At 39.6% G+C, this 144,179-nt stretch overlaps 1 protein-coding gene, 1 long non-coding RNA gene and 1 pseudogene across 4 annotated transcripts; 2 read left to right on the forward strand and 1 right to left on the reverse strand.

Moving 5' to 3' along the window:
- Positions 1-4,304: 4,304 nt before the first annotated feature.
- MTM1 (myotubularin 1) lies at positions 4,305-110,412 on the reverse strand. Of its 3 annotated transcripts, none has more exons than XM_020975054.2 (15): positions 110,105-110,412; positions 78,671-78,734; positions 75,837-75,909; positions 73,156-73,250; positions 51,535-51,645; positions 38,829-38,930; positions 33,819-33,902; positions 30,544-30,693; positions 22,482-22,670; positions 18,738-18,923; positions 16,570-16,776; positions 14,792-14,884; positions 13,299-13,412; positions 9,499-9,675; positions 4,305-6,846 (listed from the first exon to the last, which is right to left on the reverse strand). In XM_020975054.2, exons 2-15 carry the CDS (start codon positions 78,731-78,733, stop codon positions 6,679-6,681), a joined length of 1,812 nt encoding a protein of 603 aa, XP_020830713.1. In that variant the 5' UTR covers position 78,734; positions 110,105-110,412; the 3' UTR covers positions 4,305-6,678. The 3 variants fall into 3 exon arrangements, with proteins under 3 accessions (XP_020830713.1, XP_078004138.1, XP_020830714.1); XM_078148012.1 differs by lacking the exon at positions 110,105-110,412 and adding an exon at positions 110,071-110,091; XM_020975055.2 differs by lacking the exons at positions 78,671-78,734; positions 110,105-110,412 and adding an exon at positions 76,488-76,891.
- On the forward strand, positions 82,438-83,465 carry LOC144455003 (uncharacterized). The gene is made up of 2 exons (XR_013483636.1): positions 82,438-82,618; positions 83,353-83,465. It is a non-coding gene; the product is annotated as an uncharacterized LOC144455003 (long non-coding RNA).
- A 4,562-nt stretch (positions 110,413-114,974) lies between the features above and the next one.
- Positions 114,975-115,549, forward strand: LOC144455054 (cilia- and flagella-associated protein 410-like; annotated as a pseudogene).
- The last annotated feature ends 28,630 nt before the right edge of the window (positions 115,550-144,179 follow it).

Consider the following 144,179-nt stretch of genomic DNA (forward strand, 5'->3'; position numbering starts at 1 on the left):
TGCTGAGCTTCCTAGGCTCATTTCACATTACTCCCACTCACAAGCTCTATGTGCCAACCCAACTGGTTGCTGTTTTCCCTTACTCCAAATTCTATCCTTGGCCTCTATACAGTCATTCAACATTTATAAAACACTTCGAGTGGGGCCCCTTTATCCTATCTTTGACCTTGACCTGCCAACCCTCAGCCCTGGATTGCTTCCACTATCTGTTACCTTTGCTTCTACTCACATGCCACTGAAGCAAGCTAAATAAAATCAGGAAACTGTGCCGATTGGATCCACTATACATTTATTTTACATAATCTCAAGTGGGCCCTCCCTGTGGTAAGGCAACCCTTTCTTACCTCACTATCCCACTCACTACAGTGGTTTTTCCTAACCTTTCATCCCCTTCTCGAATCTCCCATGGCTCCTCCTCCCAATCTCTAGCTGAGAACTTTGCGTCATATTTCAATGAAAAAATTGAGACCATTCACTGAGAGTTCCCTCCTTTCCCCTCCTCTTCATCTAACATCACATAGATGCCTTCTGCCTTAATTTCCACTTTCACCCCTGGGATAGCTGTTTTTGGTGTGCATTCCTCTTCATGTTGCCACCTCCCTCCTCCTTCAGCCCCCCCAACCCTTTACATGCCCTTCTACTGCCCACCTTTGGGATGGTGGCAGTCGGGTGCCGTCTACTTTCTCTGATTTACACTCCCCTATCGAGAAAGATCTTTAATATGCCCATAACAAGTTACTCAGGTAAGACTCCATCTTGAAGACTGGGGACAGTAGCACAGGTAGCAAGAAGAAGAGAAACTGGAGGCATCTATCAATGAAATGAGACTGTGCTTCCAATCTGCCTACTTTGATACCTGTATCTATACATACATTGTTGTTGTTCAGTCATGTGTGACTCTTCATGGCCCCATGGACCACAGCATGCCAGGCCCTTCTGACCTAAGGAGCTCACCTTCCAGTATCATATGTTTTATCATTTCAGTACTGTCCATGGGGTTTTCTTGGCAAACATACTGGAGTGGTTTGCCATTTCCTTCTCCAGTTTTATGCAGGTGGAGGTTACATGACTTGCCCAGAGTCACACAGCTAGTGTCTGAGGTCAAATCCGAACTCTGGTCTTTCTGATTCCAGACTCAGTGTGCTCTACTCACTGTACCACCTAGCTGCCCTAACAGTTTCTGCCTAATAAATGGCTGTATTGTGCAAATACTCTACATGAGAGGGATGCTAAGAGATAAGCAAAAGGGCTCCCAAGGCCACGGTCAGAAAGGGAGATGTTCCAGATCCTATAGGATGCAACCACAGAAAGTCACCAGTGGCAAGATGCTAGGGAGCCTTCTAGTCAGAGGGGCCTCGGAGCCATTTTGTCTTTTGACTTTTGTTGGAGCCCACATGCCTTGTGGCTTGGAGGTAACCCTGGGTTCCCCACGGCCATGAAGTACAAGTTCTGACAGGTCCTGACAAGCTCACCACCAGGTTGGTTTCAGTGAGTGATGAATTTTTGTCTACTAAATCTTAGGTGTGATCTGCCTTTCATATCCGAAGTAACACCCAATTGCCAAGAAATCACAGATCCTTGTCCCTGTGCTGAGTGTTATCTCCTGGCTTCATGCCTTCCCTGATTCCAGATGACGAGCGTCCTCTCCCTTTTAACAATACTTTCTGTTGATTCTTTACATGTCATATTCCTGCTAAAATGTGAACTTACTGAGGTCAGGGATCTTTTTATTTTTGTCTTTGTCTAATACCTAACAAAAAGCCTGAACACAGAAGGCACTTTGTGCTTGTTGAGAGGCACAGGATCCAGAACATGGGAGGTGACAGTCAGACCTTATGTGCAAGAGTGCTCAGCTTTGGGCACCATAGTTTAGGAACCTCTGCTCTAGAAAGATTAACAACTTTGTAATAAGTTCAATTAAAGCAGGTTAAAAACCAAAAACAACCCTGTCAAAATACATAGATATATTTAGATCCCTTCCCCCAATCACTGTAGGTTTTGAGATTTTAAAGTAAATTCCTTAGATTATGTAAATGAAGACAACTGTTCTTGTCTGCCCTTTGCTTACTCAGCAAGCTAAACAACTTCCACTGAGGCAAGCACCATCTTGTGGCAAGATTGTTGTACTGCATGAGTAATCAAAATCGCTCAGTCTGAAAGGCTGTGGATTTGATAGTCAACGAATATTTATTAATCCTCTACTTTGTGCAGTGCTCCTAGGAAAGAGGATAGAAGACTAGCCTTGGAGTTGGGAAGGCTGCAGTTCCAGTTCTGTGCCTCAATTTCCTCATCTTTAAAAGGAGGATGGTTACAGCACCCACCTCCTAGAGTTGTGAGGATCAAAATAAGAGGATATGTAAAGTGCTTTGCAAACATTAAAATCCTATCTATTAGCTACTGCTGTTATGCATCTTGTTCTCATCTTTTCTGGATAGAAATCAGATAGGAATGATCCCAGGACAAAGACCTATTATTCTATCATTAATCTAGCATTCCTATTTCTATTATTATTTCCTCTTATTCTTTTATATTTCATGGTATTATCATCGTCACAGGAAATTGACCCTCATACGGATGAAATGATATGTGTATGTCTGGACAAAAAATGGAGGAGGAACCCAATGACTTATTTACCACGGAAGCATTTTGCATATGAATGAATACTATCTATCACAGATTCAGAACTGGAAGGGACCTTGGAGGCTACTGAGTTCAACCACCCCATTTTACAGAGAAGGCAAGTGGAACTCAGAGAGATTAAGGGGCTTCTCCAAAGTTCCCTGGCTAGGAAGCGTCTGAGGCAGGATTCAAAACCCAGGGCTTTTGACTCTAAATCCAGCTCTCTCTCCACTCCACCATGCTGCTGCAAACTTGAAAAAGTCAGTAGAAGAAATCTGCAATCTTATAGACACTTTCCACTCGATATGCTAAGCATTCATTATTACCTATTTTAAGGTACCCAGGTTTAGATAGAATTTTGACTCTTTTCTTTGGTCCAAACTCTTGCTATCCATTACCTAAATTCAGTACTTTGGTGTAGAGTATATTCTCCTAATTTAGAAATCTTTTCTTTCTGCCAGACCACTTTTGCTTGACACCAGACATTTTACTAACATGCCAATTTAAGTGCCTGTATCACCAAGCAGAATGATATCGGAAAAGGAACCACAGAAAGAAATGTCTTCAATCAGGAAAGGATCTCATTTCTACATGGAAAAAATTGTCACACCATCAAACTAAAATAAATTGCCATGATGTGTTTTACAATTCTGCAATACGCTTAAAAAATAAAAGTTGAATACTTCCTGTCCATGTGCTACAAATGATCAAATAAAAGCTTCAGTCTATGAAGTGTTCAAGAAATATGACATCTGAAATTGGAGGAGGGTGGGTGGAGGAGAGGGATATCTGTATTTATGTGGAACAAACACTGGATTTCAAAAGTCAAAGGATCTGGGTTCCAATCCTCCCTTTACCACTTTCTCCTTTATGAGCCGCTTAACCTCTCTGGTACTCTATTACTACATATGGACAATGAGGGACTGAAATAGAAGTCTCTTCCAACTCCAAATCCAATGATGTCTCTCTGATGCCATCTTGGGGAGGGAAGGGAGTCTGGATCTTTATTTCAATGGTATAGGGAACTCTCAAGTGAGAGAACTTCTGCCATCAATCCTCTTAGAGAGTCCCAATAACGGATAACAAAGATACAGAAAGAGACTTGCCCCAAATTGTAAATGCCGAAAGGGGGAAATTGGCAAAGCAATTGTTCCAGTTACTCATTGTCTTGATCATCAGTTTTAGGGATGGAAAAGACCTTAGCCATCACTGGGTCCAACCTTTCCATTTTAGAGAAGAGTAAATGGCAGCTCAGAGGGGTTAGGGAGCTTTCCCCAAATCATGTAATAAGCAGACTAGGGCCTTGAACCCAGGCCACTGACTCTACTAAATCTAGCACCCTTTTCACTACACTGCTCTCTACTTCTGCAATGCTTTTACAAAAAAGGAAAGGTATTAAATTTGGGATTTCATAAAATCCTGCTTAATTTAAAATGTAAGAGAAGTTAGAAGCATTATAAAAATAAAGATTTAGATGAATATTCATCTTATTGTAGAGTATTGATAATTGCCTTATAAAAAGATGTAGCAATCAATATATTGCATTACAGAGAATTAATCCAAGGAATGGATGTCATTTAAAATGGCGAAACAAAAATGCTGAAATAAGAAAATCCAGACTGTGCTGCCACTCAGACTGTTTTTGAAGATGCTCGTAGCTTTAAAAGAACACAAAACACGAAAAGTATTTTCATAGCCTTTTATTTAACGATAGCCAATTTCACTTTAGAGACGAATGAAAACTTATCCCATTCCATTTTTGTTTTCTGATGCATGATCCAACTGAACAAGTTTTTCCAGGCAGTCTTGGAATGAATCACTTACTCCATTGAAAGAGAGGATGCAATCTCATCTGGCCTCTGGATGTTTTAAGGGGATCTGCTTAATGTCATGAAACTGCAAGACCACTAGTTGCAACTCTTGCCATATGAGATTTACCCAAGTTGAGTTTATTCTCATAAAATATTGATTAAGTAAAAAAAATCATATTCAGCTTTATAATTTCTCCCATACTATAAACTGCTCTCTTCCCCATGAAGCTTCACTCTGTATCTCCATCATGGAACTTTAAAAACAAAATCCAGAGTAAAGGCAATTATGCTTTCAAATCTGTATTATAAAGTTATATATGTATAAGTCGCTCCAAGCAGAAAACATATATCTGAGTCTCCTTGCTCACTGAATTAGTACTTACTTAAATGCCCATGGAACTAATACTTAGAGAGCTTTTGAAGGACCTTAGAACACTGCTACTGAAATACAATGAAAAGCATACAAAACATAGAAAGAGAAAATTATAGGTAGAAATCCTGGGAATTTAGAACATAATACAAATAGTTATTTCCCTGAAAATATAGTGCAATTTTTTTAGTACAATACATTGATCATAGCAGGTGTTCAATTATTATTGCAGTGAAAAAGTTTTTAGAACACATCCCAAAGTCCTATTAAGCTATTATGCTTAATTTTCATGGGACTAAAACGTGTGGTTAAAATGCAATGCATGAACTATTTACAGTGTTACAGTGCTTAAAAAAAAGCATGATCATGTTGAGAGTCATTTCTATACTTACATAATGTGTATATTACACCACTGCACTCTGGATGGCTTATTTGGTAGACCCACATGGCTATGGCCTATACAATAATTTACAAAGATAGGTTTCTCCTTGCTCAGATAACTACTTGAAAATATAATCACATCAGCTATAAATAGTTCTTTACAAATTACTGTAAAACATAATGAATGTATCTGAATAGCCTAAATGCTTCCCCAAATAGGTTTACCATATGAATTAGTTCAAATAGCAAAGAGAAAGGTTTGTGCTTCTTAAACTGCATTTAATAGCACTGAAAGGCATACCCAAAAAAAAAAAGCAAAATTGCCAAATGCTTCAAGTAAGAGGTTGTAGAATCAGTTTTATGTCCTAACTGGAAAAAAACCATTTAAACGGAAACTTCTCACAATCCTGTCAAGGACACACACCCTCAGATGAAATGTACCCATGGAGACTTCAAACTTTGACTTTGAACGCAGCCAAAAAACCCCCCAGGAGAGATGCTCAATCCAACTCTGGTACCTATGTATGCTGCTCTGGCCAGGTACAGATTTTCAGAAAATACTGACAAGAGCAGCACAGTGCTGACATTTACAATGAGGCAATAACGAGGTTTTGTCCCAAATTGAAAACCAGTCCCTATTTTAGACAACTGCCTGAGGAGAAGATATTCTGAAAATGCTTGGAAAGCTGATAAGTGTTTTATGAGGTTTAATTGAGGCCTACCAGAAAGATGTTTTCTTGGAAAAATAAACCTCTCTTCAGTCTACTGCAATGGACCTGTGACTGCATTGGCGGGGGTGTGCTCCTGACACATCCCTGCTTGCCCAGACTGGGCAACTCTTTTTTATATCCTTTGCCATGGGGTGAGTTTAAATATGTCTGAGGCAAAGTTTCATTTCCAAAATGAGGAAAAACTCTCACCTACAATGACTTCCTAAATGCATCATTTGCAATGCGTAAAGAATTTGGCCATTATTTAGAACATCTTACTTCTGGAGACCTACACTAAGCAAGTTTGATTTTTATATTGGCATTAACATAGCATCTTTAAATCTGGATGCATTTTAGAGAATGTAAAGTAACGTAAGCTGTTAGAATAAACTCAGAAAAATAAAATCTATTCCTACTTTTAAACCCTAATTCAAAACACTGATGCTTTGTTTAAATACACAAAGTAGATTGTATCCATAGCATTTAAGATGTAAACTACAGTTATATTAATAAAAACACTTTTAAAAAACTAATCATATTACACTTTTTCTCAAAACACTTCCTAGTATTCCAGTGGCTGCGAGGATGCTGCATCTCCCTCTGATGGTGGACTATGAAAGGCACATGTTTAAGAGGTTAGGACTGCACTAGTTCAAGCTCTATGTGGATGCAAAAAAAAAAAGAAAAAGAAAAACAAAACAAAACCCTAAGAAAAATGTGCAAATCAGAAGCATTCAAAAATTCCTCTTTTAGGACAGGAGGTCTAAACTAGCACGGGGTTCTCCCTTTAAAAGGGAGTCTGGACATGGGGCATCATTTGGGAGGTGGCCGAAGAGGAAGCTGAGGAGCTGGAGAGCTTGGCTGAGTTGGTCATTTTCATTTCTTCCAGCCTTTTCACATATTCATCCCGTAAAGCCAGAAGCTCCACGTAACGCTGCTCCACTGGGTTTGGCTGCTGGAAAGAGACACACACAAAAGGGGCACCCTTTACTTTGACCATATTGCAAAATGCCACTCAATTAACTGAATTCGCCTTGAAATCTTGAAATCGAAACATTTCAGCAAAGACAATCCTAGAGCAAAACTTCATTTCTCAATCTCCATTTTTCCTCATTAACTTCAAATTCTGAAGATACCCATTACACAACCAGATGGCCGTCTGGCCAGCAGACAATAGTGCGCGTGCGCGCGCACACACACACGTCTACCAGGCACCTAGCAATGCTATTAAGAGTATCTGAGGTCTCAAAATGCAAACTTCTCTTTGTTTTCCTTTTAATTTTTCTTGTACTGTTGCAGTGGAAAATGACATTTTGAAATTAATTAAATATGACTCAATCCCATGTGTTCAGCTTGGTACTATCTGCTGGAATGTCACATCTTTTTTCTTGACCTAATCAGGTCCTAACCACAGGCACCCTGAATCAAGAACACCAACAGCTGTGACCAAAGCAGTTGTCCTCAAAGGACACAGGTGAGGGGCAAGGAACTGGTTAGTCTCTTATAGTGCTGATGCTACTAATATGACAAAATAGCTATTCTTGATTCTGTTGGGAATATTCTGCTTCTAGTTAATGAGGATATTGCAAAACTTCACTGGTGCTCCACCAAAAATCACTATTAGTCTTCTTTGTGAATTCTGCCCAGGATTTTTTGTTTTCATTTGTTTTGGGGGGTTGGAGAGAAGCTGATGCACTGAAGAGCTACTGGCCGAGCTGCTGTGGTTCCCAGACCCCACTACTTTGAGAACCACCACAGTGCAGTTTCTGCTTAGACCAGATTTCTTCTTTCCCACCCAAACATCATGCACCCTTCAGGTGCTCCTTCAATATCTGTTTACCAGCTAGGTATCCTCACAGCTGCTGACTACTTGGCTTCTCAACTAATCCCTAAGTGCAGTGCAGAATTGCACTGCATTAACATTACAATTCAATTTTAAGGTCTTTTTCTCTCAACAAATCCCATGAAAAAAGCCCAGGCACAGAACTCCTGCATGTAAAGCTATGAGCATGCACCCCATTGTGGTAAATCATGCAGACAATTAACTTCTTTTAGTCCTCTGTTGTCTTCCAAATGAAAATCTGCTCAAGGAAGAACATTGCTATCCATCCAAGCTCAATTACATCCCTGAGTCCTCAATTACTCTGAGCTTATGTGAATATAAAGGAAATAGATTCTACTTGTTCCTTTCAAGACGGGTTTTCAAACACAATTCTTCATTTATTATTTCTCCCTTTATCTGGTCACAAATGAATTGCTTTTAATTCCTCTGATTTTCAAGGAGACCTCCTGTTGCCAAAATGAAAAGGAAGCCAACCATCTCTACAGAAAGCACTGACCTATTACTTCTAATTGCTAGTGGCAAAAAGGTCAAAATAAACATAGACAAGCCACATTTTATAAGAGGAGTGTAATGTCGCAGCTATGGGCTATTATTAAGGAAAACATTTTCTGTAATTGCAGTAAAAAAAAAAATTCCATAACCCTGGAAAAGGGTTTACTTCTTTACTTGCTATTGGAAACACTGAAACTCTTGCTAAGTAAATTCTCTCAGTGTTCTTCCGAAATCCCAGATTCAGCCAGCCGACGTTCTCAGGCCCAGGAATCTCACGCTTCCCAAAGCGTACACATCGCTAAGCAGCAGGAGTCCTTTTCATGCAAGCATCAGAGACCTTAAAACACAAGTGCCGGCTTGAAACTGGCAACATACCAATGAGAGAAAAGAGTACCCTGACTGGCATCTTACCAGCTGCCTGAATGGCACAAACAATACAGGAGACAGAACACAGAAAAGGGAATCTGCTTGTGCCCCCAAATTCCTGTCTCAATAAAAGCATGTTTCTTCCCAAAGGCTGGATTGTAAAGGTTGGTCTGTTGGATACAGCATGTTCCTAAATCTCCCCACCAAAACTTCAGGGAAAAACTTAAGCACAAGAATACTGAATACTTGTAATGCTCGGAACAAATAGCTAAGTGAAGGGATACCAGGCTGTTCAGTAAATGGAAGGCTCCATGGACTCGAAATGAGATGCAGGGCTTTTACTAAACAAAACAAAAAAAAAACACACACACATGGCTTTTCTTTTTGGTTGGCCAAAGAAGACTTGCTGTTCAATAACCAGTCAGTTATCCTTAGTTTGGAGTTAAGGCTCTCAATAAAAAAAAAAAATAATTCCCATGCTGGTACCCTAGAAGATATAGCAAGACCTGAATGGGGAAAAGGGAATAATCCATTTTCTCATCCTGAGAGCTGGCCTCTAAGGCAGGGGAGATCGATGTATAGGACAGTGTAATATTGTTTATGTGATAGCTGACAACTTTATGATGTTAAAGGAAGTACCCAGAACAACACAACTCAGAAACTTCCAAACTTCTGTAGATGGTAGGAAGTTTATAAAATATTGTGTCTATGTTGGCTTTTATTATCTTAGCTACTAGTTTAAATAAACTTTTCAACAAACAAAACCTCATTTCCAAGTACCTCTTTTGGGTTTGGTAGCTTTTCTCATGATATTCAAAAAACATTCCCACCAGCAGGATCTAAGATCGAAAAGATTTACTGAAGTCTAAAATATCACTGTCTTGGTAATAATTTTATTTCACTTACTTGTTGCCTCATCCTTGTGTTCCATCTAATGTAATAATTCACCCAGAGTTCCAAATGGCGCATGCTAGCAACTGGGTATAAAGCTCGGTTCAGCTCCTTAGTATAAAAAGGGTTTGTGTATTTTCCTTTGTCGCTGTTTATCATTGACCACAAAGAAAGAGTTTTCATCATCACTTTCTGTAGAAAGAAGAAAACCAGAAAGCCTCAGTGAAAATAGAGATATGCATCCAAACAGGTAAGCATCATCTTAGGCTGTGTTTGCCTCTAGAGCAGAGGTTCCCAAAGTTATTGGGCCTACTGCTCCCCTTTGAAAAAAAAAATTACCCAGCACTCCTCTGGAAATCTACTTTCTTTAACCCTTGAATATTTTTTTTGAAATTTGCACCATTTCAAAAAAATTTTAATGACGCATCTTAAATTTAATAATTTATTGTAAATTTGTGGTTTTTTCCTGGATTGAAATTGTGATGGCACAATATTGCATCATGTAACCGTACAGTATGGTACCGTAAACAAGTCATTACATGCACATATTCCTGCCAATGTATGCTGGACTTCCCAACAAGGCCCAACACCTTCACCTGCCAACACTTGCTTTTTAAGACCTGTTGGCAGACTTGACCACTGACAGGTTATAACTTGCATTTTGTGTGTTTATTTGGAAAATAATGTAATCATTATGACTTTAATTCTGTTACACAACAGATGAAACATGTACAAAAGGTTTTTCAAAATTTTTTTCTCTTCTTTCCTTATGCTTCCACTGTCCCCTTATTTTTATTTATTGCCCCTCAATGGTACCCAAGGCTACTACCTCCCCCCCGCATTGTTCTAGTCTGTTCCCCCTCCCCCGGGGGGCAACATCACCCACTTTGCTCTAGAGGGACCATCCATCTGGACTTCTTTTAATTATAGCTAGCAAAGATCAAGGGAACAAAATTAGAGGCAGAAGGGACTGAGAAAGTTGGCATGGCTGAACGGATAAGAGTGCAGGATTTGAAGTCAGAAAGAGCTGGGTTCAAATCCCACCTCTGACACTTATTGGCTATGTGACCCTGGGCAAGTCATTTAACCTCTCTTTGCCTCAGTTTCCTCAACTGTAAAATGGGGATAATAATAGCACCTACCTCCCAGAGGTGTTGTTGTTGTAAGGATCAGATGAGATAATATTTGTAAAGCACACAGCACAGTGCCTGATACATAGTAAGCACTATATAAATGTTAGTTGTTGTTGTATTATTATTATTATTATTATTATTATTATTATTATTATTAGATGCTGGGCAAGATTCTTTATCTCTCTAAACCTCAGTTCTTCATCTATAAAATGGGGATGAGAACAGTACCTACTTCAAAGGGTTGTTATGAAGATCAACTAAATTAGCACATGTTAAATACTTGACAAAGCTTAAAGCACTCTACAAACACAAGCTATTATTATTAGATATTTAGTGCATTCCCTCATTTGACACATGAAGAAACAAGTCCCTAAGGGTTAGGTGACTGGCTCAGGGTCAAGCAGCAGAGCTTAGATCTCAGCCCTGTTCCTCTGATTCCAAACCCAGTGCTTTTCCCACTGGACCAGGCCCAATGGGAACTCCAGCACCATCTTTGGTGAGAATTCTTTTTTGGGGGCTTAAGAAAGAGGAAGTAGTGCTATGACACTGAGTGGCTTGGTGACCCAAGCAAAAGTGTTTCTGGACAAACCAAAAATGTGTTTCACATATGGCCTCATCAAGTGAGCAAACAGCTATTTCTTTTATTTGAAAGTGTTCACAGCAGATAATTTATGTTTATTTTTGTGAACACGATGAAGTTTTCAACTTAGTCTGAATCTGAGTAAAAAGGGAAGGCATCATTTAACTGCCCAGATGGTTTGTCAACATAGAACCAAGATCCAGTTGACCTCGAAATGCCATCCAGATGACTGAATGTTCATTTTAAAAAATCTAGATGTCTATTATCTCATAAAACAGTCAGTTTTTCCAAGGTTATAATTTCTGCCAAATACTAACTATAAATGAGAGAGAAAGAAAAAGAGTGCTAGGGAAATAAATAAAAATACATAAATAAATGCAATAAATAAAATAAAAAATACATTAAGACAATAAATACAAAAGTAAAAATACAAATTATTTTGTATTTTATATATATGTATATCTATATACATATCTATATATCAATCATTATTTCTGGGGCAGCTACAAGAGACCATATATTCTATTATTGCAGTTAAGACTCAAAGCTATTAAACAGCCAATAAATATTTATTAAGTGCCTACTATGTGCCAGGCACTGTGAGAAGTGGTGGGGATACAAGGAAAGGCAAAAGATAAGTCTTTGCTTATAACAAACTCAGAGTCTAAGGGGGAGAAAGCATGAAAACAGCTATGTTTAAAAAAGCTATAAACAGAATAAATAGGAAATAGTCAACAGAGGGCAGGCATTAGGACAGGTGTGGGGAATGTGAGGTTGAGGCCACATGTGGCCCTCTAGGTCCTCAAGTGTGGCCCTTTGACTGAACGCAAACTTCACAGAACAAATCCCCTTCATAAAAGGATTTGTTCTGTAAAACTTGGACTCAGTCAAAAGGCCAAACAAGCAGCACGGGGGCCGATGTTACTGAGTGATACCTGGGGGATGGCAGTGTAGGAAGAAAGCAGGTTACAAAGATTTTGAATGCCAAAGAGAGGAGTTTCTTTTTGAGCCCACAGGTAATAAGGAGTCACTGGAGTTTATTAAGTGAGGGGTGGGTCCCATGGTCAGATCTGCCCTTTTGGAAGCTCACTGGCATCTGAGTGGAGGATGGGCTGGAGTGGGGAGAGGCTTGCTGGTGGCAGGGAGGCCATTGTGACAGTCCAGGTGTAAGGTGCAGAGTGGCTATACCAGGGTGGTGGCAGTATCAGAGGAGAGAAGGGGCCTTATGTGACAGATGTCAGGAAGGTAGAAATGATAGAATTTGGCAACAGGATGGATATGGAAGGTGAGAGAGTGTGAGGAAACAAGGATGACATCTAGGTTGTGAGCCTGGGTGACTGGGAGGATGGCGGTGCCCTCTATGGTAATAGGGAAGCTGGGGGGAGGGGAAAACTGGAGGGGAGAGAATGAGTTCAATGTTGGACATGTTGAGTTTAAGATTCATCTATTTTGTATATATTTTTTCTTTCCAGGCTCCACTCCTGACTCTGGACTTTTTCTACCATGCCCCAGAATTTACCCTGGAATTCACTGTACCCTTGGACTTCTCACATTGGAAGTACATTATGCCCCTGTGGTCCACTCCTCTGATTGAGTGCCTCCTCCCTGAAACTTTACTTTAAGGAAAGCGCCCAGTCCAGTTGTGTCTTTATTCCTCTCCAGGCGCCACTCCCTACTATGCTAGGTACCTTTTCTGCCTCCCTTCACTCATTACTTCCCGTTCCCCTCCCTCCTCTCCCTCTCTTCAGCTTTCATTATGTGTTGTCCTCTCTCACTGGAATATAAGCTTCTTGAAGGCAGGTAGGGAATTATCTTTCTTTCTGCTTGTCCTTGCACCCCCAGTGCTCAGCACAATACCTGGCACAGAGTATGTGCTTAATGAACATTTGTCAGAGCTTTCACTTTACTACCATGACAGGCTTTAAAGTTGCTATCTTCGGGGGTATTAATTTTAATGTGAATGACCAAATGGCATCAGACCCAATAAGCAGCCAAAAACCTCTTCAGCTTCTTTCATGGCAGACTTCACACAGAGAGTTGATATTAAAAGATGAATTTTTTTTACTAATAAATATTTGTCATATGGAATTGAATCTACCCACCTCTTTTTCTCGAGCATATTCACTGTTGAATAAGAAAGTACCAAAGCGACAACTGTAGAGATTATCCAAAATGGTAATCAGAAACTGTTCATTGAATTCAAAGGCTGTAGGGAACTGGCAGGACACACACAGACACGTGCACACACACAGAGAACAGACAGAAAAATAAGATATTGGTCTTTGAGGTAACTTTAAAAACGATCAATTATAAAATGAGCATTTATATTGAATAGAGGATGCAACAAAATCACTTGCTGTTTCGGTGAGCTCCTTAAGGACCAGGACTGGGTTTGCTGCTTTTCTTTGTATGCCTTTGTAAACACTTCATAAATGCTATTGCCTGCAGTTTGAGTATAGTACTACAGTTGAATGCAAATGCCATGAGTGCTGAAGGGCCTTCCACCCAGAGCAAGGCTAGCCTTAGACGCCTGCAGTTCCATTAGAGGTATACATGCATCATGTCACACATAACAAGCTAGTTAGCATTCTGATTGCTTTTGAAATGTTTTTTTTTTCTCCCTCCCTCACTCTGTGTCCTAAAGAATTGCTTCAATAGTTATCAGACTGACTATAAAGACAGTAGTAGGAACATAATTAACCAAAAGGGTACCTCCAAATATTACCTCTTCCAATCCTTGCCATGTACCTATGAACACTTTTTTCTTCTGTCATGCCTGGAATCTCCTCTGGGGAGACAGCCTCCCTGCCCAAAAGCTCTCCCCCACCCATTTCCCCTCTGGCCAGGTAAAGAAGAGTATAAAACTCTACCCACTCACCCTAGCACCTGTGTTTAACTGTAAGAGAGCCAATGTTGGGAAAGCAGTAAAAGTAGAAATGATGGGAAAAGCTGGTGAGCTCAAACAATTCTGGAATAGACTTTTCTTCCCTTAAAATGTCACTGGTTTTAGCTTGGACCTTAAAAAAAAAAAAGGCAGAATGCCAAGCTCTGGTCTCCTGAAAGATGCACTGTCATTTACCTCCATCCACCTCAGGGGGGCAGACATGATACCTAGTGACAAGATGTTTTTCCTATAACCCTTCCTTCTACATTCCATGGAAACCACTCTATAATTTCCCAAGTAGATAACTGACAGAGTTCTAATAAGTCCTTCTACCAATCCCTATTCTAATCTGCCCTGCAGACTCTCTGATCCAACTGTTCTTTCTAAAGCATTTTTATCATGGCCCTTCACTTCCCTTGCCTGGAATGCTCTGCTCCATCCTCTTGGCCTACTGAGATCCCATCCATCCTTCAACGACACCGCTGCAGTCCTACCCTCCCCATGCCAAGAAACTTGCTGTCGCCTCTCTAGTTCAAACTGACTTTTCTCTTCTCTGAAGTCCCATAGCATTTGTGGAGTATCCCACATAACCATGCATTTTATGACACATTTCCTTGTGCTGTTCTCTAGTTACTTTATGTGTTTGAATAATAATACATTTCAATTTATCTATAAAATGAAACACATTCTCCAACTTGATATATACTTTACCTGTTTAGACATTTGCCATACACAGTCCATGAACTGGAGAAAAATGGGAGAGCGGTCAGTGTCAGCATAATTTTTCTCCCCATGACCTATTCTCTGAAATGAAACAAGGAAAGGTATTTGATTTGAATTTCAAGGAAGCAAGTCCGCACACTAATTTGCCTTCCTTAGCTTAAGCAGCAGCTGCCTTCTTTTCAGAGGTACAACAGACAAGTATGTCAACTCTTCCAGGACTTCTGGTTTCACTGTTACGGCTACTCCCTTCACTGATGTGGCTCCTGAAGCCCCCCCACCACTTAGAAGACAATCTTCAACACCTGCTGTGGCCAAAACCATCATCCCCCTGCCCCCAGCCTGGTCGCTATAGCAGAGCTTGTGCAATGCTTCTACATCATGATGAAGGACCAGAGAAAGATGACAGTGGAGGCTCACAAATCAGTACACGATGCAGAAAAAGGCATGTGTGGCCCAGGCTTTGGGAATGCTAGGCATTCAGTGTGTGTATTCCTCAATAAAAAGGAATTCAAACCAGGACACTGCAATATTGATATAACAATTCTGTGTTATTACAAGAAGGATCTCCATCTATTATTTTTACCACCAGGGACACTTGCAGATAGAAAGGAATAAGTTATTTAACAGAAATGTTTTAGGAATACAGAAAACTGAAAAGTGCCCAGGAGGTTTTCACAGTTACCAAGGTACCAATGTACCAATCCTTAGATGGTACAACTTTGAAGTAGAGAATCAGCATGGTCAGTGAAAAGGGAATATTATAATTTTACAACATTTGAAAATGTACAACTCCTTGTATCACTAAAAAGTTTCTAAAATTATGTTTTGCCATTTAAACACAATATTACAGTTGAGTTTTTAATTGCAAACAATAAAAAAGGTTTTTTCAGTATTGAAAGTTTTCTAAAATCATATTAAACAAAAACTCAATAAGGAATTACAAGCTTGGAGTTCAAATCCTGCCTCAGTTTCTTCATCTACAAAATAAGGGAGTTGGACCAGATGGTTTCTAAAATCCCTTCCGGAATCAGATATATAATCCTATGATCATGGACAAAGGAATGAGTCTGCCCTTAAAAACAAAAACCAAACATTTCTTCACTACTTTTTTCCAATTAAGTTTTGGTCCCTTATGGGATTTAGTTATGGGATTTAGATGAAGCATCAAAGTCTACATAAGGTCATTAAAAACAACTTAGTAGAAGACCTTAATAACAGCCATTTATTAATAAATGGTAGGTGAATTAAACTGACTACAAAAGTAAAGTTTCATCATTTTTAAACTACAGAAAGCAGCTGTTTTTGTTTAATATGATTTTAGAAAACTTTCAATACTGAAAAAACCTTTTTTATTGTTTGCAATTAAAAACTCAACTGTAATATTGTGTTTAAATGGCAAAACATAATTTTAGAAAGACTTTTTAGTGATACAAGGAGTTGTACATTTTCAAATGTTGTAAAATTATAATATTCCACAGGTAAAGGAAATGCATACTTTAAACAGCTAGTTTTTTTTTTCATCTCAGATGCCTGTAATATTAAACTCTAATACAACAGATTTTGCTTTTAAAAAAATTACCGAGGGACAGCCAGCTGGCACAGTGGATAGAGTTCTGGCCTTGGACTCAGGAGGACCTGAGTTCAAATCCGGCCTCAGACCAAACATTTGACACTTACTAGCTGTGTGACCCTGGGCAAGTCACTTAACCCCAGCTGCCCATAAATAAACAAACAAATAAATAAATACATAGATAAATAAAAATTACCGATGCAAATTTGTGTCCAAAGCTTATCCACTCTTTTTGTATCAATACTTCAAACCCTGCAATGGTCCGGTAGTAGCTGTCTAACATTAACATGGCTAGAGAAGTGAGTTGTGCGGTTCTATCCCATCCATCACTGCAATGCACCAATACTGAGCTTCTCCCAGAGGCCACTTTATCTGCAACTTGAATAGCTCCTGTCAAGACAAACTGTTAAACAACAACAAAAAAGAGCACTTTTTAATAAGCTGATAATTAAGATGATAAAAAATATTGCTGTGATTAAAATTTGTTTTAAATATTGGCAAAACCTGTTTTAAAAATAGTTTATTTCTGAAACAGAGAAATTTCTAAGCATGGGCTATTTGGACATATAAAATCAGCTGGTGTTCTCCAACATAAACTCGTTCAAAAAATAGAAAAATTCCTAATGGATTTGCTTACATAGATGTATTTATTAACATGAATAAGATTATGAGAAGGAACAGTGAAAAAAGGATTGAGGAGAAATGGGTCGAGAGAGTGTGGTCTAAAGTGGCACCTAAGTCCAATCACAATGGGAGGTACATGTACTTGGAACCACAGGGACAAAGAAGAGCGAGGAAGCAGGCCAGATCTACAGGCATTTTTCTAGAAGGAGGCCAGCAAAATTTGCAGAGACCATTTCTGCTCAAGAAGAGACAATTTAAAAAACAGATTTAGCAGTGCTGGAGCTTCAACATCTAAGAGGTGAGGGCTGCAAAAGAAAGGACAAAATGACAGGAAGAAAGGCGACTGAGCAAATGCCAACAACTGCTGATTTCTCACCTCCTGAAAACCTCTGTCAATAGTCTGTATGTGAATTCGAGGAAGGAAATAGGCAGGCCTTTCACAGAGGACTTTCCACAGTAAGCCACACCTTTGCAGGAAGGGCACACAACTGACTGAAGAGTGTGGAGAATATAAGATCCCATTGAGTTTATCATTTGTTGAGCTTAAAAAAAACCTTCTGACTCATTAGAATAAAATGTAGCTTTAAAAGTTCTCCTCCCAAAGGTAGTCACTAGCAGCATGGAAGATCTGCGGCCCAGAGATCAAACAGAAGGACTCCCTCCCAATGGAGCTCTCCACATACTATATATAGATGAACCACAACACGACAAAAGCCTCACCTCAGTGACTGGAAAAGACTGGTCTGTGTGCAATGGGACAAAGTGAGTGAAACAACCGCACATTTGCCCAGGCAACACAATGCAGCTAGACAGAGCAGCCTTTTCAGTTAGTCCATTCAGATGTAGGTGTTATCACTACAACTGGTCATCTGTGTAGTTGCATGGAAAGGAACTCTCAAAATTCTAACAGTCATGTCACAAGCCCTTGTTTTATTTTTTGACCACAGTACCTAGTATAACCTCACTAATCTAGTACCATTCAAGGAAAAGCCAAAAGTCAATTACAAAATCAAATTGTTGTTAATGAGATTTTACCATTCTTGCTATCTAGTCTTAAAACTTTAGTCTTAATTCTTTCCTCCCTTTCCTTCTTTCCCTACCTCCAATGAGTCACTAAATCCTGTTACTTCTTTCCTTCTTGGAAATATCTTCCCTTCCTATCAAGTATCATGATTCCAAGCTAGAGAGAGTGTTTTTAAAGAAACAACATAAGCATAACACACTAAGGAATGTACAGTAAGCTTCCCGGTAACCTAAAAGCATGATCAATCTCACTGGAATGGGGGACAGTCTTAATGAAAGAAACACTGGCATCCAGATCCACTGGGACGTCTTTCTTTATTTGGGCCACGTGTCCTGCTTCCAGAAGGTACTGATCAGGCAGCCAGGTTCCAGGACTGACATGTACTGCCAATTCAGTAACATACCATGCTGTCTTCAATAAATGAACAGCAGTAACAAATTCAAATACATACAATCCAAATATATATATTTCACAAATTAGTTGATGATGTAAATCAAAAAACTCTTGATTTTAATTTTGTTTTTTAAAAAATTTATTTATTCTTAGTTTTCAACATTCACTTTTATGAGTTTCAAATTTTTTTCCCCCTCCTTACCCTCCCCGAGAGGGCATGCAATCTGATATAGACTGCACATGTACAATCATATTAAACATATTTCCATATTAATCATGTTGTGAAGGAAGAACCTTGATTTTAATTTTTAAAGCGGACTTACTTTGACATGTTCTAGCCAATGAGTTGATTCCAAGCTTGATAGCCAATGAGATTCTTCTACATTAGGATAAACTATATCCTTCAGTTTTCTTAAGGATTCTCTCATGACGTGAATATTGTGAATGTCCAGGAAGAAAATTTCTGCATTATGATAGACATCGTCACTTTCATATCCTCCTCCAGTTGCCTAACAAGAAAAAAATATGCAATATTTTCAAAGTACTTTATAATCACAAATTCTTACAACTGAATGGAAGTAAGTGGGTCAGGGCCTGAAAGGTCCATATTCTACACAAATTCCCATGTATAAAATTAGGGGAAGAAAAGTGAGTTAATCGTAGAAAGGGAACACACTCTGCCATACTGAGGGAGAAATGATGATGCTTCACTTTATATTCCAAATGATCTTTTAAACAACATAGCTAAAGTCATCTTTTGGTCAGTATTAAATACTCAGGAGAGGAGAGGAAAGGAAGAAAGCTGTCTGGTAATTACTATGGCCTCTCATTTTAAAATCTGCTCCACCTAGTGTTGGCTCATCCTGCCATTGTGATAAGAAACACTGATTTACGTATGTGTGGAAATCCTAGTGCCCATCTGTTTACAGAAAGCTGTGGTCCGTGTTTTGGCACATTCTAGGAAAGAGGCTGAAGAACCTTGAAGGAACACAATCATCTGCACCAAAGGCTAGTAAAGAAGGAAAGTACACACTAACTTCAAGCTGCCTGTTCAAAGAGTGAGAGCAAGAAGGCATTAGTAGGTCTGGCTGCCAAGAAAACATCTGATTGGAAAAGGACAGTCACATTACAGATGTCACATGAAGGTTCCCTTTCCTGTCTATTTCTAACCCTGGGAGGGAAATGATGCAGTAGCCATAAGGAGGGTGGGGGAGGGGGAAAGGAGAGAGAGAGGAAGGAGAAAGACTCTAAGCCAGGCACTGAGCATCTGCAATCTTGACTGGGTGATAAATTTGGATTGAATGAACCTCAAAGGAGGAGACGGTGCTGAATGATGGTGGCAGAAGGAAGGTTGGAAAGTGGCAATGGGGAACAAGGAGTATTCTGAATCTCCACTATGACCGGTGAGTCGGAGATATGAATGAAAGTACAACCAATACTAGAAAGGGTGGCCAGGTATGGTCACCTTTTTCCTCAACAGGTGGAAGCCAGGTCTCAGTAAGTGCCAGAAGGTGTGGGGAATGAGAAAGGAAAAGGTTTCAGATGAAAACAAGTTTATTAATTATGGAGCAGGCATTCTAGAGAGCACAGTGGAAGGGCAAGGTAGATCTGGAGTGGGACATTTGAGGGGGGTAGGGTTTAAGGAAATGAGAGTGAAGGATGAGTTGATGATGTGGACAGGTGGTGATGTTGCCACTCAACAGTCAGTTAATAAATATTAAATGTTTATAACATGCTAAGCACTGGGGATAGAAATTAAAAAAAAAAAAAAGAAGATGGTCCTTGCCCTTAAGGAGCATACAATATAATGGAGGAAGACAATACCCAAAAGGAAGCTGAAAACTGGGGGGCAGGTTGGGGGCTAGGGGGTTCTGGGGAAGGTCCCCATTGGAGGGGCGTTATGGAAAAGTCAGAGGAGTCCCAAAGTAGCGTAGCCAGGTGAGTAATGAGGAGATGTTGTGTCCTTCAGGTCACGAGTGTATTAAACTCATCTAGGTGGTGAATGGCAGGGTCAGGACTTGAATCCAAGTCCTCTAACTTCAGATACTGTACGTAGCTCAACAAACACAGTCACTGGCAGCTGCATTATTGCAGCATTTACTGAGTGACAACATTTTACTAAGTACAGATGTAGATGGAAGCGAATTTGGACACAGATATGGCTGAAGTGTTCTACAAATTCGAATATGGTTTTTAAAGTATATAACAACCTTTGAATACCTGAAGTGATGTTTTAAATACTTGCATAATGAAAGATTTCCACGGAAATAAAGTACACTTTTATATACGCCACTAACTCTGTTATAAATCCTGACACAAAGGAATAGAAGGTCTATATTATGGAACTGGGGCCAATCTAAGAAGAAGCCCATATTTGGCTTGGAAAGTCATTATGGGCTTCTCTTCCAGCTTTAGGGATCTCACTTTAAAATTGGATTTGATTTGTATTAATCCTAAAATTATCTGAATCACTGATGGCACAAACAGGCAGCCAGAAGCATGCTGAGGGGAGCTTACTTGGCTGGGATTAACAAGTAAGAGCTGACACTGAGAGAAGCACCTGAAGGTTTTCATTCCAGACACTATCACAGGATCAGAGAATTAAGAGGTAGCAAAGACTCTGGAAGTCAGCTAATCCGGCTCCTTCATCTTGCAGAAGAGGGAACTGAGGCACATCAAGGTTAAATGACTTGCCCAAGGTCACACAGGTGACTGAGCCAGAGGTCAAACCCAGGTACCTCTCATTCTAAATCCAGTGCTTGAGATTCCACTACATTCTAACAACCCTGGCAAGGTGGTTGCCATGTGCATTATTATCCTCTGACAAATAGAGATACATATGCAGAGTAATGCTTCACTTATCCCTATGCAACTTGTCCAGCAATCCCAGTTATCCAGAAGACAGCCAAGAGCCAGGAAGGAAAAAAAAATTCTCTGAGCCCCCAAAATAGATACTGCAAAGCCAGTGCCCTCATGGCCCACTGACTCATTTCAGAGACAAGTCTAACAAGTGTACCTGTATCTTTTTCTAGTCTATAGCAGACTAGGACCAGCACATTATAAGAAGGTAAATCAGAGGCCTGTTCAATACAGGAAAAAGGACAGTAGTAAGAAATGAGTAGTGACAACCCCATAGATATCAGAGGAAAAGGCCTCTACCCTTCAAAGACAAAACTATCAAGGGAGACACAAGAAATTAAAAAAACCAACCACCACCATGCAACCTGGAGCCATTTGGTGTAGAGAGCAAATAGCCTTTCACATCTCAATGGGTCCCGAAGGTGCCCAATGAAAGTAATAATGGATAGTCATCATTAGCCATCAAGAAAATGTTCAATTATTTTCAGCCTCCATATAAGGGGGAAGAACAGTGTTACATTTGATAAGGTTTGTGTCAAAAACATTTAAAATAAAAAAAGACTCTAGCACTTAAAAGGATAAGCTTCAGTCATCTGGAAAATCCTTTTATATGACACATCTTCAAATAGTCCAGATAACTGAGATACTACTACATATACACACGAAATGGAGGTATGTAAGATTGGGATTTATAATCATTTGAAGATTTTGATACTTTTGGTAACTCTCTACACACTGTCACAGTAGTAGTGGGTCCAAATGTCCTGAAGTACAAGGCCAGGATATTGCAGTTGCCTTAGAATGTGCTGACTGTTGTTTAAATGGCTAGACTATGATATAATACATCACACAAAACTACTTTTACCAGGATTCATTTTGCAGCCAAAACTTCTCCCTTAAACAAACCAAAGTGTTCTTATTTCAGTTTTGATAATGACCTTCACTTCTACACTTTGACTCCCCATTCCCTCGGCTGGACTAAATGACCCTAACCTCCCTGGAGCCTCAGTTTCCTCATCTGTGGCCTTAACTGTTCCTCCCAGCTCTAGATCTAGGATTCTGTGATGACTATGATTTTTTCCAGTTCTGACTAATGTGGCTAGGAGCTCTATTAACTTTAATTAATACAAAAAATAACATACACCTATAAAATATTTTCTTTTTAAGAAAAATCAATTCCAGTAATGTCATTAACTCAGTATGCTTACCTTGTTGGCTACTGCATTTACACTGGGTCTCGCATCAAAGATTGCAAGTTTGGAAATCTGTCCATTAGCCTCCCTGATAATATCAAGATACTTTTCATCATCTTTATTCCTTTTGCCGCCCATGCCAACAAGAGGCTGACTGCAGCGCATGATGACGTTCTTATTCTCGGGATGAATCCAGGACAGCACCTAGGTAAAGTTCAGAAATTGTCAGCCCCTGAGAAGCACAACAATAAAATGTGTGCCACTGTGAAGGAAAGCACAGCAATCAGTTGAAAATTATTATTATTCACGTGCAATTTGATGGCCCTTCCCTCCCTCCACAACACTGAACCCTTCTGAAAATACTACACAGTATGATTAGGCTGAATTATATTGATTAAAAATAGATTTCATCATCTGAAAAGACTTTTTTTATTGCACCTTTGAAGCTGCCATACAGGTACAGACTTAACAAAGAAGAATTTTTAAACATCACTTTCTATATAAACTCTGGAAGTCCCTTCTGGCTAACAACCATTCAGAATACAGCTAAGGGCCCAGAAAGAAGTTGGGGCAGGTGGGTGGTGGTGGTGAGAGGGGTGTGTGTGTGTGTGTGTGTGTGTGTGTGTGTGTGTGTGTGTGTGTGAGAAAAATAGCAATGAAGAGATCTCTGAACACATGCTGACTTTCTGATTTTCAGCACCAGGGAGAACTCCGCCATCTTTCATTCTGAGCTTCTTTATTCTCATTTTAGACACAACACTAATAAACAAGAGTAATTTGGTTTCCCAGTCCCTATCAGATTAGAAGCAGGAAATTGGGGGATAGGAGAGGACTAGAGGAAAGACAGCAGCAGGCTGCTGATAGCAGTAAGAAGGAACATCTGACAGGGAAGGGACAGAAAATTAGAAAAAAGCAGGAAAAAGTTTAAAAGCATGCACAGTAGTCTTGGGCAACTTTGCGTAAGGGTAAACAGGCTGCCGATACACATCAGTATCTTCTAAGGGCAGAACTGTATTAAATTAATACAATATTTTATGTTCCTAACAATGAGAACAAGGAATAGGATACGTTTTGGAAATATCTGCATCAAAACAGTAAAACAATTTCAGCATTTAAAGAGAATAAATCATTTATTCTGCTCATTCCTCACAAATGAAGTGTTACTCTATATTATATTCGTGATTTGGTTTTGTCACACTATAATTCTAATTTCCTTTTCTGCTTACTTTTTTTTTTAGGAGGGCACTTTAAAAAATGGAGTTAAAAATCAATTATTAAATGATACCTAGAATTAATATGGTTAAAGGTACACACATTTGTTGGTACTGTCAAGAAGTCTGAGTTTAAACAAAACCATAAAGTTTAAGCTCCAGTCATCCTTAGAAAGGTAGGATTTATCACCACTTTTCAGTACATCAACAAAAGCCAGCCTCCAAAAAGGATCAGAGGAAAGTCTCTGGTTTGTGCGCTGTCAGCAAACCCAAGTTTCCAATGATGGCAATTGAATGAGAAAGGCAAACCACGCTGCTCGGTAAAGATGAAGTCAAGGAGCCTCTTCTGAACGCTCTATGATGAAGCTTCACTAAGAAGACAACCTTGAGAGGAAGACCTGGCTGACAGTGACAAGCTTCTGTTATAAAATATTTGGGGGAACAAATGGAAATTAATAACTTCCTTTTTAAATTTTTTTTTGTGAGGCAACTGGGGTTAAGTGACTTACCCAGAGTCACACAGCTAATGAGTGTTATGTGTCTAAGGCCAAATTTGAACTCAGGTCCTCCAGACTCCAGGATCAGTGCTCTACCCATTGCACCACCTAGCTGCCCCAAGTTAATAACTTTCAAGTACAATCTGTGCTGTCTTTCACATACAGAGATGTATATATGTAAATGCCATCAATAGGAGATGTACTGTTTTTTCAGTAAGAGTCATAGCTATACCCCATACTCCTTTGTGACTAATGGCGCACCTTGGCAACAGAGTCAGGTGGAGGGAGGCATTCAGACTTTGACAAAGCTGAGAACAAAACTAATGAGACCATGAAGGCTGAATCCGTGACCTTGGCCTTAGTAGGGCAGTGCTGTGATCAAATAAGGCAAAGAGCTGTGTACATCTTCAAATACAGTCAGTTTGGTATTTATTATCCTCTTACCCCCTCAGCTAAAAACTTCACCTCACACTTCAGTCAATCAACAAACACTTTATTAAGCACTTATTGTACACCAGGCACCATGCTAAATGCAAGATATAGAGACCAAAAACAAACAGTTCCTGACCTCAAGAAACTTATGTCCAACTCTCTGTGACCCCATTTGGGGTTTTCTTGGCAAAGATACTGAAGTGGTATGCCATTTCTTTCTCCAACTTATTTTACAGATGAAGAAACTGAGGCAAACAGGGTAAAGTGACTTGCCCACCGTCACACAGCTAGGAAGTGTCTGAGGTCACATTTGAACTCAGGTTTTCCTGACTCCAGGCCTGGCACTCTATCCACTGTGCCTCCTAGATGCCCCAAGAAACTTACACTCCAATGGAAAGGACAGCACATACACAAACAGGTATCTACAAGCTACATACACACAAGATACAAGGTAACTTTAGAGAGGAAGGGCATTCACCTCAAGCTCCCTCATCTCCCAATCCCTTGACTCCATTTCCCACTACCTTTACTCCAGTCTGATAAAGCGATGACACTTGTGCACAAAGGGGTGGGAGGGGAGATGCAGAAGGGGACACAAAAAGACCAATTTATTACTAATAACCCGGATGATTGGTGACCAAGTAAGTGCAAACCAGAGCACCATGCTTACTATCTAGGAGCTGGCCTCACCTGCCAGTCAGTCAACTAGATTTTTTTAAAGTGCCTTCTATGTGCCAGGCACCGTACTCAGTACTGGGGAGCAACAGAAAAGAAAATCCCCCCCAGCCCCTGTTTTACGTCCACAGCCTATCAACTCAGCCAGCCATCCCGTCAAGCCCTCCTACCATCTGCCCGTAGCTGTGCATGTGCTCCAGTGGCAGCAATTTGCTCCCACAGTCATTTCCTCTGTCTGCCTTGGCTTCAATCTCTTCTTATCTACTGGCTCCTTACTGCATACAAACATGGTCAATTCTCCCTCATGTTGAAAAAACCCTCCCTGCATCCTAGCTATGTCGTCCTTTCTGTGTGTGTGTGTGTGTGTGTGTGTGTGTGTGTGTGTGTGTGTGGCTATCTATATGTGTGTAGACATACATACGTATCTATATCTGTCTTCCTTTCTCTTACGTGTGTGTGTAGTGGTCTACACGTGTGTAGACATGCATCTGTATCTACATCCGAATTCCTTTCTCATATGGCTGGCTACATGTGTGTAGACATACATCTGTATCTACATCCGAATTCCTTTCTCAAGCCAAACTCCTAGAAAAAACTGGCTATATTCATTGCCTCCACTTCCTCTCCTCTCACCCTCTTCTACAGTCTGGCTTCTAATCTGCTTACTGAGCTGCAGCTGCTCTCGGCGAAGTCACTAATGTTCTTACTAAAACCAATGGCCTTTTCTCAATCCTCATCCTTCTACAGCTTTTGACACGGCTGCCCACTGGCTCTTCCTGGGTATACTGGTCTCTCTGGGTTTTTATGACATCCTTGGACCTCCTGCTACCTAACATTTCGACCACTTTTTCTCAGTCTCCATTCCTGGATCTTCATGCATGGCACACCCACTAACTGTGGATACATACACACCAAGGCTCTGTCCTGGGCCCTCCTTTCTTTCCATAACCTCTCACTTATTGAACTCATCACGTCATATGAGTTCGATTATCACTTTGATGCAGATGACTTCCACATCTATACATACAGCCTCGTTTCTCCCCTACACTTCATGGGCAATATCCCAGGGCACCTCCACTTCAACTTGCCCAGAAAAGAACTCCAATCTTTCCTCCCTAAACCTACCCCTCCTGCAAACTTCCCTATTTCTGTTGAGGGCACCATGATCCTGGTCCCCCGGGTCGAAACTTCAGTGCAGTCCTTGCCCCTTTACTCTTTACTCGGCCCACAAATCCAACCAATTGCTAAATTATGCTGTTTCAATCTCCACAACTTCTCTTGCCTGCATCCCCTTTTCTCCACTTACATAACCACTACCCTAGTTTAGGCCCCTTATTAAATCTCACCTGTTCTAGACAATAGCCTTTTATTTGGTCCCCCTGCCTCAACTTTCTCTCTGTTCCAATATATCCTCCACATAGTTTCCAAAGTGATTTCCCTAACGTGCAGCTCTGACCCTATCACCCTGCAACTTAATATACTACAGTAGCTCCCTATTATCTCTAGGATTAAATGTCAACTATTCTGTTTGGCAATTAAAATTCTTCATAACCCGATCTCTTCCTACTTTTCCAGCCTTCTAATATTACTTCCCTCTATATATCCTATGATCCAGCCCAGGGGTGGGGAACCTGCGGCCTCAAGGCCACATGTGGCCTTCTAGGTCCTTGGGTGCAGCCCTTTGACCAAGTTTTACAGAACAAATCCTTTTATTAGGTGGGTTTGTTCTGTGAAGTTTGGATCCAGTCAAAGGGCTGCACTTGAGGACCTAGAGGGCCACGTGTAGCCTCAGGGCTGCAGGTTCCCCACCCATGATCCAGCCATACTGGTCTTATTGTTTCTCACATACAATACCTCATCTCCTGCCTCCATAACTTCGCACTGGCTGTCCCCAATGCCTTGAGTGCTCCCCACCCTTATCTCTGCCTCTTGGAATCCCTGCTTTCCTTCCAGACTCAGTTCAAATGACACGTCTGCATGAGGCCTTTCTAGTCCTCCAAGCTACTAGTGCCACCTTCCCTTTTATCTTCTTTGTATATATTTTGCATATTTCTACATATTTATATATTATCTCCTCTATCAGAATGGAAGCTCCCCAGGGATTGTTTTGCTTTTCTCTTTCTATTCCCAGCACCTACTACCACTGTGCCTCCTGTTAGGTACTAGCAGAATAGGCAGTTATAAATGCTTGTTGATTAAGTTATGAATGGAAACCAAGAAATATAAGCTAATTTAAGAAAATAATTCAAATTAGGTCTACATTCCATAATTATGTCTCATAAACAGTCTTTAATGCACATGAATTGCTGGACTCAGATGTTAACAGAAGGCTTAAACAACTCTTAATTTCTTAAGTCTTCCTTTTGAAAAAGCTACCAATTTCAGAATGGCTTTCTCTGACTGAAAAGACCTGGAAATTTGCAGAGGGAGAAATATTCCAAAATATTTACACAATAAAAATATCACGTACACAGTACATCTCAGAGTATCAATAAAACCTTTTAAGATTAAAAAAAAATTGCTCCGCAGGGTCAACCCAGCGTGCCACTGTAAATATCTGAAATATCATGGAAAGCGGGAGGGGTACTGCAAGAATGGAAGAAGGCAAATGTTAATCCAATTTTCAAAAAAGCAAAGAGATAAGAGTCTGCAAACTATGGGCCAGGGAGCTTGACTTTGATTCCTGGGAAAATTCTAGAGCTGGCTGTTGAATATCTGGAAAAGGAAGCGATGATTACAAAAAGCCAGCATGGCTGGAGGGGATGTGGGAAAACAGGGACACTAATACACCTATTGGTGGAGCTACAAACTAGTCCAACTATTCTGCAAAATAATTTGGAATGATGCCCAAAGGGTTATAAAACTGTGCATACCCAGCACAATGCTGTTACTAGGCCTATATCACAAAAAATTGAAGGAAAAGGAAAAGAATGACCCATATGTTCAAAATATTTATAGCGGCTCTTTTTGCGGTGGTAAAGAATTGGAAACTGGGGAGATGTCCATCCATCGAGGAACGGCTGAACAAGTTGTGCTGTATGAATGTGATGGAATACTATTGTGCTATAAGAAATGATGAAGGAGATGGTTTCAGTAAAACCTGGAAAGATATATAAATTAATGCAAAGGGAAGTGAGCAGAACTAGGGGACCAATTTACATTGTAACAGCAATATTGCAATGCTGATCAACTGTGAAAGAATTAGCTAATCTAATTAAGACAGTGATCCACAACAATTCCAAAGGACTCCTGATGACAAATGCTAACCACCTGGCTTCAGACAGAAAACTGATGGACTCTGAATTTAGATTGAAGCATATTTTTCTTCTCCTCTTCCTTCTTCATGGCTAATGTGGAAATATGTTTTGCATGACTTCATATGTAAAACAAAACAACAAAGAGCCTGGATGGTGCTTTCATTGAGAACAGGTCATATACCAGACTAACCTTAATTTTTTTTTTTGGGTACACCTTTACAAAACCAGTAGATGAAAGGAATGTTATGGATATAGTTTGCCTAGACTTAAGCAAAGCTTTGCTAAAGTATCTCAGACTATTCTTGGAAAGAAGATGGAGATAACTGGCACACATATGACCTATGTCATATTACATAAAGTTATTGCTTACTTTTTTAAGAAGAGAGGGAAAAAATCTGAAACTCAAAATTCTATAAAAATGAATGCTAAATATTGTCTTTACGTATAATTGAAAAAAGTAAAATACTATTTTAAGAAAAGAAAGAAGATGGAGAGATGTGGATTAGGTAAGAATACAAGATGGAGTCAGAACTGGCTGGATGGCCAGACTCAAAGCGTACCTGTGAAAAGGTCAATGTCGATGCGGCAGGAGGTGTCCAGGGAGGACCCCAGGGAAGTAGGTTCACATTTTTATCAATCAATTTAGTCAGAGATGGCACACTCATCAAAACTGCAGTTGACATAAAACTAAGAGCTAACATATTGGATGAGTTAGGGTCCTAAAAGATCTTGAGAGACTAGAGCATTGGGCTGAATCCAGTGAATGAAGTTCAATAGAGATAAAGGTAAAGTCTTATCACTTGGATATTAAAAAAATCAAACTCACAAATATATGACAGGGGAGGCATAAGGTTAGACAGCAGTTACTCTTAAAAAGATCTGAGAGTTTTTAGTGAACTATGAGCTCAATATGGGTCAGCAGTCAAAAAAGCTAAGGTGATCTTGGGGTACATTAAAATAGGCATAGCTTCTAATAATAAGTAGGTGATAATCCCACAACATTCTGCCTTTGTCAGACCTCATTTTGAGTACCAAGTTCAATTCTGGCCTCCAGAATTGAAATTTTAAAAAGTCATTGAAAAGATGGAAAGAATGGAGGAAGGAGGCAACTGGGATGGTAAAGAGTATTGAGTCTATGTAACACAAAAGACTGATTAAAGGAAATGGGGAAATTTAGCCCAGAAAAGAGAACATTCAGGGAGGACTCAAGAGCTGTTTTCAAGTATCTTAAGGGCTGTCATGTGGAGGAAGATTAGACTTATTCTGTCTGGCTCCCAAAAGCAATAGATTAAAGATGCAAAGAGACAAATTTAGGCATGATGTCAGGGGGGGAAAAAAAACCTCATCAAACCTTTCTAACAACCACAGCTGTCCCAAAGTGGAATGAATTGTCTTGAGAGGTGGTAAGTTCCCCCTCCTTGCAGGTGTTCAATCAGAGGCTGGATGGCCACTTATTTGATATGATATTTGGGTTGAAATAGATAGCTGCTGAGGTTCTTTTCCAATTTTCAAATTCTGTGATCTCTGTGATAGATCAAGTACTAGAAGGAACCCTCTCCACTCTAGCTCCAATCTGCCCCTGCTATTTAAAAGCAGCTAGTAAGGTAATAAGGACGAGTACAGATCAAAATTCATAAGTGCTACAATACAAAAAATTTTTTTGTTTGGATTTGTGATTTCCTTGTTGTATGTAAGTTCCTTCTACCAACAGAGACCAGCAACTGTTCTGCAACTCATAATCCCAGAGAACTGTCCGAGAGCTTACGTGACTTACCCAGGATCACACAGAGAGCATGTGTTAGAGACCAGAAAATATGTAATGCCACATTTAAATGATCACAAGTTCCAAATTAGTAGGGTTGGAATGAATAAGGTTTCAAAATATCTTTAATATAATGGATTTTGCCAAAATTCAAGCTCATTTAGGTCATAAGAACAGAAAAAAGAACAACTCAAATAGTTAGTAAAAGTTACTCTGTGATAACTGCTGTTGAGGTAGACTCACCGGGATTCTATTACGGGATCTAAAAGTCGCAACTCTCCTGAGATCATCATCTGTGGAATGATATGGTACCACCAGAATGGAAGGATAAGTTTCACACATTTCAAAGCGTTTATTGACAAAAGATACTCTCCACTGGCCATTGGGCAATCCCTTAAAACAAATAACAAGAGCAAATTCCATTATTTCATGTTTGATTTCATTTCACTTTCAAGTCACATTTCATTTCTGTGACCATTTTGTTTCTTTGGTATTAGTTTTGTACTTAGCACTGACCACATGGGGGCGATAACCTACCGATTTAGCATAGATGAGCTACCAAAACGACAATTACACAATTGAAGGACATGAGACAAACACTTATGGTTTACATAAGCAGCCTTTGACTTGCAGAAGTTCTTTTGAATTTGAGGCCTCTTTGTTCATATTAAATTACTATTTACTACTTACATAATACAGATAACAATAACTTTACCACTAAATAATGGCAATGAAACTCATATTTTCCTTTCCCCACCAAATGAAAGCCTTGTGTTCAATTTAAGGGCAGGGATAAGAATCAACAAGTTCCCTCTCCTTCTTCCAAAAGGGTATGGATTTTCCAATCTATTCAAAATGTCTAGGGTAAATCTATCAAGAAAAATATACAGGAAAACTCCTTTGGGGAGCCTCATTTTGCCACCTCCTAGGAGTCTTAAATAAAGTTGTTTGGGATTGATTACAGTCTGTGGTTGTATGGGAAATGCACTAACTTCCAAACTAAACAGACTGTAAATATGGCAATATGATACCTAAGGTACTCCCTTCCTACAACTTAACCCAGATAAATCTAGGCATCAAATCAAGACAGATTCTAGAGGGGGGTGGACTATTCCCTCCCCTTATTCCTTCATGGATTGCTATGCCCACAAGAAGTAGGGTTAGTGAGGGCATTTGTTTGGGGGTAGAAGTTGTGCCTTTTCCTTAGATCTGGGCCTAAGAGATTATGGACCAAACTGGAGCTGACTTGGGATACTTCTTAGCCCAGCAGAGAGTAAGAAAAACAAAAGACTGAAGAGAATGAAAAAATACAAAATCCTTCTGCCAGTTCATGTATGCATGCAATCTTGAGAACCTAGCACTATGTTGTTCCAAGTGAAAAAAATTTTAGTTTGGGCAATTAACACTCCAAAAATAAAGTGAAAATGGTTTACATGATCTACATGTCTGAGTGAAGTTTCCTTTTCAACTTCAAATATATCCAGTAGGGGCAGAAATTGTGAGTGACGTAACAAATCACCACACAACTCAATTCCAAATTGAATTCCTTTATGGGATCTAATAAATGTCTCACATAGACTCTTTTCAGAACTTGACACTCAAACACAAAATTCCAGCACCTTAGGTCTGATGACAAACCAAGTGATGATCCACTGGCCAAAGTGTAGAAAACAACCCACAAAGAAATACAGATGAGTCCTCCTAAGGTGCTCAGGTCTAGAATTTCCTTCAGACAGATCAACTTTTCATGTCAGAAGATTATAAACAATAAAAAACCACAAATACAGAACATTTGGTTTGGAGTCTTGAAACTTATCCTACGAATCCAAATGACTTTTAAAATCATATAGTCATGATTAGGAAAAACAGAAAGTTTCATGAGATAGTATACCCTGCTCCAGATATCCCAGATCTGGTTATATGAAGGGTCGAAATCATACTCCTTCTTTACTGCAGGACATCCTGGGCCTCTCTTTACTAAAACTCTAAAGGACTATGCAGATGCTGGTCTTGTTCCCATATCAGCATCAGGTTTGGGTTCTACTGTAACTAATTTCCCATCTAAAAACACAACTGTAAGAGACTCTAAACTTAAACGATAGTTCCCATTTCTCTGACACATAAAGGTTGACAAAGCATTTTCCCCACAACAACCCTCTGGAGTAGGCTGTTAGAAATAGTATTATTCTCCTTTTACAAATAAAGAAATTGAGGCTCAGAGGTGAAAAGGCCTTTCTTCACAGTCATTTAGCTAAGTAAGTATTGAAGGCAACCTTCAGCCCTACGTCTGGCTCTTGACAACCTTTGAGGCACCAGGGAGTTGTGAAAAGAAGGCTGGACATGGAGTCAGGAGACATCTCAGTTCAAATTTGATGCAAGTCAGGGAATGTAACTTTCCTTTTCATTATTCTATGTTTACAAGCTTGTTGATTTAAGCTGGAAGGGGCCTTCAAAGACCATCCAGTCTGACCATCTCATTTTACAAATGAGGGCAATGAAGAACAGTTCCTTGACTGAGGGCACCCAGCTGGCAAGGGACGAGGGTGGAATTCAAAGTCACACCTTCTGATTCCAAACCTAGCACTCTTTCTACTGCACCAGGATGTTGCCTTCTCCTAGTCTGCTTCATCAGCTGCAAAATAAGGCTGATAATACCTTTAGTGACCTATACTCAGCCCCAAATTCTAAGCTCAGAGAGTTGTTGGGAGGTTCATGAGACTAACCCACATCAATGTGCTTCAAGCACTATTGAAATGTTCAGGCTGGTTGTTAGTGCTAATAATAATGTACTGTCATCAAACCTTCCCTTGCACAAGCAGCTATGAGAGAGAGAAACTTCATGAAGACAGTTGATTTAACTCTGCCAAAGGTCTATATTAGCCACCAACTGCTAGTGTATAAAAAGAAAAGTTAGGCTCTCAAACTAAAGCATTAATGCAGAACTAAAAAATAAAATATCAAGTAGCTAAGTGTGAAAGATTTAGCTACAACAGTGGCCTATAATTTATTTTATGCACAAAACAAAGACATTCCTCAGTGATAGAGGGAGGAAAGTTAAGAAATGGAATCAATATGATCCCTGCTGAAGTGGTAACTATGACTATGGCAATATGCTAGGTTTAAGGTAAGTGTAACCATAGAACAAGCTGAACAGTATAGTATATGTTGTCTACAATCTGGATAACACTGTTCAGTTACCATTCAGAAGAATATTGGAATATTACTGCTTTCCAAAGAACATGACAAACTACAGATCATTACAATGTGTATTTTTATTTTAGCTTACTAATTTTTTTTTTGTAATTTGTTATATTAGGGGCAGCTAGGTGGCACAGTGCATAGAGATCCAGCCTTGGAGTCAGGAAGACCTGTTTTCAAATCTGGCCTCAGACACTGGACACTTAGTAGCTGTGTGACCTTGGGAGAGTCATTTAACCCCGACTGCCTCACCAAAAAGCAAAAATAAAAAGTACCTGTAATTTGCTATATGAGAACCATGAAACTACTTATCAACTTACCTGCCTTCTATATTCTTCAATGGGATTATATACCATCCACCCATTTTCAGGAAACTTTTCTTCATTTAAAAAAGCAAATAATGGCTAGGGAAGGACAATGGAAAAGCATTTAATATCTATAGCAGGCGAACTAATAATGTCTTAATAATATATCCTACAATTTAAAATTTTTCCCCCTCAAATTTCTACAGACACTTTCAGATATGCAATATTTAAGCAACCTAAGTTATTTTTTAAACCAGGCTTACCAAATTTAAACTAGGAGAAATTAACAACAGTAGCTATTGGGGGGGGGGTTAGCATTAAAAAACAACTGCAAACAATACTGAGTCTTATCCAGAAAGGTTTTACTTATTAATTGATTCTCTCCTTTTCCTGATTCACCAAGTCATTATTCAGAAGGTTTTTGGTTTCCACAGCAAAAATGTTTAAAATAAGTTGCTGTTCTCTCAGAACTGAAGCTGGTAGGCCTGCTAAGTGGTCAATCATCAATTTTAAAGTCTTTTAAAATTGTGACCTCTATTAACCTAACTCAGGATCCATAACTTCATCAGTGGAAGATATTTCCTTTATCAGAGCAGAGTACAACTCCTCCCCAACCCAAGGCCTTTGCAGATTTCTTTTTTTTTAAATTTCTTTTTAAAAATTAATTAATTTTTAATTTTCAACAATCACTTCCATAAGCTTTTGAGTTTTAGATTTTCTCCCCTACCTCTCTGCCTCCCTCCCCAAGATAGCATGCAATCTGGTATAGGCTCTACATATACATTCCTATTAAACATATTTTCACATTAGTCATGTTCCTCCAATAGGAGGAACCACAAGAAAGAGGAAACAAAACAAAACAGAAGAAAAAAAGAACAAATAGTATGCTTCAATCTGCATTCAAACTCCATAGTTCTTTCATCTTTGTGGACAGCATTTTCAATCACGAGGCCTTTGGAGATGTCTCAGAATCTTTGTATTGCTGAGAAGAGCTAAGTCTGTCAAAGTTAGTCATTGCACAACGTGGCTGTTACTGTGTACAATGTTCTCTTGACTCTGCTCACTTCACTCAGCATCAGTCCATACAAGTCTTTCCAGGTTTTTCTGAGGTCCGCTTGCTCATCATTTCTTATAGCACAATTGCATTCCATTACATTCACACACTACGGCTTGTTTAGCCATTCCCCAATTGATGGGCATCCCTTCAATTCTGATTCTTTGCCACCACAGAAAGCAGATTTCTTTTTTCAACCACAACTTACAAAGCTATTTTTTAAAAGTTCATTACTTGGTGATCAGCTTTCTGGTGATGAGCCCCTTCACATGTAGCCAGGTCGGTCAGTCCTCAGACAACAGACATACAGTCCACTTCCAGGCCTATACTGGAAGTTCTTCTAGTTTTCTAGAACCTATGGAAGACTACTCTGCCAGTAGAGTCATCGGGAACCCAGGATGTCACCTCCACATCAAGTTAAGGTGGAGGAAAACTGTTTTCACTGATACAGCTCAGATGAAAACTTAGAAAATTATCTAGAAAGTTTTGTAAAACTAAGCAACTTTAACTAAAATATCTCAAACCATTAGGGGAAACCAAATGGAAACTGGAGGAACAAAATTTAAATGAACCATTTACTGAAGTGAGAGAATGACAACAGAAAGAAATGATTCCAAGACATTCTGATTATTGTAATTCCTTTTCAATATTTTGCATGTTTCAAGTTAAGATGCATTCTTGATTAGGCTCCACACTCTTACATCCTACAAGTTTTCAATGAATACTTTTTCAAAGCATGCTCATGATTGTGTCAATCAGAATAAACAATTTTACAGAGCAGCACTTTTCTTTGAAAAAACTCAAAGCACTCCAATATGTCTCATTAATAACCTTATGAAACTGGCACAAGATTTCCCCTTGCTACAGCAAGGGAAATGATCCAATGACTCGCCCTGATGTTATATGGCTTGTCAGTGGCAGAGCTGGGACCAGAACCCAGATTTCCTGACTCCCAGCAGAGTGCTCTTTTCTCTCCCTTGGTTCAGCAGCCAAACAGTTCATTTATAATCTTAAACACTTTGCTGAAGAAACTAAACAAAAAGCTACATTTGCTAAAACAACTACAGAGATTTAAGGTGACCTAATTATTTCCCAAAGAATTTGACTACATTTTATTATGTTGTTTAACAGATCAGATAGATTTTGGGCTAGCAGAATCCTAGAGATCATCTTGCCCAATTTCCTCACTTTGATAGAGGAGGAAACTGAGGCCCGGAAATGAAAACTTCCCCTTTTTGATCACAAAATATGTTGATATGAAATTATGTTTAAAAAGACATGCAATGCAAATGTATGTCACATTTTGTAATAATCTATTTACAAGAATTCACAATAATATTAAGAAAAAAGAAAATGAAAGCAAAGCAATGAATGTTATTTTGAAAATCTGAAACATCTCCTAAAACTTTATTTAGAATCTGACAAGATTAAGAAATGAGATCAGGCCAGTGAATCCACTCAGAGCACATCCAAACTGCTCTTTTGTAGGCCATTCTAAGTGGAAGGTAAATAAAGCTCAGTTCCAAGTTCAAGCCACAGAGTGAACAGACTGAATGTTTGCCTGCAACGGGAAGCAGGAGGGGCCAGAGGGTGATTCAGAAGAAGAAAAACACCCATAATCCATTCAATTCATGACTTGACTTGGAATTGAGCTTTTTTAGGTTTCCAGACGCTATTTCTGTGGGTCCAAAAGCAAGTATAACCTGAGCAAGTCTAACCCTGGCTTCAAATAAACTCTAACAGTCTCCAAAGGTTTGCTGGGGCCTCAGTTCTCCCTCTCACTTGCTATATACCCTGTTCTTCAATTTTTAAGTATTTCTAAGGCCATTTATACAGAAGCCAACACAAGCATATCTCACTTTAGGCAGAAGGTCTGTACTGAAAAAGATGCACATAAATTGAACTTTTGTAAAATGAATCATTTTAACAGGTTATAATTTCAGAAAATTTTGAATGTAAGAGCTTGATATAAAATCATGCATGATACAGCAAGCCTCTTAAAATAATATACTTATTTTTAAAAGCCCAATAACTTTCTAATAAAAGCTTAATAGATGATTCAAATACAATCCTAAAAATATAGCCATGTACATTAGTAGACAATATGGTCAGTGAAACATGGGAATGGAGAAACCCCATTTTGAGGTATACTCTGGTCTTTTGTGCAAAAATGCTTCACAAGATAGTTACAGAAAGACAAGTTCTTCCAAGGCAGCGTTTTCATCATTTCATCAGGCAGTAACGCTATAAGTCTTCGGCATATTTCTATTATACTCAGAATAAAGGTGTACTATCTTCTTTTAAGAGTTAGTATACTAGAAGGTTCCATAGAGAAACCAGGATTAGATGAAATATGTTAAAGGAAAGCATGTGCCAGGCTAATATGTACTTCTGATCCAAGAATAAAGAATTGTCCTTTCTCTCTTTTCCCTTTCATGGCCAATCTCCTTGACAAAGCTTTCTTTACTCATTGCCTCCACTTCCTCTCTTCTCACTCCTCAACCCCTGGAAATCTGCCTCCTGACCTCATCGCCTACCAAGTTCCCGGAATAGCAGTGCACAAATGAAACTGCTCTCTCCAAGGTCACCAATGATCTCTTCATGAACAAATCTAATGACTTCTTCTTGGCTCTCATCCCCCTTGGCCTCTCTGCAACATTTGACACTGCTGACTACTCCTTCCTCCTACCTGGGCACTCTTTCCTCTCTGGCTTTTTTGGGGGAAGGAGAGCACTGGAGCATTCTTCCCTGGTTCTATCCTCCCATCTGTCTTCTTATTTTCCTTTGCTGGCTCATCATGCTTGCCCGATCCCTTACGTGTGCGTGTACTTCAGGGCTCTGTCCTTATCTTTCTTCTTTCTAGATCCATTCTCTTGGTGATTTCATCAGGTCCCATGGGTCCAATCCAGATGGTTCACCGATCTACATATCCAGCCTTTGTCTCTCCCGAGCTACAATCCTGCCTCACCAACTGCTTGCTGGAAATCTCTAAATCAATGTGGGCATCTCTAACTCAGCATGTCCAACCCCAAACTCATCCCCTTCCTAAATTCCGTATTTGTGTTGATGGCACCACCATCATTCTCATCACTGAGGTTTATAATCCTGGCATCATCCTCAATTCTCCGAGCTCACTCACTCCTCATATATAATCAGTTGCCACGTTTTATTGATTCGACCTCTAAAACATCTCACACATCTGTTCCTTGCTCTCCACTCATACAGCCACCAGGTTAGTTAAGACCCTCCTCCCCTCTCCTTTCTCCCAGGCCCCAGTCACTCCTCTCGCTAATCTAGCCTCTATACAACTGCCCAAAACAACTTTGGTAAGGCACAGGCCGGCCTGTGTCACTCTCCTGTTCCAAGCACCTCTTCAGCACTTTCCCCGCTGACTCTAGAATACAGTGCAAATTCCTCTGTTTGACATTTCCAGGCTTTGACAATCTTGTTCCAACCTATCTTTTTAGGCTTACTGCAAACTACTCTCCCTTATACGTTCTCTGGCTTAGTTGTTGGTTTTTGAACGTTAAGTTCTATCTCCTATCTCTATGCCTTTGTACTGGCTGTCCCCTGTTCCTGTCATTCTCTCCTTCCCTACTCTTAAGGCTCACCTCAAGCACCATCTTCTATATGAGGGCTACCTTGAGCCAGATGCAACTAGGCAGTAGCCTCAGGAAATGATTTTGTGTTAATTTTGTGCTTACTTCTCCATGCATAAGATGTTTTCCCCAACAGAATGTTAGCTCCTTGAAGGCAGAGACTACTTCCTTTTTTTGTCTTTGTATCCCCAGCACCCACCATGGTGTCCAGAACATACCAGGCCCTTCGTAAATGCTTGCTTGATTTGTTTATTTATTTACTTATTCATTCATTTATTTACTCAAATAAATGCTTGCTGGATGAAACAAGATAGAAATAAAATTTTGGAGCACAGACACTCTAGAACTCGAGGGAAAAAAACATTAGCTTACCAAACCGTGTGACCGTGGAAAGGCGTATTTTGTGAGGACTTCAAATATGTCTCTTCTGCTGTGACCTTCCTGTTTCAAAGCAAATCTCAGATTTCTCATATCCTAAAGGGAAGATTAAAAAAAAATGACCACAGCATCCTGAGATACAGTCATACTAAGTAAAAACATTCAGATTAATTTAAAACTCTTTAATTGAATGAATCTCAAAAGGACAATTATTCTATGTAAGTAAAAGAATGCTTGATTATATAGTACTGTGAATAAACATTTATTAAGCACCTTCTATGTGCCAGGTGGGTAGCTAGGCAGCCCAGTGAATAACACGCTGGGTCTGGAGTCAGGAAGATCTGAGTTCAAATCCGGCATCAGACACTTACTGGCTGTGACCCAGGGCAAGTCACTTCAACCTGTTTGCCTCAGTTTCCTCATCTGTAATATAAGCTGAAGAAGGAACTCCAGTGTCTCTGCCAAGAAATCTCCAAATGGGGTCACTAAGAGTCAACAACAAAAGTGTGCCAGGCGCTGTACTAAGTACTGGGAAAGGAAGGCAAAACCAAACCAAAGCAAATCAAAACAAAGCAGGCTCAGGTCTCAAGGATCTCTGAGTCTCCTGGGGAGATAACATGCAAACAACGGCGTACAAACAGTATACAGATAGGGTAAACTGAGATAGTCTCAGAGGGAAGGCACTAAGATTAAGGAAGCCTGGGAAAGGCTTTTTGTAGGACTGTAGCTTAGACTTGAAGATTTCCAGGAAAGCCAGGAGGTAGAAATGATGAAGAAGTGAGTTCTAGGCATGGGGGATAGCCAATGAAAATGCTGAGTCCAGAGATGGAACGTCATATGCAAGGAACATCAAGGGGGCTCATGTCACTGGATTGCTGACTATATTTGGAAGAGGGTAGCTGAGGTGGGGAGGTATAAGGTGTAAGAAGACTGGAAAGGTAGGGAGAGGCTTTGAATGCCAAATAGAGGATTTGATATTTGATCCTGGGGGCAACAGGGAGCCACTGGAGTTGACTGAATGGAGGGTGGGGGTGAGGATGTGTGTCACATGGTCAGACTTGTACTTTAAGAAGATCAATTTGGATGAACTAGAGTGGGGAGAAACTTGAGCCAGGGAGATCAACCAGCAGCATATTGAAATAGTCCAGGCATGAGGAGATGAGCACCTGCACTAGGGTGGTGGCAGTGTCAGAGGAGAGGAGGCATCTATACAAGAGATGTTAAGAAGGTAGAAACACAGCAGGACTTAGAAACTGATTGGATATGGAGGGTGAGAGAAAGGAGTAGAGGATGACAACCTAGATTGTGAGACCGGATGACTGGGAGGATGGTGGCACCCTAGACAATAACAGGGAGGTTAGAAAGGGGAAGAGTTTTGGGGGAAAGATAATGAACTCATTGTTGGACAAATTGAGTTTAAGATGTCTACAAGACATTTAGTTTGAGATGTCCAGTTGTAGATGGAAGATTGAAGGTCAGGAGAAAGATCTGAGAATCATCTGTATAGAGATGATAGTTGAATTCATAGGCACTGATGAGATCACCAAGTGAAAGAATATAGAGGGAGAAGAGAAAAGGGTCCATGAGACAGCCTTGGGGGCCACCCATAGTTAGTGGATATGACATGGATGAAGAGCAAGCAAAGAAGAATGAGAAGGAGCAGCTGGACAGGTAAAAGGAGAACCAGGGGAGATCAGTGTCACAAAAACCTAGAGAAAAGAGCATGAAGGAAGAGGGTCATCAACAGTGTCAACAACTCCAGAGAGGTCAAGAAAGATGAGGACTGAGAAAAAGCCACTAGATTCGGTACTTAAAAGGTCACTTTAAGAGAGCAGTTTGAGTTGAATGATGAATTCAGAAGCCTTCTCAATGGATTTTATCCACAAAAATAGCACCTTTAAAGAAAAGGCAAAAGTTTTAAGTTTTAAAAATCCCCTGCTTTTTGAATCTTATGGAATCATTGAATTTAAATGGGTATGGATTAAGGCAACTCGGTGAAGCAGAAGGGCTGGACTAGAAATCAGAAGACCTGGGACCAACTGGGCTCTGATGCTAACCAGCTGTGTGCCCCTAGGCATGGCCCTTAACCTCCTTAAACTTCAGGTGCCTCAGGAGGGGGCTGGACTAGGTGCAGTTCTTCAAATCTCTGGTTTCCTTCAAAACTCAGCTCAAATACCACCTTCTGCAGGGAAGTATTTCCTTGTTCCCCAGAGGTTATGCTTGCCCTTCTAAGATCATATTGTATCTATCTGTTCATTTCTTGTATGTACATATATCTATCCAAGTCCATCCTGTCTCCATTAGAATGTGAGCTTTTGTCTCTGAATCTCCGGCACTTGGTGTGGTGGGTGGCACAAGATGCCGACTAACTGATCTTGGGCCTCTCATATTATGTCCTTACTCAGCAGGGGCACTAACTCCCTGTTATCCATTTGTATTCCCTCCTTTCCAAGGGAAAGATGATTCTCTTGGGCAGCTCTGGCTTCCCTCAGGAGCCTGCTAGTACCATCCCATCCAGGCCAAGAAGCAGCTGTAACTCTCTTTTCTTATTTTCCTCTATATAGCTTTAAAAAACACCAAACCCTCTGCTGTCTTTACGTTTTGTCATCAGCCTCAATTTGTTCTGTGAGTTAGTGCTCCTGACACTTTTTTTTTATTAGACTGTGCTACGCTTTTGGAGCCGCCCTCTATTGCCTGCCTTTACTTTCACCTTCAGCAGCTTTTCAAAATCTCAGATGGTTGGGGTTCCTTTTGCATAACACATCAGTCTCTTTAGACAATTCCTTCTCTCCCCACCCCATTCAGAACTATTTCTTCTACTGTCTTCAGAATTTCATTCTTGACTTTCCCATCCCCTGGCCTGACTTCCTCTGGACAATTTTAATTCATGGGATCCTACCTATTTTTTTTCTCCCTCTAGTCTCTCTCTCTACCCTCCACCCTCTTCTAAAGTTAAAATATATGTCAGAATTAAGCCCTGATTTCCTCTCTCTTTGTGCCTTCACCTTCTTCTTACCTCCTTTCTCTTAGGGAAAGAAAGGCAGGGTGGTGTAGTAAAAAGGCAGAATCCTATAGTGGCCAAAGTGCTTAAATTTGGATCATAAAAACCTGGGTTTGAATGTGCTAGCTCTAGTCCTTCCTAGTTGAGGAGAGAGACCCTCATGAGATACATGGCTAATTGACAGCCCACCCATGTTGCTATTACATTAGGTTTCTGTCCTGTTTGCTTAAACTCTTGTCTATGTCTTCTGTCTAGATGGTCTATAATACACTCTGATGCTAATATTGCTTCTTTTTCTGACTCCCTTGATCTTCACCTAAATACTTTCTTCCATACCCCCCACCCCCACCCCACTGTGATTCCTGAATCTCCTCCATGAGTGTGTATTCTTAAAATACAATGCTATCCTGCTATTTCCTCTTTGCCCAGTGGAAGGAACAACAGATTTGGAATTAGAGAACCTGAGGTCAAACTTGCTTTCCTGAGTTAGGAGTTCCAACTCGTTCTTTTAATAATACTTTGTACAGTTTTAAAAATAGAAATCTGAGGCTATGGGTTTTATTCTTAAATCCTTTTTTGGGTTATCTATTGCTAATCGTCCTACACTGTAGCTACTCTTGATGGCATTTCCCTTGGAGGATCTAGCTAGCTAGTTAGCTATTGGATGTTTGTCTTCTGTCCTTGCTTTTCAGTTTGTATGATGGTATGATATGATATGATATGGTTTTTGGATGCCAGGCAAATACATTCTTTTGTCCCCGGTCCTTGTTAGGTCCTTTTCTGTGTTATTCCTGCATGTTGGGCCACAGTCTGTATTCAAAACCTGTTCTCAGATAATATGTTCACAGCCCAAATCGGCTGCTCTGAATAATTTTTCTTCAATCAGGAGCAGCAGTAACTGATTAAAAGACAGCCTATGCCCTTAAGGTTCTTGTTTTCTTGAGCATTAGCTGTGCTTTCTCAACCCCAGAAGTAGTAGTCATCATCACGTCTGACAAGTCTTGGGTGGTCCTCTGTCATGGTCAGGAGAACAGCGGAGCTCTCTACTACTAACTACCAATGCTTGTCTGTTTTTTCCTCTGACCCTTACTAGACAATTTTTCACCTAATGTCACCTATCACAGGATCCTGGATTTAGAGCCAGAAGAGACCTTAAGAGGTCATCCAATCCAACTCCCTCATTTTATAGATAAAGAAAATGAGGCCAGAGAGGCTGACTTGCCCAAGGTCATACAACTGATAAGTGGCAGAACCAGGATTCAAACACGCATCCTCTGACTCTTTTTACTACACCACACTGCCTCTCACACCAACATTCCCTGACGGACAACAAGCAGCTGATTCACCTTTAGTGTATGACCTTGGGCAAGTCAGCTTCTCTGGCCTCATTTTCTGAAGCCTTTCCTCTCCTTTGTAAAGGAACATTTAATTCTCCCTGAACATCTAAATAGTGGAGAGCCATTCTTTGAGCCTCTTTGCCTTTGCTTCCAGGAGGGAGGCCATGCTGTACTTTTCCCATGGATGAGAATGACTATTACTCAAATTTAACTTGAATAGAGATAACAACTTAAAATTACATGATTAGTAACATCATTGAATGTTCCTATAAAGCACTTGTGCAGAACTTTGTTCTTCCCAAGGCATTCTAACATCAAATAACTTAAGAAGCTTCTTGGAACCTTATAATCCCTCATTTTAAAAATAAACATTTTAAAATTCTGAACATAAAACCAAAAAAAAGTGAGCATTTCTATATACCAAGTAGAACATAAAAGAAAATTGTACCTGAAACTGTAAATCTCTATTCCATATAGTTTATTGGGTTTTTTAAAAAGTATATAATTCAGCATGTTACTTTCAAAGCTATCCTGCTTATCTATTCTTCTGTATATTAAAAAATGTCTTAATGACTCTTTTCTCCAGGGTGGTAGGGGAGGTAGAGAGAGAGGGAAAAATCACTGTTGTTAGCCCCTCTGCCCCTTAAAGCCCTACCTCCTAGTCATAAAACAACCCTTATAATAAACAAGCACATTCTAGACCAATAACCCTAATAAATATTGATGCAAAAAATTTAAATAAAATATTAGCAAGGATACTATAGCAACATATCACAAAGATTATATATCCAATGGCTGGTTCGACATTAGGAAAACTATAAACATAACTGAGCATATTAAAAACAACCAAAACACATGATTTTGTCAACAGATGCAGAAAAGGCTTTTGTCAAGAGACACCACCTGTTCTTGTTCCAAACACTAGAAAGCATGGGAATAAATGGATCTTTCCTTAAATAATGAGTATCCATCTAAAAGCAAGAGTCAGCATAATCTGCAATAAAAATAAACTAGAGGCCTTTCCACTAAGACTGGGGTGACGATTTCTATTCCACTACTGTTTAATTGAGTGCTAGAAATGCTGGCTATAGCATAAGACAAGAAAAAGAATGAGGGTACAAGCATTGACAAAGAGGAAACAAAATTATCACTTTTTTGCAGATGGTCTAATGGTTTCCTTAGAGAACCCTCGAATCAATTAAAAAATGAAACTAAACAATTAACTTTAGCAAAGTTGCAGGATATAAGATAAATCTACACAAAGCATCAACATTTCTGTGTACTGCCAACAAAATCTAGTGGAAGAGGATAGAGAGAGAAATTACAATTAAAACAACGGCAGAATGAATAAAACACTTGGGAGTCTACCTGCCAAGACATATGTTGGAACTATATGAACACGATTACAAAATACTCTTTATACAAATAAAGACAGATCTAAATAATTACAAAATGATTATCTGCTCATGGGTAGGCCACGGAAATAAACTAAAAATGACAATAATACCTCAATTAATTTACTTATTTAGTGCCATACTAATCAAACTATTAAAGGGTTACTTTATAAAGCTAAAAAAATAACAAAATTGGTCTGGAGTTTAAAAAAGGTAAAGAATATTATGAAAAGTAATGAAAAAGAAGTGGAAAGGAGGGGAGCCTACCAGCACCACACCTCAAACTATACACTACAAAGCAGTCATCATAAAAACAATTCTATACTGGGTAATAGATAGACTGCTCAGTGGACATATTTTGATACACATAATAGAATGAGAAGAGTAGTCTACTGTATAAAATCAAAACATCTCAGCTACTGTGGTAAGAACTCACTATCTGACAAAACCTGTTGGGAAAATTAGAAAGCAGTCTCGCAGAAAGTAGGTACAGATCAACATCTCACACTGCATATATCAAGAAAAGCTTTAAATATGTATATATCATAAGCAAATTAGAGGAGCAAAGAAGAATAATGCCTTTTAGATTTATGGATCAGGGAAGAGCTCAAGAGGAAAAACAGACAATTTTGATTAGTAAAATTAAAAAACTTTTGCACAAACCAAAGCAAATGCAGCTGAAATTAGAAAAGACAGTAAACAAGGATTTTTTCCCCCAGCAAGTTTCTATGAATAAAACCCCATAAAGGTGTTTTTAGAATATATATGGAATCGTGGCAAAAGTGGAAACTTGTTTTGACTGACTATTCATGGGTGTAATATGCTTTTTTTTTCAGTAGAGGGTTAGGAGTTAGAGGGAGAGAAGTCAGATCTCGACTGCTTACAACTATTATGTATAAAAGGAAAACTTGGGAACTCTGATCAGTGTAATGACCAATCACGATTCCTGGGGACTCATGATGAAACATGCTACTTATACTTAACTCCTGATAAAGAGGCAATGGACTCAGAGCACAGATTAAGACTTTTTTTTTAAGATATGGCCAATGAGAAATTTTGTTTTGCTTAACTACACATGTTTGCAATAAGGGTTTTGTTTTTCTTGTTTTCTCAGTGGGAGGGAAGAAGATGGGGAAGGGAAGTGGGAGGGAGAGACAATTGGTCTTCGTTTGAAGATAAAATAAAATTTAATTATGAAAAAGAATATGTAGGGAATGGATTAAGATATACAGGGAATGGTTTCAAATTTATAAGAATAAAAGCCATTTCCCAATTGATAATTGGTCAAAGGATTGGAATAGGCAGTTTTCAGAGGAAGATATCCAAGCTATCAATAGCCATATGGAAAAATGCTCTAAATCACTAATATTTAGAAAAATGAAAATTAAAACAACTCTCAGGTTCCACCTCACACCCATTAGATTGGCAAAGTTGACAAAAAAGGAACATGACAAATGCTGGACATTGTGGGAAAACAGGTATATTAATGCACAGTTGGTGGAACTGCAAACTGATCCATTCATTCTGAAAAGCTATTTAGAATTATGCCCCCCAAATTATTAATCTGTGCACATTCTTTGATCCAGAAATATGACTACTAGGTCTATATCCCCAAAGAGGTCAGAAGAAGAGAAAAAGGACCCACAAGTATAAAAGTATCAGTAATAGCTATTTTTGGTGGCAAATAACTGGAATCTGACCATCAAATAAAGAATGGCTGAACAAGTTATGGTACAAGAAGGTGATGAAGGGGATGGTTTCAGAGAAACCTGGGGAGACCTGTACTAACTAATGTAGGATGAAGTGAGCATACCAGGAGAACAATTTATACAATACCATTCAATATAATAATATTACAATAGTATTGTAAAGACAAACAACTATGAAAGACTTAAGAACTCGGATTGACACAATGGCCAACTGATATTCTAAAAGACTCATGATGAAACATGTTACCCATCTCCTGATAGAGAGGTGATGAACTCAGTATGCAGATTGAGACTTTATTTATGGATCTAGCCAATGCAGAAATTCCTTTTGCATGACTACATAATTGTAAAAGGGATTTTGCTTTTTTAATGGGAGAAGGAAAAAGAGGGAGAGAAAAAGTAGGCAGGATGGAGAGAATGTAGATCTGAAAATAAAACTGAATTAAAAACAGGCATACTCAAGTAAAATCAGATCATATAATGGCCATATAAAAAATGTATGTTTCTTTCTGTATCTTAGGTCCATTAGCCTTCTATCAGGAGAACCTTCATCAGAGATCACCTGGAGTCATGGTTGGTCCTCACTTTGCAGAGAGTAAAGTCCTTCAAAACTGCTTATCTTTACAATGTTTTTATTGAAGAAACTGTTCTTCTAGTTCCATATTAATTCACAAAAGTTTTCCTAGGATTCTCTGAAATCACCTCTTCCATCATTTTTCATGTTGCATATTATTTCATTACATTCCTAGACCACAATTTGTTCAGCCATTCCTTAAGTGAGGGGAACCTCCTTAGTTTCCCGTTTTATGCTACAAAAAGTGCTACTATATGGATACGTACACACACATGCAATATACATATACACAATACATACATACATACACATGTGTATATGTGTGTGTGTGTGTGTGTGTGTGTGTGTGTGTGTGTGTAAAGGTCCTTTTTCTTTTCATTTGATCCCTCTGAGACAGAAGCCTAGTAGTGGGGTCAGTTAGTAGACACAGTTAACAGACTTTTGGGGCAGAGTTTCAAATTGTTGTGGCTGGATCAAATCACAGCTTCACCAACAGGGCAATAACGTGTCTGTTCTCCTGTAGTCTCTCCAACATTTGTCATTTCCTTTTTTTTTTTGTCTTCTTTGTCAATCTGATGGGTGTGATCTAGCTAACACTTTAGAACAATGTCAAATAATAGTAGAAATAAAGGGTATTTGCACCTATTTGTAATGGTTCCACCACTGCCAGGATTACTAACTCTAATTACTAGAGCTAAGATATTAAAGTGATACTTGCTGTTTCTCTTAGAATGTTAGCATTTCATCATAGTAAAGCCCCCTCCCTTTCAATTGCTCAAATAAACATCTGCCATTCTAGGTTTCTCTTGACTTTGTTTGCATTTCAAAGTTCTTATTCAGCTCTGGTCTTCTCATTAGGAATGAAAGTCTTTTATTTCATTAAACATTCATTTTTTTCCCTTGTAGGGGTACACTCAGCTTTGCAGGGCAAGTTATTCTTGGTTGTAAGCCTTTCTCTTTTGCCTTTTGGAATATGGTATTCCAGGATCTTCTCTAGTTTGAGAAGAGGCTGCTTGGTCTTGTGTGATAATGAATGTGGTTCTCAGGCACTTGAGTTACATCTTTCTGGATGCCTGTAGTATGTGGGAGCTCTGGATATCTTGGCTATTCTTGGGACTTTTCTTTTCGGGATTTCTTTAAGGAGGTGATTGGTGGGTTCTTACTATCTTCACTTTGCCCTCTGGTTTTAATAGGTTGGGGGCAGTTTTCATTTATGATATCTTAAAATATAGTGTCCAGGTTTTTAAAAACCATGGTTCTCAGGGAATCTGGTGATTCTTAAGTTATGTCCTAGGTTGTTTTCCAGGTTAGCTATTTTCAATAGTGAGAACTTTATATTTTCACAGTGTCACTGAGTTATGTTTGATCTATTCTAAGTTCTAGGGCATTCAATTTTTGGGTAAGGTTACCACTTCCTATTCTAAGCTATTTGTTCTTCTTTCAGTTATTTCCTCTAGAGCTTTTAGTTTATTTTTTATCTCTAGCATAATTTTTTTTTTTTGGTGAGGCAATTGGGGTTAAGTGACTTGCCCATGGTCGCACAGCTAGTGAGTGTTATGTGTCTGAGGCCGGATTTGAACTCAGGTCCTCCTGACTCCAGGGCTGGTGTTCTATCCATTGTGCCACCTAGCTGCCCCTCTAGCATAATTTTTTCCAGATATTCATGTAGTCCTTGTGAAAAATCTGTTTTTTTCCTTTGCATCTCTGTTTGCAGTTATTGTGGAGTTATTCAACTTTCTAGACTGAATTTTTAGGTATTCCTGGTTCCACAATAACTCTTTATAGTGATTGATGCCTTCTGTTTACTAATATCTCCAGCCTTAGTTTCTAAATTGAGGCTTTGTGCTAGGGTCAGGTTCCACTCCCCACTGTGCTTTTGGGTGGAGTGGTTGGCCCTGCTTGGTCCCAACATGGATAACCTGGGTTCCTACACTGACCTCTATCTCCTGGTACTGATAGATTTTAGGCTTCCCTGGATTTCTAAAGTTCAAAGCACTGGGTTTGGAGGGCCCTTTATGGAGTCTTAGGGTAGAATGCTAGGGGCTTCAGAATCCCTGAGCCTTGTATGTTCCAGTCTAGGCACTGCCATGCCCAGACTGGCCCTGCTGCTTCTAAAGTCTATTCTTTGGGTTTCTGATCAGCCTTGAGTTTTCTCATGAGAGCCCTTTGATCTTTCTTCCTCTGGATACAAAGTCTTGCAAGCCACAGGTATTTCTGGTATCTTTAGTCACAATATGAGGCTTCTGTCTTGTCTGACTGTGCAGGCCGGACTGGATTTTCTTGCAGGCTTTGTTTTCTAACTCCCACTGAGTTCTGGCTAACTTTTTGTGCAATTCTGGAGTGGATGAAGTCATTTACTATAATTTCTCATTGGATTTCTTGATCTTGATCAGTCAATTCTTAGGTTTTGTGTTGGACATTCTGTTCAGGCAACCAACTTAGCTTGAAGTCCTCGTAGCCCTTTATTTTTAAGCAAAGAATCAACAAATGTTCTACGACATACAGGATCCCACAACATACATACAGCAAGAAGACAATTACTATGGTCCAAAATTTTTATCAATGATTCAAAATTGATCAAGTTATACAGATGAATTTCTACACAGAACCCTTTCAGTTCTATTATTCTATATAATTTTGAATGAGCATGACTGCCTAAATACAAATTCTGTCAAATACTGCTGAATTATTCATTTCATAATGAGCTATGGAAGTACTGACTTCAAGCATAGTTGGAAAAGATCAGAATACTAGTCGTCCATCCATAAATCAAAGCACAGCCAAATGGAGGAAGAAATGCATTTTCCAAAGCTAGGTTTTGTCAACAGCTGCAACTATAACGGTTGATTATATAAGCACTCCTAAGGCTGAAGGGTTGCAAGTGCTCCAGCACTCTAAGTGGAAGCATTTCAGTTTTCTAAACTATCAACAACTTGTTTCCTAATATCTATAACACATAAAAGAACTTCTCAACAATTATACTTAACCATTCAGCTAAAAAAATCTGATCAATTTCTAGATTATTTTATTAACAATTATTTTCAAGTGTTAATAATTCCAATGAATGGTCCAATTGCTCTAACTCTGGTAACAGAGTTACCAGCAAAACCAATTTAATAATCACCTTCCTCTGAATATGATAAGAGCTGAAGTGTCCCTCTGGGAACACTAATAAAATAGAATCCATAAGCTCCCAAGAAAAACCATTGGTAAGAGCTTGGGGCATGGCTTTTTGAACTACATTGACATTAAGGAGGCAGAAAATACTCCCAATATATTGAATCAGCTGAAGCCTCACATTAAACTATTAAAAGTTTCCTTTGCTCACCCAAGCTCAGCTTCAATCAGAGATGCAAGTTTGTCTATCAGTGGACTTCCAAATACAATGAAAAAGAAGGAACCAGAGCAGCTTTTTTCCCCAAATCTCCATGTTCTAGCTGATCAAATCACTTAAGTATCAGGGTATATAGTACTGATTTAAGAAGCAGATCAAGGTAGTAGGTAGCAGCTAACAGTAATAAGAGAAATAGGACAAAAAAAATTATATGTGTTTTTGCTCTGGACAGGATCCCTAAATTCCTTCAGTCTTCTACACAGAACAGTAAATTAGTCCTTAATAAGCTGGAGAGAAAACCCACACACTAGGATTTATATTCACTACAAAAATTAGAATCAGGAATCACTGGACTAGGAGTTAGGAGATCTGGATTCTAGTCGTTAGCTCTATCTTTGATCTTTGAAAAGTCCTTTGACCTCTCTAGGCCTCAGTTTCCTCACCTGTAACATGAGAAGGCTGAACTATGTATGTTCTCTCTGGCTCTAAGATTCTATGATATAATTACTCTATATGTGGCATATTTCTAATACAAAATACATCAAAGGCAAGCTTTATTTTCAGAGTGGATTTTGTTTTATTCACTGTTAATAGAAGGATAAATCTCACTGATTAAAAGGCAGTTAACTTTATTGTCTTCTCTGAAAGTAAAGGCGGCCCAGAATCGCTCCATGTTAAACTACTACCTTATTCCCTAATCATGTGGTGAGTCAAAAACCAATGAAGTTCTTTCTCTTTCATTAAAAACATGCTCTATTTATTTCCTCCTGCTTTTCTAAATATAAAACCTTTGCTGACATGCTGTTGGGGAGGGTCACTTGGAAAAGGCCTCAGGAAAAACAGTACCCTGCTCTCCCCCCAAAAGGTTTGCTTACTCTTGTACTAACAAATATTATACCAAAGGGATATAGTAACAATACTAGAAAGGGGAAATTTCTTCCCCTCCACATTTGTCGATAACTTCTTTGTGTGTGTGTGTGTGGGGGGGGCAATTGGGGTTAAGTGACTTGCCCACAGTCACACAGCTAGTGAGTGTTATGTGTCTGAGGCCAGATTTGAACTCGGGTCCTACTGACTCCAGGGCCAGTGCTCTATCCACTGCACCACCTAGCTGCCCCACCCCTCCATGTCTGTCAACAAAATGTATCATATGTAAAGTGTTGCTCTTGACAGTTTTGGAAAACTAGATCTTGAGAATGTATGATACAATTAAGGAAGGAGGTGAGCATCTGAATGGAGAAACATTTTCAAAATCTTAGGTTAATATAGGTGTTTCAATTTCCAAAGATTTTTTTTGTTTGCTTGATATCATTTATCCCTTGCTTCATGATAAAAGTGTTAAATATCTTACTTTGCAAGTAATGTCTAGTCCATAGGAATTTTCTCCTCTGCTCGAAGCTCCTCCCATTTTTTCAACTCGTGCAATGACACCCAGAGGAATGTCGAGTAATGCTCCAGAATCCTAAAAGAGACACAAATGCAGAAGTAAATAGTTTTGTTAAAAATCAAGAAGTCAAGTATATCTCTCTGGGGCCCAGGCAACTCTTTATAACTCTATAGCATAAAGTGGTTGCTGATCTGCACTGGCAGAGGGGCTGTCCTCACCAGAAGTTTCCTACATTAATGAAATCACATTCCCACTCTCCTACCACCAAACAAATCGTGAATCTACCAAAACTTCACAGGCAATATACAGGAGAATTTACCTTGAAATTGTAAAACTTTACAGATGAAAGTATGACACAACATAAACAGCAAGGATTAAAATAGGCTTACATGCTCAAATCTCTAAAAACAATCCTCCAAAGTCTAAAACCCCACACGGAACAGATTTTTGGAAGCCCATCTGGTTTCTCTTAACTGTTGATTTTTTTTTCTTTCTTTCTTTTTTTTTTGACATAGATATATATGTAGAACCACACAATATATACGTCCACGTATCAGTTTTTTCTGTGGAGGTAAAAAGCCCCATCGTTTATAGTTGATTTGAATGTTCATATTACTCAGAATGGCTTACTCATTCACACTCACTCTTTGAACAATATTGCTATTAATGTATATAACGTTCTCTTGGTTCTGCTCGTTTCACTTTGCATCAACCTGCTCCTCATTTCTTAGAGCACAGTAGTATTCCATCACAATCGTATACCACAACTTGTTCAGCCATTCCCCAACTGATGGGCATCTCCTCAATTTTCAGTTCTTTGACACCACAAAGAGAGCTGCTATAAATATTTTAGAACATATGGGTTCTTTCCCTTTCCCCTGGTCACCTTGGGGAAATAGACCTAATAGCTTCTGTAGTTAACATTTTTATCACTTCGTAACAGCATAGCAATACTTCATTCATATACCCCAATTTGTTTAGCTATTCCCCAATCAACGGCATGTATTTTGTTTCCAGTTTTTTGCTACCATAAAAAGTGCTAGTATAAATGTTTTGCTGTATATGAGAACTTTCTTCTTATCAATGACCTTCTTTATAATGCTTTGGGCATAATTCCAGATTGCTCTCCAAAATGGTTGGATCAGTTCACAGTTCCACCAACAGAGTATTTGTGTCCCAATTTTTCTACATTCCCTTCAACATTTGTCATTTTCCCCTTTGTCATTTTAGCCAGACAGGTGTGAGATGGTATCTCAAAGATGTTTTAATTTGCATTTCTCTAATCAATAATGATTTAGAACATCTTTTTCATATGACAGACTATATATAGCTTTGACGTCTTCTTCCAAAAACTGACTGTTTATATCCTTTGACCATTTATCAATTGGAGAATGATTGATATTCTTATAAATTTGACTCAGTTCTCTATATAGTTGAGACATGAGGCCTTTATCTGAGAAACTGTCTATAAAAATCCCCCCCCCCCAATTTTCTGCTTTCCTTCTACTCTTGGCTACATTGGTTTTATTTGCACAAAACTTTTTTAAATGTAATCAAAATTATCCATTTTACATCCCCAATGCTATCTCTTCATAAATTCTTCCCCTATGCATAAATCTGATAGATAATAAGTTCCACGTTCTTCTAATTTACTTATGATATCTCCCTTTGTGTCTAGGTCATGTATCTATTTTGGCCTTCTCTTGGTAATTGGTATAAGACATTTGGTCTATACTTAGTTTCTGCCAGACGGCTTTCTAGTTTTCCCAGCAATTTTTACCAAATAGTGAGTTCTTATCCCAAAAGCTTAAATCTTTACATTTATCAAACAAAAGGTTACAACAGTAATTTACTACTATGCATTGTATAGCTACTCTATTCTGCTGATCCATCTTTCTATTTCTTAGCCCCTACCAGATAGTTTACATTTTTTTCATTAATTCCTTTGATATTCTTGACCTTTTGTTCTTCCAAATGATTTTTTTTTCTAGCTCCATAAAATAACTTTTTGGTAGTTTAATTGGGATGGTACTGAGTAAATAGATTAGTTTAGGTAGAATTGTCATTTTATGTTGACTATGCCTCCCTATGACCAAATAACATTTCTCCAATTGTTTAAATCTATTTGTATAAAAAGTGTTTTATAACTGTGTTTATATAGTTCCTGAGTTTGTCTTGGCAAGTATACTCCCAGGTGTTTCACATTGTCTACAGTTATTTTAAATGAAATATCTCTATCTCTTCATGCAGGGCTTTGTGGGTGATATAAAGAAATGCTGATGATTTATGTGGGTTTATTTTACATCCTGCTACTTTGCTAAAATTATTGTTTCAACTACTCTTTTAGTCGAATCTCTAGGATTTCCTTTTTTTTTTTTCCAGGATTTTCCATGTATATTATCATATTTCTGCAAAAAGAGAGTTTATTTCCTCATTGCCCATTCTGATTCCTACAATTTCTTTTTCTTCTCTTATTGTCATTGCTACCATTTCTAGTACAATACTGAACCATATTTGATGGGCATCCTTGTTTAACTCCTGGTCTTATTGGGAAGGCTTCTAGCTAATCCCCATCACAGATAATGCTTGATAATAGTTTTAGGTAGATGCTACTCATCATTTTAAGGAAAAATCCATTTATACCTATGCTTTCAAATGTCTTTAATAGGAATGTGTTGTATTTTATCAAAAGGTTTTTTTGCATCTATTAATATACATGATTTCTGTTGCTTTTGTTACTGATATAATCAATTATGTTAATAATTTTCCTTATATTGAACTAGCTCTGCATTCCTGGTAAAAATCCCAGTTTGTCAAAATGTATAATCCTTATGATATATTGCTGTAGTTTCCTAGCTAGTGTTTTATTTAGGATTTTTTTTGTCAATATTCATTAGGGAAATCAATCTATAATTTTCTTTGTTTTTGCTCTTCCTAGTTTAGGTATCAGCGCCATATTTATTTCATAAAAGGAGTTTGGTAGGACTTCTTCTTTACCTATTAGCCCAAATAATTCATATTAACCCAAATAATAATACTGGAATTAATCTTTAAATGTTCAGTAGAATTCACTGGTATATCCATCTGATCCTGATGCTTTTTTTTTTTTTTAGGAAGCTCATTTATAGCCTGTTCAATCTCTTTTTCTAAAACAGGTTTATTTAGATATTCTATTTCCTCTTCTGTTAATCTGGGCAGTTCATATTTTTGTAAGTATTCTTCCATTTCTTTAAATTGTTAAGTTTATTGGTGTATAATTGGGCAAAAAACCCCTCATCCTAATAATTGCTTTAATTTCATCTTCATTAGTGGTGTATTCACCTTTTTCGTTTTTGATACTAGTGATTTGGTTTTCTTCTCTCTTTTTAAAATCATATTAACCAATGGTTTATTTTATTTTTTTAAAATAAAACTCCTTGTTTTATTTATTAATTAAATGGTTTCCTTACATTTGATTTTATTGATCTCACCTTTCATTTTCAGGATTTCCAATTTGGTATTTAATTGGAGATTTTTAATTTCTTGTTTTTCTAGTTTTTTAAATATACAACTCACTGATTTGCTATTTCTCTATTTTATTTAGGTAAGCATTTAAACATATAAATTTTCCTCTAATTACTTTTGCTACATCCCATAAGTTTTGTTGTATGTTGTCTCATTATTACCATTCTTTTTAATGAAATCACTTATTATTTCTATGATTTTTTTCTTTGATCCACTCATTCTTTAGGATTAGTCTCCGATTAATTTTTAAACTGTGTTTTCATGGTCCTTTATCAAATGTAATTTTTATTGCATTGTAATCTGAAAAAGATACATTAAATATTTTTGCTTTTCTGCATTTGACTATAAGGTTTTTATGCCCTAATATATGGTGAATTTTTGTAAAGGTGCCATGTATCACTGGAAAAAAGGTACGATCCTTTCTATTCTCACTCAGCTCTCTCCAGATGTCTACTGTATCTAGCTTATCTAAGATTCTATTCATCTCCTTAACTTCTTTCTTGTTTATTTTTTTGGTGTTATTTATCTAGTTCTGAGAGAAAGCTGAAGTCCCCCACTATTATGGTTTTGCCATTTCTACCTGTAATTAATTTACCTTTTACTTTACAAACTTGGCTGCTACAGCATTTGGCACATATATTACTTCATTATCTATGGTACCTTTTAACTTAAGGTAGTTTCCCTATTTATCTATTTTATTAAATCTATTTTAGCTTTAACTTTGTCTGAGATGACGATTACTATCCTTGTTTTTTTTTTAATATCAACTAAAGCATAATGTCTACTCTAGCCCTTTATTTTTCCTCTATGTATATCTTTCATTTTTAAGGGTGTTTCTTTTAAACAATATATTGCCAGGTTCTGGTCTTTGATCCATTCTGCTATCCATTTCCATTTTATGAGTGAACTCATCCTATTTACATTCAAAGTTATAATTACTATTTATGTATTTCCCTCCTTCCTATTTCCCCCCACTGTTTATCCTTCTCTTTTTACTCTATCTCTCCCTAGAAGTCTAATTTACTTCTGTCCATAGACTCCCTAATCTGTACACCCTTCTAAGAGTCCCTCTCTAATCCTATCCCCTTGCCCTCCTATTACTCTATAAGATTTTTATACCCAACTAGATGTATATGTTATTCTCTCTTTAACCCAGTTCTAATGAGAATAAGGTTCCCACACTGCCTGCCCTCCATCCTATCATCCCTTCCACTGTAAACATTCTTCCATTCACATGTTAGTATGAGATAATTTGCTCCATTTTACCTCTTCCTACCCAATTTTGGTCTTTAGGATCATCCTATCTTAATCAACTCAACCTCAAACCCTCTATGAATACTCTAACTACCCTAACAATAATAACATTCTTAAGTGTTCCAATTTTCCTTAATGATGTGAAAGTTGAAGTGAAAGTTCTTGAGGCCTAGTCTGCTTCTGATTTTGTTGATTGTTGATTCAGTGGAGTTGGCCTGAAGGTGTTTGCACTTCACTCAGACTAAACCTCAGCCCCTGGAGTCTTCTCTGAGGTCCTCTCAAGATGTTTTAGGAGGACAACTCCTTTACATCTTTATTTTTTGCTGCTCTGTGTTCATTTCAAGGTGATTTTCTGTTTGTGAAGGAAATCTGGAGAGCCTGGAAATTTCTGACCTATTCCACCATTTTCCCAGAATGCCTTAATAAGGCAAATATTCCCAAATACCATTTTCCCATATAGGATGTAAACAGCTTAACCTTATTAAATCCCTTATGATTAGTCTTTCATGTTTACCTTCTTATGTCTTTCCTGATTCTTCTATTTGTAAGTCAGATTTTCTGTTCAGGTCTGATCTTTTCCTAAAAAATGTCTGAAACTCCTTTAATTCACTAAATATTTATTTTTCCCCTTGCATGATTACACTCAACTTTTTTGGGTAGGTTATTCTTGGTTGCAAAACCAGCTCCTTTGCATTTTGGAATGTCATATTCTATGCTCTTTGGTCTTTTAATGTAGAAGCTGTGAAATCTTGTGTTATCCTGACTGTAGCTCCACAATATTAGAATTGTTTCTTTTTAGTTGCCTGTAATATTTTCTCCTTGACCTGGGAGTTTTGAAACTTAGCTATAATGTTCCCGTGGGTTTTCATCTAGGGATCTCTTCAGATGGTGATTGGTGAATTTTCTCAATTTCTGTTTTACCTTCTAGTTCTAAAACTTCAAGGCAATTTTCCTTAATAATTTCTTGAAGTATAATGTTCATATTTCTATAGTGTCTATACTTCACAGAACAAATGTAAAAGTTGGATTTAGTCAAAGGGCCACACTTGAGGACTTAGAGGGCCACATGTGACCTCGAGGCCACAGGCACCCCACCCCTGGAACTTTTTTTTTTTACCATGACTTTCAGGCAGTCCAACAATTTTTATTTAATCTTTCCTCCATCTGTTTCCCAGGTCAGTTGTTTTTCCAATAAAATATTTCATGTTGTCTACTGTTTTTTATTCTTTTTATTTTATTTTTTCTTGATGTCCTATGAAGTCATTAGCTTTCCTTGCCTTATTGTAATTTTTTTTTTTTGCTTTTTGGTGAGGCAATTGGGGTTAAGGTTCACACAGCTAGTAAGTGTCAAGTGTCTGAGGCCATATTTGAACTCAGGTCCTCCTGACTCCAAGGCCAGAGCTCTATCCACTGCACCACCTAGCTGCCCCCAATCCAATTCTAATTTTTAAGGAGTTGTTTTTCTTCAGTAAGTTGTTGGATCTCTTTTTATAATTGATTGATTTTCTTTTCATAATTTTATTGACTTCTTGCATTATTCTTATTTCTTTCCCAATTTTTCCTCTATCTCTCATTTGATTTTTAAAGTCCTTTTTAAGCTCTTCCAAGAACTCTTTTTGGACTCACGATCATTTTATATTTTTCTCTGAAGCTTTACAAGTAGCTGTTTTGACTTCACTGTCTTCTTCTGAGTTTGAACTTCAATCTTCTTTATTACCATGGTAACTATTTATGGTCATGTTATTTCTCTGTTGTTTGCTCGTTTTTTAAATGATGTATTTCTTGGCTGTTAACTTTATGTTATGGTTGGGCTCTACTGCCAGGGTGTGGGAGAATAATGTCTCAGTCTTCAGGGTTTTTTTATGCTATTGTTTTCAAAGCTCTATCTGGGGGCAGGGGAGAGGGGGCTTTGACTTTTTGATTTCTCCAATGTGCTAGAATCCAAGGCCAGATGTGATCACTGCTCCTTCAGTTTATGCCTTGGTTTATGAATGACTTCAGGTACTCTTCTCCAACCCTGAGCCCCAAACAGGGCCCTGGCACAACCACCATCACAAAATGCACAACCACTGACACAAACGCTTTTATACCTTGCAGTCCAGGAAACGTACCACCAGCCTCTGCTATTTCCCTGCCACAAACATCAGTTTACCTCACTGCCTTGGAACTGAAACCAGGGACTCTGCTCTCCTGTGAGTGACCACAACCAGTCTTCTAAGCCCTCTTGGAACTGGGAGCAGAGACTTGCCCCTCTGCCATCACATTCACTGGCTGTACTAGTTCCTCTTTGCCTGCAACCACAGTCTGTGACTGGGTCCAGCCAATAAGTCTGGGCCCCTGTCCATTATCCGTAAAGGGACCTCACCCCGATAAGCTGCAACCCCCACCCTGTCACTGGGCTGAAAATCCAGAAGTGATACAGCTGCCCCTCTCCCCCCAGGGCTTGCTCTTTGTTGACACACTTCGCTCTGAGCCAGACCACCAACCTGTAGGTCAGATCTTTCCTAACATCCTCTCAAGTTGTCTTAGGCTAGATGATTGCTTTACCCGAATTACTTATTATTTCTGTTGCTCTAAAATGTACTTTGAGGCATTATTTTAAGTTATTTGGGGGGAAATTTGGGAGAGCCATGTAATTTCCTGACTTATTCCACCAACTTCCCACAATTCCCTTCCTCTATTGTTGATTTTTTAATTTTATTATTATTTTTTTTTTTGTATTATTTTTTTTCCTTTTTAGGCAATTGGGGTTAAGTGACTTGCCCAGGGTCACACAGCTAGTAAGTGTCAAGTGTTTGGTCTGAGGCTGGATTTGAACTCAGGTCCTTCCTGACTTCAGGGCCGGAGCTCTATCCACTGCGCCACCTAGCTGCCCCCTTATTGTTGATTTTTCAAAAGAGAAAACTGAAGGCCTGAGTATACTCTGTTATTGCCAAGACGTGTGATCATGAGCAGATCATTTAACCTGCGGGTCTCAGTTCTAAATCTAGAAAAATAAGAGGTAGGATTCCATAACTACTTCTAAGGTCTCTTCTACCTCTAAAATTTTGTTATCCATATCTAATCTATAATCTGATGCTTTATTTCTCAACCTTCAAATTTTTACTTAAATTGTATTTTTGTACCTTTGTTCACACTTCCTACATTTTTCTTGACTTATTCAATGCTAAAGGCAAATCTGTAAGCAGGCAACTATTAATGCTGGAAAAATGAACATCTGCAGTAGATGCTATTTGGAAAAAATCAAGGATTAATGACTTGTATTTCTAAAGACTAATTTGCAATCAGTGCTTCTATATATTTATTATGAAAATGGGTCATTATCCTTTTTTCCCTCTGCAAACTGATCACCTTCTTGGGACACAAAGCAAAGTTTTTAAATAGCCAGTTTTAAATAGCTAAATTGTGCAATATTTACTCACAGTAGGGCACCCAATAAATATCTGCCAAATGAATGAATATTAAAAACCAATATTTTCTTCATAAAATTTAAACACAACGTTTAATAACTATCTAGAAATCAAAACATTTGGGTGCCTGGAATAGAAGAGTAAGGGAATAATTGCAAATACTGAGATTTTATCTATTCAGATCAATCTGCTTTACCAAAGATTCCATCAGTATTTTGGATTATACTTGTTTCTTTTCTTTTGGCAATTGGGGTTAAGTGACTTGCCCAGGGTCACACAGCTAGTATGTGTCAAGTGTTTGGTCTGAGTCCAGATTTGAACTCAGGTCCTCCTGACTTCAGGGCTGGTGCTCTATCCACTGCACCACCTAGCTGCCCCTTGGATTATACTTGGAAAGAAACATTTTCTGGATGTTACCATGGCACAGAAAGACAACACCACATGACTTGAACTTGATTGCCTTAAGATAGAGTTGTTACCCAATAACTTATTTAAAAGAAAAAAAGAAACTTTCACCTACTGACAAATAATTGCAAAAACATCAGCCAGCTTCAGTAAGGGTATCTAAGCTATGTTGAGATTTATGGAGTTTTGTGAAATTTTCTAAATGTTAAACTGTATTCCTCAACTTCCTAAATGTCTCCTTAAGAAAAATATACTTGCATGCTAAGTGAAAATTCACTACTTTACCATCAACATTTATGTCAAAATGTAAAAACAAAAACTGTGCTTCAGTTGATATAAAAAACCATGCTCTTAGTACCATCCAAAGAAAGCAGAGTAGCACTGACCGAAGACAGAAAAGAAAGAAGATTCTGAAGAAGGAGTAGAGATGTTTGTAACGGGCACAAAGGCAGAAGAAAAGAGTTGGCCTGCAGACCAGAGGGAACCTCCTGAGGCTCCCCATGCACATGGGTCAGAGAAAATCAAGCATTTAAGCAAGGCCCACCCTGAAGCCAACACTGCTGTCAATACTGCTGGACAAGTGTCAAGCCAGTCAAATCCTTTGTAAGGTTCATGAAGAACTATGCTTAAGGCAAGCAGCCAAGGAGGTTCTGGGGAACGCACAGGAGACCTAGCTATAGTAATCTGCTGTTATTTTCCACTTACCTCCATGCTAGGTGTGGCCTTGGACACTAACCTTTCTGAGAGAGGCAAGCAGGAGCTCACATGGCAAATCCATATTCCCCAAGTGTCTAGCATGTGGCTTTATGGTCTAGCCCCATGCTGGTCCAGAGCCAGTGGTGATCTGAGTAGTAATGTTGTGTTCTGGAGATTAAACCTAGATGTGCATATTTTATCTGCCATGACTGAGCTCAACTACCTATCCAAAGGAAAAAGTACTGAGTATAAGAAATTGCAGTGACAGGTTATCTACTGGCCTACCAGTACAAAAATGCTATCATATGCTATGGTCTGCCTAAATGAACTAACAAAGACAAACTGGAAGGTCTAGGAATAAGAAAATTATCTTTGCCTTCTCTTGATAGTGTTAACTGACTAAACATTATTAAACATTTAAATGTTTAATTTAACTCAAGTTTAAGGTCCCTTCTGGCACTAAAATGCTATGAATATGACTAAGTATGTAAAGGAGTTGAATATAATTTTGAGTAGAGGCAAATAAAACTACATAAGAAAAATAACTATGTCATCAGTAGAAAACAACAGAGATAAAATCTTATCACATTCATTTCTCCAAGGAGCCGAACCTTAAGGCTGGAAGGTGGGTGAGTACACTACATGCTTCTACATGCTACATGGCCAAGCACTACACTAGGGTTTCTGATTGTCACTTTCATAAAACTGAAAATGAAAACAGATACTAAAATCAGTTGGAAAGGAGAATGCACTGAAATGGTAATCTTGAGAAGATTTAAAGCTACTTCTTGAAAAAAAATGAGGAATCTACCAGTAGACAATTCTGCTGCCTACTTGTTGGTACTGATATAATTGGTCTGAGAAAAAACACAAATCTAGCTCAGACTGCTACCAAATTCATAGCTCTCACTGTAATAAGCAATATCAGTACTGCTGGCACTTGTTAGAGGATTTTATCTTGAGTTCAATGAGATCCAGCACCTATCCAAAGATTAAGATATCAAATATTTGAGAGTTGCAGTTTAATGGGAACATTAACTATCTATTTCTGGCCCTAGCTTCTCCAAATTTTATCCTCAATTTGTCAACAGAAAGCCAACCAATGTATCTCAAGACCTTGTACAAATCCTTTTTCTGAGTTATAATATGATGATGTTGTATAGTAAGGTCATAAGAGAATCTGACAGTTTTTGTTTATTTATCTTTAGTAAAGCTACAGCTGAAGGTATTTGCTCACCGTGCTACTCAATAACCTTTATACAAGAACTCACACAATAAATTTGTTTGACTTTAGTTCCAGGAAAAAATCTGTCTCTGTAAATGAATTTTCATCTGTTCTTTTGTCAGAAAACAAAAACTCTATAACCAAATGCATTTGCTTTGTTTTAGTAGTCAGAAAGTTCACAGCCATATTGACTGCCCAAATATTAAAAAATGTGTCCAATTCTTGTGCCTGAAAGCATGTACTCCTCCTGCTTCTTTCAAGTTCTGTTTTATTCTTTTTTAAAAAATTAATTTATTTTGATTTATCAACAATCACTTCCATATGCTTTTGAGTTTAAAATTTTTCTCCCCCTCCCTCCCACCACCCTTCCCAAGAAGGTGCACAACCTGATATAGGCTATACATATACATTCCTATTGAACATATTTTCATATTAGTGATGTCGTAAGTAAGAATTAGAACCAATAGGAGGAATCACCAGAGAGAGGAAACAAAACTCAACAGATTAAAAAAATAACAAATAGAATGCTTTGATCTGCATTCAAACTCCATAGTTCTTTCTTTGGATGTGGATGTTTTATTCTTTAAAGTAATATTTTGCACTTCTTGTAGTTTATAAGCCATCTCAAGTTCTTTTGTAAAGTAAGCAGCTATTAAACCTTTATGTTATTATATTACATTATATGTATAATGTAATAATATAGAATATAATACTACATTAAATTATATTAAACATATAACAAACTAGAAGGATCTCATTTTTGCAAAGAGGGCTAGGAGCGAGACTAGATTTAAGCTGTCAATGGTATGGCACCACTGGACTACCAGAAAACCAAAATAATTGTGTCACTAGGCCTTAATCAATTAATCCTTCAACAAGCATTTACTGAGCACCTACTATGTGTGAGGTACTGTGATATGTGCTAAGGATAAAAAGGCAAAAATAAAACAATCCTTGCCCTTCCTTTTTAGATATCTGGGGAGAAACGCTGTCCATATACAAGCATATACAAAAGAAATACAAAAGAATTTTGTAGAAAATGGAGGGGGTACAGAAAGGCTTCAGGTACAAGGTGGCATCTGAGTTAATTTTTTTAATATAAGTTTAATTTTTTTTCAAGCAATTTTTAAAATTTTTAACTAATTTATTTTTAGTTTTCAACATTCACTTCCACAAGATTTTGAGTTCCAAAGTTTCTCCCCATCTCTCCCCTCCCCCACCCCAAAAGGCATGCATTCTGAACACCCCTTTCCCTGATCTGCCCTCCCTTCTATCACCTCCCCCCTTCTCTTATCCCCCTTCCCCTTCTATTTTCCTGTAGGGCAGGGCAGATTTCTATACTCCATTGCCTGTATATCTTCTTTCCCATTTGCATGTAAAAATAATTTTTAACATTTGTTTTTAAAACTTTGGGTTCCAAATTCTCTCTCTTCCTCTCTCCCCACCCACTCTCATTGAGAAGGCAAGCAATTCAATACAGGTTATATGTGTGTAGTTATGCAAAACACTTCCATAATAGCCATGTTGTGAAAAACTAACTATATTTCCCTTCATTCTATCAACCCCCCCCATGCATTTTAATTCTCTCCTTTGACCCTGTCCCTTCTCAAAAGTCTTTGCTTCTGATTACCCTCTCCTCCAATCTGCCCTCCCTATCATACCCCCCCTCTCTTATCCCCTTCCTCCCCATTTTCTTGTAGGGTGAGATAGATTTCCATACCCAATTGAGTATGTATGTTATTCCCTCCTTAACTCAAATCCAATGAGAGTAAGGTTCATTCATTCTCTCCCACCTCCTCCCTATTCCCCTCCATGGTAAAAGCTTTTTTTCCCCTCTTTTATGTGAGATAATTTATCCCATGCTACCTCTGCCTTTCTCCTTCTCCCAGTACAATCCTCTCTCACCCCTTAATTTTATTTTTTAGATATCATCCCTTCATATTCAATTCACCCTATGCCCTCTATCTATCTATCTATCTATCTATCTATCTATCTATCTATCTATCTATCTATCTATCATCTATCTTTCCCCTCCAACTACCCTAATATTGAGAAAGGTCTCATGAGTTATAAATATGTTTCCCTGTAGGAATGTAAACAGTTCAACTTTAGTAAGTCTTTTATGATTTCTCTTTCCTGTTTACCTTTTCATGCTTCTCTTGAGTCTTGTATTTGAGAGTCAAATTTTCTATTCAGCTCTGATCTTTTCATCAAGAATGCTTGAAAGTCTTCTATTTCGTTGAATATCCATTTTTTTCCCCTGAAGGATTATACTCAGTTTTGCTGGGTAGGTGATTCTTGGTTGCAATCCTAGCTCCTTTGACCTCCTCAATATCATATTCCAAGCCCTGCAGTCCCTTAATGTAGAAGCTGCTAAATCTTGTATTATCCCGATTGTGTTTCCACAATACTTGAATTGATTCTTTCTGGCTGCTTGCAATATTTTCTCCTTGACCTGGGAACTCTGGAATTTGGCTATACTATTCCTTGGAGTTTTCCTTTGGGGATCTCTTTCAGGAGGTTATCGGTAGATTCTTTCCATTTCTATTTTACCCTCTGGTTCTAGAGTATCAGGGTAGTTTTCCTTGATAATTTCTTGAAAGATGATATCTAGGCTCTTTTTTTGATCATGGCTTTCAGGTAGTCCAATAATTTTTAAATTCTTCTCCTGGATCTATTTCCAGGTCAGTTGTTTTTCCAATGAGATATTTCACATTGTCTTCTATTTTTTCATTCTTTTGGTTTTGTTTTATAATGTCTTGATCTCTCATAAAGTCATTAGCTTCCATTTGCTCCATTCTAATTTTTAAAGAATTATTTTCTTCAGTGAGTTTTAGACTTCCTTGTCCATTTGGCAAATTCTGCATTTTAAGGCATTCTTCTCATTGGTTTTTTGGACTTCTTTTGCCATTTGGGTTAGTCTATTTTTTAAGGTGTTATTTTCTTCAGCATCTTCTTGGGTCTCCTTTAGCAAGCTGTTGACTTGTTTTTCATGATTTTCTTGCATCACTCTCATTTCTTTTCCCAGTTTTTCCTCTACTTCTCTTATTTGCTTCTCAAAATAAGTTTTGAGCTCTTCCATGGCCTGGGACTGATTTATATTTTTCTTGGAGGCTTTGGATGTAGGAGTTTTGACTTTGTTGTCTTTTTCTGGTTGTATGTTTTGATCTTTTGTCATCAAAGAAAGATTCTATGGTCTGACTTTTTTGTGCTGTTTGCTCATGTTCCCAGACAATTACTTGACTACTAATCTCTTTGTTAAGGTAGGGGTCTGCCTCCAGTGTGGAGAATGTACTGTCCCAAGTTTCAGGGGTTTTGTGCAGCTGTTTTCAGAGATACTTCTAGGGACCTGTAAGTTTTCAGTTCTTCCAAGGCAGTATGATCAAAGGAGAGGTGTTTACTCCTTTCTTGGCCTGTGCCCTGGTCTATGAGTGACCACAAACACTCTTTTCTGCCTTGGAACTGTGAGGAGGAATTCCTCTTCACCCCACACCAGTGCTCCTCCTCACCCCAGGACCACCACCCAGGACTGCAACTCAGATTCAAGCAGGGGCAAAGCAAGAGAATCCTGCCTCAGCACCATCAAACAGATCCCTGCAATCCCCCTATGATCAGCCACTTGATCCACCAGCCGTCTGCGGGCCAAGAGTTCTGGAAGCAGTCGCTGCCCTGAGGCTGCACTGGGACTGGGGTCAGACCAAGCTCTTCTCTCACCGAGGTCCGAGAGACCTTTCCCACTGACCTTCTACACTGTCTTTGTCATTTGTAGGTTGAGAAGTCTGGAAACCGTCACAGCTCCCCTTGATTCAATCCTCTACAGGCCTGCCTGCATAACCCATGCCGAGCTGTGTTCCTCTCCCAGCTCAGTGAAACAGACCTTTCCAATCAACCATCCAGGTTGTCTTTGGCTGGAAATTTGTTTCACTCTGTCTTTTTGTGGGTTCTGCTGCTCTAGAATTTATTTAGAGCCACTTTTTACAGGTATTTGGAGGGGTTTTGGGAAGAGCTCAAGCAAGTTATTGCTTTTACTCTGCCATCTTGGCTCTGCCATCTGAGCTCATATTTGAAGGAAAGAGATGACTCTAAGAGGTGGAGGTGAGGAGGAAGTACATTCAAGGCTTGGGGGCAGGCAGTGAAAATGGCATAGAGACTGGAGATAGAATGCTGTGTTTGAGGAATAACAAGGCCAATCTGGCTGGACTGAAGTGTGAAGGAAGGGGAGTAATATATAACAAGGTTGAAAAGGGAAGTTGAGCCAGGTTATGAAAGACTTTTAAAGCCAAACAGAGGAGTTTATAATTGATTCTATAGGCAACAAGGGGCTACTGGAGTTTACTGGTGGTGATGGGGGAGGTCAGGGAGAAAGAGAGAAGAGAAATGGAGAGATACAATGACTATGATTTAATAAAGGTATTTCAGAATTCTTTATTGTTAATGAAGCTCAAGGAGGCTTCAGGAATTATCAGCATGGTTCTAAATACTATCTCAAAGCCATCTCCAGCGTGCCTACTATAAAGCCCAGAGATGCCACAGGAATGAATTAGCTCTGTCTTTCCCAGCTGCTGTCCCTTCCTTGACCCCACCCCAGGACCAGTGATATCCTAGCAGAGGGGTCCTGATGCTATGGTGTGAACTAGATCTTCACCTAAAATAGTCTATAAACCCTGGAGGCAACTATAGAACCTACCTGCTGTCCTGCAAATGTCACAGATTAGGCAGTAGCCTAGGCTTGTACCCAGATTGCTCCAAGGCAAAATTCTAGATCAGGGATAGGGGACCTGCAGCCTCGAGGCCACAAATGGCCTTCTAGGTCCTCAGGTGTGGCCTTTTGACTGAGTCCAAGTTTTACAGAACAAATCCTTTCATTAAGGATTTATAATTCACCATTATTTAGCCTTACTTTCCTGTCTATGTAGACAATTGTGTGAGATTACCAGAAAAGTTCATTCAGGAGAAGGAATGGAGATTTCAATTCCAGATCTCATGAAACGGCTCTTGGCTAATTCACCCCTTATCAGAACCAACAGCACAGATTCTGAGCTTTCTTGCTACAATTTTTATATACCTTCAATGGAACCTGAAACATGCAGGGGCCCACTACAAAAAATGCCATTGGACTGACACCCCTGTGGAGCATTTAGAATATTTCCAAATCTGTCAGCAACACCAACAACTCTTTCTCTTTATTACCATGTTAAGTGACTGGATGTTTTTCTCTTTTATATGACAATTTAGGTGGCTCTCTTTACATCAAGCTTTGATAGAAGTAACTGCTTACTTTTATACTTGCAGAAACTTAAGGCCATGGCTAAGAGATCAAAATGTTTATATAGAACACTTTGGTATGGTAAAGAAGGTTAAACAATTAACTCTGTCAGGCTCTTAACTCTTCTATTAACTCACTCTATTATCTACCCTTCTAGCTACAGGATTTTAAATGTCAGTAACCTTAATCAGTCATACCTGTGCAGTTCTTTTGGAAGTGTGAAATAAGGCCAGATGGATTTGCACAACTGTTGTTCAGCCATTCAGTTGTATCAGACTCTTTGTGGCTCCACAGACCATACTGCCCAACGGGTTTTCTTGGTGAGGATACTGGAGTGGTTTGCCATTTTCATCTCCAATGGATTAAGGCAAACAGAGGTTAAGTGACTTGCCCAGGGTCACACACACAGAGCTAGTAAATGTCTGAGGCCACATTTGAACTCAGGTCTTCCTGACTCCAGGCCCAGCGCTCTATCCATTAAAACGTCACCTCTCTGTAACATGCTTCATCACAGGTCCTCTGGAGACATGGTTGGTCATTGTACTGATCAGAAATCTTGAGTCTTTCAAAGTTATTTTTCTTTACAATGTTATTGTCCTTGCACAAAATGTTCTCCTGCTTTTGTTTACTCTACATCAGTTCATACCCTATGTTTTTCTGAAATTGTCTCTTTCACAATTTCTCATGCATGATAATCTTCCATTATATTTCTATGGTACAATTTGTTCAGTCATTTCCAAATTGTTTAAGCAATTATGGCACTCTCTTAGATTCTAGTTCTTTTTTTCCCCCCTTTTTTTCCCCTCCCTGTTAATCTCTCACTCAGGATCAAAAAGTTTGTTTTATTTGTGGCTATCCTCTTCTCAGGTTATGAAGGGTGACTTGTTTCTTTCCCTACTATTAGAATGTTAGTACTATATCACCACATGGCGCTTTTCAATTACCATGCTAAGTTTCTCTTGAGTCTTATGTTTGCATTTCAAAGTTCCCATTCAGCTCTGGTCTTTCATTAGGAATGCTTGAAAGTTATTTATTCCATTAAAGAGCTGTTTTACCCCTGGAGGAGTATACTTAGTTTTGCAGGGCAAGTTGTTCTTGGTTATAAGCCTATCTCTTTTGACTTTTGGAATATTGTATTCTAAGACCTCTGGTTTATAAAAGAAGCTGCCAGGTCTTGTGTGATCCTGACCATGGTTCTTTGGTACCTGAACTACTTCTTTCCGGAGGTCTGTAGTACTTTTTTTTTTTTTTATGGGAGCTGTGGATCTTGGCTAATCCTGGACTGTTCCTTTTGAGGTTTTTTTCAAGAGGTGATTGGTAGATTCTTTCTCTCTTTACTTTGCCCTCTGGTTCTAACAGATCTGGAAAGCTTTCATTTGTGATTTCTTGAAATATAGTGTCCAGGCTCTTTTTTTTGTTTTTTGAGTTATGTTTCTCTTGATTCCTGTGTATTTCAAAATTTCTATTTAGCTCCAATCTTTTTATCAGAAATGCTTGGTAGTCCTCTATTTTCAAGTCAACAAACATTTATTAAGCACCTACTATGTGCCAGGCACCATGCTAAGTTTTCCTTTTTGGGTTTCGTAGTGACCAGTAGATTCTTTCTATCTTCACTTTGTCCTCTTACTCTAATAGATCTGGGCAATTTTCTTTCATGATGTCTTGAACTTTGATGTCCAGGCCATTTTTTTTTGGTCATGGTTTTCAGGCAGTCCAATGATTAAAAATTCTCTCTCCTTGATCTGTTTTACAATTCAGTTATTTTTCATATGATACCTTAAAATTTCTTCTATTTTTATTCAGTCTTTCAATTTTATTTTACTATTCTAATCTTCAAGGAATCTATTGCTTAGGCAAAGTTTTGTATCTATTGTGCTAGGCTATTAATTCTCCTTTCAAGTCTTTCCTCCATAGCACTCATTTCTTTTCTAGTTCTTTCCTCTAGCATTCTGATTTCATTGATAAAACCATTTTTAACTCTTTAAAAAACCAGTTCTTGCATCATTTCTCCTAGGAAGTCTAGTTGAATTTGTTGCTAAGTTGTGTTTTTGAGTCTTTGTTTACAGATGTTTTGCAGTCATTCTCTTCTTTTGAGTTATGTCTTAGGAGTCCCTGTTGCCATAACAGCTCTTTATGGTGGGAAGCATTTTTTTTTGTTTACTAATTTTTTTCCCAGCCTCACTTCTCAAATTTGGACTTTGTGTTAGAGCCAGGCTCAGTATACTTCCGGAAGGAACATCTGGGCCTTACCTGGTCCTATGTCATATTCTCTTGGGTTCTACTGCTATATTCTCTGGGTACTGAGCACTATGTTCTTCATAGATATCAGGATAAGCTCAGACTGGTAGCCTGTAAGCTTTCAGTACACCCATAGCAGTCTGACTGAAAGGCAAAATTTGAACACCACTCCCAGATCTGAGGTCTGCAAGCTCCTGATCTTGGTTTGGGTCTAGGCAACACAGCTGTGGTCTTGTCCCTGCTTGAAACTCAACAGACTGCACATTCCAATTCTAGCCTCTGTAAGCTAACTGGAAGTGTCTGCAGAGCAGAGCAAGAGCAAAAGAAATGCAGATTTCCCTTTGGTCTGAGCTCCCTGCACTGGTTACTCAGTTGCAGGCTTCAGACAGAGCTGGGGACTAGATCAGAGCTACACAACTACTGCTCACTTCTGTTCCTACCCCTTGCCAGCCTCAGGGCCATGACAGCTGCTTGTCCTGGTCACCATTCTTAGATGAAGGTGTGACCCAGGTCTAGGGTACAAGTGAAAGTGTGGCTAGTTGACAGCTATTTCTACTCCATGATCAGCTTCAGGCCCATCCAATACCTTTTCTTACCTTAATGCACAGCTGCAGGCCCCAGTTTGATTCCTGGGCATGGAGCCTTGCAGCACAGGGATAGAACTACTCTCCTAGAAACCCAGTCTCCAATCTCCACAGACCTCTGTTTGTCTTCCTATGTCTAAGACAGAAAAATGACTTACTGCAATTTTTCCATGCATTTCCTGATTAGTACTGGGTCTTTGTTGGAGTGGGATGGAAGCAGGGGGGAGGGGAGAAAGGTAGACAAGCTGGTTATATTCCTTCCTCCTGTTCTGCCATCTTGGCTAGTCTCTCAGGTTGCTTTTTTTTTTAAATTACAATTTTCAAGGAGTCTAATAATTCTTAAATTATATATCCTTTATTTGTTTTCTAGGTTAGTAATTTTTGATATCAGATTATATTTACTTCCATTTTTGCAACTGTTCGATATTGTTCTATTATTTCTTCCTGTCTCATAGAATCACTGACTTCTATTTGGTCTATTCTAGTTTTCAGGGAATCCATTACTTAGGGAAGGTTTACCACTTTCTCTTCTATTACTTTTCTTTCCAATTCTTTCCTCTAGAAGTTTTATTTCATTTTTTATCTTTTGCTTCATTTCTTCTAAATATTCATGTAATGCTTTTGGAAAATCCATTTTTTCCTTTGAGTATCTGCTTTCAGTTACAGAGATGTTTTCTCCTTTCTGAGAAATACTTGGATAAGCAATAATTTTTTTATACATGTTGATATCTTCTTTGGTTTACTCATCTTTCTAATCTTGGTTCTTAAACTGAGGCTCTGGGCCAGGGACAACAAGCTCTGCCTCCTGCTATGCTTTTGGGCAGGGTGGTCTATCCTCCTTGGGCTCACCCTGGGTCACCTGGGCTCCTAACATTGACTTCCAATTCCTGAGGTCAGGCCCCCCTAGATCTTTGAGGTTCAGAGTACTAGACCTTGAGGTCCCCTATGGGTATCAGGAAAGAGTGCTAAGGACCACTGGAGCTCCTGGGCATGTGGGCTGTCCTGAGAATTGCCATCTCACAGTGATCTCTGCCATTCTCCAAGGCTACCAAAGTCCCCACCCTAGAGCTTTCTTGGGGGACTTTCCATTCTTGCTGCCTTCAGCACAGAGCCCTGAAAGCTACACTTGTATTTGGTCTAGTTGCACTTGGGAAGTTACAGGTTTGTTTGCACGTGCTGACACTGGCTTTACTGGGCTTCTGGCTGACTTTCTGTGTAGTTGTAGGTAAAGAATTATCTTACTGTAGTTTTCATTAAATATTTTGGTTGTTATTCAGTAAATTTCAGGTTTTTGCTAGAGTAGGTATGTGGGAAGTAGGCAATCTGTTTCCATTGGGACAGCTATATTGACCAGAAGTCTGACAATGAAGTTTACATAAAGAAAAAAAGGAGTCAAGCTGTAACTTTGAACCTACATATCAACTCAGCCAGGACATGCCCCAAGAAGGGGGTTTAAAGAAAGGCCCCATATACATCAAAACATTTATAGCAGCACTTTTTGTGGTAGCAAGGAATTGGAAACAAAAGAGATGCCCATCAACTGGAGAATGGCTGACAAAATTGTGGCAAATGAATCTAATAGAATTATCATTGTGGTTTAAGAAATGACTGAAAGAATTCGGAGAAGCATGGGAAGACTTATATGAACTAATGTAAAGTGAAGTAAGCAGATCCAGGAATACAATATACACAATGACTACAACAATGTGCGTGAAAAGAAGGAACAAACCTCCAAACTGAATGCTATGAAATAATGACCAAATGTGTCCCTGAAGAAGAAATAAAGTTTACCTCCCTTCATTCTTTGCAGGGGTAGGAGACTATGGGTGTGGAATATTGCATATACTGTCAGATTCAGTTGATAAATGGATTAGTTTTGTTAAATTGCTTTCCCCCCCTCTTTTTTATTCTTGTTACAAAGGATGATATTTTACTGGGTAGGGGAAAGGGGGATATATTCAGAAATGTGAGTGATGTACCAAAAAAATCAATAAAAACTTAAACATTTTTCTTAATAAAGAGGCTACTGTTGTCCTGAAGAACTGGCATGTGGAAAGTAGCAAAGTAGCAAGTCAGAATTTCCCCTCCCCCCCCCGGCTGCTCATTCACAGTCTGCTCTCAGGACCACTCCTGACAAGATGTCACACATCCATCCCTGCTTTGTCCTGTAATCACTAAGTCCCTACTACCTTTCATTTGCTTTGCGCACAGGCAATCTGAAAGCCCTGCAGGTGCAGTCCAAATGACCACCACCCTTCTCTCTCTTTCTCTCCCTCACCATCATTGGCCAAATGTATTTTTCCCTATAGGTCTTTACTTCCTCCCACCATATCAATTTTCAGCAGTGACTATGAGATTTTCTCTGGCATGCAATGGTTGATTTGGAAATTTACAAATTTGCAATGAAATGAAAAAGGTTGGCAAAGACTAAGCTAGAACTACAGTCACCCTGGTTCCAAAACCATATAATGTTTTTTAAGAACATAACTTGCAAGGTGAAGACCCAATTAAACTCTCAAAACTGCTACAAACTTTATTGTTTTATAGGGTTGTCATGTTCTGGGTCAGAGGTTCTTAAGCTTTTTTGTGTCATGGAGCCTTTTAGGAGTATGGTGAAAACTATGGACTCCTCAGAATAATGTTTTTAAATGCATAAAATATGTAGGATTACAAAGGAAATAAATTATATAAAAATGCAGATATTAAAATATTTTAAAACAAGTTCATGGACCTCAGGTTAAGAACTCCTATTCCAGATCATCCTAAACCTTTCACTCTCTGTCCCCTACAAACGTCAAACCGTCTTCCTACATTTATTCCGTGTAAAGATTTCAGGTTCCATACTGTTTTATATAAAGCCAGTCATTGATACTTGAGTAGAAAATATACTGGGTAGCATGCATATTTGACCTACAGTGAACTTAATGACAAAAGAAAACTGAAGACACAGTTTATAATCTCTAATCATTCATAGTCATCTCTAGGCTCTTATGTTCCACTTACCGTTTCCAAGCTTCTTAAATACAAGCGATAATTGGTGATGTAAACTCGTCCTTTAATGGGGCCATTGAATGGACATATATAAATTACTTCTTTGTCTATTGAAATAAAAAAAGTATCCAAGTAAGAACTAGAGAGGTTTAAAGTAAGCACTGGCAATGTTTTCACACGATCATGCCAAGGAAGTATAAAGCATTAGAGTAAGTCGGTATGTGACACATCCAGGGTAGAAGGAATGTCTCCTCGAGCTTTCCCACAGTGATCATGACACCTGAGGCAAGGAAGGAGCTAAGTATTTGGGTTTGCTGAGCTCTAGTTTAAGACACACAAATATTACAATTGTGGTTTTTGGTAATTAATGGATCCCTAGGAAAAGGAAGTCTGCCAAATGTTCCTAATCTATCCTCCCCTTGAAGACTTTAGAGACAGGTTCAGCTAAGTTTAAGCTCAAATATTTAAGTACTAAAAAGACATAACAGAGGATAGTGACTGAGTCTACAGTAGGATGAAGCATAAGGAAAAACTAAATTAGAAGGCTGAATGTATTTATGGAATAACTGGAATTACTTAACTGCTTTTCCTTTTTTATAATCGCTATCCCTTTTCTGCTCAAGTATAAAACCAGTAATAACTAGTAAGTCTACTTCACAGTAACTTAAATGACAACCTTGAAGTGTTATCAAGATTAAGGTTCTGCCTTCTATAAATGGTATTGACAATTATGTATTATTCCTTCACTTGGGACAATAACAATGAGTTGGATAGAGATTTTGCAGTGCTTTTCCCTCAGGGTGAGTGGCACACTTTTTACCTAGTTCCCTTTGGGGTCAAAAGTACAGCCTCAAAAGCATGAATTCTGTATGTATAGACTATGGCCATAGACTAACATTCATCCCCTGTGCCAAATTAAAAGGGCCCAATCCTGTAACCTTGACCTCATTAGTCCCATGTGTGGCAAGCAATTCAGACTTCATCTCTACAATTTCCCCCCCTGAAACAATGTTTAATGAACTTTGTTTGCAGTACTGAGTGGTATTAGTTAGGTTTGAAAGATAATAATAATGTATCCTAAAGAGCAAGTATGCAATTCCTACACTGTCTGCAAATTACAAAATGTTTTTCAGCAATAACATTCCATGAGTACTATTCCTTGAGACTGCCTAGATCAAGGATGGGGAACCTGTGGCCTTAAGGCCACAGCCTCCTAGGTCTCTAAGTGCGGCCTTTTGACTGAATCCAAAGTTTAGTTCTGTAAAATTTGGATTCAGTGAAAAGGCCACACTTAAAGACCTTGGAGGCCACATGTGGCCTTAAGGCCACAGGTTCCCTACTCCTGGCCTAGATGCAATACATATTGATTTGATTTGCTGACTTAACATGCTATGCAATATGACATGATCAATTATTTAGAATTTATGCCTCAGTATCCTTGGTCCCCCTCCAAAAAGCATCTTCTCTTAAGTGGGTAACTTGTAGAACACTTTTAAGTCTTGACAAGAATTAGAAACACAGTACTACTTCTAGGTTGAAAAAGTTACCAGAACAGCCTAGCGCATGTGATATTAAAAAATTCCTTGGAACAGAATAAGGCATCTCTAATCAGACAGGTGGGGGGTAGGGCTGGGGGCGGCGTTAGTGGACAGTAAATAATGTTAAAAAACAGAAGCGGTATTTATTTTTAAAAATAAAGAAAAAGTACCCTAGCAAAAGAGTTCCCAGTAGGGAAAAATGCCTCCTACAGCTTTCCACAATTAGTAGGTACACAGGATGTCATAGGAGTGAGTATGAAACTGATACAGGAATATTATAAGAATTGAAACCTTGTGGTATCAGTACTTGGCTCAGATAAAGCTCATGGATATTCCTGTAGTCTCCTATTTGAATGATCTGACCACTACAAAGAAGGTAGCATCTTTTTAAGGCTGAAATACCATGAAAAAAATAAACTAATGATAACCAACATCTTATCTGGAAAACCACTTCCCACCAGGATAGTTTCAAAATATAATTTGTTAATCTATAAACCTACCAGGTTTTCAGAATGGTACTTTCTAGCTGCTAGACTTTCTAATTTTAGGGTTAATAAGAGATTATATTAGATTTTTATTTTTAACAATTTACAAATCAGTATGTACAGTAGGTATATGTACTATTCTATGTAAAGAAATATTTACATTTTAAAATCCAGAGGCTGAATAACTTAATTGTTTATGTTGGATTTACCATATAAATAGTCAGTTTTTAGCTCAGAGAGGGAAATTTCTAGAGATAAAAACCAAATTTCCTTAACAATCCTGATTTTGGCACAGAAAAATAGTAATTATAATCAAGTTAACACAACACTATTGAAATAGACATAACATCAAAGAGCCAATGAAAGAAATAAAGTTCTCTCTTAACAGCCCTGAATAAAAGTGCCTGATCTGTCTAAATTTAGTCTTTAGAAGATAAGACCTAAGTGACCTGAGCCACATGACATTTCTGGACACTTCACCAATTTCTTTTTTTGTTTATGTTTTTGGTTGGGCAATGGGGATTAAGTGACTTGCCCAGGGTCACACAGCTAGTAGGTATTATGTGTCTGAGGCCGCATTTGAACTCAGGTCTTTCTGAATCCAGGGCCGACGCTCTATCCACTGCTCCACCTAGCTGCCCCTACTTCACCAATTTCTAATAATCCTTACCCGTAATTCTGGTTTCTCCTGGAAGTCGAGGAATTTCTTCACAGAGGTCTCGAGTGAATCCATCTCTTGAGCTCTGAAATAAAACAGGAGCATCAGAAACAACTATAATGCCTTGTACAGGTTCTATAGATCTCAGAAACACAAATTGAACTAGAAAGACACCTTTTAAAAAGAGCAAAAAATACTGAAGAAAAATGAACATTAATAATGGTGTAAAATTAGTGAATCACATTCAAATAAAAATATAACAAATGTTTAGCATCAATATTCACTTGCTATCCAATTGCTGGTCTGTTTTTAAAATAATATTGGAACACACACACACACACACACACACACACACACACACATATATATATATATATATATATATATATATATATATATATATATATATATATATATAAAATTAAAGACATAGTGACTTTCCACAGCCAATAAAAACCTGATTTCCAGCTCCCACACGAGAGTTAAAAGCCAAACATTAAAAACTTTTCTAGATTTCCCATTATTCCCAGAAAAATGTTAGCATAAGCATAACAGGCAAGTCTGTTCTGGCAAGTTTCCTGCATACAATATGTAACATTCATCAGAGTAATCTTATAGTTTATGATCAAGGGAAAGTTTTGTTTCAGGGTGGTCTCAACTCACCGGCATGACAAATCAGCCTCCTCTCAGGTCCAGCTCGTCATATATATTAAGTTTCAGAGTTTCTTAAAATGATTTCTCCCGAAGGTAATTGAGCAAGAAGCCAAGCTAGCTTGTCTAGTAACCTCTAGCTCTCACTTAAGGCCTGGCATACTCACGTAATATGGATGCAAGGGGGCAAAAAAAAGAAGTCTCTTGTGACCTCAGGGTTTAGCCATAATCCTTGCCTAGTTTCCCCAGTGACTGGTGAAGTACAAGAACCCACCTAATAAACCATCAAGCTTCCGGAGGGCTCTCTGGTGCTTTTCATGTAGGTCTTTCACTTCTTTCTCTCCACGGTTTTGTCATTTTCCAATTTGCATTTAATTCATGTGTAAATGCCATAAATACCTTAGTGTGAATTTCAGAGAAGTGTTCAGCCCACCCCCTCCAGAGAGGGGCTTCAGTTGGAGAATGCCAGAGGCTCCTCTGACCACCTGTTTTCTTTCAGATTAGATGCAAGTTTACAGGCCAGCCTTAGAAAAATTTAAATTGCATTTGTGTGCAGCAAGTTTGTAATGCACATTTTAATGAGGAGAATATTACACATTGCTTCAAGTCAGGAATGTCTAACATCGCCCCCCCTCCATACACACACACAAAGAAAACTAAGTCATGAATCACGAAACTGAGGAGAAACTGACACTGGCAGTTAATACTTCATTTCACTAAGAAGCAGCAGACAGAGAAACATAACTGCTCTATGGATCTTCTGAAAACCAAATTACTGCGCCAGTGGGAGAAAACATTAAAGATTACAAAAACCAAAAAGTATCTGGATAACAGAAACTACTACCTGAATGAAATAGGCTGTATAGGGTGTCCTAAAAGTCTCAGTGCAGTTTTAAGCTATTAAACTTTAAACTGCAATACGACTACTTTTGGGACACCGTATATCTTAGGAGAGTGGTGTCAATCTCAGATAGAAACAAGGGCCCTCAATCTGCACATCCCAAGGATCTCTGATGGCTGCATACTGACTTAGTTTGAAAATGTAATGTTTTATTATATTTGTATTGATTTTGTTAAATATTTCACAATTACAGTTTACTTCGGTTCAGGCAGCACTCAGGAGTGTCTGCCACCTCCATCTTAGGATATTAAAGTAAACCTATTACAGCCTGTTTCCCTGGGTTACCATATGAATTTTGCCCTGATCCAATATGATGCCGTTCAAAGATTTTGAGTTAGAAGAGTTGGGTTCCAGACTCAGCTCTGTTAGAACAAGAAGCATAATAAAGAGCTTCAAGGTTTGCAAAGTGCTGTTGCCATCCCTATTTTACAGACAGGAAACCGAGGCAGGCAGAGTTAAGTGACAGGGTTGTAAATCTGTTGTTGTTCAGTCATTTCAGTTGTATCTGACTCTTCATAATGCCATGTGGGGTTTTCTTGGCAGAGAGACTGGAGTGCTTTGCCATTTCCTTCTCCAGCTCATGTTACAGATGAGGAAACTGAGGCAAACTGGGTGAAGTGACTTGCCCAGGGTCACAAAGTTGCTAAGTGTCTGAGGCCAGATTTGGACTCAGGAAGATGAGTTTTCCTGACTTCAGGCCTGGCGCTTTATATACTGCAGTGACACGTGTGGCCCCAGCTAGTAAGTACCTGAAGTCAAATTTGAATTCAGGTCCTCTTGACTCAAGCAAGGTCCAGCACTCTATTTTTATCTTTGGCAAATCATTTAACCTTTTCTGAGTCTCAGCTTCTTCATGTGTAAAATGGGGGCTGAAGTACCTATCCTACTTACCTCACAGGGTTTTTATGAGTGTCTAAGCAATTAATAAAAAGAGCTTTGAAAAGTATAAAGGGCTTCATAAATGTAAAATATATTATTTCAGTATAAAAAGCAAATAGGGAAGGATTTGATTTCAATCACTAGTTTAGGGAGCTCCCTCCATCAATATACAGTCATCTATGACTTAGTAGATAAATCCTAGAGAGTTGCCTGAGGCACAGTTTCAGAGACTTGTCCAGGGTCAAATGGTTACTATATGTCAGTGACCTGTTTTAAATCTGCATCTTTCTGACTTCAGTCCCATTCTATCCACCATACCGGATTGTCTCATTTCAATATAATAACAGAAGAAAAATACAAGTGAGTGACTGATTAATGAATGGAATATAAAAACAAGCAGAGAAGCTATACTTACCCTCCTAATAGAATCATTCTCCAAGGAGCGAGAGTTATATTTAGGTGTGGATGCTGAAGCCATACTGGAAGATTTGACAAGAAAGATAACATTTAAGCATCACATGAATTTGTGTATTGAATCAAAGTATAAATAATAATTAGAACTGGAATACCATATATTTTCCAATTCAATGCAACAAATACTTGTTAAACTCACACAGAGACAGCACTGTGGAGGGGGGTGGGGGGGGGAGAAAAAAGAGATCATGTTTAAATGAGGTGCCTGGCCTCATGCAGCTTATAGTCTAATAGAAAATGACACATATATAAGTAAATACAGCCCAAAATAATACATGAGTTTACCACCTAGAGTCAAGAGGACCTGACTTCAAATCTCAGCTCTACTGCTTAGTATCTCAGTGACTATGTATAGGCTACTTAATCTGTGGTCCTCAGTCTCCATATATAGATTTACATATGCATATACGTCTGACCATTCCTTCTTGCTCTCAATCTATGATCCTGGGATGAGTGTATTATAAGCAAAGTACCATGTATGGTGGGGTCTCATCCTTGACTAGAAGAATCAGGGGAGGTTTCCAGAAAAGCTCAGCCTTTTGGACTTAAGGGGATGGGCAAGAATTTAACAGGCTGAGTGGGGAGGATGTTCCACACACAGGGAACAAAGTGAACAAAGGCATGGAAGTAGGAAAACACATAAAAGTGTAAAGAAGGGCAAACAGTCCAGTCTGGATGGAGTGTTGAGCATGTGGAAAGGAATAGTATGATAAAATACCAAAGATTTTGAAGGCCTTTTGAACTCTAGGCAAAACAATCTGAACTTTATTCGGCAGACATTGAGGATTCACTGAAGGGTTTTGAGCAAAATAGTGACCTGACCATATCTCTTCATATGGAACAGTAGCCTGGCAGCTCTAACGAAAAGACAGATTGAAGAAGGAAGAAAATGGAAGGAAACTTATTAGGAGGCTATTCCAAGAGTCCAACCAGGTGGTAATTAAGGGTATAGCACCTGATTAGCAGCAAAAGAAGAAGGTGACAAATGCTGGACATGTTAGAGAGGTAACTGACAAGATGTGGGAAGCTGAGGAAAGAGTAAAAAATGACACCCAAATTTTGAACACCAGAGATCTAACTACATGATTATGTATACTTAAATTTTGTAGCTAATCATTTTCCCCACTTTGTTACGGTGACCTCTTCCTAAGTGTTCTTTTCCCAAGAAACCACTTATATTGTTTAGCACGTTCCTAAAAAGCCCATGTTTTATTCACATTTATACACATGAAATTTAAATGGCTATGACTGCAAAGTACTATCTGAAACACTTATGTATTTGATAAACATTTTTATCAGGCGTCAAAACCATATATCCTAAATTTTATAGACAAATGGAATAGTAAAATAACTAGGGCATTAAGGAAGAATCAAGAGTTTAATGTGCACCTCCAAAGAACTACAAGTCATTAGCACATAAAAATATTTCTCCAAATCACTAATAAAAAACAAATCAAAACAACTCCAAGGTTTTACCTCATATCCAGAAAATTAACACAGATAAGAAAAGAAGGGAAGAATCAATGTTGGACAATTGTAGAAAAACAGACACACTAACACATCATTAGTGGAACTGTGAACTGGTCTAAAAATTCTGGAAAGCAATTTGGAATTATGCTAAGAAAGTGACTAAAAAGACCGTAGGTTTTGCCCCAGAGATCCCATTGCTAGATATATACACCAAGGAGGTCAATGATGTAAAATGAAAGGCCCCATATACACCAAAATACGTATAGCAGTACTTTTTGTAGTGCCAAAGAAATAGAAACAAAAGTGGGCGCCCATCAATTGAGGAATGGTCAAACAAGCTGTGGTACATGAATGCAATGGAAAATTAGTGAGAGATAAGAAATCTTGACTATGATGGATACAGAGAGGTATCAGAAGACTTATATGAACTGAAACAAAGCAAAATGAAGAAAACTAGAAAAAGAACATACAAGACTACAATAATATAAAGGGGGAAAAACAACAAAATGATTGTAACTGAATGCCATGAAGTCATAATGACTAAGCTTGATCCCCAAGAAGAGAAAAGAAAGAGTACCCCCTCCATTTCTTTGCAGAGGTGGGGATTATGGGGGTGCAACACCTCACATGTCTGACTTTTTCAATGTGTTGGCTGGTTTTGCTGAACTGTTTTTCTTCTGTTATAAAGAATGGCTCTCTCAGAGTGGGGGAACAGATATATTGGGAAATGTGGGAGATATTAAAAATAAAACAAATCAACAAATTTTTCAAAGAGTTTAACATGATACATTTACTCTTCAAGTTAAAAGGTTTTAAGAATAGAATAGGTTTGATTTAAATTAGTCTAAATTTGTCAGGAAAACATGATTTAATCAATCCTTCCTTGGAAAAAATATATTCTTTTATATAACTAATATATATTCCTCACAATTTAGTTAGTGGCAGAGGACTTATTTTTAGAAGGGATGCAGTATGCATTTTAAAGCTGTGCTTTATTTGGTTTTTTTTTTTTAATATCAATGTGACCTCCAAATAAAATCTGCATTATAGAATAAAAAACAAGTTTCAATTGTATTGGTTCAGTTCTCATGAGAGAAGCAGCTCCATCTATCTAATGTATGTTTTCAAATGCAAGGATGAAGACAGAATGAAGACAGCTTGGCTGCACTACAGCTATTTCTGCTGTACCCAAAAGACCAGAAAAGAAGCTTCTTACATTTATTGATTGAACAAACAACATATGAAAGTCTGATCAAGACCTGTCCAAGAAACTGATTTTTTAAAAAAATTTAATCAATAAACCAGACAGCCAAAATTTAGACGATAAATAAAAGCTTAAAATAGGTCATTACAAAGACTTGAAAGTACAGTATAATGAGGCTAGGCTACTTGGATATCCAAACAGACCTGAAGCTTGGAAACCTGACAAACCAAGTCATTAGAGGGGTCCCTGAGGTAGTCAAGAGGGTTAAAGGCTGGCAAGAAGACAAGCAGCAAAGAATCTCATGACATCATGGGAAGAGGAACTCTCTCTTGAATCTCCTAACCTCTAGCTGAATATCTGGCTAGAAATGACAACCCTCATGAATCTGGGCATTGTTTCTCAACCACCAAAATTTGTCCACAGCTAGGAAAGGTAGAATCCATCTCGAAAGAGGAACAAGGTGACAGAAAAATACAACATACGGAAGAAAGAAGATAAATGATCGGAGTAGGAGGCTGGGATGTGAAGAAGAAGAGATAAAGAGAAATTTATTCTCCCTTCTCCTGGTTCCTCTTCCTTTCCTTCTTTCCTTTATTCCTTCCTTCTCTTTTCCTCTTTTTTCAGTTTCTCTTAGAGAAACAGAAACAAAAGGGTTTCTATCCCTCTTCTTTTCTTAATTTCTTTTTTCCACCTTTCTTCTCTATCCTTTTTCTTCTTTCTTTCCTTTTCCTCTATTCTTTCTCTAAAAGAGGAAAAGTTAAACTTTCGAGCTGTCTGACTGAAAAAAGGAAAAGAGAGTTGTTCTTTTTTCTTTTTTTTTCTATCTGATTTTCTCAGAGAAATTTTTTTCTGTTCTTTCTCTCTCTAAAGTTACTTTCCCTTTCTCTAAGAGAAACAGAGCAAGTTACTCTTTTTAAAGACTCTCTTGCCTTTTCTTTTACTCTGCCTTCTTTGTTTTTGGAGAAAAACAGTTTCTCCCACCCCTTCTCCCCCCCCCCTTTCCCTTTCCTCTTCCTCTCCCCTCTCATCGCCCCTCCTCCTCCCTTCTGTTTCTCTAAGAGAGAGAGAAAATGAAAGCTTCTCTTTCCTGTCCCTCTCTTTTCTCTAAAACTACAAAAAATTAGCCCACAGCTCAGGAAGGTAAAAACCATCTCCCTAGAGAAACAGGTCAACAGGAAAGTACTGAGCTCTAGTACAACATGGAGAAAGGGAAAGGTAAATGATCAGAGCTAGAGGATGGGGAAAAAAGGAAGGGGGAATAGAGGGGGGGAGGAGGTTTCTAGTAGCCAAATTCCTGATCTCTCTTCTTCAAGAGACTAAAGGAGTTGGGCAACCAATGGAAGTGGCTTTGAACTTGCACAAGTTGGGCTAAGAGCTTTTTAAAAATGTCATTATTTTTCTCTTCTCTCTTGTGTTCCAGAAGGGGAAACAATAATCAACTTGGTGCCTCTTTATTGTGAATAGGGCCACTAGTAGGGAAGGCTTGGCCCTTCTAAGTGTCTAACATTGCTTGGCAATATTTAATAACACAAGGGAAAAACAAAGACTCAAATTGATCAACAGGGGTGAGCTGGGCTGGTCTCCTGGGCCTGGCTCTAGGACTAAAGAAAAAGTCTTGATTGTAATGTATTAATAGTGTTATTGTGAAAAGATGTTGTTTGGGACAACTGTATAAGAGGCATGCCGATATGGGCAAAGGGGGATTGTATTTCTCTTAATCGCATGTACTGAATTTTAATTTGGTTAGGTTTTTATTTTACCTTGAGAACTGTTTGTGGCCAAATATAAGGGTACTTTCCCCTTGTTTTTTCACTTTTCCAATGAAGTTGAAGTGAAATTCAAGAATATTATTATACCTAGAGTTTCTTTGAATAGCATGAAATTTGAAAAATAAGTAAAACCTTTGCAGGTGATTTCTGAAAGTTTTTTTCTTGTGTCTTAACTTTTAGATTGAACATCAAAGAATTTCAAGCCATACCTGCGGTTGTCTTTTCCTGAGCTTGGTGTTTCTATCCTTGAAAAACAATGTCAATTAAATGAGAGTTCCATTCTATAATTTAAATGCCAGTTAACCCATAATTTACTGTATGAACTTCTGCTGATTTGCAGTACTTAGGGTAGATAATACTCTGTGACACTGTATAAACAAGGCTTTTAGATTATTAGGCCACCTAAGATGGCAAGTAAATTGAAAACAAGCCTTAATGTTTTTCTCCCTAATAAAAACAATTTGGGAAAGCTGGAAAAAGGTGTTAATATTTCCACCAGTTTTGAAAACATTTTGTGATGTGCCACTATTCATTTATTTCTACTTTTTTTCTGGCTTTTAGCTCTTTCAAAAAATAAATTTCTATCAAAAACTAACAACGATCATTTGTTTTATCTCATACACTTGTCCTCTGACCTAACCCAGTAGATTGTTTCTAAATGAGAAAGAACATTCTCCAGCTATAGTGTACTATCTCTCTTATTGTAAGATTATACTTCTAACCTACAGACAACACCATTAGGCTATGTTTTGTCAAAATGATGTCCGTCCAACTGCAAAACTGCAAGGACCAAGTTTACAATGACAATAGACAGCTTCAGGGCCAGTCTATTCTCTCCCAAAACTAATAGCTCATTGCTCCTGTAACCCCTGGCTACGTCGTGGATTAACACATTACACTCCCAAACCATCTAGGTTGGTGATGTTAGACGCAACTATTTCAAAAGTTTTGTGAACCAGGGTAAGCAGAAGTAATCCCAACATGGTCAATCTCACCATTTCCAAAGCGAAAACAAGTCTTTTCAGACACCTTCTTCTAAAGTGTGCCCATTACCATGATCAAAAGCAGATAATTTTAGACTCACTCTGTGTTATCTGTTCTTGTAGGGTTCCTAACAGAGGACTTCTTAGTATATTACCTTTTATTTGGCCCCAAGTAACCAGAAATATGCCATAAGTTTCTTGGGAGTAACTTTAACTAGTATCTACTTGAAAACAGTAAGAGAAGAGACAAAGTATTTACTGTCCATAACAAATATGTATGTAAAAACTAGGATCTAATTATACTGGTTTCCTAAAAAACAAAATAAAATAAAAACCAAAATCTAGAGCTATGTCAGACCACATCACAGGGTCAAATATTTAGAGCTGAATGGGAACATGGACATCATCTAACTAACCCTCTCATTCTATAAAAAGGAAAAGAAAGCCCAGAGAAGTTGTGATTCACCCAATATCACACAACTAGTGTGATACTGCTAGAATTTGAACCCTCTGACTCCTAATCCAGAGCTCTTTCTTTCGTGCCATGTATAAAAGTTGAAAAAACAAATAGACAGTGATGAGCTATTTACTCAGCTGTGCGACCTTGGGCAAAGCATTTAACTCCTTGGGCCTCAGCTTCCTAATCTGTAAAATTAAGGGATTGGACTGAGTGATTTCTGAGTTCTACCACAGCTCCTCACCAGTAGGTTGGTCACATAACCCACGGGAACAGAGTCTATGTAATCAGCTCTATTTAATACAGTACCTTTTCTTACACTCAGAAATTCCCTCTAATTTTGTTTCATATCGATCTTTACAGTTAATTTTAAAGATTCTAGTTCCACAAGACACATGACAGCCTTTGGCCAAAAGCAATAAGATTCTGAGCCAGTAAGGAATGTGCTTTGGATTATTTAAACTTTTTCTATACTGGTGAGGGTCTTGGACAAATTTAGTCACAGAAATGCTTGTGAGCAATGACAAAGATGTTCAAGATACTTGACCAGGTTGTACATGTACAGTGTGGCTTTGGAACATCTTCCTATGTTTACCCTACTGATTTCTGTCAAAGTACTTGCAAAAGGAAAATGCTTTGTAAATTCTTTAGGAAAACACCCACTTCTGATCTCTGGCAACTCTAGAAGCAAGATAAAGATGGTTAAGTTCAAGAACTACACTCACAAATAACTAAAACAGTATCAAGAAGCCAAGGTCAAACATCTCACGTCAAGATTAGATACATGACTTAGTTATAAAAGATGACATCATAAGGCAATGAGAGGAGCAAGGAAGAATTTACCTGTCTGGTCTATAGACAGAGGAAAAATTTATCACAGAGAGCATTACAAGAGATAAAATGAACAAATCTGATTATATAAACTTTTTAAAAAACCTATACAAGCAAAACCAATGCAGTTAAATTAGAAGGGAAATGGGTAACTGGAAGAAAATCTTTGCAGCAAGTTTCTCTGATAAAGGTCTCACATCCAAAGTATTGTAACAATTAAAATTAAGGTAGACTGAGGCACATGAGATCTAAGCATGATCAATTTATTAGTAAAGAGTGAATTTACCAATAAATAGGATGTCAGCTTCCCCACAGAAGCTAAGACTCCTATGAGAGGGACGGTTCTCATTTATAGTTTTAGGGAGGACAAAACAAAGAACAAGACTTTGTAGGCAGGGAGCAAGTTATGATTGGTTAAAAGAGCTTGACATCATGAATGGCAAAACCAATATAACTGGTTACAGAGCTGAGGCATGGGGAACGATATGATTGGTTGGGAATTGGGAATAAGGAGCTACCAACAATCCCTTCCTTCCCTCCTGTGACTAAGAAATGTTCATTGTTCAAGTCCACCTGCAAGGTTAGAGATAGTGGACCAGTCTTTGGATAACAAACCAGACATCCTAGAAGGATAGCTTGGTGGTATAAAAATCCTAGACCAGAGTAGCATTTGTCAGGGACCAGGGAGTTTTTAAAGAAAGAAATCCAAACTAGCAACAGACATAGAAAAAAATGCTCCAAATCAATAGTAATTAGAGAAATGAAAATTAAAGAAAGCAGCTCTTAGGCTCCACCTCACATCCATCAGATTGGTGAAAATGACAAATGCTAGATGGGCTGTAAGAAAACAGGCACACATATTCCCAGTTGGGGGAGCTGTGAATTGGTCTGGCCACTCTGGAAAACAATTTGGAACTATGCTCCAAAAGTCATTAAACTGTGCATAACCTTTGACTCAATGAAACCACTACGAGGCACATATTCCAAAGGAATCAGAGATACTGGCTCATTTCATAGTAGCAAAAAACTAGAAACTAAGGAGGTGCCCAGCTTTTGGGGAATGGCCAAACAAATTATGGTATATGAATGTAACAAACTGCACAATAAGAAATGATGAAATGGACAGTTTCAGAGAAAACTGGAAAGATCTGCATGAACTGATACAGAGTGAAGTGAACAGAATCAAGAGAACAATTTTTATGATAACAACACTGTGAAAACAAACGACTTTGAAAGACTGATCAATACAATGATAAACCAGGATTCCAGAGAACCAGTGATGGTACCCACCTCCTGACAGAGGTGATGGGATTCAAAATGCAGAATGGCCAAATGAAGGAATTTTCTTTGTTTGATTATGCGTATTTGTTATTCGGGTTTTCTCTCTCTTTCTTTCTTTCTTTCTTTCTTTCTTTCTTTCTTTCTTTCTTTCTTTCTTTCTTTCTTTCTTTCCTTCCTTCTTTCCTTTTTTTCTTTCTTTCTTTCCTTCCTTCCTGCCTGCCTGCCTTCCTTCCTTCCTTCCTTTCCTTCCTTTCTTCCTTCCTTCCTTCCTTCCTTCCTTCCTTCCTTCCTTCCTTCCTTCCTTCCTTCCTTCCTTCCTTCCTTCTTTTTTGGTGGTTCAAATGGGGGGAGGAGGAAGAAAAATGCTTATTAATTGGAAAAAATAATAAAATTAAGCAAAAAACAACATGAAAAGAAGTCCATGTCACAGAGCTATGCATGTCTGAAATATGTTAACCTCAAGTTTCCAAGAGGCATAACAAGAAAGGACCAAAGAAGATGTGGGCCACTAATACTAAAGCCTGTACCCAAGAAGAGATGAATGAGGCCGTTAGCAACACACTCTCCAAGGCTAAGACTTTCAAACCCGCAATCAACAAAGCACACGGAGCTCAAAGTCACCACAAAAATATATAGGCTCCAAGGTCACCAAGCCTACTGTGGTCACAACCTGAACCTGCCACCCTAATGTCACCATGCCTACTGAGCCTAAGGTATTCAAACCCAAGGTTGTATGCTGGGACCCCTCAAAACTTTCAGTCCCAAGTCTGTATGCTTTAAGGCAAAAGTACTAGCATGAACTCTGAATGGCAATTTTCCCCTATCTATGATACCATTATACAAAAAGGAAGTAGGAAGGCAAAAGAGAAACAAATTAGGAACTTTTCTACATGAACTAGCAATTTTTTATATATGTAAGTTAATAATTTCAAATATCCAAAAGCCACCTTGCAAAGATATCACCTCCTCCCACCTATACACACACACAATTGAGTGGGATCAGTCTACTCACCACCAGGGGACTTAGTATCTAAGAGTGAACAAAGGTCTAAAATAAGAAGATCAAGTTGTGCCAATGTGCCAATCACTTGGCATGTATGGCTACTACATCCAGAAAGTACACAAGTTTACTGAATTGAATTTCTGACTCTAATAAGAAAACTTTTTGTTGAATTTCCCTCTAAAGTTGTATATTCCAGAAAAATTACTTTTAATGGTTACATGTGAAACTTTATGTAGAGTCAAAATTTAAAGAAAATAATAACATGTCAATAGCAGCAGTAGCAAGGAAAAGGCTAAGTTCTACATAATACCCACTTTTAAACTTATGCACCAATATCTTATTTTAAAGGCTTTTTCAATTTTCATTTTTTATTATGAGTTCAACATCTACTTTCCACAGTCACCCACTTATAGAATCGCAGTAGAAAGGGACCTCAAGGGTTGTCTAACTGGACCTCTCACCACACATACGTGAGAGGCAGCTGGTGGCACAGTGCACAGAGCACTGAACCTGGAGTCAGGAAGACCTAAATTCAAATCTGATCTTAGAAACTTACTAGCTGTGTGACCCTGGGCAAGTCACTTCACTTCTGTCTGCCTCAGTCTCTTCATGTATAAAATGAGGATAACAATACCACCTATCTCACAAAGTTGTTGTGAAGATCCAGTGCTAGAAGGGATCTCGGTGGTTATCTAGTCCATTTAACTGATGAGCAAACTGAAGCTCACAATCTCATGTGACTGGGCAAATCACTCAGCCTCTCTGGGTTTCAGTTTCTTTATCTATAAAATGGGAAAGCTGCACTAGATTTTAACCTTTGTACTGTAGACTTCTTTTGGATGTATCTATGGATACATCCCCAGAATAATGATTTTAAATGCATAAAATTACACACACAGAAATACAGTTATCAAGAGATTTTTTGGTAAAGTTTGTAGAGTCAGAGTAAAAACCCCTGGACCAGGTGATTTCTAAGATCCTTTCCAACTCTAAATCTACAACTCTATGATCCTATGATATTCCTCGGGGACTGCTCCAATTGAAAGGTTTTAGATTTTGTTTTTGGTGTGAAAGTTTTTTTTCTTATAAAGAACTGAAATAAGCCTCTTTCATTTCCATCCACTGGTCTTAGTTTCATCCTCTGCAGCACTATACAGAATAGGTCTTTGCAATGGCAGCTGCCAAAAAGAATCCCTTTTTTTCCTAGGGAAAAGGGTTGAAAAATTGTTCTGTATATAATTTTCTTCCCAAAATATTAGGGAGGCATATAAGGTAGAAAACACCCAAATAAATACAATAATACTTACCAAATGTCCTTTTTTTCCCTCCACATATGTATATACGTATCACACACACACATTCTCCCTTCAAGATTCACTCATGCATTTTCTGTTTTAAATGTGCTATTTGCCACCTCACCCAAAGTCCATTCCCTTATTTCTAACATTTCTTCTTAGATGTTACATGACCTCAAACTCATTTTCTTCCACTTAATTGGTTCTTACTCCCAACTATCTCATTCCTGTAAATGGCATTATCACTTCCACACTTTCCCACTTTCTTGGAATAATCTTTGACTCTTGCCTCTCTTTTATTTCTCAAATTCAGTTATTAACTCTTAGAATTTCCTTCCTTCAGCATGCTTTGGACATCTGTTCCTTCTCACTATTCAGCTCTTAACTCCTAATCCTCTACTACCCTCTCATTCAAGTCAGGGCAGCTTCCTGTTGTTTTTCAATAGTGCCTGATTCTTCATGACCCCATTTGGGGTGTTCTTGGCAAAGATACTGGAGCGGTTTGCCATTTCCTTAACCAGCTCATTTTACAGATGAGGAAACTGAGGTAAACAAGATGGATGAAGTGACTTGCCCAGGGTCACACAGCTAGTAAGTGTCTGAGGCCAGATTTGAAATCCAGAATTCTATTACTGTGCCACTTAGCTGCAAATCTAAATCCTATCAATCCTTTGAGGCCCATCTTGTCTTACCTCCTGCAGGATGCTTCCCTCAATTACTTCAGTCCACATTAATCTCTCCCTACTCCTACTTCCTAAACACATCATATATGCTGCCCTTTTTAATGATTACTATTACTTGGGAATACGAACTTGTACTCAGTTTCACATGTGTATGTTTTATCTCCCCAAGTACCCTGTTAGCTCCTTAAAGGCAGGGGTTCCATCAATATTTCTGGTAAGTACCACAACACCCAGCAATAGGAAGCTGGGTACTAGCTGACTTAAAATACTTCTCACAGGGTTGTTATGAGGATCAAACGAGAAAACACATGTAAAGTGTTTCAGAAACGTTGAAGTACTCTCTAGGTCAGGGGTTGTGAAATTTACAGCATCCTCTCCCTCTTCTGATGGGTGCCTGTTTTCATACAGCCATCAAGCTAAGAATAAGGATGGCTTTTATATCCTGAAATAAAGTTTTATTGTATTTCAAAATGTAAAAACCATTCATCGTCTGTGGGCCATATAAAAACAGGTGGAGGGCTAGATCTGGCCACCAAGCTGTAGTTTACTGACTTCTACTGCACTATAAAAATGCTACTTATTATTATTGTTATTGTTATTATTGTACTTGAAGGATCCATGGTTTCATCATTATAAAGAAACCTTCCCCATTTCAGATGGTAGCTCCTAAACACTTAGTAGAAACTTTCTTGAGTTGCTGTGGCTGAAAACAAAAATCTCTTCACAGCCAACTTTCCGGTGATGAGCTTTTCCAAACTTAACTTGGCTGGTCTTCAGATGCCAGACACACAATCCATCACCAGGCCTGTACTCAAAGTCTTTAAAGCTTGAGAGGACCTGCCAGAGCTTAAGCAATACCCATATTATCTTTGGGAATTTTAAAAAATACTTGCTTTTGAATTATTTAGTGCTAAAAAGATTATCAATGAGGGAAGGGTTAAAATAACAATCATTTTCAAAAATAATTACATGGGCAACTTGACATTGTACTGTCAATAAGCCACCTACAGTAGAAGAGCCAGTTTCCCCCATTAGTTCCCAAAGCCTTCTGGACCTCTAGAGGAAAGGGCAGCATGACCTGCCACAGTTTTCCACTATCCTCTTAAAACAGCTCCAGCCTCAAATTTGTTGGTTCCCATTCACCTAATGCCAACTTCTCTCTTACCTGACAATTGTTAAATGAATAGGGGCTGACCAAGACCCAAAGGCACCACTAAGTATAAAGCATAGTTCAACAACTATTTGCTGACTTATTGCTTCACTTTATGGGAGGTGGCATTAGCATCAAAAAGTTGATTGGATGTGGGTACTTAAAAGTAAACTAATTAGCTATTGGATAACATTAGGATTATTGCATACCAAATACCCAATGGGCTTATGTGTGTTTGTTTTTTTAAAGAAAAGTCTGATTTTACAGGGAAAAAGTGTGTTTGTTTTAAAGACTATTCTCCACTAACAAAAATGCGAGTTTCAGAAATGCCTTAAAATAAAATGTTTATATATCATTTACCTAAGAACAAATTGATTTGAATTAATATTTTGAGCAAATATGAAAGCTGGCTTGAAGGATCAAAAATATTTTCTTAAAGTGAAGACAAAAATTCAAAATCTGAAAGAGGAGATTAGATGAGTTACAGAAGTTTTAAAAAGTACAACTATCTAAAGTTCAAGTCCATGTGCAGAAATGCTAATAAGGTGATAGTGCCAATTAAAAAAAATTCTCAATACTTTCATTTCACATTGTTTAAATATTGGGGAATAACTGATTAAAATACTGTTAGTTCCGAAAAAAAGGTTTCACAAACTATCACAGAGAAACCAATGAATACTTCTGAAAGAGCCAAATGTGGTACAATTGTGCTTTGTGGGTGCATTTGTGTGTGTGTGTGTGTGTGTGTATTTAATTTATGGCAAGAAAGCATTAATATGGTTTGACTATATATGGAAGGGGCATGTGAGAGTCTCCTGTTTACATTAAGTAAGTTTCACAGTAGGGGCTAAACAACATGAAACAAAGAAAACTTAGAGGAATGATTATAATCATATTGAAGGAAATATTTTCTGCTCTGAAGACTTTTAAAACTAAGAAGAAAAGTAAGAGAAGAAAAAGAAAAGCAAATACTAAGACATTCATCATTAACTTTTCAACACAGATGACATGCCTATCAAGAAAAAAATAAACACTTCTCAAACAAGAAATCTGATGAGCAGAAAAACAATTTCATACGAAAATGCTATCTAAGAGTTTTTGGGCCACTACCATTTCAGCATTATCATCAAAACCATAACTTATCTATTTTATATGTTGCATCTACCAAGGGAATATAAACTCCTTAAAGAGATTTTTAAAGGGAAAACAAGTTACATTAGTACTTAAAAAGCAATCACTCTCTCTCGAGATCCATAGGAGACACACTATGAAAAAAGAGATGCTAATTCAAGGAGTGATTTAAATGTGTGTGTTTCCAAGGGCTCTCTCATTGGTTATGTACAGGAAGGCTCTAAAACGAGTAGGTGAAATACACAGGCACAGGACAAAAGGGCCTTTGTCTCAGTCAGTTTGACTGAGACAACACTGTCCTGCCAGATAGAAAGATTTTAGGCTGGGTTCCAGGATCAACAACACTAAGAGTAGAAACCACCTACAAAGCATGATTTAAGGCTGCCAAAAACCCAACTATCCCACAATTTCCCCCTCACTGTCCTTCGCCAGCTCCATACTGTTCTCTCTCCTACCTGGTGTCAAGGTTTCACTCTTCAAATCACTAGTATGTTCAAATCACATGAATTTCAATTTTAGCTTTCAAGGAGCCAAGTGGACCCAGACATTTGGCTACACGGTCAGGATTTTTGGAGGTTAGACCCTACTGGCCTACTAGTTCATATGTGGCAGCTAATTAGGTAAAATGTTTTGCTAAAATCTCCTGCAGGCCAGACTTGGAAGATGAGGTGTCCTATGATTTAGAGTTGGAAGGGACTTTAGAAGTCATCTAGTCCAACCCCCTCATTTTACAGATCAGGAAACTGAGGCCCAGAGAGGAAAAGTGACTGATCTGAGATCTGCAGAAGCAGGATATGAATCCCCATCCTTTGACTCCAAATACAACGTTTAGACTATATGTTCCCTAAGATCTCTTCTAGCTTGAAAAATCAGTAATTCCAGAATTTGCTTCTCTTCCTCTTTCCAATTCTCAAACCTCTCTCAAAAAAAGTTTAGATTGTAAAAAAATGAGACAGCTGGACTAGAACTCTACAATGGCACCTCATTCTGAATTGATCATTCATCCCATGCTGTCCCTAACCTTGAGGACCTAGCGCCCATCCACTTTTGTCCTCGCACTCTGGTGTAGGTTACACAATCCCAATCTTTGGACCCACTATTAGCATACTTCTTTGCACTGCACTTGTGAGACTCCTGCCACATTCTGTTCAGTTCCAGGCATCGTGTTCTAAAAGATGAGAAAGCAGAATGTGTGTAAAGAAGGGACGGCGAAGGATCTGGAAAGCATGAGTAATGACTGAAGGGACCAGTAAGGTATAACACGAACAAGAGAAGATTTAGAAGGGATGAGACAGTGGATTCCAACAATGCTCTGTGTAGCTCCGACTAACAAAACTAGGATCAATGGGCAGAAATTACAGGAAGACAACTTCAGCCCAACACGACGAACTTTCTGACAATCAGAGCTTTTCCGTTTTTGAGTTCTCAGGACTGGAAGTGTTCAAACAAGACGGTCGCTTGTCAGGCCCGCTAGTGAAGGCATTCTCACAGCCTCTTACATGGCCTCTCAGGTCTCTGCCAACTCTCGTCCAGCAGGTTCGACACCAAGGAAACCCTGATGGCACAGATGTAAGTGACATTTATACAGCACTTTAAAGTTTGCAAAGCACTTCACATGGATCATCTCATTTGAGCCTCATGGCAACCCCGAGGGATAGGTGCTACAGGTATTAATATCCCCATTGTACTGAACATGAAACTATGGCTCAGAAAGGTTAAGTGACCTGTCCAGGAACACACAGATCCAAAGTGTCAGCAGCAGAATTTGAACCCTGGTCTTCCCGACTCACATCCGGCACTCTACCTACCATGCCAGAGCCCTCCAAAGTGGTCACCTGATACGGCCCCAAGTGGTATGTGATCAAATGGAGGGTGAGACGGATACCATCCCACCTGGCCCACACTAGCCAAAGATGGGACTTGCCTCCAACACAACTACGCCTCTCCTTTATGTATTATCTCTTACCACTCCCCAAGTCTGGCCCTTCCCTCCACTGTGTAGGCTCCTAATCTTCCCTGTTCTGTCCTGGGCTTTGGCTATTTAGGGTAGTTATGAGTTAAATACCACCTATCACCCACAGTAATAGCTACACAGATGCCATTGGGGAAATCATAATGATGATCTTCCCCTACCTCCTGCCCCCAGATCACCTGGCGGCTACGGCAGTGGCCTTTTCTAACTGGTCTCTATCTGGAGTCTCTCCCCACACTCCTCTATCCCCTACCTACCCAGCCCCCAAAGTGATTTTTCCTGTCACATGCACCCCCTTGTCCCCACCAGTTCAGTAAAGCTTCATAAATCCCTTTTCCCTTTAGGATCAAATATAAACTCTTCCATTTGGCATTCAAAGCACTTAACTACCCGGCTCCAAACTGCCTTTCCAGCTTTATTATAAGTTATTATTCCTCTTCCACCTCCACAGCAACCACAGCCACTGAAGACCAAGAAAAGAAAGTTCTCAACATCAAAGTCCTTGGGAGGGAGAAGAAGGGAGCAAGCATTTATTAAGTACTTACTATGTGCCAAGCACTGAGCTGAGCACTTCATAAATACTATCTCATTTGATTCCCATAACAATCCTGGAAGGTAGGTGCTATCACTATCCCCAATTTACCCTTGAAGAAACTGAGGCAGACAGAAGTTAAGTGACTTGCCCAGAGTCACTTGCCTACTGTCTGAGTCTAGATTTGAATTTAGGAGTCTTCCTAACTCCAGGCTCAGCATTCTATCCACAGCACCACCAAGCTGCCTTGGTACTGCCAAATGGTTCAACATTAGAAATAGATATTATTTTATCAGTGGAAATGACATTAAAGAAGGTACATTGGCATGTGCTTTGCTACAGCACCCTAAGGATCGAGGTATTTTCCATTTGCCTTACAAGCGAAACCACCTATATGTTATCTCTCCCATTAGAATGCGAGCTTCTTGACAGAAGGGATGGTCTCTGCTTTTCTGGGAAGGAAGGGGAATGTATCCAGAGCAGGGGTGAGGGCCTGGGATACTACTGAACAATGAGGGAATTAGAGATTTTTGCAGTAGTAGTTTTAGAAGGAATGAGGCATCTTTGAAGGAAATTCAAAATTCTTGAACATGGAAACGGAACTTTTATGGGTGATGGCAATATCAAGGCTATGACAGTCCCTGTGCATAGCGGAGGCAGAGTGGAAAAATGAATCACAGGAGTTAAACAGACTGAGAAACTGGGAAGGTAAAGGGACTCTGGGGAACATTAACGTGTACCCTCAGATGAGGAAAGGATTTAGGGGAAAGCGAAAGACTGAACCAAGCACTACAGTCATTGAAAAAGGGAGGAGAATGTCCTGGAGTCAGTCATTAATAGCTACCAGAACCTGGGTTAGGAAACAATATTAAGGTATACCGCTTTCCATTAGGCAGAACCATGTTAAGAAACAGGATGAACATATATTGAAAACTTAATGCTCAGTTGAAATCAAAGACATTCACTCCTATTTGTTATTGCTGGATTGTGTTCAGTGGCACACAAAGAAATATGCCTCCTGCTGAAAAGCTGCTATGGCAGTCACTTATGACCTATGGCTTGATTGTTGGGTTGCGTGTCTTTCAATAAAAGCATCTTAAAAATAATTCATCTGCTTGGCTACATTGACCAAATTTAATAATCAATTATTAACAATTATTCACAAGGTTACCTTATTGTCCCAAAGACATAAGGATTTTTAAAAAATGCCTCATATTCAATCACTTTGCTTTCAGTACAAAATATTATTAGTAATATTATACAGTTAGAACAAAACCATTTCTGTACCATTAGTAAATAAATATTTTTGTATCATTAGTGAAATAAACATTTTAAAATATTGTTTTTAATCTTCATCTCATTCTTTTTAATTTCTATTTTTGTGTACATTTCATAATGTATATAACATATTAGTAACACATGTGTATAATTGATTTATAAGTTATATGTTAACTTATACATCATAAGTAATACTATACTAATATGTTATTAATGTGTACTAATAGTATACCTCTGTTGTGGAACTGTGTTTCAAAGTTTTTTACTAATGGGGTGCTAGACTAAAAATACTTGAAGAAGCTTGCACCATGTCACGCTTTGCTGCCTCTGTACCCAGAGACACGACACACTATTACAAAGAAGGGTCCTGATGAACAAAGCTATTTCCTCATTACCTGTAACAGGTAATGCTAAGATCAACCTATGTGATCTCAAGAGGGACCAGAGAAAAGTCAGAAGAATAAGGCACCCAAGGCAACAATTCCACCAGCAGAAAGAAAACCAGTAGCAACCTCAAGTACAAGAAACTCCCTTAAGCCTTTCCCAGCCTACCCTAATTCCAGGGGGGCAGAGTATTGGGTCAGGTTAACAAGAGCCAAGAACAAAAAAGTGAAAGCCTCTCCAAGGAGGCATGAAGCAGAAGCAGTAAGCTCTTAACTGTAGAACCAAGCTTCTTCACAATGAGGATACACTAAAGGAGAGGGCTGCATCTGCCTCCTACTTTGAATTTCTCGTGCTCACAGGACTACTGTTCAAGGAACAAACAACAAGAATGAGAAAGGGAACAGTGAACCAAAGGGTTGCCTGCCCAGGTCAAAGGGGCAATAAAACGGCCTGTTGGAAGTATTGGTGAAGGGTTTGGGAGTGAGTTAACAGCAAAAAGATTCAAATCTTGCCTCTGAGACTTAGTAGCTGTGTGTCCCTAGGCAAGTCACAATAGCTTGGAGCCTCAGCTTCCTTACCTGAAAAATGGAGATAATAAAGAGTCTCAGATTGTGAGAATCCAATGAGATAATGGATGTTAAGTACTTTGCAATTCTTTAAAACACTACATCAGCCAAATATGGAAACCTGCTAAGTCTCTCGTATTCATCTAAGACTCCCAATTCTGAAAGGGGCATAGCAAACCAGGAAAAAAGGCCAGCTAGCCTATTCTTCTATTCCATCCCTCAGGTAGAATATAAGCTCTCAAAGGGACAAGGATGGTTTCACCTTTGATCCACACATCTCAAGCATCAGCCACAGTGGCTTGTACATAACAATAAATACTGGAGATCACCTAGTGCACCGCCCTTATTTTACAGATGAGAAAGCTGAGGACCAGGGAGGTCCAGTAGTTTGCCCAAGGTCACAAAGGCTTGCTGGACTGGAATTCTCCCCATAGGGAAAGCTGTACCAGAGATCCAGAAACCAAGAAATAGCCCCATTTATCATCACGGGCTACTGAGATGGAAACAGCAGTGAAAGCCTGTGAATAATACTGAGTTTAAAAAAAAAATGGGAAACTTTAACCCATGATCACTTTTAGGAAAAAAAAAACACACTCCAAAAGATTTCTCTAATTCGAGATAGCCTTATAATTGCTAGAGCTGCTAGGTCTGACTCTAGCAATTTTCACCATCCTGGCACACCATATACCTTGGGCATGAAACCAAAAGAAGAGACAAAAAGCCTCCAAATTGACCTTTGGCCTATAGCAGCAAATACATCAGTGGCCTAAAGGTATGGGAAATTTTGCTGAGAACAAACTTACCCGATTGCTACTAATCAGGGGGGAAGTTGGACATTCATATAGAAAGCTCTGGGCAATTCACTTCAGCAAGTATTTACAGAGTTTCTACCATGCCTAAAGCCCAAGGTAACCTGGTAGAGTGCCAGAGTCTTGGTGTTTTGGCAACTAAGACATTGAGTTACAGATTTACATTGGTAAAGGCTCTCTACCAGGCTGAAATCATCAGTTGTTCCCCCCCAACACACACACACACACACACACACACACACACACACACACACACACACACACACACACACTCCATTCCAACCCCTTCCCTCAATTTACAACAAACACCCTGCTCTTAAGGTGACGGCAATCAAACATGGAAATGATCACTGATGCAGGGGAGAGTGAGATGAGTGCTAGGAAAAAATCTCAATAAAGTATTATTAGAAATGCAGGGGCAGCTAGGTGGCGTAGTGGATAGAGCACTGGTCCTGGATTCAGGAGGACCTGAGTTCAAATCTGACCTCAGATACATAACACTTAATAGCTGTGTGACCCTGGGCAAGTCACTTAATCCCATTGCCCAGCAAAAAAAAAAAGAAAGAAAGAAAAGAAAAAAAAAAGAAATGCAAAGAAAGATCACCCTCAACTGGAAAGTCTAGGGTTCAGCGCAAGCTTCATGGAGGTAAGAAGCACTTGATCTGGTCCGTGATGATGTCTAGTTTGGGGAGGGGAGTATTTCTTTCTAGGCACTGAACTAAGAGTCATGAAATGAATATAGGGAAGGTTACAGGAAAAGTCAATCAAGCCTGGTTATCTTTGAAGTAAAAAGAATCGAGGTGGTAAATGCCAATTCTGTAAAAAAACAAAACAAAACAAAACCCCAACCTGGTACTTGGTTTTATGTGCAAATGAGACTATGAACAGAGAAACTCAGAAATAAAGGACCACATAAAAAAATGTTCCAGCAAAATTTAGGATTCATTTATGTTAAAACTCCCAAAAAACATAGACATGGAAAGACCCTTCATTAACAGGACTAAAAGCCTAAAACTAAAGCCAAGAGCTAGCAATACTGGCAACTGAGGAACAATGGAACCTTCTCCAATACAAACAGGGAGAAATCAAGGATGCCTTTTCTCCCCACTATTACTTAACCCTGTTCTAAAATGCTAGCCAGATCACACCCATCAGACAGGCGAAGAGGGCAAAAAAGGAAACCGACAATATTGGAAAAGCTACAGAAAAACAGGCACGTTATTGCACTCTTGGTGAAGCCGTAAACTGATTCAGCCCTTCTGGAAAGCAACCTGGAATTATGCTCCCAAAGTTACTAACCTGTACATACCTTTTGATCCAGAAATAACAATACGAAGCCTATATTCCAAAGACATCAAAGAAGTAGGAAAAGGATCTAGATGTAGAAAAATATTGTGGCTCTTTTTGTAACGACAAAGAACTGGAAACTAAACGTGTGCCCATCAATTGGGAAACGGCTGAACAAATTATGGCATATAAATGTAAAGAAATATTATTTTGCTATAAGAAATGATGAAAGAAATGTTTTTAGGGAAACCTAGGAAGACTTGTATGAATAGATGCAGAGTTCAGTGAGCAGAACTAGGAGAACAATTTTTACAATAACAACACTGTAAAGACAAGCAACTTTGAAAGACTTAAGAAATCTGATCAATGAAATGACCAACCATGACTTAAGAAGCATGCTATCTACCTCCTTACAGACAGGTGATAGACTCAATATGAAGAATGAGACCTACAGTTATGGAATGGCCAATTCAAGAATTTGTTTTGCTTAACTATGAGTATTTGTGTTACAAGGGTTTTGGTTTTTCCTTTTCTTTTTCCAGTTGCGGAGAGTTGGGAGTGAGAAAATAAATGCTTGTTAACTGAAAAATAAAGAGTTTTTTTAAAATGCTGGCCAGAGCAATCAAGCAAGAGGAGAAAACTGGCGATATGAACAGCAGCAATCAGGAGACAAAATTATCTCTATCTGCATATGGTTTACTTAGAAATCCCCAGCGACTCAGTGAAGAAAATAAATGAGAAGATTAATGGCTTCATTAAAATAACAGGATACAGAATAAAGTCATAAGAATCATTGATACTTCTATGTAGGAGTAACAAAAACCTAGAGGAAATGCTAAGAGAAACAGCTTTCAAAATAACTACAAAATACAAAAGATAATCTGAGAGCTAATTTATTAAGACAGAGAGAGTCTGCCAAAGTGGCTAGAGACTAGTCTTATGATTCGGAGGTAAACTCTCAGTGGCCCAAGCATGATCAATTATGGAGTTGCTGATCATCAACAGGACAGGAAATTTCTACAAAGGGAGTTCCTTGTACTGATGAAATCATGTGCCTGGACAAAAAAAAGCCCTCACTAGAACACAGGATAAATGGAGGAATGATAACATTTATTGAAGTGCTTACTATGTGTTAGACACTGTACTAAGGACTTAAATAAATTACATGATAAAACATTATTTTTAGAATAAGGACTTACATAACTGAAGAGAGATTCAGTGCTCATTATTGGGCCTTGCCAACAGAATAAAAATATTGATACAACCTAAATTAATTTATAGATTTAGTGCCATACCAAACTACCAAAGGGTTACTATGTAGAACTGGACAAAATAACAAAATACATTCTAAGGAACAAAAGGTCTTTAATTCCAAGGGGAATAATTTTTAGAAGTGGTAACAAAAGGAACGCAGCATGACCAAACCTCAAACTATATTTTGAAGCAGTAATCAACAAAAAAAACTTTGGTCCTGGTTAAAAATATAAACCAGAAAAGCAGATTGGTGGAACAGACTAGAAAAGCAAGAACCAGAAGCAATTAAAAACAATAGCCCAGTGTCTGATAAGTACAAGAACATAAATTACCAAGGGAAGGACTCCCTATTTGACAACAATTGTTGGGAAAACCGGGAAGCAGTTTGACAGATTAAGATCTTATGCTACATCCCCCAATAATCTCTGAACAGATATGCAACCTCAGTATAAAAAGATATATCACTTTTAAAAAATTTTAAAAATACATTTCACAGCTATCGTCAGGGGAAGAATTCTTAGCCATAAGGGATGGAGATGATCAGAGAAGCCAAAATAGACAATTTCAATTACATAACATTAAAATTTCTTGCACAAACAAAATCAATGCAGTTAGAATAAAAAGAGAAACCATTAGATGGAGGAAAAATCTTTGCACCAAATATCTCTGATATAAGTCTGATATATAAAATATATAGGAAACCGACATAAGTATTTAAGACCCAAAGTCATTCCCCAAGAGATGATTGGTAATGAAACATAACTCCTCTCTCTCAGCAGAAATGCAGGAGAGTAAAGGCTACAATGTTTGCGGACAAAGTCAGATGCTCAGCATTATCAGTTGTTTATATTTAACTTTTGCCTTTGTTACAAAGGAGTGGAGTATTGCACTAAGGGATGGGGAAACTTTTTTACATCAGAAATTACTGACATAAAAACAAAAGGCATCAATAAAACCTATTTAAAAAAAAAGAATTGGAAAAAGGGACAGAGATGAGGAGAAACAATTACCTAAGAATTACCAAAAGAATCAAAGGCCCCATTATTGTTTTGATATTTTTAATTAACTTTTGAGAAAGTCACTTCGGATTTAGAAATAATTTGAATCTGTAGTCTTTGAAACCCTTTGTCAATGGTGAAAATTTCCTGTTTCTGGTTGTTTAAAAATCTATTAGGGCTGTAATCACATGTTCTTTCAATGACTTATTCGAGACAGTATCTTGCAAGACTTCCCTCTTTCATTTCTGTTAAAAACCATTTGAAAATGCTTATAGTCTGATTCATTTCACCAAGTTTTAAAAAGGTAACATTTACTTTAAAACCCTTTTAAGTGAGGGGGAGGAGGAAGGGACAAAGAAGGTACTAAATAGATACACCTATTTTGTGTGTGTTTGTTTTTTTTTTTTTAAGCCAACAACATTGCCCTTTTGTTAGCACTCTAAAGTCGTTCTGGACAAGCTGAGTACTCTGAAACTCAATTATGATTTTCAAAATTCCCAAGAATAAACTGACCTCCTTCAAAGGTAAACTTCTGACAGTCCCTCAAAACACAAACATGGTGGCTCAGCTCAGATGACAGCCTCCAAGCATAAAGCTGTCAATGACCTCTTACTGGCCAAATCTGATGGCCTTTTTCAGTCATCATTCTTGACCTCTGTGCTGCATTTCACACTAGTGAGCACTCTTTTCTCTTGGATACTCTCTTCTCTGCATTTTCCTATTTTCTTCCTGTCTATCCTTTCCTCAGTTTCCTTGGTTGTTTCATCATCTGTATCACACCCCTAACTGGGTGTTCTCTAAGACTCTGTCCTGGGCCCTCTTCTTCTCTACATTCTCTAGGGACTTTGTCAGTTCCCGTTGGGTTTATCATCTCTATTCAGACTACTTCTAGACCTATCTAATCAGCTCTCGCTTTGCTCCTGAGCTTCAGGCCCCCATTGCCAACTGCTTATTGGCCATGGACATCCTGAAGATATCTCAAACTCAAAGGGCCCCAAACAGAACTCACTGTTTTCTCCCACAAGTCTATGGCCTCTTCTAAACTTCCCTATTTCCGCTGAAGCCACCATCATTCTTTGAGTCTCACAGGTTCATAAACTCAACTCCTTGCTGTCGTCTCACATATCCAATCAGTTGCCCAATATTACTATTTTTGCTTCCACGTTATCTCCCATATCTCACTCCTTTCTCTTTAACACTATCATTTCAGTCCAGACCCTCATAATCTCTCTGTCAGATTTCTGCAATCTTCTAATTGGTCTTCCTGCCTCAAGTCTCTCCGCACTCCAGTCTCTCCTCACAAAGCTGCTAAAAAGTGATTTTCCTCAAGCACAGATCTGACCATGTCACTCCCTTATTCAATTAACTCCAGTGGCTCCCTATCACCTGTAAGATGAAATGTAAACTCTTGTTTGGCTTTTAAAGTCCTTTATAACCCAGCCCCAACCTGTCTTTTCACCTTCATTATACTATTACTTTCCCTCTCATATTCTAACAATTCACCAAATTTTCTGTTTCTCACACACCGTACTCCATCACCTATCTGTGCCTTTGCACTGGCCATTTCCCATGTCTGAAATTAGCTCCCTCCTCACCCTTGCTTCTTAGTATTTTTCTTTTCCTTCAAGATACAGTCTAAGTACGAACTTCTACACAAGCCTTTCTTGATTCCCCCCTCCAATAACTTACATTTAACTATCCTGAATTTATTAGCATTCTCTCTTTATGCTTATTCTCTCTATACTTACCTATGCACTTGTTGTCTCCTCTGCTAGACCGTAAGCTCCAGAGTAGGGATTATTTTATCACTTTTATTTTTAACCTAGTACCTGACACAGAGTGGGCTCTTAATAGACGCTTGCTGATGGATAAACCCAGATAAGAAAAGCAATCTTTAGCATGATGAACTGGAAAGAGTACAGGATTTATGAAAAGATTATCTGAGCCTGCATCCCAGTTCTACTATTTCTACATATGCAATCTCCCTGGTCCTCAGCTTTCTTATCTGTGAAATGGTAGGCTTGGACTCCATGGTCTCTAAGGTCCTTCTCAGCCTGAAATGCTACAATCCTTGCTCCAAAAACGATCTGCGTCTAATTTAGAGTTTGTTAACAACAGCTGTGTCAAACTGAAATAGAAACAGGGGCATAAAACCCTACATAAGAATCCCCGAGGGCCACAGATTGACTTGAAAACCACACATTAACATTATCTATGCTCCACTGTATTTTTACTTCGTTAAATACTTCCCAGTTGCATTTTAATCTCGTTCAGACTATTGTGGTCTTTGTGGGCACTGGGGAGTGTTGCAGGCCAAAATGGGGTGTCTGACATTTCTGGTTTATGAGATAATAGATTTGAACTAGTGACAAATAGTGAACTCCTGAAAGATTTTTGTGAAGGAACTAAAAGCAAACATGGCTGATTTAAAGACTATCTATTTAGATATTTTTAAAATTGTTATTTTCTTAACATATGAATAAGTTATTAAAATTGATGAAATGCATGGGATGTAATCAGTTATATGTGTAAAATTAGGAATCTAAAGAAATCCTTTGGTTTGGGTAGATTTCCATTCCAATTTGGCTATCTCCAAAATCCCACGATAGCACCAATAATCCCAAACAGCAAATAGTTTGATACAGTATGTGAGACAATGCATGAATGTTAAATAATAAGACTGATCTTTCAAAAAAAAAAGGTCTCTTTCAAAGGACCCATTATTTCACTGATGTAGGTATTCTACTCTACTGGTAGAAATCATACCCTATTCATGCCTTCTCATCTTCCTTGATTCTAGTCCATGTCTCTTACAAAAAGGCAAACTACTCAACTCAATAAAGGCCTTCCTATGGTTCACAGTCTTGTAGATAAGAACTGGAAGGGCCTTAGAAGTCTAGTCCAACCTTTTCATTTTTCAAATGAAGAAATTGAGGCCCAGAGAGGCTAAGTGACTTATCCAAGATCACACAGGTACTAGATGGGAGATCTGGGATTTGAACCTAGGTCCTCTGACTCTAAATCCCATGCCCTTTCCATTGTACCATGGACTAACTCTCAAAATCTCTCCCTCTTCTAAACTTCCCTCTTGATGTCAAGGGCATCACTATCCTCCTCGTTATCCAGTTTCCTAACTTCAGTGGCATCCTCACTCCTCACTTTCCTCACACAGGCAGCACTTGCCAAATCCTGTTTCTCTCCAGTATCCATCCCTTTCTCTGACCATCAATCAGGCTCCCTTCCTCTAATGGCCATCCAACTCTCTGATAATGTTTTTTATGCCAAATGATCTTTGTTCTTTTTAAGTAGTCGCCATATGGCTACTTATTCTAATGTTCTGCCATGGCTCAAAAACATCTCTAAAACTCTTCAGCATCTATGAAGCATATCATAATCTCTTCAATATCCCCAATAGCTGCAAATCTTTACCCCCTGACAGTGGATTTGGCTTTTAAAAGACAAAACCCAAAAGTCAGAGCCAACATGGTATAGTGGAGTCATTTGGAGTCAGGGGATCTGGGTTCAAATTCCAACTCTGCCATTTATCTGTGTGACTTTGTATAAGTCATTTAACCTCTCCAGTCCTCAGTTTCCTTATCTGTAAAATGAAGATGTTGGACTAGAAGACTTCTTAGGTCCTTTCCAGCTGTAAATATGTGATCCTAAGATTGAGAGCTAAGACTGGTGAACAAAGTATGTGTTCAATCTCAGTAAAATAGTTTGGGGTCAACTACTTTCCTTATGTGGGTCAAACTGTTCTGAAAGCAGTCCCAAAAATGGTTTCAGAAATGGTAGCATCATTGGGCAAAGCGAAAAGGGAACCCGTGATTTTGTCAGTGTGGAAACTTCATCCGCTGAAACAGATTGGGAATTCTCTGTGACTTACAGACTTAAAAGAGTTATCTGGGGCACTAAGAGGTTAACTGACAGCTAGTGTGTGCTGTTGAGTGGAGCCAGAGAACATCCTGCAGCTGTGCTGACTAGATACACTTCAAATTTATGTTACCTAATCTCAACTGAGACCTCACTGCAGCAAGGAACCTTTTATTTCTCCCTAACTGATTTTCCAGGCAGCTAGGTGATACTGCAGTGGACAGAATGCTGGACCTGGAGACAGTCAGGAAGACCTGAGTTCGAATCCAGCCTCAGACACTTATTAGCTGTGTGACCTTGGGCAAGTCACTTCATCCTCTTTGCCTCAGTTTCCTCATCTGTAAAATGAGCTGGAGAAAGAAATGGCAAACCGCTCCAGGATCTCTGTCAAGAAAACCCCAAATAACTATGCCCAAAGGGCTATAAAAATGTGCATACTCTTTGACCCAGCAATACCACTTCTAGGGCTGTATCCCAAAGAGATCATAAAAACGGGAAAAGGACCCACATATACAAAAATATTTATAGCAGCTCTTTTTGTGGTGGCAAAGAATTGGAAATTGAGGGGATGCCCATCCATTGGGGAATGGCTGGACAAGTTGTGGTATGTGCATGTAATGGAATATTATTGTGCTATAAGAAATGAGGAGCAGGCAGATTTCAGAAAAACCTGGAAAGACTTATATGGTCTGATGCTGAGTGAAGTGAGCAGAACCAGAAGAATGTTGTACACAGTAACAGCCATGTTGTGCGAGGACTAACATTGATAGACTTAGCCCTTCTCAGCAATGAAAGGATCTAAGACATCTCCAAAGGCCTCATGATGGAAAATGCTATCCATATCCAAAGTAAGAACTATGGAGTTTGAATGCAGATTGAAGTATACTATTTGCTACTTTTTTTTCTTCTGTTGTGTTTTGTTTCCTCTTTCTGATGGTTCCTCCTATTGGTTCTAATTCTTCCTTACAACATCACTAATGTGAAAATATGTTTAATAGGAATGTATATGTAGAGCCTATATCAGATTGCATGCCATCTTGGGTGAGGAGGGGGAGAAAAATTTAAAACTCAAAAGCTTATGAAAGTGATTGTTGATAAATCAAAACAAATTGATAAAAATTAAAAGAAAATAAAAAGAAACTCCAAATGGGGTCACAGAGCATTGGACACACCTGAAATGACTCAACAACAATAAAGTGATTTTCCATCACACTTTCCACATGTTTCCAGCCTTCTCTTCATTCCTCAAGCCTCCAACAACATCCCTCCTGACATGACCTTAGCTAGTCTCTTGCTTCAAATTTTTCTGAAAAAAATTGAGGCTCTCTAGTAAAAACTCCCTCTTCTTCCCTTTTCTTCAAAAGCTGCTGAGACACTATGATGGCACTAAGGTCAACTCCACATTCACCCTTGACTCCATCTCCTCTTCTTCTCCAGTAAACTGCCCCCCCCACTCTCATGCCCCTTCTCTAATATTCAATCTTTCCCTACCTGTTGGTTCCTTCCTCACGACCAACCAACATACTCAAGTCTCTCCCATCCTCAAAAAATCCTCACTAGATCCCCTCCTATCATCTTGTATCTCTACCCTTTTTCTCAGCTAAACTCCCTGAAACAGCAGTATACACATGGTGCCTCCACTTCTCCCTTTCTTGACTCCCTGCAATCTGGCTTCTAACCTTATCATTTCACCAGAACTGCTCTCTCCAAAGTTACCAATGATCTGCCACTGGCCAAATCGAATGATCTTTTCTCAATTCTGATCCTCCCTGATCTCTCTTCAACCTCTGATACTAGTGACCACCCTCTTCTGGATGGTCTCTTTTCTCGAAGTTATATATCCAGCCCTACTTAATCTTTCGCCAAAGTTCCAAGCCTGTATCACCAATTTCCTCCTAAACCTTTCCAACTAGATATCCTATAGGCATCTCAAATTCAATACAGAGAAGATAAAACTCATCATCTACCCCTCTTCCAAACTTCCCTATTCATGTCAAAGGCACCCCCACCCTTGTCACCCAGTTTTATAACTTCAGTGTCATCCTTACTCCTTACTCTCCTCACATACGCAATCACTCGACAAATCTTGTCTCTCAGTCTACAACTTCTCTTGAATCCATCCCCTTCTCCTCACTCACATAACCACTACCTAAGTTCAGGCCTTCATCTTACCTGGACCAAGGCTTCTTCAAGTTTTTCCACTCATGACCCACAGTTTAAGAAGCACTGGCTAGACAAGTGCAACAGCTTTCTATCTGGTCTCCCTGCCCCAAACCTCTCCCCACTCCAATCTGTCTTCCACATATTTGAGGTGATTTTCCAAAAGCATGTCAAACCCCACCCCCTGAATAAACTCCAGTGGCTCCCTATTGTTTCAGGAATCAAACATAAACTCCTCTGCTTGACCTTTAAGGATCTGTACAACTCAGCCTCGGCTCCTTCCTACTTTTATATTTCACTTCCCTGCCTTTGCTCTTTGATCCAGCCATACTAACCTACTTGCCGTTCCGCACACACAACACAACACAGCTCTCATCTCCACATCTTTACGCTGGCTGTCTCTCACACCTTGCATTCCCTCCTCCCTCACTAGGCACGTTCTGGTTTTCTTTAACATTCAGTTCAAGCACCGCCTTCCTCATGAGGCCTTTCCCAACCCCTCCAAAACTACCCTGTATTCGTTTTGTGTCTATTCTGTATGTATGTATACATGTGTATGTGCACATATACTATGTACATAAACATAAGTGTGCATGTTGTTGCTGCTGTTTCAGTCCTGACTCTTCATGAGCCCACCTGGGGTTTTCTTGGCAGAGATACACTGGAGTGGTTTGCCATTTCCTTCTCCAGCTCATTTTACAGAAGAGGAAACTGAGGCAAACAAGGTAAAGTGACTTGCCCAGGGTCACACAGCTAGTATGTCTAAGGCTGGATCTGAACTCGGGTCTTCTTGACTGCAAGCCCAGTGCTCTATCCACCGGGCCACCTAGCTGCCCCATGTATGTGTATGTATGTGTGTGTGTGTGTTTGTGTGTATATATGGATGTGTGTCTATGTGTATGTCCATTACTTAAAGGCAGGGACTATTTCACTTTTGTCTTTGTGTTTCCAGTAAGTGCTAGTAGGAAGTGCTTAATAAATGCTTTCGGATGATTTGCTCTTTCAGCATCAGGGCCTGGATCCAAACACTCCTGATTCAAGGCTGGCCCTTTATCCACCATGCTACAGGGCTTCTCGACACATTTATACAGAAACAACAACAAAAGCAACAGGAACTGAGGCTGCATTAGGGAAGGGATAGTAATCCAAGCCTAGGAAGGCGACAGTCCCAATACACCAGGCCGCAGTCCCACATTTAGAGCACGGGCAGCAAGAATAGTGAGGGCCTCAAGAGCACACTGCACAAGAACTAGCTGAAGAAACAACAGATATTTTGCTGTCCTATGGAAAGATAAGACCAGTTTTTCTTGAACAAAGGCAGAACTAGGAGCAAGGGGTGAAAATTTGCAGTTAGATTCAGGAACGACAAATAAGGAGAAACTTCCTAACAATCCAAAAGTGGAATGGGCTGACTCAAGAGGTAGGAAATGTCTCCTCATTGAAGGTCTTCTAAAAGCTAGATGACCAATTATTGAGGATGTCATGTTAATTTTGGACAAGATGGTAACTGATGTCCCTTCCAACTGCAGATCTTTCTAATCATGTTTGTTTAGGGATAAATTAAAATAGTTTGGATTTCCTGAGCACACAGCAAATTAAAGACAAGCAATCCAGATTATCCTTGTTGTTGTATACTTCTGGCTGCAAATCAAAGTCTCACTGGAGTAAGGAGGGATAGGAGAAAGCAATCATTCTTAGAGTTCCCTCTCAAATTTCCCCTTAACAATTTCAATGACAATTCATTCTCTCAAAGTAAAGGAGAAGCTCAGGTTTACTCAAAAGCTGTTTTCTTATTTGTAGGTAGGTTAAGTGCAAGCTTCCCAGTTTGTAATTAGGAGAAAAAGGTTTCTCCATATGGACTTGAAGTATTTTAACTTCTAGAAGAGAGGTGACAGGCTCTGTGCATATTATCTGGCAAAATATGGACACTCAATAAACATTACAGGATCAAAGAATTTAGAGCTAGAAGGGCCCTTCCAGATCATTTAGTGAAGTCTAAGACTCCCTCGTCTTATATTTAAAGAAACTAGGACTCACAGAGAGAATTAAATCGTAAAGCCAGGTTCCAAAGAAGATCTTTGGATTATAAATCCAAGGCTCTTTCCAAGCCATCATACAATGAGCATCTTCAAAAGGAAATCAGAATGAACCTTAAACATTTTTCAATGGGGACATTAAGTGAGAGGACAAACAGCAGTAGCTTCCCTATTTAGAATACTTAGGAGTTTGTGGAATTCCAGGGACAACTTTCTCTAAAATCTTGCCTAAACGCTGAAGCCTTTCCACAACATGAAAAAGTGGTTTCATCTTCCATCTTCCTTACCCATCCATGATACCAGATACCCAAAATTAAATGGGTCTGAGCAGAAAAGCAACAGGTTAGAGAAGTTGTGCTGATCCCCATACCAACGTAAAATGATTCCAACAATGACCGACCAAGAAATCTACAAACCAAAGTCAAGAAATGCAGTCCTTTCCTTCTAGCCTTACCTACTCTCTCTCATGTCTTACTCCTCTGATCTCTATCTAGATAAACCCTCCGGTCCCTTTTCTGAGGACACTGGCTAGGAGGAAAGCTGGACAGGTGTAGTTAGGATAAGAGGAGGGGGTTAGAGGAGCTCGAAGGGAAGGGAGGAGAAAGGAAAAGAAGAGAAGGAAGAAAAGGAGGAGAATAGGAGGAAAAGATGGGAAAGAGGAGAATGAGGAAAAGAAAGAGGAGAAAAGGGGGGAAAGTAAAAGAAGGGGGAAAGTGGGAAAAGGAGGAAAAGCAGGGGAGAAAGAAGGGGAAAGGAATGGAAAAGGGGGGAGGAAAAAAAGGAGAGAGAACTAGGGAAAAGAAGGGTGAAAGAAATGGAGAAAAGGAGGGAAGAGGGGGCAACAGGAGGAAGGGAAGAGAAAAAGAAGAGAGAAGGAAGGTTGAGAGGAGTGAAAGAAGGGGTGAAGCACGTGGGCGCCCAGCTATCCCGCTCACCCCCGGCCTGGGCCTGACAGCCAGCGTTCCGCACCTTGGCGTTAGGTGGCCCGTGCGTGCGTCCGGCCGTCCGTCGGGTGGGTCCCGAAAAGGGCAGGTGGGGCCTGCTGGCAGGGAGGCCGAGGAGTCAGGCTGAGGAAGCTCGGGGATCCGCTGCCGCCTCCTCCTTCAACTCCACAGAAAGGAGTGTCCTCGCCTCCCAGGCTGGAGCCAAGGCTGCCCCAGCTGCCTGACGCACCTCGGTCCCGGCCACCGCCACCGCTGCTGTTGCCAAGGCTGCTCAGCGCCAGGGGCCGCACTCCGCCCCCTCACGACCCCCTTCCCTTTCCTCCTCCCTTTCCCCACCCAGCCAGCCAGCCAGCCTTCCTCTCCTCCCCTCCCTCTCCTCTCTTCTCCTCCCACGGGCTCGTGAGGGGGGGGGCGTGTCACGTGACCAGCAAGGCGGGGGGCGGAGGAGGGAGGAGGTGGGAAGCAGGGGGCGGGTGCTGGGTGGACCAGAACCAAGGGGACAGGAAAAGGTCTCCTCCTTGCCCCGGTCTCTCTTCTCTTACGTGATTGGCTGGGAAAATTGCCCTGATGGCTGCTGGGAAATCTATTCAGTCTTGCAGGGCCTGGGAAGCTCCAAGGGCTGCTGGGAGTTGTAGTGTACAATGTAGCCGGAGTCGGTGATTTCTCTTCACTCTCTCAACTGCACTAGAGGCAGAACGGGGTCTGCTGGGAAATGTAGTTCAGAAAGCTGGGATTTCCTTGAGATTGTTCGTCTTTTCCTTCCAAAGGGAAAAACCCACAATAGAAAATTTACTCTAGGGTCCTTGTGGCAAATAACCTTCCAGATCGTTTAAACTGGGAAGAAGAGGGTAGAAGATGTATGAAGGTGAGATAAAGAAAAATGAAAAGAAATATCAGTGCCTATGGGCACAATGATTCTATATATTACCCACCTGGCCGCCACGTTAAGGTTCTTCATGGTTAGAGGTAGCTGACTTTTCCTGCATTCTCTTTAGAGTTAGAGGGTAGCAATGCATCAGAGCAATGCCCCCTTTAATTCTGTTTAAGTTGTGACTAAATGCCCATTCTGGGTGACTTCCAGACTATGGACATTCAGTGTACTCGAGCAGTTTAGAAATCCAATCAAAAGGGACTAGAATTTACCAGATACACTGAATGATATGCATACAGTGTTACCTTTACACCGCCCAGTTGTTATGTCTTCCTCTTATCTGTCTTAGTTCCTCTGTGTCATTTCATTACCATAGAATGTCTAAACTGGAAGGGGTCTTAGTCCATCTGAAGAGCAGAATGAGGAAGTAGTTTGCTTAAAGTCATATGGCTAGTTAGTTATTGGCGTTGTCATGCCTTCAGCCCCTTCCTCCCCCACGCCATGGTTCTTTCCACTACACTGCACTGAAATCCCACGATGATAATATGACAGTTGGTAACAGGGCATGGCCGGCCAGATTTGAAGTCAGGAACACCTGCGTTCAAGTCTTACCACAGCCACATACTAGCTGTGTAATCCCGGGGGAAGAACTTTTAACCTTTCTCCACAATTCCTTTGGAGGCAGGGGAAGCGAAAGTGGGTAGAAAGCAGGCTGGGAATAAGGGAAAATGTCATTCATTCTACTTCCACACCAAGCTTGGACACACAACTACTATCAACAGCCAGTCCTGTTGATATGCCAGACATGAACCCTTGAAAGGAGGTGGAACTGAGGTCAACGGAGCAGGACTGATGCTTGGTAAAGTGGCTTCCATCTTAATTTTAGTCTGTTTCTTCTGGAGCGAGACCAAACTAGTGGGTGGTCACAAATGGCATTTACCCAAAGGGTGACGTTAATAATCCTCATTTTGAAGCCCTTATGAGTACTACAATAGGGACAGCAATGAGACAGAGCTGGCAAAGAGGGCTTAGTGGGGAGGGCAATATATCCATCCATCTATCCACCAATAAATATTAAGTGCCTACTACCTGCCAGGCACTGTAGTAAGCACCAGGGGTCCAATATAGTTTGGGACCTCAACTAGCTTACAATTGGAGAGACAACATGATTTTATGGGTATAGAAAAGACATAGACAAATCAAATGCATTGTAATATTGGAGTGGAAGCCAGCTGGGGGGGGTGGAGGATTGAGGTCCAGGAAAGACCTGAAGTAAGTGATGCTTGGACTGAAACTTGTAGGAAACTAGGGATTCCAGGAGTTTGAGGTGAGGAGATAGTGAACTCCAGGCATGGGAGACAGTTAATACAAAAGCACAGAGATGAGATATGAAGCATCCAGACAGGACATCACAGTTAGGAGTGCCAGTAAATATAAATGAGATCATACAGTTTCTAAGAATTCCAGAGAATGAAGTTAGGCCAGTGTCCAGCCAAATCCGAGAAGAAAAGACAAGATGTGAAGTCTGAACAGGGAGAAGTCTGGAGGCATTGTTAGAAGTCTAGACTGGTCAAAAGGGCACAGGATGTTGGGGAATCCAAGCACAGAAATTGGGGTCAGGAACCAGAGAGAGACTCAGACCTCACAGGAGAGCATTGAGGGAAATATAGTCTAAATCAGGGGATTTGTTCTGTGAAGTTTGGATTCAGTCAAAAGATTGAATTTGAGGACGTAGGGGACCGCATGTGGCCTCAAGGCTGAAGGTTCCCCACCCCTGGTCTAAATGGTCAGTCAAGACTCAGGGGAAAATTAGCAAAGCAATGCACTGGAATCTGACTATTGATCCTAGAACAGGGACTGGTTGCCCTCTGCTCTAGTTTTAACAGGTCTTAAAGAGCATCTGTGGCTAGCAGAGGGCAAAGTCCTCTGGTAAACAGCTGCTCACTTGAAACAGCTGTTGTGTTTATGTTACTAAAGGATGAAGAAGACAGGCTCTTTTCGATGCCTAGAAAGGTATGTTGTAGCATCCTCTTGGATTCAGAGTGGAGAATCAACTTATATAAATAGAGTTCCTATTTTGGGAATGCTGAATAAATTTTAGATGTATGTCAAATGCAATCATGGAGATAATTTTGCTCAACGATCCTCTTCGTATCAACATCAAGTGAGGTTTAGAATAAGAAGACATGTTCACCTCAGTGTCGTGGAAGGTGTCCTTCATGGAGCCCAAATAGAAGAGAAATTCCCTACAGGTGGTGAGGCCCTTCAGATGCTACTCTGGATTATGTTAAGCTCTAGAACATTACAGGGCTTCCTCAGTGAAATGTATGGATTAGCCATTGACACTGGGGAAAATTTTTTTTTTATAAATTTTAAAATTTATTTTGAACTTAAATACAAAGTGAGAAAAGAAAAAAAATGCACATTGCCATGTACACAGCAGAACATAAGAGAGGATTCAATATAAAATAATCATGGAAAAAAATCAATGAAAAAGGATCAATGCCCGGATTATAATCTACAGGCAAAAAGAGTGTCTCCTAGACTATTACAATAGTTTCTTACCTGATTTCCTTGCTTCCAGTCTCTTGCCTCTCTAGTTTATCTTCCACACAGCTATCAGACTCATTGTCCTAAGACATGGGTCTGACTATGCCGATTGTTTGCTCAAGAGGCTTCTTTAGTGGCCTACTGCTTCTTGGATAAACAAAAAACTCTTTGGCCTCGCCTCTACAATCTGGCTCCAACCTACCTTTCCAGTCTTATTTCATATTAGGGGAAGGAAAGGGAATAAGTGTTTATATAGTGCATACTATGTGCCAGGCACTGTGCTAAGCACTTTACAAACATTCCTTTAATCCTCACAACCCCAGAAGGTTGGTGCTATTATCATCCCCATTTTGTAGTTGAAGAAACTGAAACAAACAGAGGGGAAGTGACTTGCCCAAGGTCACACAGTTTGAGGTCAAATTTGAACTCAGATCTTCCCAACTCTAGATCCAACACTCTATCCACTGCACCACCTAGTTGCCTTACTCTCCTTTGCATGTTCTGCTCTAGCACCTGGGACCCCAAGAATAAGCTTCCCTGGTTCAAGGTATTCCGTAGGTCCAAATCCATTCAAAACCATGGCTCATAAGCACTCACTGATGTGTTTACTTCTTCTCAAGTCAACCAGAAGATACAATTAGTTCAAAGCAAATGTATCTAGTAAAATAGCATAGTAGAAAATTTTTCAAGAGAACATTCCCCCCACAAGCCTATGGCACCTTCTCCCCAAAGTGTACACGACAAAACCTGTTAACTCTTGTTGGGAGCAATACCTGGAAATGTGTGTTAGAACAACTAGAAACCAGAGAAGGAAGAAACTCTGCCTGGGAATTTACCTTGCATATGGGGAGACAGTCTCAGGGATGGATCGCACATGCATTTATCTAGGTTTCCTCCGTGAAGCCTGTGAAGCCAAAACAATGAGAAGGAGTGAATGAAACCCCCAAATTGTGCAGGGCCTTTCGTGTTATGGGGTTTCCAACACAAGGGTTTCAATAGATAATGAGAGATGGAGGGTTGACTACATGTGCTGAGATTTCCCTGTTCTGGTATTTCCTTTATGGATGAAGAGGTAATAAAGTTAATATATATATTTTTTAACACTGAGTTAGCTGGTTAACTGACTTAGTGATCTTTTGGGCATTCGCAAATCCCATGAGGCATTTTGGACTGAAATATGGTTAATTGTCAAAAGAGTTTTAAGTCTGTTAAGACTTAAGAAAAAGATTAAGAGAAAGCTTCCTGCTGAAGAATGGCCCATTTATTTAGGAAATGGAGGAATGATATGAGCTCCAAAGCTTCAGTTGCACTTTTATGTAGAAAGGCCGCCAAACTGAGTAAGACAAAGCAGAGAGGGTTTGCCATACAAGGATGAACAAATGATCAGGGTCTCACTTTCTCACTCCAAAAACTCGTCACGCTGGGGATACTCTTTTTCCACAGGTAAAGTTCACTCAGGTTCAGCCTGGACTAGATGGACCTGAAGAATCTGCCTGGCCTGAAGGTCTTGTGACTGGTGGAGAACCTCTGCTGTGGCCCTGACCCGGGCAGTACAGACGGTTGGCAGCCTCTGCCTGCTCAGTCTGCAGAAGCTGGACAACCAGACTGCTCTGGCCAGGCGGGGTTCTGAGAACCATTATTCTGAGCTTGCTGCGAGCTGAGCACTATCGACTCCTCCACAGACACTGAGAGTGACCTGCTCAACAGCAGCACGGAGGAGACCAACAAAATCTGGGAGCAGCTCGGCATGAAGCCCCTTCCCAGGGACTGGTTTTCCTCCTCCCCAAGAGCACCAGTCAGTAGCTGAAAGAAGAGGGTGAATGCATCTGGGAGCACCCTCCCATGTACCCAGTGCGAGGACAGGCCTGTGGGAGCCTCAGAGCTCCCCACTTATCCAGAGGCCAGACTTCTGGTAACACCTCCCCCCCAAATAGCCTGAATGCTGACCTGATGATTCTGAAGGAACTGGACACTGAGGGCCTGGGAGTTAGCTACAGACTCCAAACTTCAGGAGGAGCAGTAGGGCCCTGGCTTGCTGTATCTGCCTGAAGGTCGTCTTGTGCTCGTGCTCCCCATCCCAACCCCAGTCGCGCCAGGAGGGGCTGGGGCTGAATTCGGGCATCACAGCAATGCCTTCTCCTTTGGACAGACCTGTGCTTGGAAGCCTGTGGCCGAGTATAATGAAGGTTTGGCCTGCGTATTCAGCCCGCCCAGTCTGCCCCATAGCTGCTCATCACTCAGGTAACCAGCGTTTGTGGGCTGACCACACCATTGACCACCTGACCCTCCTGCAGCTCGTGTTCTTTTGGCCCAGTGAGTTTGACACCTCTGATTTAGAGGACTCATGAACTCCTAGGTGAAGCCAGTCCCAGAAGCGATCCGGTCCTTAAAGAAATATCCTGGACAATGAAAAGAGAAGTCCAGGCTGAACTTTCCAGGATCACATGAGACCAGTGAGGACTTCCCAGCCTGGGGCTGCAGGAGCCCAAAATCACACTTCCAGTGTGGGCTCACATACAGGCTAACTTCCTAGGGAAGAGGCATGAGGTAAGGAGATTCATTTTATTCCATCTTATTTGTATTTGAGGCAGCAGAGCAAGAGTAGAGGTTGATTGAGCTGGGCTCTTCAGTAGAGACCAAGATGATTCTGCTCAGGGTGGCCAGGGCACACCCAGGTAGGAAGTCAAGATCAAGGTTCAGGACTACATTCCTACAATTTTTAAGCAGTGAAAGAGAGCAACTTACATGATTAGAGAATCTGGAGCAGAGAGACCAAGGGTTCTCTTTATGACCCTGACGCTGGTTCCCTATGACCCACTATAAAGTTTACTTTGCCATGGTCTCTTCCTTTAGTGAATGGAATATAACTATATAATAACAGCTCCCAGAAAGCTTCCCTGAAAATTCTTGCTTCTCTCTCTCTCTGTCTCTGTCTGTCTGTCTCTCTGCCTCTCTCTGCCTAAAGGTTCTGACCCAGCTTCTGTCTCTTAGTCTTTTGCTATTATCAGTTCTTTGAGGCCGCGTGGAGCAGTGGGAAGAGCCGTGGGCTAGGAGTTAGGTAGAGCAGCTGGCATAGGATGGTTTGCTCCAGTGTGCCAACATTCAGACTCAGGGTGGGGCCACCATTGTCTCTCTACCTCCCTTTGTATTCCTGTGCCAGCCTACACCCTGCATGGCACAACCACACCTAGGACCTTCACTCCTAGAATCTCTTTGTTGTGGCACCTCTCTCCCAGGCCTCCTCTTTCCCTCCCAAGTCCTTTGAAGTTTCAGTCTAGACTCTCCAGGAGATCATCTGCCTGTGTCTCCCAGCATAACTTTAGGCCGAGTTGGAATGCCTTTTATGTCCTCACCATGGCCCTAACCCACAACTGAATTTGCCCCAGGTGCCAAGATTCCTGATTATGGCTCTAGGTGATGACCCTAGCCCTTATCAGTTAGAATTCATTCTGTTGGGTGGTTTTCAGAAGAAGAAATCTAAGCTATCTATAGTCATAGGAAAAAAATGGTATAAATCACTATTAGTTAGAGAAATGCAAATTAAAACAATTCTGAGGTACCACCTGACACCTATCAGATTGGCTAATATGACAGAAAACAAAAATGACAAATGTTGGAGGGGATGTAGGAAAATAGGGACACTAATGTACTGTTAGTGGAGTTCTGGATGTATCCAACCATTGTGGAGAACAATATAGAATTATGACCAAATAGCTATAAAATTATGCATACTCTTTGATCCACCAATACTAGGTCTAGATCCTAAAGAGATCAAAGGAAAAGGAAAAGGACCCACATGTACAAAAATATTTATAGCAGCTCTTTTTGTGGTGGTAAAAAAGTGGAAATTGAGGGGACACCCATCAATCAGGGAATGGCTGAACAAGTTGTGGTATATGATTGTGATGGAAATATTATTGTATTATAAGAAATGACGAGCATGGACTTCAGAAAAACCTGTGAATACTTAAGTGAACTGATACAAAGTCAAGTGAGTAGAACCAGGGGAACATTGTACACAGCAACAGCAATATTCTACAATAATCAGGTGTGAATGACTCAGATATTCTCAGCAATACGAAACGATCCAAGACAATTCTGAAGGACTTTTGATGAAAAAATGCTATCTACTCCAGAGAAAGAACGGATACAGTCTGAATGCAGATTGAAACATACTTTCTTTTAAACTTTCTTTATTTTTCTTGGATTTTTTGGTTTGTTTTCTTTTGCAACATGGTTAATATGGAAATATGTTTTGCATGACTGCAGAAGTATAATCTGTATCAAATTGCTTGCCTTCTCAAGGAGAGAGGGAGAGGGAGGGAGGGAGAAAATTTGGAACTCAAAATTTCAAAAAATGAATCTTAAAAATTTTTGTTTATGTGTAATTGAGAAAAAAATAAAAGTAAACATCATAAAAAATAATTCATTCCATTAGAGGTTAGGATGCTTCCAACCCCACCAGTAACCACAGAATGCTCTGTCACAGTACTGGCATGTATGGGCCGCTCTGGCTACAGCATACATGGACTCCGCCAGACAGACCTGTTGCTATGTTAATCACACAGCTGGCTGCCGTCACACACGAAAGCCCAGCTCGCACCATTGTCAATGTCAACTCTCAGTACAGAGAGCCATGGTATGTTTAAATCAAAAGACTCACTATGAACACTAACGGTGTGAAGAGAAAGACTTCCTTTCTACAGAATGACAGATTTTGAGAGTTGGAAGGGACTTCAGTTACCGTCTAATCTAATCCATACTAAAAAGCATCTACAACGTTTTTGATAAGTGGTCATACTTCCTCTCCTTGACGACTTCCAAAGAGGGGAAAGGAAGAAGCATTTATGAAATGCCTATTAAGTGCCAGGAACTATGCTAAGTGCTCTGCAGGTATGATCTTATTTAATCCTTACAACAGCTCTGGGAGGTAGCTGCTACAATTATCACCATTTTACAGTTGAGGAAACTGAGGCAGAAATAGATTGTGACTTGCCCAGGGTCACACAGCTAGCAAGTGTCTGACGTCATATTTAAATAATGATCTTCCCAGCTCCTGGCCTAACACTCTATCCTTTGTGCCTCTTAGCTGCTTAGAGGGGGACTTACTACCTCTCAAAGCAGCAGCCCATTCTGTTTAGAGGCAGTTCTAATTGGGACATCAAGCCTAAACTTTCATCTTTATAACTTCTACCCATTGTTTCTGATGCTGTCCACTGAGGCCAAACAAAACCAGTCTAATCCATCTTCCATATGACAGCCTTTGAATTACTTGAATATTTTCTTTCCAAGTTAAGCATCCCAAATTCCTTCAGCCAGTATTTGTGGATTTAAGGCCTTTTGTCATCCCAGTTGCCCTCCTCTAGACATTAGCTTACAGTGGCCTTCTTGAACCCTGGTGCCTAGAACTAAACACAGTACCCAAGATGAGGTCTGACCAGGGCAGAATACAGAGGAATCTCCTGATTCCAGGAAGCTAGGCATCTCTTAATGGAGCTTAATATTTCTTTAGCTTTTTTGGCTTAATATTTCTTTAGCTTATTTTTTGGCTGCCACATGACATTACTGACTCATGTTGAGCTTTCGGTTCACTAAGCCCTCCAGATCTTTTTCAGACAAAGTCTTGTCCAGCCCGGCATCTTTCATCTTCTACTTATGAAGTTAATTTTTTTGTACCCAAGTACTTTTATCCTTACTGAATTTCATCTTAGTAGATTCAGCCCAATTCTCTCATCATAGGTGTATATGACATTTCTTTAGGGTATGTACCTAGCAACTTATTTATTTTTAAAGCAAACATTTATTTTATTAATTATAAAGGACATTATTTTTATTTTTTATTTATCAGGCAAAACCCCCTAAAACTTGAACTTAATTTTAAAAATTAACAACTAAACTTGACTTTAAAAATGAGACAAAATATCAGTGGCTTGAGACATCAGAGAGATCCTGGACATTCCTGGCACACCTTATACACACGCCTCTGTCTCCAGCCTGTCAAAATCTTTTTTGCTTTCTGATGGTGGCATCCAGTACATTAACTGTGCCTCCCGACTCACCTTCAAATATGAGGGCTACGCCATCTGTACCTTTGTCCAAGCCATTAATAAAGATGTTAAATAGGGTGAAGCCTAGAACTGACCCCTGAGGTACTCCACTGGAGACCCTCTGTTACATGGACATTCAAACACTATTCTTTATAACTGGCCATCCAACCAGTTCTGAATCAATCTAGTTGAATTATAGCTCAGTCCGCATCTCTTTATCTTCTCCACAGAAGTAGCATGAAATAGCGTATAAAAATCTTTGCCGAAACCTACATAAACCACGTCTGTCGCATTTCTCCCACCTATGAGTTTGGCAGTCCTATCAAAAAAGAAAATAAGTTGAGTCTGTGATGACCTGTTCTTGATGACTCTTCGCAATCACTACTTCCATTTGTAGATGTTCCTCAACCATTTTAAATGTGTATTAAGTATTTACCATGGGGCAGGCACCTGCACGTTTTTTTGTTTGTTTGTGTTTTGGTACCCAAGTATATTGTTCATCTGGACTAGGTGACTTGAACTCAGCAAGGGCAGCTGGATGCTCCCCTGCTACTCCCTTTCTTGTTCGTGACTATCGACTCCCAGTTAGTCCTTTTGTCCTGTCATTTCCAGAACAAAGGTCATTTGTTCTCCTTGGATAAGAAAACAGAAGCAAAGTAAGCACTGGGCAGTTCTGTCATCTCTCCCAGCTGTCAGTTATCAATGTCCCAACAACACCAAGCAAAAGTCCTGTTCCTTTGCTGACCCTCATTTTTTTCTCAACATGGCCAACCCCTCCCTTTTTGCTGTCCTTATCTCTTTTGTCGCCAGCTCTCAGCTCATTCTGACCTAAGTACTCCTGACACTGTTTTTACCACACCATGCTCCACTCATATTCATTCTCGATTACCTGGTCTTGCTAGCATCCTATGCACATTTCTTTGGTTAATGAGCTCTCTACATAACCACATTTGTCTCGTCCCCTAGCTCTCTTCTCTTTCAATATCGCAAACTCTAAAAGGTATTGAGTGGTCACTTCTCCACAGGGTTCCCATCACTTCTGCCCCAGCAACTAGTTCTGCCCTATTGGTAAGAATCAGAACTAGAACAGAATTTTCTCCCTCTTCTTCCCTTGCACCTTTTGAAAAATAAAATTATCACTAAGGCAAACCTTGTAAAAGGCGCTTTGAGAGCCTCCAGTGAAACAGGCTAGTATGCTTATAAAGGTCAGTGAGGAGGGAGGCTTAGCAATTCTCTTTTTGGAATTTCCTTCCAGACAGGGTAGATTACCCATGCTAATAAAAAAATCCAGCCTCATTCCAAGTGGTAGCAGGATTGAATGCTGGGCATTGCGAGGAATTGGTGGGGGGGTGGGGTGTTGCTCCGCTCTAGTCTACATGCCTTAAAAGAGCAGGGTGACATTAGAGCAGAGTGATTGCCAGAGAAACCATTGGGATGTCTGGGGGAGCAGGTGTACTTTAGGGGTGGGGATGGAGAGAGTGACAGAATAAGAACTACCACCACCAGGGCAGCTTACATTTGGATAAAGTTCTAAGGCTTAGAAACAGCTTTACTCACGATAGCCTTGAAATTGATAGTGCAAGTATTTTTCTTTTCTTTTCTTTGAGGGGGGCGGAGGGTACAGACTCATGATTTCATAAATGTGAGAAACTCCTAATGTAGAAATTTCCTCTACTGATGCGGGTTGCCAATTTATTATTAAATTAGAGCATTATAGAGATTTTTCTGGAATGCCGACAATTTAAGCGATTTATCCAGGGTTTACTGGTTAATAGAAAGAAGACTTCAACCCAGGTCTTCCTAACAATAAAATCAACCTTCTCTCCACTACAGAGGAGGCATTCAGTATGTAGGTGGCCTCAGTGGATAGGGGCGATAAGCATCTTAGAACTGTCCCATGGGGGAGGTATGGCGAGTGTCCTACTGAAAGAGGGAAGGAATTGGTATTACTTATTTAAGCATTTTAAATGGTGGCTGGAATTGGGTGGGCTGGAGGAGACTAAGGAATATAATCTTGCCCCAACCCCAAGAAGGTCTGAGCACACCCCTGGATATCTGGGTGGAAGGTGGAGGAAGAAGGGATTATTTTTCTTCTGAGAATAGCACCTTGACATGATGTTCAACAGGGTAACCTGTTACCTGGCCTGATACTTAGGTACTTATGCATTTTCATGACTCAGATCAACACCCATTTGGTGTGGGAAAGTAGGTGAAGCCCCGACCATTGTCTGCCAGGGTTCCAGGATAAAGGCACATCAGAGCAAATAGAAAATAACTCATAAGGTCTTGTCAAGGACATAGCTGTCACCAACTGTCAAAGAGAGTCATTAACACTTAGACTTTTGGTGTATTCTGGGTATTTTGTTTTGTTTTGTTGGTCTGCCAAATGTTATTTCTTTTTTTAAAAAAAATTTTATTTTTTCTCAATTACATGTAAACACAATTATTTTACATTTTTATTTTTCTTAATTATAGGTAAACAAAAAATTTTGACATTTTTAAAAAAAAAGTTTGAGTTCCAAATTCTCTTCCTCCCTTCCCCCTCCTTGAGAAGGCAAGCAATTTGATATGGATTATACGTGTATAATCATGCAAAACATATTTCCATATTATCCATGTTGCAAAAGAAAACAAGACCAAAAAAACCCCAAGAAAAATAAAGCACGTTTAAAAAGGATGCCTCAATTTGCATTCAGACTCTATCAGTTCTTTCTCTGGAGGTGGATAGCATTTTTTATCATGAGTCCTTTGGAATTGTCTTGGATCATTTTATTGCTGAGAATAGCTAAGTCATTCACAGTTGATCATTGCACAATGTTGCTGGTACTGTGTATATACTGTTCTCCTGGTTTTGCTCACTTTACTTGGCATTAGTTCCTGTAAGTCTTCCCATGTTTTCCTGAAAACATCCTGCTCATCATTTCTTATAGCACAATTGTATTCCATCATAATCATATACCACAATTTATTAAACCATTCCCCAATTGATGGGCATCCCCTCAATTTCCAACTCTTTGCCACCACAAAAAGAACTGCTAGAAATATTTTTGTACATATTGATCCTTTTCCTTTTCCTTTGATCTCTTTGGAATATAGATAGACCTAGTAGTGGTATTGCTGGGTCAAAGGGTATGCAGTTTTATAGCCCTTTGGGCATAGTTCCAAATTGCTCTCTAGAATGGTTGGAGCAGTTCGCAACTCTACTAACAATGCATTAGTGTCCCAATTTTTCCACATCCCCTCCATCATTTGTCATTTTTATTTTCTGTCATGTTAACCAATCTGATAGGTATGAGGAGGTAGCTCAGAATTGTTTTAATTTGCATTTATCTAATCAGTAGTGATTTAGAGCATTTTTTCCATATAACTATAGGTAGCTTTGATTTCTTCTTATGAAAACTGCCTGTTCACATCCTTTGACCATTTATCAATTGGGGAATGACTTGTATTCTTATAAATTTGACTCAGTTCCCTTTTTATTTGAGAGAATATGCCTTTATCAGAGAGACTAGCTGTAAAATTGTCCCCCCAGTTTCCTGCTTTCCTTCCAATCTTGGTTTTGTTTGTGCAAAACCTTTTTAATTTGATGTGATCGAAATTATCCATTTTACATCCTGTAATGCTCTCTATCTCTTGTTTGGTGATAAAATTTTCCCTTATTCATAGAGATCTGACAGGTAAAATATTCTATGTTCTCCTAATCTGCTTATGATATCATCCTTTATGTATCATGCAATCATGTACCCATTTTGACCTTATCTTGGTATATGGTGTGAAATGTTGGTCTATACCTACTTTTTGCCCAACTGCTTTCCAATTTTCCCAGCAGTTTTTGTCAAATAGTGAGTTCTTGTCCTCAAAACTTGGATCTTTGCCTTTATGAAACACTAGATTACTATGGTCATTTACTACTATGTATTGTGTACCTAATCTATTCAGCTGGTCCACAACTCTATTTCTTAGCCAGTACCAGATAGCTTTGATATTACTGCTCTGTAAATACACTTTGAGATCTAATACTGCTAGGCCACTTTCCTTTACATTTTTTCTTTCATTGATTCCCTTGATAGTCTTGACTTCCTTGTTCTTCCAGATGAATTTTGTTATTATTTTTCTAGCTCTATAAAATAATTTTGGTAGTTTGATTGGTATGGCACTGAATAAGTAGACTAATTTAGGTAGAATTGTCATTTTTATTATATTAGCTCAGCCTACTCCTGAGCAATTAATATTTTTCCAATTGTTTAGATCTGACTTTATTTGTGTAGAAAGTGTTTTGTAATTGTGTTCGTATAGTTTCTGGGGTTTGTCTTGGCAGGTAGACTCCCAAGTATTTTATATTGTCTACAGTTATTTTAAATGGAATTTTTCTCTTTCTGTCTCTTGCTGCTGGACTTTGTTGGTAATATATAGAAATGTTGATGATTTATGTGGGCTTATTTTATATCCTGCAACTTTGCTAGAGTTCATTATTTCAGCTTGGTTTTTTAGTTGATCTTTTAGGATTCTTCAAGTATACCATCATATCATCTGCAGAGAGTGGTAGTTTTGTTTCCTCATTGCCTATTCTAATTCCTTCAATTTCTTTTTCTTCTCTTATTTCTATAGCTAGCATTTCTAGTACAGTATTGAATAATAGAAGTGATAATGGGCATCTTTGCTTCACTTCTGATCTTACTGGGAAGTCTGTTTTATCCCCATTACAGATAATACTGGCTCTTGGTTTTAGATAGATAATACTTATCATTTTAAGGAAAGTGCCATTTATTTCTATGCTTTCTAGTGTTTTAAATAGGAATAAGTATTGTATTTTCACAAAAGCTTTTTCTGCATCCATTGAGATAATCATTTCATTTTTGTTGGTTTGTTATTGATATGGTCAATTATGCTGATAGTTTTCCTAGTATTGAACCAGCCCTGCATTCCTGGTATAAATTGTGATCTTTGCGATATACTGCTGTAATCTTCTTGCTAATATTTTATTTAAAATGTTTGCATCAATATTCATTAGGGAAATCGGTCTATAGTTTTCTTTCTCTCTTTTTGCTTTTCCTGGTTTAGGTATCAGCACCATATTTGTGTCATAAAAAGAATTTGGTAGGACTCTTTCTTCGTCTATTTTTTCCAAGACGGTTTACATAGTATTGGAATTAATTGTTTTTTTTTTTTAATATTCTGGGTATTTTAAGATAAGAAGCTTGCAAGATCATTCCAGTGTGTGAGACTCTCCCCAGAGACCCATACAAAATGGGGAAAACAAATACAGACCCATAAAGATACCCATAAATAACTAATAAATAGCTAACATTTATAGAGTGCTTACTATGTGCCAGGAATTGTGTTAAGTTTTTTATAATTTTTATCTCATTTGATGCTCACAGCAACCCTGAAAGGTAGGTGCTATTATTATCCCCATTTACAGATGAGGAAATGAGGCAAGCTGAGGTTGAAGTGACTTGCTGTGGGTCACACAGCTAGTAAGTGTCTGAGCTCAGATTTGAACTCAGGTCTTCCAGAGTTTAGGCCCCCACACTCCATCTGCTAAACCACCAAGGCTTCACTCACTCCCTTTGTGCAAAGACTTTCCCCCTGGATCTCTTGCTCTGCTTCCTTGTCTCCATTCTTCTGGGTGTTCATAGTATAAGGGTGGGTGTAGAAATAACCAGAAGATATCTTTGTTGTGTCATCGACTCTCTGGTAGGCCGTTAGTCAATCAATCAACATTCACTAAGCACCTACTACATGCCTTTTGTTGTATCCCCAGTGCTCAGGAAAACAAAAACCCCATGACACTGAAAAAGTCATCACAGTGGAAGACAGGCCACTTGTAGAAAGCTCTTTTATATTGGGAAAGGAAAGGTGATTTTCAGCAGATATTTCTAAAATAAATGATTATGAAATTGAAGAAATCCATTTGGTTCTCTTGGATTATGTTTCTAAGAGGCAAGGGCCTCTGGGCTTTCCTCTCGCCAACACAGCTGCTAAAATACTCTTTCTAATATGCAGGTCTGACCATGTCAGTGCTCTGCTCCAGCATCTTCTGTGTCTTCCCATTGCTTAAAAAAGCATAAAACAAATAAACAAAAAACAAATAAATTGGGAGCCAAATCGTGGAATACCTTGCAAGTCAAGCAATTATTTGGCTTGGCATTCGAGGTATTCCATAATCTGGCTCCCATCTTACTTTCCTGGCTCTGTTTCAGACCATTCCCCTTCATGTACTCTATATTATTTTTGTTTTTTGGTTAGGCAGTGGGATTAAGTGACTTGCCCAGGGTCACACAGCTAGTAAGTGTTATGTGTCTGAGGCCAGATTTGAACTCAGGTCCTCCTGAATCCAGGGCCGGTGCTCTATCTACTGCACCATATAGCTGCCCCCATGTACTCTATATTCTGATGAAATGAAACTCACCACCTCCTCATTTCATCCTGGTCTTTTCTGCTTCCAAGCATTTGGACCCATTATCGAAGTCTGAAGTAGATTCCACTTTGTACCTCTGCCTGTTGAAATATTTTTCTTCCCTCAAGACTCAGTTCAGGTGCCATCTCTTTTACTCTAACCTCTGACGACCTTGTTTGACCTCACCCAGCTTGTATTATAGTCATTTGTGTATGTCTCTTTCCTCCAGTATGGTAGAATGGAAGTATGAGGTCAAGTTTAGCTCTAATACTTACCTTCTCTAGCACTCATGTTCCCCATTTGTAAAATGAGAATAACAGTATGTGTACTGTTTTCTTCCCTCTCCATTGTGAGAAGGACAAAGATGGCAAATTTAAAATCAGTCCATGACATAGTAGATAAAGCCTAGTGGGTTATCCAGACAGGCACAGAGAGGTCACCTAGGGCCCCATTGTGTCAGAGGTAAGATATGAGCCCAGCTCTTCCTGACACCAACCCTAAGACTCTATCCACCATACTTCATTGCCTTATTGTGAGGAAAGAACTTCATACACCTTAAATGCTTTCTCAATGTGGACTATTAGGATTTTTGTAAGCTCTGGGAGAGCAGAGACCGTGGCATTTTTCATCTCTGTAGCTCCACGATGGTTTGAATGCAGGAGGAATTTAACAAGTGTAAATTGCAGAGAACTGAATGCTTGTCATTATTTTATATGAACATTTTGGTAATTGAGCATGTTATTTTGAATAGCAATTAAAATGTCTGATCCCTTATGAACAGGCAATTTGCAGATGAAGAAATTAAAGCTATCTATAGTCATATGAAAAAAATGCTCTAAATCACAATTGATTAGAGAAATGGAAATCAAAACAACTTTGAGGTACCATCTCACACCTATCAGATTGGCTAACACGACAAAACAGGAAAATGATAAATGTTGGAGAAGATGTAGGAAAATTGGAACACTAATGCATTGTTGGTGGAGTTGGGAAATGATCTAGCCATTCTGGAGAGCAATGTGGAACTATGCCCAAAGGGCTATAAAACTGTGCATACCCTTTGATCCAGCAATACCACTTCTATGTCTGTATTCCAAAGAGATCATAAAAATGGGAAAAGGACCCACATGTACAAAAATATTTATGGCAGCTCTTTTTTCTGGTGGCAAAGGATTGGAAATTGAGGGGAGGCCCACCAATTGGGGAATGGCTGAACAAATTGTGGTATATGAATGTAATGGAATACTGTTGTGCTGTAAGAAATGATGGGCAGGCAGATTTCAGAAAAACCTAGAAAGACTTGTATGGTCTGTTGCTGAGTGAAGTGAGCAGAACCAAGAGAACATTGTACACAGCAGCAGCAACATTGTGTGATGATTAACTATGATAGACTTAGCTCTTCTCAGCAATACAATAATCCAAGATGATTCCAAAAGACTCATGTTGGCAAATGCTATCCACATCCAGAGAAAGAACTATGGAGTCTGAATGCAGATGGAAGCATAATATTTTTACTTGTTTTTTGTTTTTTCTCTCTCATGGTTTTCCCCTTTTGTTCTGAATCTTCCTTCACAATATGACTAATGTGGAAATATGTTTAACGTGATTGTACATGTATAACCTATGTCAGATTGTTTGCTGTCTTGGGAGGGGGAAGGAAGGGAGGAAGGGAGAAAAATTTTGAACTTAAAATCTTCCAAAAATGAAATGTTGAAAACTATCTTTACATGTAATTGGAAAAAAATAAAATAATATTAAGGAAAAAATTTAAAACATTCTAATCTTTAAACGTGAACACAAGTTAAAGAGAGAAATTGATAGTTGGAAAATCATTTCCACCGAGGTGGAAATTGGTCATGGGAAAATGGTCATTCTATTTATAAATGGAATGGCACTTGACTAGAGCTTGACATTCGAGGTATTCCATAATCTGGCTCCCAACTTACTCTCCTGGCCCTGTTTCAGACTACTCCCCTTCATGTACTATATAGCCTCTGATTAAATTAAATTCACCATCTCCTGATCTCATCAGGAAAACCATTACATTTCTGGAAAAAAAAAAAAGAAAAATACTAGAAGCCCACAGTAATTTCCATCACATTAGGTCACTTGAAAGCCAGAGAGAGCAGCAGTCCTTGGTGGGTGCTGGCCAGCTCCGTGGTTTTGGACCAATCAGTGGTCCCATCAGACCCAGTGAGGAAGATACTAAAAAATACACAGTATTGTTATCAAGAACTTACCCAAAGAGATTCTGCATGTATTTCATCTTTCTTTTTATACCTTAGAAGCTCCTTTGTGATTAATTTTCCTTTTTTGTACATTTTTTTGTTTTGAATCTCACTGGATCTAATCTTCCAAAAGATAGAAACTCACAGTTGGAAGAGACGTCAGCGGCCACCTACTCCAACCCGTATCTGAAAGAGAATCTCCACAAGATGCCCATAAAGTGGCCATTCCGACCTTACTTAAAGAGCTCTAGTGGGGGAGAACCCACTACTTATAAGGACAACCCTTTCTTCTTTTGGATAATTTCTATCGTTAGGAAGTTTTTTTCCTGATGTATTAATAACAATAACAGCTAGCATTTACGTAGCACTTTAAGGTTTTCAGAGTGCTTTACAAATATAATCTTATTTGATCCTTACAAAAACTCTGGGTGGGGTTAGGTGTTATTATTATCCCCATTTTACAGATGAGGAAACTGAGGCAAACAGAGGTTAAAGTGACTTGCTTAGGGTCACAGCTAGTAAGTGCCTGAGGCTGGATTTGAACTTGGGTCTTTCTGACTCCAAGTCCAGTGCTCTATCCAAGTCTTAACTTGCTATTTCATAATTCCCTATCTCTAATCCTTCCTTCACCTGACAACTATCACGTGAGCCTTCATCTTATCTTTCCTGGAAACAGGCCTCCACACTGCTACCTGGCCTTAATAATATCCTGCCTGAACTATGTCCATCATCTCCATATTTCCTCCACTGGAACCTAGGACTCTGCCTCCCCCATTTCCAACTCTTCTTTATGTGGTACCCTCCCCCATTAGAATGTAAGGTCTTTGAGAGCAAGACCATGTTGCTATGCGTAACAGTTACTGGAACACAGTGAACTCTTAATAAATGTACATTCATTCTCTCTCTCTCCCTCCCCCCCCTTTTTTGTTTTGCTGTTTAGTTGTTTTTTCAATCATGTCGGACTCTTCATGGCCCCTTTTGAGGTTTTTTGGCAAAGATACTGGAGTGGTTTGACATTTCCTTTATGTATAGACACATGCACATATCCACATATACATATTCATATATATATGTATATAATTGGCCCTCGATTCTTCTCCTCTTCGGGTCTAAGCATCCCCAGTTCCATCAACAGATCTTATGACATAGATTCAAGGATCTTCACCATTCTGGTTACCCTCCTCTGGAAGCATTACAGCTTATTCATGTCTTTCTCAGATTGTGGTGTGCAGAATGCACATGATGCTGCAGGTGAGGTATGACCAGGACAGACCACAGAGGGCCTGTTGTCTCCTTACTGCTAGGCTTCTTTTAATGTAGCCCAAGATTTAATCACTTTGGGGGTGACCATATCACATGGCAGATACATATCAAGCTTGAAGGTTACTAAAACCCCAGATCTTTTCCATTCAAACTGCTGTTTAGCAATATCTCCACCATACTGTACTTGTGATTTTGATGTTTTTGAACCCCAATGTAAGATTTTTTCTTTATCCCTATTAAATTTCATTTTCCTGGATTCAGCTGAAAACCTCAGTCAGTCAAGATCTTTTTTTGGATGTTGTCTCTATGATCCACCCAGTTTGGTGTCATCTGGAGATCTGATGAGCATGCCACATCTGCCTCTATCTGAATTATTGATAAGAATGTTCAACAGCACAGGGCCAAGCACAGATTCCTGGGGCATTTCACTGGTGACCTCTGTCAAAGCTGACATTGAATGTTTTGCATGACTTCATATGCATAATGGGCCTTGTATTCTTGCCTTCTCAATGGGTAGGGGAGGAGAGGAGGGAGGGAGAGAATTTGGAAGTAAAAACAAAAAAAAAATCTATAAATGTAAATGAAAAAAAAAGTTGACATTGAATCATTCATTCATGAATGAGTTCAGCCATCTTGTACTTTGTATAGCCTGCATCCCTCCACCCTTTCTACAACATGAGCATGATGTACTTTATAAAATGCCTTGCTAAAATCTAGGCCCACTATAACTTTAGCATTGCCCCAATGACTTAGTAACCTTGTCAAAAAAGAAAATAATGGAAGTCAGGCTTGACCTGAGAGGTTCTAATAAAGTTCTGCTGGGTCTTTTTGCTCACTGCTTCCTTTTCTAGATGTCTACTAACCATCTGTTTAAGAATATTCTAACTTGGGGCAGTTAGGTGGCACAGTGGATAGAGCACCAGCCCTGGAGTCAGGAGAACCCGAGTTCATATCTAGCCTCAGACACTTACTAGCTGTGTGACTCTGAGCAAGTTACTTAACCCCAACTGCCTAAAAAAGGCTATTCTAACTTTAATATGATGTTCTATAATTTTGCCAAGAATCAAAGTCAAGTTCATAGGCCTATAGTACAAAACTTCCATCTCTTCTTTTTTTGAAGATTGGTATAGCATTTATCCTTCTTTAGTCCTGTGATGTCTCTCCCATTCAACATGATCGATTGAATATGCCTGTAAATGTCTTAGCAATCACACTTGCAAATTGTTTCAGGACCAAGGATGTAGTCCATCTGGGCCAGGTAACTTGAATTCATCAAGGGCAGCTAAGTGTTCTTTAATAATTTCTCTACTTACCTTGGGTACCAACTTCCTATTACTTGTTTTTGTTTCTACCCTTTCCAGTCCAAAGGTCATTTTCCTTATCAGAGAAAACTAGCAGGATAATAATTGAGCAGCTCTCCTTTCCCTCTGTAGTTGTTCATCGCTATTCCATCCATCCCTGAGCAGTGGTAGTATCCTTTATTTGAGCCTCCACTTCTGATTCAATCTAGATACAAAATAAAAACCCTCCCATTTGTTATCCTTGGCTTTCTTCACCAGCCTCAACTCATTCTGAGCTTAGCATACCCAACAGTATTTTAAAAGGACCATGCCATAGTCTCATGCTCATCTTCTGTTTCCTGCTCTTGATTTCATCTTCCATCTAAATCATATTAAAAGTCTTCATTGGTTGGTAAATTCCCTATGTATGCATCCACATTGGTCTTTTTAGACAACTCCCTTTCTCCCTTATCAAAACTGTATCTTTTTATCTTATGAGTTTCCTCACCAGATGTAGCAGTGTAAGTCTGTAACCCCTGCTACCAGAGGAAGCTGAGGCCAGCGGATCACGTGAGTTCGGGAGTTTTGAGTTGATCCAGTGACTATACTAAGTCTGGAATTAATATGGTGAGCCGCCAGGAGTAGAGGGCTACTAGGCTGCCTAAGGAAGGTCAAACTGGACTAGGTTGGAAAACTGAAGCAGGTTAAAGCTTCAGTACCAATCAGTATTGGGCTTTGAGTGGTTGCTGCATTAAAAAAATAATTCCTAGCCTTCCTTCTTGAGCTTCCCCTGAAGCATTTTAACCTAGGGGAATCCTATCCATTTTTCCTCTGATATGCATTCAGTGCCATACTTTTTGGGAATTAAAAATGTACCTAGGATAATTGTTAGAGTTATGAAAATAAACCAGAGTAGGGGTGGCTGTTTCAAGTGACAAGAGCCCCAAGTTTGGAAAGAGGACTTCTTGAAGCCTTATAATCAGGGTAGAGAGACCACTAGCCAGGAGCAAATGGCTTCCCCATCCTTCCTAACTTAGCTACATTGGCCCAAAACTGTACGGATTCAGGAGGTGCTATATCCTCCCCCACCTCCGCAAGACAGTAGTCCTCTCTCCCTGGAGATTTATTGACGGGCAGTGACCCTGTTGCAGTTCCAGTGTTATGATAATCCTTCTTTGCCATTCTCCTGTTTTTGAGTTGGCAACATGTTTTAGAGGCAGGGATTGAGGTCTGTGCTTTGGTTGCTCTTATAACCCACAACCTATGAAGAACAGTCCCAGATATAGGAACTGAATGAATTCAGGACAACTTAATACCCAAGAAGCACTCAATGAGAATAAGCTGAGTTAATTGAGCCAGATGAACTTCTGGATCAAACAAGGCTTCACTGTAAAGGGGAATCACACAGCTTCTCCTACCCCGTATCTTTTCTGGTAGGGTCAAAGAATGAGGCTCTTTTTGATTCAAAGGTGGGATTCTTGCCTGCTATGTAGGAATTATGGAGCCAGTTCTCAGCTAAAGCTACCTCTCTCAGGTGTTACTGAAGCATAGGGGAGCATAGTGGGAAGGGTACTGGAAGCCTGGGCTTCAGATCCTGGCTCTCATGTTTACCTTGGCCAAGTTCTTTCTCCTTCCTGGTTCTCACTTTCTTCCTCCTTAAAATGAGGAGGTTGGACCAGAAGACCCCGAAGGTCCCTTCCAGCTCTAAGATCCTATGAATCCTGTGGACATCCTAAAATCCCTCAGACTCTGCTGGAATCATATAGGTTTCCTCAGACAGGATTATATTTCTCCCACTCTAAAGATCTCTGTTAAGGGAGTTTTCTCCTCATTTGATTACCCATTCTATGGTTAGGAGGTTAAAAAGTCTTTTGCTGTGTTTTGACAAAAAAAAAGTCCCTTAGTATCCTTGAATAAAATTCACTGGTGTAAAAAAGTAGTAGGTCCAATGTTGCACTGAAATCTGCCTTCCTGAACTTCTCACTCATTGTTCTTCTTGTCCTGTGGGCCCAAGGAGAACATGTCTAATCCCTTTTCCAGTTAACAACCTTTCCGTTTTCCTTAGGGACAGTTAAGATCCATAGATTCAGTCTCCCAATTGGAGAGGACCTTGGGAATTAATGACCTTAGAGGTCCTCCTAGTCCATCGCCATTCCTAGTGTGGAATCCATCCATTCCTAAAGTAAACCAGCCTCATATTACTGGAAGTTTTGAAGCAAGGACTAGTTAGGGGAGGGGAACCTATGGCCTTGAGGCCACATGTGGCCCTCTAGGTCCTCGAGCTCAGCCCTTTGAATGAATCCAAATTTCATAGAACAAATCCCCTTAATAAAAGGATTTGTTGTGTAAAACTTGGACTCAGTCAAAAGGCCACACCCAAGGACCTAGAAGGCCATATGGGGCCTTAAGGCCTTAGGTTCCCCACCCCTGGAGGAGATGATCACACTTGAGAACAAGCCTATACCCCTTTTCCATGTGCTAGTCATTCAGATACTTGAAGAGAGCAATCACACCCTTCCTAAGCCTTTTCTTCTCCAGGCTAAGTAGTCTCAACCTCCCCTATCACCCCCATAGTTTCTTCAAAAGGCTTTTTTGTACACTATAAGTCAAAACACATCTCCTGAAAAAGTTGATAGAGTAAAAGCCTGACCCAATGTTTAGCTTAGGACTTTGGTATTTGTATTGTTCTCCAACACCAGCCTGTTCTCCAACACAGTGGTGTTAAACTCAGAAACTAGGGTCACTAAACCATGCATAAAGATCCTGAGGGCCACACGTTGACTTCAAAAACCTCAAATAAATGTTAAATCTATTTTTATTGGATTTTTAATTTATTTTCTTAATTATTTCCCCATCATATTTTAATCTGGCATGCATCTCTGAATCTTTCATGAGAAATGCACAATAAGAGGAAGATGTGGGGTGGGTTAACACGCCACTATTCAGGAAGACCAGAACAGGTGCATTTGAAAATTGCTTTTCTTTTCTTAAAGGGCAGGCATGGCCTGAAGTCCCTGCTGCACCAGGGAGCCAGGCTGACATCTGCTATGTGTAGAGCTGATCTGAATACTGGGATCAGCAGGACGCCTTGGCACTAGGGGCTCTGATAAGGGAATGTGCAAAGTTGCAGGAAAGATTCGTGGGTAATGTGATCTTCAGAAGCAGAGTGGTCTGTTAGCTAGGCCCTCGAAGGTCAGAGGGTGTCAGGGAGTTAGCACCAATACGGGAAAAACCAGTACCAGCTCCAATGACACTGTGGCAATGGACTATTGTTATCTCTTTTTTTGTTTTGTTTGTTTTTGTTGTTGTTTGAGGCAATTGGGGTTATGGGACTTGCCCAGGGTCGCACAGCTAGTAAGTGTTTGAAACTGGATTTGAACTCAGGTCCTCCTGACTCCACAGCTGGTGCTCTATCCACTGCAGCGCCATCCAGCTGTCCTTATTGTTATTCTCTTGAACCATCTCCCCAATTCTTTTCCCCTAGCTTTGACATCTCCTTTCTCTCCCCAGTTCTGTCTGAGACATGAATCCATCACCATAAAGCATTGCCCCACGCATACTCTCTAAACTTAACACTAACATTCCATTAAACATTCCATTTCTTGGCAGAGATATTAGAGTGGTTTGCCATTTCCTTCTCCAGCTCATTTGACAGATAAGGAAACTGAGGCAAATAGGCTTAAGTGACTTGCCTAGGGTCACACAGCTAGTCAGTGTCTGAGGCCAGATTTGAACTCAGGAAGATGAGTCTTCCCAACTCCAGGCCCGGCACTCTAACCACTGTGTCACGTAGCAGCCCAGTGGGAAAGAGCACAGTATTTGGAATCAGAAGACCTATGTTTGAATCCTGAATCTGTCACTTGTTACTTGTGGAACCTTGGGTAAGTCCCTTCCCCTCTCTGTGCCTTGGTTTCCCCCTCTGTCAAAGGAATGGGCTAGACTAAATGGTCTCTAAGGCTTTCCAGTTCCAAATCTTATGATCCCAAGGTATCTCCAGTGTAGGGTTAGCAACTGCTAACTCTCTGGCCAAAGTGATGAAGGATAGTGTGAGAATTCTAACCCTCTAAGTAAGTGAGAGGATGTGTCCCAGAAGCGCTATGCTTTCAGAAGCTCCATTTTCAAAGGTGGAAATTGCCCTGGAGGTAGAGGGTGGTGTGGTGGGCCAGAGAAGGGTATAAAGGTAGGAAAACATTACTAGGTAATAACTAAAATCAGCTCAGGTATGCTGGAAGATATAAACTATACACCTGAAAATGGTGGGGCAGACAGGCCTGCTCTTTGCTCAGACAGGAAAGGAACAGGATGGGGCAGGTAGGCAGGTACTTAGCCTGGAAGAAGCTGAGAAAAAGAGAACAAATACTTGGCCACCCCCAGGCAACTTCCAATAAGAAGCCTCTAGTTTGCTTTTTTGTGCCCTGGACCCCTGGACCTCTTCTTACAATACTGCTCATAAATGCATAAAATAAAATACAGAGAAGTAAAATACATTTAGTGAATATACAGTATACAATATTATATATAGTTTTTGAAATATTAAAAAAAAAACAAGTTCTCAGACCCCAGGTTAAGAACTCTTGCTCTGGCCGTGGAAGCCACAGCTAGACTAGCTCATGGCTTTTTTTTCCATGACAGGAGTCACCATGGACCATTGCTTTCTGACCAGCCTTGTTCCTATCCCAAGCCAGGCTCCATTATGTTCGTATACCCCCATCTGTTTAGCCATTCCCTATCAGAGAGGTAGGTACCCCTTTAGTTTTTAATTCTTTAACACTACAAAAAGAGCTGCTAGAAATATTTTCATACATCGGATTGGATTCTTTTCCTCTTTCTTTGATTTTTTTGGGGATATAGGCCTAGTAGCTAGATATATAGTTCAGGAACTTTTGGGACAAATTTCCAAACTGCTTTCCAGAGAAGGCAGGAACGATTCACAGCACCACTAATAATGCATTAGTGTGCCTGTTTGCCCACAATCCTTCTAAATCTGTAATTTCCCCCCCCCTTTTTTTTGGTCATTTTTTACAATCTGATAGGTATGAGGGGGGACCTGAGAGTTGTTGTCATTTGCATTTCTCTAATTATGATTTGGAGAATTTTTTCACATGGCTATCGATAGCTTGGATTTCCTCCTTTGAAAACTGCCTGTTCACACCCTTTGACCTTATATCTTATTGGGTAACAAACAACAAATTTATAAGTGACCTTTGAAAACTGGGTCCTCTGCTAATTAGGAATTATCTGTATAGCACAGGGTCAATTCTAAACCTCGAGGAGCTTGCCAGCTAACAAAGACAGGAAAGCTCATAGAGCAGTCTCCCTCCCTCCCCAAAATGCATCATTCTTTGTTCAGTCTCTCTGGTGGGCCCAAGAGGACAGGTACATGATTTCCACTAAATCAGGGGAGGAGTTAGGACTGGGGAGGGGTTAGGTTCAGCTACCTCTGTGAGTGGGGTTTTGCCAGAGTTGGCCCTAAAGAGCCAGTCCTGAACGGAGCAAGGCTTGAGCACATTCAGACTAGAAAGGTCCATCAAAATGACCCTCAACATCTTGCCATCAGAAGTCTCAACTTGCAAAGCTACGAGTCAAATAATGGCTCCCATTTCTCCAGTGCTTTAAGATTTGAGAAGCACTTCCCTCATACCAACTTATTGAGGCTGATAAGCTCCATTTTACAAATGGGAAAACTAAAGCTCAGAGAGATCCCCCAGCTTGTCTGGGAACACAAGGCTAGCAAGAGGCAGAACAAAGATTCAAGCCCAAATCTCTCTCTCCTGCCTACTGGGCCAACACTCTTTGCTTCATGCTACAATGCCTCTCTAGAAATGTAACTTTCCATAGCTACCCAAGTGTGGGCTCCTTCCCACACACATGCCTGAGTCCAAGCCATCTTGGTGGGAGGTGGGGGTGGAGATAGTTGGGAGGAGTACAGTATGACCTTGATCCTATCTCATAGACATCCAAATCTGTCCTTCCTGAAGGACCCAAGGGATGGTATTCACACAATGGCCTGATGAGCAAAGAGCTGGGAATGAAATTCCCCCATCGCTGATAGCACTCCTAATAGAATGACATAGGGAAACCTAGTGACGACAGCCCAATCAGATGGATAAACAGAGTGACAACAGGCTGTTCTGATTAGAACGAGAGTCTTGAGGCAGAGTCTTCTTTTTAAATAAAAATGTTTCTTGTCCATCTCATGGAATCAGTGTGAAAGCTAAGGGACTGACCTTCTCACACTCTCTCTCTCCTTGAGCTAGACTCAAATCCAGCTTCCTCGGATTTATTTCTTTTCTGACCTTAGCTAGAGAAAGAGGATAACATAGCATAGTGGTAAGAATGGTGGACTAGGTGTCAGGAAACCTGGTTCTGGTCCTGTTCCTAACATGGCTTTGCTGTGTGACCTTGGGTAAATCCCTTCCCCTAGCTGAATCTCAGTTTCTTCATCTGTAGAAAGAGGGGGCTAGAATAGATTGACCCACAATAAGACACTTCTTACTCTAAAATGTTATGATTCTGTAAGCGACCAGGAGAGTCAGTGATTCTTGGCAATTTCTATGGGAGGTGGAAAGGGCAAGGATAGCAATGAGTTCTTAACCAGTAGCTGGTAGAGTTTCCTTTACTTTTGCCCTTTTCAAGTGAAGAGCAGGAGGATAGCAGTATCTATGTACCCAAACTTAGAAGTTGTCCCTCCATATTGTAACAAGTTGTTTGCTCCATATTTGTATTTGTTTTGGGAAATCACAAAACTCTTCTCAAAACTAAGGCTGACAGTTTCCTTCTTTGCTGCCTGAACAACTAATAGTAAGAACGTGGAGTTCCCTCAGAGTTAACCATGTCAGAATGAATAGGACACATTCTTATGGGGAAAGGTAGATAAGCAAAAATATTGGAGTTCTTCATTCCTTCCTATCAGGGTTAAGTGACTTGCCTAGGGTCACACAGCTAGTGTCTGAGGCCAGAATTGATCTCAGGTTCTCTTGACTCCATGGCCTCTGTTCTGTCCACTGCATCACCTAGCTGCCCCAGTGAAAATATTAGAATGACCACACTGGGTCAGGCCCATGGTCCCACAGTCTGCTCAAGCACCACCTAGCTGCCCCAGTGAAAATATTAGAATGACCACACTGGGTCAGACCCATGGTCCCACAGTCTGCTCAAGCACAGTGCTAGGCACATAGAGTATTTACTTGGCTTAATAAGGTCTTCACTTTCTCTGTTGAAGACCTTACCTCATACTTTTCTTGAAAAAATTAAGGCCATTCACCAAGAGTTTTCTTGTCTTTCCTCCTTATCACACATCATTTAGATATCTACCCCTTCTATCTTTTCCTTCACTCCAGTCTCTCATGAAGAGTTGGGCTTTCTCCTTGCCATGGCAAACCCCTAAATCCCTCTACATGCATCCTTGATCCCAGCTTATCCCATCTTCTTCAGCAGATTGTCTCTTCTATCTGCCCCACTCTGTCTAAACTTCCCTTTCCCCTATCTACAGGCTCCTTCCCCACTGTCTACAAACACAGCCATGTCTTCTCTATCCTTAAAAAAAAACCCAGAAACAAACCACTTGATCTGAACATCTGTTAGCTACTATGCTTTATCTGGAATTCCTTTAGAAAGTCATATACAATCAGTGCCTCCATTTTCTCTCCTCTCACTGATTCTAAACGATCTGCAATCTGTTCCAACCTTATCATTCAACTGAAGTCAGTCTTTACAAAGTCACCAGTGATCTCTTAGTAGTTGAATCTAATGGTCTTCTCTAAATCTTCATCCATCTTGTCCTTTCTGCAGCCTTTGATGTGTTGAGAGCCTCCTTCTGAATACTTTCTCCTCTATAGATTTCTGTGACACTGCTTTCTCTTAGTTCTCCTCCTATTTTTCTGACCACTCCTTCTTGGTATCTTTTAATGGTTCTTCATCTAGGACATGCCCACTAACCATGGGCATTCCCCATGTCTCTGTCCTGAGCCCTATTTTCGTCTCCCTCTATGCTATTTTGTTTGGTGATCTCATCAGTTTCCTTGGGTTTGGTGATCATATCTATGCAGATATCTATCCCAGATCTATATCTATATCTATGTCTATCTCTCTCTCTCTCTCTCTCTCTCTCTCTCTCTCTCTCTCTCTCTCTCTCTCTCTCTCTCTCTCTCTCTCTCTCTCTCTATCCAGCTTTAACTTCTCTCCTGAGCTCTAATCTCAGATCACTAACTGCCTTGAATTGGAGGTTCCATGAGCATCTCCAACTCAATGTGTCCATTAGAACTCATCTTTTTCCCAAGTGCTGTCCCCTTCTGAATTTCCCCCTTACTATAGAGGGTACCACAATTCTCCCCATTACCAGGCTTGCACTCTCAGTGTCATCTTGCAGTCCCTCTGGCACTTAGTCTACGTGTCCAGTCCATTATCAAGTCTTATCATTCCTTCCTTCACAACAACATTCCTTTCTCTCCATTCTCACAGCCATGACTCTGGAGCAAGCCCTCATTACCTCATTATAATATATTATTATCTATGATCATATATAATATTATTATATTACAGACTATTATAATAACTTTCTGGTTTATCTCTGTGTCTCCAGGCTCTTCCCTCTCCAATCCTCCCTCCACTCAGCTGCCAATGTGATCTTCCTAAAGTGCAGTTCTGACCATGTTACCCTCATACTCAAGAAACTCCAGTGGCTCCCTCTTTCCTCCAGGATCAAATAGCAAATGCTCTTTGGCTTTTAAAGGCCTCCCTAACCTGGCCGCTTCCTCCTTTTCCAGACTCTGTTAGCTAGCAACACTTGCCTTCTTGCCATTCCTCACCCATGACACTCCAACTCCCATCCCTGGGCTCTTTCGATGACTGTCCTCCATGTCTGGAATGCTCTCTCTCCTCACTTCTGCCTACTGGCTTGCTTAGCTTCCTTCAAGACCCAGTTCAATTCTTCCTAAACTGTCAAGGACCCATGCATGCATCTATTTATTCACCAAATATTCATTATCTGCTATGTGTAGAGCACCGTGCTAGATATTAGGAGAGGTAAAAAACTGAGATAAAACACAGTCCCTGCCCTCACAGAACTTACAGTCTAGGAGGGAAATGATATACAAGCACAAATAGCTGTAATATACAATAATAGCAATAACAATTCCAACTCACATCTCTATAGCATTTTACAAGCATTTTCTCCAAAGCAGTTCTGTGAGTTATGTAGCATCACCATGCTCAGATAAGTGTCTTGTCCAAGGTCACATAAATGCCACATCTAGGACTCAAGTCAAGGTCTCCCTACATTAAGATCAAGGCTATTTCCACTCCACATTTACAGTATTGTAGAATTGCAAAATAAAGTGTTACATGAAACAAAAGGTGAAATATCGAAGCGTCACAGCTACATAAAATTACAATAAGAGTAGCTGAGTCATTTTAGTCTTGTCTGACTCTTCGCGACCCCATTTGGGCTTTTCTTGGCAGAGATACTGGAGTGGTTTCCCATTTCCTTTTCTAGCTCATTTTATAGGATGAGGAACTGAGGCAGAGAGGGTTAAGGAACTTGTCCAGGGTCACACAGCTAGTAAGTGTCTGAGGCCAGATTTGAACTCAGGTCCTCCTGACTCTAGGCCAGGTATTCTATCCACTCTGCCACCTAGCTGCCCAATAGTAGGAGCAGGTATTATTAACCTTGTTTTACAATTAAGAAAGCTGAGGCTCAGAGACAGAATAGACATAATCCCCTGAACTAACTTGTCTCCAAAAGGGGAGTACTAAAGTAAAAGTACTAAAGAGGCATGAAAAGCTCTAATACTTGAAATTCTAATGGTGCAATTTGATCTATCCAGGAGGAAGAAAAGGAGGAGACAGTTAAAGAGCCAGATGTGGCCACAGAGGGAGCTCTTTGGATGAGTTCCAATTTTAAAAAGATCTGCACAAAAGACTGGAGTTGAGGCATGTAGCCAAGAAAAAAATATTTGAAAAGTGGCATGGGCCTATAAGACTGTTTCCAAGAAGGCAGATTGTGGTTTTATATAAGGAAGAACTTACCAATATTAGTGCTATTCAACAATGTAATTGGGTGATTCTGTAGGTAGTACCTCTCCATCATTTGGAATGTTCAAATAGATACTGGTCGGTTATCAGATGGGAATACTATAGGAGGGATTCCTGTATGAGGCAAAGGCTGGACTGGAAGACCAAATCCAAGATTCTTATGATTCTCAATCAATTCCTTTGATTACATAATGGCTGTGTGCTACAGCTTATATAACGACTGACCGTCCTATGCCACCACACAAGGCTTCTGCTTTGGAGCTTGACATCACCTCTTCCCCACCCAGAGGTTATGAATTTTTAAACCATGCTTGCTGCCTGCCTAGGTGGGTGTTGCATCAAGGGACCTGCTGGATAATGTGTGAGGTATAATTGCCAGTGGAAGTAGAATGGCACCACAGGCTTCTCTGGCCACTCTGTGATACATTGAATGGCTTGGTCTTCAAGATCAAAATAGACTTGAACACATGGCTGGCTTTGGGTGCCCTCAGTGAGGTGCTTGGTACCCTGCATAAAGTAGGGGCTTAATAAATGCTTGATGAATAAAATGGTCCTGGGTCTAGAGCTAGAAGAGAGGTGAGGCCATGTAGTCCAACCCCTCCATTTTATACATGAGGAAGCTGGAAGCCCCGGGAAGTTCAATGCCTTGCCTAAGATTCCAAAGGTAGAAGCGGGATTCAAAGCCAGGTCCTTCACCTCTAAAACCAGCACCACTTCCCTCCCTCTCATCACAAGGATGATGTGATGATAGTTCCATTGCTGACTTCCCTGGGTCAGACCACATCTAGAAAATCATGTTCACATTTTAATAAAGAAAACAACAGCTCTTTCTATAGTGCCCTAAATTTGGCAAGATGCTTGGTATATACTGTCTTGTTTGAGTTGCACAGACCTCAGGTGGGCACTAGAGGCATTATTAGCCCTTTTTTTTTACAGATGGGGAAACTGAAATTCAGAGGGGTTAAGTGACTTAACCAGCTGCTAGCTAGTAAGTGTCTGTGATAAGATTTGAACCCAGGTCTTCCTAACTCCAAATCTGGCACCCTAGCCATTATGTCACTTAGATGCCTCACATTTCAGAAAGGACAAACTAAAGTGCTGTAAGAGGAGAGTCTCTAGAATGGTGAGGGAATCTGTGACCAGATACCACATGAGGACAGCTGAAAGAACTTGGGATATTTATTCTGTAGAAGAGAGTACTAAGAAGAGGGGTGGGGGGAAGACAGGCATGATTCAATTCAATTTAACAAATACTTATTAGAGCTTTTTTGTTGTTCAGTCATTTTTCAGTCACGTCTGACTCTTTGTGACCCCATTTGGAGTTTTCTTGGCAGAGATATGGTTTGCCATTTCCTTCTCTAGATCATTTTACACCTGAGGAAAGTGAGGCGAACTAGGTGAAGTGACTTGCCTAGGGTCACACAGGTAGTAAGTGTCTGAGGCCAGATTTGAACTCAGGTCTTCCTGACTCTGGGCCCAGCACCCTATCTCCAAATATTTGAAGGGCTATGTCAGATTTCCCTGTTCTCCAATTGAAAGGGTCCTCTGACCTCTGGGATACGTCCAACTAAGGGAACAGAGAAGGGGCAAACAAACCATTAAACTTTTCTGAATCCCAGTCACCTCATTTGAAAAACGGGTCTTGGGGTTGTTATAATATTCAAACGATCAAAGGCAAGATGCTTGACGACTGTTAAAATACAATGCAAATGTCTTCTTTTTTGGAGTGGCAGCATGGGCCAGTTGAAAGAGAGATGGCTTTAGAGTCAGGAGAAGCCTGTGCTCATCTCCTACCTTTGACCTTTATTAGTTTGACTGCCATGGGTAAGTCAATTAACCTACGTGAGCCACAGTTTCCTCAATTCTATATAGCTGATGAGCTCTTGGCCCCATGTTTTTTGTTGGCCTTGCCCATAAAGATTCAGAGAAAGCTGAAGATAGGTATACCTACAAAGCCTTGGCTGCCAAGACACCCAGAAAAAGTCAGAGAGCTAAAGAGTGGGGGAGTTGAGATGGGCTTGGGGTGGAAATGACCTAGCACAGGGGTGAGGAACCTGTGGCCCTGAGGCCACATGTGGCCTTCTAGATCCTTGGGTGCAGCCTTTTGACTGAATCCAAGTTTTACAGAACAAATCCTTTTAATGAGGGGATTTGTTCTGGGAAGTTTGGACTCATTGAAAGGGCTGCACTTGAGGACCTAGAGGGCCACACGTAGCCTTGAGACCGAAGGTTCCCAGCCCCTGGCCTGGGACAAGACTAATAAGAAGAATTTAGGAAGGACCAAAGATAGAGAAAGAAGTTGTCTGGGTGCCTTCTCCCCTGCCCTCCAGTAGCTGGACTGAGAGACCTCTGCTGGTCATACCCTAGGAATACCTGAATCCCCTATACTTACTGGTAAAAGAGGTGGAGCAGAACAGAAGAATGGGGTCTGGGGAGGACTTACCCAGAATGCTTCCGTGGCTAGGCCAGGAGCTGAGTAGCTAATGCTGTCTACTCTGCAGCAACAGGAGGGAAAGATCTAAATTTGAGTCCCCAAACCATTAGCTCTTCAAATTCCTGGATTTTCTTGGGGCTTCCTTACACACAATAGGGACTTACTCATTTAAGCCCCGGAATCATGGACCTGGAACTACTTTTGTACTTGTCCGTAGAATAAAAGGTTTGGGGCTGCCTAGAGGAGTCATGAGGTGGCTCTTTGGATATATGGAGTAAATGTGATGTAGCCTTTCTCTTGCTTCTCCTTTCGTGTCATTTTCTCATTTTCTTTCTTTGGGTTTTTCATCCTTTCTTTTCCTTCTGTGGTTACAGTTCTGCTGTGTTGGTGTGATTCACTCCATTACGGCATGCAGAAGCCGTGAGAGAATTCCAGGGAAATGGAGGAAGGTGCCTTCCTCCCCCATCCCGTGGGTGGGGGCACTGTGAGCCAAGATCGCCCTACACACTAAAAAGAGGAGTGTGGCCACTCCCCAAAGGGATGGAGAAAGCCACAAAGACATTAGTGGTTACCTAGCCAATGGGATCAGCCTGTGATTGCCAGCACTTTTTGATTGAATGAGATCAGATACTGGACAGCATTGCCCTCTGGTGGTTGAATGTAAAATGAAAATAATAGTAGCAGCTACCTTGCAGGATTGCATGAGGATAAAATTAGATAATGTCTATTAGATGTTTTCCAAGTGTTAAAGAGCCCTTCAGGTGTCATCTATCGAAGGCCTGGTAGTTGCTGACCTCGTGACCCAGCGATGACTGTCCAAGCCCTTTGTTGTGGGCCATACCTTAAAGACCTGTAGCCCTTTCCAGGAGGGCCTAATGTTTGAGATTCTCTCCAGAGACACAGAACACAGGGAAATATGACACAGACAAAGAGACATGAGGAAAGCTACCCAGGTAACCAGACTCCCCAGAGATTTCGCCTGGCTCTTTTACTCT

The sequence above is a fragment of the Phascolarctos cinereus genome, unplaced genomic scaffold, assembly GCF_003287225.1.
Source record: "Phascolarctos cinereus isolate Bilbo 61053 unplaced genomic scaffold, phaCin_HiC Scaffold_8;HRSCAF=390, whole genome shotgun sequence".
NCBI lineage: Eukaryota > Metazoa > Chordata > Mammalia > Diprotodontia > Phascolarctidae > Phascolarctos > Phascolarctos cinereus.

Bases quoted from the DNA above. Each gene is read 5' to 3' on its own strand.
- MTM1 (XM_020975054.2), bottom strand. From the start codon at position 78,733: ATGGCTTCAGCATCCACACCTAAATATAACTCTCGCTCCTTGGAGAAT. The intron at 38,931-51,534 runs GTAAGATATTTA...TCTTCCCTTTAG, and splicing joins GACTAGACATTACTTGCAAA to GATATGAGAAATCTGAGATT. The intron at 30,694-33,818 runs GTAAGTTGATAA...ATTTGTTTTAAG, and splicing joins TTGAAGAATATAGAAGGCAG to GGATTGCCCAATGGCCAGTG.